At 34.5% G+C, this 111,826-nt stretch overlaps 2 protein-coding genes and 2 long non-coding RNA genes across 4 annotated transcripts; 1 reads left to right on the forward strand and 3 right to left on the reverse strand.

Annotated features, from left to right (window-relative positions):
- Positions 1-13,877: 13,877 nt before the first annotated feature.
- LOC143224292 (uncharacterized) lies at positions 13,878-45,197 on the forward strand. Its single transcript, XR_013013319.1, has 3 exons — positions 13,878-14,010; positions 43,166-43,443; positions 44,451-45,197. It is a non-coding gene; the product is annotated as an uncharacterized LOC143224292 (long non-coding RNA).
- A 4,722-nt stretch (positions 45,198-49,919) lies between these two features.
- Positions 49,920-52,479, reverse strand: LOC143223553 (uncharacterized). The gene is made up of 2 exons (XM_076451653.1): positions 52,337-52,479; positions 49,920-51,054 (listed from the first exon to the last, which is right to left on the reverse strand). The coding sequence occupies exons 1-2, from the start codon at positions 52,346-52,348 to the stop codon at positions 50,062-50,064; spliced, it is 1,005 nt and encodes a 334-aa protein (XP_076307768.1). The 5' UTR covers positions 52,349-52,479; the 3' UTR covers positions 49,920-50,061.
- A 6,866-nt stretch (positions 52,480-59,345) lies between these two features.
- On the reverse strand, positions 59,346-62,754 carry LOC143223554 (uncharacterized). Its single transcript, XR_013012956.1, has 3 exons — positions 62,604-62,754; positions 61,385-61,605; positions 59,346-59,523 (listed from the first exon to the last, which is right to left on the reverse strand). It is a non-coding gene; the product is annotated as an uncharacterized LOC143223554 (long non-coding RNA).
- A 9,173-nt stretch (positions 62,755-71,927) lies between these two features.
- On the reverse strand, positions 71,928-75,107 carry LOC143224018 (uncharacterized). Its single transcript, XM_076452481.1, has 3 exons — positions 74,891-75,107; positions 72,348-73,714; positions 71,928-72,025 (listed from the first exon to the last, which is right to left on the reverse strand). The coding sequence occupies exons 1-2, from the start codon at positions 75,105-75,107 to the stop codon at positions 72,348-72,350; spliced, it is 1,584 nt and encodes a 527-aa protein (XP_076308596.1). The 3' UTR covers positions 71,928-72,025.
- Between the last annotated feature and the right edge of the window lie 36,719 nt (positions 75,108-111,826).

Consider the following 111,826-nt stretch of genomic DNA (forward strand, 5'->3'; position numbering starts at 1 on the left):
CAATACATTGTTTTCAGTGCCTTTTTGAAGTAAAACTATTTTTGTTACTCCCTCAATGTATATTGAATTTTTTATGACATATTTAATTGTTTTCATTTCTAAAAACTAACCGCTCACTTTAAAATGGTTTTTGAATGTATTCACAATATAATAATAGTAGTGTAACTGGTATCAAATATTCTAAAAGGGCTACCGACTAAATAGCGTACTTCTATGAAAGTTACACATACATTCAGTGGTGACATGCTGTATGAAACAGAACGTGCATTTATTTTAATACAATGGATATAAGTTGAAATAATGAATTGGCATTATAATGCCATATGTTGTATTAAGAGAAAATAAAATAAAGGGTGTCCTAAAATGAATATACCAAATAGAAAGTTTAATAACTTTTTTATTATTTGAGATAACAGCAAGACTCAAAACAAAATGTCTTCCGAGAATTATAAGTTTTATTTGATTTAATTAATAAACTTCTACGTATCTTAAATTATTACCTATGATCAATTTAATTATGTATTCAAATTATGAGAACCCAGCTGATAAGACGGCGTCACGAATAATAAGTTTCAGTTCCTCAAGATTCCTTAGGTTGCTCTGGTTGACTTTATTTTTTTTTAAAAAGTTCCAAATATAAAAGGGGTGAAGTCTTCAGTAGTTGTAATTTTACGAAAAAACAAATCCTGATCTGAAATCTGTAATAAAATATATTCATAAATAATAATGATAAATAATATAAATAATAATAATTAACTTCAATCAACTTATGAGTTGTGAAAAGATATTTTGTTTGAGTTTTATCGTTATTTCAAATAGTAAAAAGTTATCCAACTCTCTTTTCGGTATATTCATTTTGAGACACCCTGTACTTCACATAATGTAAAACTATAAATCGAAACAAAAATATGAAAATTTAACTATGCAAACTATAAATTAACACCTCCTGAAACACCGAAATATTCCGACAGAGACAAGGTGTGAGGTAATAAACACCATCTTTTCCCCAATCAGGGAGATGACGTGTTTAAGCAAAGTTGCTAACATAACTAGAAGAGGTTGGTTTGGTTGGTTTTTGAATTTACTGCACGAGAGCCATCTGCAATAGCCGTCCCTAATTTCGCAGTGTAAGACTATAGAAAAGGCAGCTAGTCATCACCACCCACCGCCGGCTCTTGGGCTACTCTTTTACCAACGAATAATGGTTGGAACAGCCCCAATCAGTGAATACGTTGAAAAGCAAAGACTTGAGTAGTTTGGCTACATAGTGATAAGACGGCCTAAACAACCACCGTTTCAGAAGCGATGGATCGTGATTGTGGCTGATACTGAATACACACGGCTTTACATTGAGCCGTGTCTCTCTCATTGCTTCAGAATAGCAAATGTATCCCTCTGCAAGTTGCAAGGCTTATCGTCAGATGCAGCAGAAAAAGTAAAAATTAAAATGAAATGAAACCACAGTATGTTAAATAGAGTGCAAGCTGAAATCCTGTTCAGTACTAGTGTTATGCACCCTTAAGATTTTTCAGTGTTTATAATACGATGAAGCAATATGCAACGTTAGATTGTATATAAATTAAATATATATATGTAGATATGGAGTCATAAAAGGTATCTAACCCTAGGATCACTTGCACTGAAACTACTGTTATAAGTTACATGTATTTTTAACCGCGGCACATCGGCTTATAAACCAGCTCCAAGTTTGTTATGTTGCTGTTTATTTCTCAAGTACAAACGTTTAGCTTATAGCTCTGTTCATAGCCAGGTGATTAGTGCGCTTGACAGTAATCTAAGGGTCATGCGTTAGAATCCCACTCGCACCCAACATGTTCGCTCTTTCAGCAGTGAGGGCGTTATAATGTTAAGCTCAGTCCAAGTATTTGTCAGTAAAAGAGTTGACGGGGATGATTAGCTGCTTTCCTCTAGTCTTACACTACTAAATTAGAGACGGCTAGCGCAGATAGCCCTCCTGTAGCTTTGGCGAAGTTCAACAAACAAAGAAGTACAGCTCTGTCATCTATTGACCGATTTAAGATCTAATTACTATTTAGAACTCAAGAGGCCAAACCCTTTTGAATTATGTATTCGACCACGTGCAAGGTCTCACTGATTAATTTAATATAATCCTGCCTATAATAATTTTAATTTGAGGGTAGGCTGGTAGATATCCTGATGAGCAATAAAATCGAATCAGATATACGCGAGCCCCACACTTGGTATCGTTGGCGCACAAAAATATTGCTAATAAAAAGGGAAAACGTTTCATGGATTAATTTACTCTAAGCATGCTTGAAAGTATTTCAATAGTCGTAGATGTTGAGGATTTCCTCATGTTACATATTAATGTTGTAATTTATATGTTAGCTAGACTCCATGGTTTTTTACACTATGCTCTGCGGAGCCCTTGGACTTCATAGTTATCTAGGGCTCCGCAAGAAAATTTTAGAATGTTAATATTTTTTCCCAAAACTACAAAATTGAATCAGGATACGCTGTACAAAAAAGTAAAATATATCTTTAATATAACACGTTTATCGCGTATTGGGCCTTTTAATATTTTATTCTGCCTAACGCCAGACGATTTCGTTTAGCTTACGGGAAGTTCTCGTAGTGAAAGTGTTGACATATATGTTTGTTTATTTTGAATTTCGCACAAAGCTACTCTAGAGCTATCTGTGCTAGCCGTTCCTAATTTAGCAGTGTAAGACTAGAGGGAAGGCAGCTAGTCATCACCACCCACCGCCAACTCTTTGGCTACTCTTTTACCAATGAATAGTGAGATTGACCGTCACTTTATAACGCCCCTACGGCTGAAAGAGCGAGCATGTTTGGTGTGACGGGGATTCGAAACAACGACCCTCGGATTACGAGTTGAACGCCTTAACACATTTGACCATGCCAGGCTCGAAAGTATTAACGCAATCTCAATTAACTTCGACCGTAGCACCACTGGTTGCTTGTAGATATGGCACCATCTCAAGATTGCATGCATCATTGGAGATGCAACATAGCCTAGTAATTTCCGTATGAAACATCTGTCAATCCTGGTTAGTAGTGCCAACTGTCGTTTAAAAGCCAGATCTAGATTAGCAGCTAAACCTCGAACGAAATGGATGGAACAAAATGAAACATAACATCATAGCTGAAACTTGTCCAAATTTGAAACATTGTGATGCAATTAGATGCAGAATAAGTTGTATCAATTTCAAAATATATTTATGTGAAGTATAATTATATTTATGACAATTATAACTGGTAATTGTTAGGTTAGATTCGTCGTAGTTTAATTAGACCAACGTGATACCAATGAGCTGTATGACGTCATACGCCCGCATGACGTCATGTTTCATTTTGTTCGAGATTTAGACGCAGGTCAGATCTGCCTTAATATTTTATCTGGCTTTAAAATTTCTGTTAAAATAAAAAAAAAGTTGTAAAAATAATAGATTACTCTTTTCCTTTAAAAATATATTATTCTAGTGGCCTAACCTTATTCCACAAATCTTTATTTCTGCCTCTGTTATGGAAACACTGATCTAAAGTCAGCATGTCATTCATTATATGATGATAAAACTCAAGTGCTTGAACAAGTTTTCATTAAGAAACTATTTTGTATTCGTAAAAATACTTTTAAAGTGCAAAAGATATAAGAATACGTTTTTAGACAAATTAATAATTTGTTGTCACCCATATAATATATAAGTGGCTGAATATCAGTAATAAATCTGGTATGAGTAAAAATCTTCCTAGGCCTAATACTAATTCATCAGCGTTATCGTCGTGTGCAAGCACTTCAATGTAGAATGATGCAAGAAGTACCGAAAAGAGAAAGAAAAGAAACTTTGATGAAAGGTTTACTGAATATGGTTTTACATGGACAGGTAATGAAGGTAAACCTAGTGGGTTGTGTGTTGAATGTGAAACAGTGTTGAGTAACAGTAGTTTGCATCCAACAAAGTTAAAATGACATTTAGAAACCAAACACTCCCAATTAAGAAATCCAACTTCCGCGTATTTCAAAGGAAAGTGTTTGAATTCAATGCAAAGAAAGCTACATTTCGTTCGTTTGTCCATCAAGACAACAAAGGTGCTCTCAGTGCTTCATATCGTGTTAATTACCGAATTGCAAAGGCAGGTGAAGCTCATACAATTGCAGAAGATTTGATAAAACCATGCGCAAAAGATTTGGTAGAGTGCACGATTTATGAGAAATTTATTAAAAACATAAACTCTGTGTCTCTTTCTGACAACTCGGTTTCTCGAAGAATCAAAGATATGTCAGCAACTTGCTTAACGGAGTTAATAAGGCGAGTAAAAGCGAGTCCAACTTTTTCGTTTCAGATGGATAAATCAACAGATGTCACATGTTATGCGATGTTGCTTGTGTTTGTTTGCTATATTCTCGAAGCTAGTTTTGAAGAAGTCATGCTAGTTTGCAAACTTTGCCAACTCAAACAACAGGTAAAGGAGTATTTAAACTGATCGATTTATTTGGAAGAACATGATCCAATGGCAGCTTTGCTCAAGTATTTGCAATAATGAGGCTGCAGCTATAACTGGAAAACTTTCAGTCGCAGTGGCACGTATAAACAAGAAAAACTTGAATATCGAGAGTATCCATTGCTGTCTTCATCGTCAGGCACTTGTAATCAAAAGAATGCCAGAAAACTTTGTATTGGATGATCTCATAAAATAGTTAATTTTATAAAATCAAGACCACTCAATGCGTTGATCTTCAGTTTACTCTGTGAGTATATGGGAAGTTTGTTTAAAAGTTGCTACTTCATAATGAATTCGGATGGCTTTCTCGGGGAAAGTACTTCCTCAATTATACGAAGCAAACTGCGTGAGGAAATAGGTTTTATTTAACTGAATGCCATTTTGAACTTGCATACAAATCAAGGGACAAATGCTTAACACAGAAAGTAGCTTAGCTTTCAGACGTATTTCCCTATCTAAATGAACTGTATGCTATAATGCAGCGTACCAGGGTAATGTACTTCAAAGCTCAGAGTGAAACGGAAACGCTTCAACGTAAACTAAATCTTTGTGGTGAATGTATACTTATGTAAGAACTTGTTTTTGGTGAATGTATATTTATGGAAGATCTTATTTTTGGTGAATGTATACTTATGGAAGAACTTGTTTTTGGTGAATGTATACTAATGGAAGAACTTGTTTTTGGTGAATGTATACTAATGGAAGAACTTGTTTTTGGTGAATGTATACTAATGGAAGAACTTGCTTTTGGTGAATGTATACTTATGTAAGAGCTTGTTTTCGGTGAATGTATACTAATGGAAGAACTTGTTTTTGGTGAATGTATACTAATGGAAGAACTTGTTTTTGGTGAATGTATACTAATGGAAGAACTTGCTTTTGGTGAATGTATACTTATGTAAGAGCTTGTTTTCGGTGAATGTATACTTATGAAAGAACTTGTTTTTGGTGAATGTATACTAATGGAAAAGCTTGTTTGTGGTGAATGTATACTTATGGAAGAACTTGTTTTTGGTGAATGTATACTTATGGAAGAACTTGTTTTTGGTGAATGTATACTTATGGAAGAACTTGTTTTTGGTGTATGTATACTAATGGAAAAGCTTGTTTGTGGTGAATGTATACTTATGGAAGAACTTGTTTTTGGTGAATGTATACTTATGGAAGAACTTGTTTTTGGTGAATGTATACTTATGAAAGAACTTGTTTTTGGTGAATGTATACTAATGGAAAAGCTTGTTTGTGGTGAATGTATACTTATGGAAGAACTTGTTTTTGGTGAATGTATACTTATGGAAGAACTTGTTTTTGGTGAATGTATACTTATGGAAGAACTTGTTTTTGGTGTATGTATACTTATGGAAGAACTTGTTTTTGGTGAATGTATACTTATGGAAGAACTTGTTTTTGGTGAATGTATACTTATGGAAGAACTTGACTGCTTCGAAAATCTCTGTGTTTTTTTTTTACTTATAAACGAAATTTCCTTAAGTGAAGATGCAAAAGTTTCAGTCTTGTAGCACATATCTGATTTGTGTACAACTACTGTGAAGTACTTCCCTCCTCATTTAAAAAAAAATTACTGAGGATTCAAAATCCCTCTGTTGACTCTGCAAACATCAACGATTTGTCTTTGAAAGAGAAAGAACAGCTTATAGAGATTTCAACTGATTACATCCTAAAAACAAAATTTCAGCAGGAAGAAATTACACAATTTTTGAATCAAATGGCCATGGAATACCCTGAATTAAAACCCTGGTGCGTTTTCCAGCAACATACTTTTGTGAGGAAACATTTTTACTCTATACGGCTACAAAGACCAAGTTTAGAAATAGGCTAAATATTGAAGATTATTTGTGCCTACAGGTAACAACCATAACTTCAAATATTGAACTTCTTTTGGAAAAAAAAGCAGGCCCATTCGAGTCACTAATAAATAAATAAGTACTTTGTACTTTTACTGATATAAATTTTGTAAGCAGAATTTTTTGAACAAGTAAGTAGAAGTAAATTTTTTCTTTAAATATTTATATTTTTTATAAATTTATATTTTGAAAGCTTGAAGTAAACTTTATTTGGTGCAAGCGATCGATTGCTTCTGTTTATCGTGTATTTTTTTTATTAAGGCTTCAAAATGTTTTTTTCTTTCTGATGTGAAGCTCCGCAGGTCTAAAAAGTTTGGGAACTCTGGAGCTAGAGGGTGCATGACATCGTTAAAATCACGTTAGTCTTAAAATATTCAAGAATATTAATGAATGAGAAGGTTGTGAAGTTTCAAGAATAAGGATGAGATGATAAATACAGTGAGCCACTCAATCGACCAAGCAAACTTATTAGAATGAATCCATAAAGCATGATAGAGAAATTCAAACAGCAGTAAGTCCACGGATTTGCAACGCTAAAATCAGGGGTTCGATTCGCCTCGGTGGACTCAGTAGATAGCCTGATGTGGTTTTGCTATACGAAAAACACACACACAAACAGAATGTTTTTGTCAGTGCTTTCTTTTCAATTACTTGATGTTTTATAAGTTTATTTTTACGGTAGTAGATGTTTTCCCATTTGAGTCTCATTTGTGAAACTGCTCAGGTCTACAAGTTACAAGCCTATGTAGAAACGTTAGCGTGATTTGATACCCTTCACCTGAATTGAACTTTGAATTATTTTTCATTAGATGATATAAAACAATCTATCAAATAAGAAAATAAGGTTAGAATACTATTATCAGAAGTGAAGTTATAATAACGAAAATGGTTTATTTTGTTTTGAATTTCACGCGACACGAGGACTGTGCGCTAGGCATCCTTAATTTAGCAGCGATAGAATAAAGAGAAGGCATGTAGTCAACACCACCAACAAATAATAGAATTGACTATAACATTATAGCTTAAAGGGTAAGAATATGTGGTAACAAGGATTCGAGCCGGAACCCACAGATTGCGAGTCCAGCAGCCAATCACGAGGCCATGCTCGGCCTTATAGAAAATTAAACAGAACTTTGACTAAATTTCAATTTGAATTAATTAAATTGCATACACAAACTTGTATGCATCGCTGTGACCCTGCCTGTCACTTCAGCTGCCTGTTAGAGAAGTTTCTCATGTCTGAAGCTTCTCAAGACATATTTGCACAACAGCAGTGGTAACAACTGCACCAGCAACCTTGCTGTCATATCAGTAAACTCCAGGAGGGCAAAACAACTCGATACTGATACTGTTATAGACACATTTGGTGCCAATCACCAGAACAGGTGCATTGTTTTGAAGTAATATTGACTATAAACACAACATGATGAAAGATAGTTGGCCTGATAGTGACTTTACTTTTCCTCAGAGTGTATTAACTTCACATGGGATAATTCGTTTCTGCTATGTAAACTATGTTTTTATGTTATATTTCTTTTGATTTGTAGCTTTACTCTTAATGGTATATTAAATGTTCAATCTAAGCTAATCTTGATTTTCTTTATTATTATGTATTACCTTGGGTGGAATTTAGGTGAATTTCCTCTTTTACATATAAGCATATTTTCATGAACAGATTATTTCTAATTTGTTATAATGAATTATTAATCAGAGTATGAGTTTCCAATGAAAACTGCATTGAAAACGCAGTTCAAAATAGCACACCTTTCTGAAATGTACCTGGGTATTTACATTATTATAATTTACCATCTATACTTCATATTGATGGCATTTTGGGGAGCCCTTCCACAGTTTAGCTCAGCCCCCCAACGAAAATATCCTGGCGCCGCCACTGAGTGTATGACCGAAGAAAGAGTCCGAGTACTTAAAGAGGAACTAGAAAAGAGGGACATACAATGAGAAGAACCAGAAGGAAAGGTCAAGAAAGAGAAATAAAATAAAATAAAATAAAATCTAGAATAAATTTATAGAAAATCAATAGAAGGTCAGAAAGAAAGAGATAGAAAAGTAAAAAAAATCAACAAGGATATAAAAATTTGAAGAAAGAGGCAGTATTTATGAGAGGAGGTAAAAATATACTGTTTAAGGAAGAATTAAAATAAAAATAAATCTGATTGAATAATAGATTAATGGAAATATTGGAGATGTTCATAGAGATTACATTAATTAGATGGACGACGTACGGAAAGACTATGATGAAAAGTTTTAAAGACAAAAGGGCATTGATGACGATTTCGAAATCAATGTTCAAAACGCATGAATAAAGTAAAGAAAGACATCAGTGAGGTAGAAAAAGCTCCAAAGTGTTATGAAATAGCACTAATGAGATAGAAAAAACATCAATGACAGAGTGAAATACCTGAAAAAGGAATAGTTAAACGTAAAGAGTAAACCAGCCGTACTTCTTTTTGCATAAGCTTAGGAGTTTGTAATGGTTTGTGTTGCAAAATATGGAATCGTGAAACTTATTTGGTCTACACCTATTACCTCTACTGTTTTGTCACCTGTTGTTGAAGGAACTTCCTATACTGATCCAGTTACGACATTACCAAATACAATTTCAGAGTTCAGCTAGCCAATTCAACACCAGCCAGTCAAGAAACCAACACAATATTATGAAAAGTTGGAGTATATGTTGCATCATTTTAAATAACTTTATGTTTTTTACCTGTTACAACACTCATTGTAAACAACTTGCTATAGCAGTTGGTTGATATCATCAATTTCTATGTAAAGTTATATAAAAACCCGGGAATACGAATTGTTTGTCATTGCAATTTTGATATTACTGTTGCTTATATCTCTGTGTAGGACTAATATTTTTTAATACGCCTTTAACCAACAAAGCCGTGGACCCACAAACAATTTGGTACAGAAACTGTTTATTAAAAATTGTTTAACAATTGATGGGGTCTATATTGATCTCATTAGTACTATTATATTAAAATGGATATGCGTACTTGTGTGATATTTTTAGGTTAATCTAATTTCTTCGAAGATTATAACAATATACTGATGAAATCAGTACTATACAATACAAAGTTATATTGAATTTTACAGAAACTAATTTAATTTAATCAAGTTAATAAACAGATTGGACACAATGTATAATGCAAAGAGAATTTTTTTTTATTGAATTAATGGATAAACCTTGTGTGTACTTGCTTTCTGGACACTGGATAGCCACCTTTAATTGGACTCATGATTTGGTCAAGATATTTTCGAAATTACTAGGGGTCTTATGTTGTAGTGTTTGAAAATAAAGTTTCTTATTTATTTGTAAATTCCGAATATATCCATAGCAAATAGCGCCACCTGCGTCAATGGCAATTTTTATTTAGTATTTTAATTTCGAGGTATCATCTGGCCTACCAGTGAAAAACACTGTGATAGTCTTCTGGTCATCTATGGCGACGGCTAAACCCTTCTTAGTCTTGGCCAGCTTCGGTCAAAAAGAGTACACCTCTTTTATGAGCCATAACAGATGCAGTTCACTCTGCAACAGTCAATCGTTCTCTTTGTTGCAGAGAGCCCAAGCCTCAGTCCAGCCAGTAGTCATATTTTGGACAATTCTGCTTAAATGCTTGGATCTTCTCTAGCACTGGTTGTTAAAAAGCTGTTTGGTTTCATTTGGAACTTCACTCTTGGCTCTCCTCTGGTTGGGTTATGGAACCTCTTCACTGGCGGTACACCAACGTGGAATACTCATGTCTTTTTGCCATTGTCTCGATGATTGATACTCTTATTAATGATGTTAGTGTTACCTCCTTAACTGTATATACCTAAATGATGAAGATGGCACATATGGTTTCATTGGCTTGGTTGGCCATAACTTCAGCTGTTGACCCTTGAAAGGTTCCAACTTCCATAAAGGCTTTCTAGGGTTTATGAAATTAGTATAACCATAAAGATAAAACACATCTGATGAAATCAATGTGTCTTGATGTCACTTCCTATAAAGGGATATCTGAACATTTTTATATTAATGTTGTCAGAAGCAACTCCATCAATATCAGCACAAGTACGAGCAATAGCTTGGTGCACTCGTCTTTTTTAGGTAAAGACTAGATAATATTTCCTTAGAGTTTCGGGAATAACTAGTTTGTGCACAGTATAAAAATCTTAGCTTAATGGTTTAAAGTGAATGAGAAAACAATAGAGGTTTTATGTATCTCTGATACATTTCTTATGTTATGCTAGCGAGGCTTTACTCTGATACATAGCAAGAAATGTCCACTCTAAATATGAACTTTGCAGTTGCTCTTTTTGAAAGTCATCCTGGAAGTTGTCAATCGCAGCACACATCTACTATTATATACCTTGACATTGATTTGGTGACATTGATTATGATATTACACAAACAGACAAGGTCTCATTATTTTATCAGTATTATTATCTAATGTGCTATTATTTCTTCTGAATTTTTTATAGTTTGTATTTGGTTTGGACAGAAGTAACTAATCTCGCTGGAACTAAGCAGCTTCCATGTCGCCTCCTTTTTGGATAGGAAATAGTTAATTTCGTGTGTGATTTATATAACCGTGTTATACAGTACCAATGCAATAGTCTTAGTCTGTAGTAAATCCCAAACACTACTCTTACATGTATATGAAGGTGCTGTTATTTCCTCTACTACATATACTCATGCAGACCATTATTTCTGGATTCCATCTCGCTGAATTGGGTAACTCTCCCATGGAACATTAGTTCACCAGTTCAAATGTAAATATGATTGATCATTTCTACAATACGTCCATCCTAAGAAACAGTGCAAGATATGAAGTAATAGGTGACTACCTTTGTTCTATGAACAACGTTCGCTAGTCAGAGCCAGACATCTACCTCACCATTTATATTAAATATATCGCCAGTTGCAAGAATGAAGTCTCTATCCACTGCTTGAAATTGTTATCTCCCTTGGAGTATATGACATATTGTAAAATCTGTCAGTGTTCTGACATCTTTTGTGTCAATCAGGAATTTTATTTCTCGCTCTTGTACCCTTACAGGTATACATCAAGCTCCATACAACTTTGAGGGAGCTAGTCTGATCACTAAACTATTTGGTACAAACTGTTTACTATGGTTCTCCAAATCGTTGTTTAAGTCTGACCTGGGCTCCGTTAGTTTCATAGAACTTTAGTGCCTTTACTGCTTGCTGTTGCTTCTTCGAGACCCATTGAGTCACTAGTCAAAACCCACTTGCCAATGATCCATCATACCACAAGCAAGGCAAATAATTTGCTTCTCTCATCCTAAATTATGATGTCCAGATGGAAGCATCAGTGACATAAATCAAGAGCAGACTTAAATAGTTTTTCCCATTCGTTGAAACCAGTGTTTTTACACTTCAGTGCCAAGATAAGTGGATGGCTGGTTAATTCTTGGCGTAATGGAGCTTCCTGAGTAGGACTGTCCTTCCGAGGTGTAACTATATTAGCTATTGCTAAATGTTTCTTCCTCTTGAGAAATTGGATCAAAGTTACCACTCTATACCTGGCTGCCATGAAAACTTAGTGGTGCTTCATCATCTTGCTGGGAAGCTTCTTGATGAACTGATTTATAAATATATATTCACAATGTGCTGAAGCCACCACAAGGTAAATAAATGGCATTGTTGTTACCCTTTCTTGCCTTGAGTTTGATCAGATTTACTGCTCGATTTTCTATTGAGTCGAATCTGTGTCGTAACTCAGCCACTCCTGCATCACTGTCTTCTCATTTCAATTCATACAAATGCTAAATTGAATCCAAAGCCGGACTATCTAAACTCAGGAACAGGCATTGTCCTGTCTGTTTCTGAGTTTAGCCATTCCAAGCAATTATTTATTTGTCTGAAATGCTTTGAAAATAGTTAATATTTTTGTTCATCACACCTTTAAACACGATAGATGAAATTTTCTTGACTTTACTGACAGAAATATTTGGTGTTGACCCAAACCTCTCACTTGTGAACTATCAAGCAATGTGTGGCTGAGTTGCCACTGACGGCAAATTCTCCTTCTAAGTTATGAGTACTTATAAGTATAGAAAATGTCAATATTTAAATAAAAACATTTCTGTTATCTTGTTAATTAAGAGTTAAATTGAGAACAATTTTCACGTTATCAAAAACAGAAAACTCAGCAATAAAATCATATGATAATGGCACCAAAATTTCTCTTTCTACCTTGTCTGTGTTATTTTAAGGTTAACCTAATTTCCTCAAGAAGTATTTGATAGGCCTCTTTATATAATGTAATAACCAGCATGATAAATTATAAAGTGATGTTCCCTAGCTGCACAGCTGTATGTCTGCAGGCTCCCACCGATACAAACTGGGTTTCGATATCCATGGTGGACAGAGCACAAATAGCACATTGTTAGTCCGCAGACATAGCACTATGCCAGAAGAAATCGATGAATCTGCGTTTGTGCAACAACTATTTGATAGAAATTGCTCTTAAAATACAGGAAAGAATATAAAAATAATTATTCGTAAAACTATAAGATTATAAAGTTATGAAACCTTGAGGTACGTGAAGCAGAAATTGTAATGGCTGATCTCAGTTACACGTTATATCAAAAGAGTACTTGGAATTACACTTTGTTAGGTCTGTTACCGATGTACTAAAGTCGATAGATTCTTCGAAAGTATTTTGTTTCAAGAATAAATAAAATCAAAATTAAGAGTTAGAGATATGTTTATATCTTGCCTTTGAAGTTCACATACGTCATGCTGTGTTTTAGCCTACAGAATGCATTATTCTCCTTGTTACTCATGGCACACTCACTTTTTATTGACAGGCTTTACAGTATTAATTGCAGCATTGTCATTTTTGTGACGTATTTTTAGTATCTACTGACTGGCTGACAGATAATGTACTAATGGATAATATTGTGCAAGTGGTTAAAAAAGATAACTATAAGTTGCTTAAAGAGAAGTGATTAACGGGATTTAAAGTCGTAGAAAATTTGCAAAATATCTTAATTTCAATCAAGCGTGTCACCTATGAGATGCCCAAATAAACTTGTATACACGTAGATCACTTTGAAATAACTGACAGCAGTTTGGAAATAGAAGAGGGATGAAAGAAAAAGGCTTTTATTTTCCCCCAAAGTAAAATCCTCCTTAAATTACATAAGCAAGACTAAAATTGAGATTTCCAATGCAACATTTAAAATTAATGTTGTGATAGTAATGGTACGTATTGACACTAGATATTATTATAGATACAAACACATGCCAACAAACTGAAAACAATCCAAACCTACATTTACTAAAATGGAACCATGGGCAAATATTTTGTCGATGGAACGATTACTTGTAGGCTCTTAGGACATTTCATTGCTAAGTAACCAGTATAAAATAATATGAATTAATCAATAACCCTTGTAAGAGATTTGACAATACTCTCCCTCTCTCTCATTGGCTTGGAGTTTATCGAACAAAAAGAAGTTAATATGAAATCTCTGGTAGCTCTTATTGAAATAAATTAGCTTTCTGTAAACTATAACTCGAAAGTAATATGAATCATAAAGTGCAGTGATTGTATATAAAAGACACTAGAAGTGAAGCATTAAAAGAGGCATCATTGAAGTAAGTCACTACTTTTACTGAAAAGCATGGGAATGGCATTGAAACCATTATTAAAAATATAAATTTAAATATTCGATGAACAAATTGAATAAAAATACCGTGATAGAGAGAAGATGTGAAAAGTTAAGCTCTAATAGATTTCTGAAAACTGTTTAGTATAAACATTGTAGTTTGTTACAATTTGTGTTAAATAACACCAAAATAACTAGGCACAGTAAATTTGGCAAAGAGAATTAAGACGGTTAAAGTTTTAACTCGGCGTTTAGTGATGTAAATTTTACTACAACGTTAAAATAGGCTCAGTACGTGTAACGGTACATTAGGCTTGGGCATATTTCAGCTTACTAGTAAATTTATAAAAAAGGTTAAATACAATATTTTATTAAATAAACACAATCTAAAAACTAGTTTATTATCCTCTCGAGTTTTAAGAGTAACGTGTTTACTTGAACTTAGATACATTAGTTTAAATTCAGCGTACAGTTATAGATAGGTTACATTACTTACGATATATATCAGAGAAAATACATTATTAACATTACGTACAAATCACTTCTAGGAGTTCAGTTTTAATTAAATTCTACATATTTAAAGCTCAACATTAATGTTAAGACAAACTAGTGATAAAAAATAATACAATTATTTCTTAATGTTAGCCTTAACAGTAACAGTTTTGATAACTGGCTACTGGTGTTTGGTATTGAATATATACTTTCAGACTATAAGTATAAATACAATGTTTAAGATAAGCGTTGGAATTAAACGTTAATAGGTGTAATGAGTGGGTTTTGATTTCGCGAATGACATGTACTTTTAAGTAAGTTAGTAATGAAGATGTTAATTTTTTATGTTTAAGGTTATCAATTAAAGTAGAGGCAATAGACAAAGAGAAGTGTGGATCGTGAGAAATGGTGGCAGAATTTCAGGAGGAGCTTAAGCTTTTACATGCAAGAATACATCAACTAACAATGACTTTCAGAAAGAATGAATAATATTAGGGCTAAAAGTAGTGAATTTAATTGTAATAAGCCTATTTTATTAAACAACAAATTTCAGCCCTTTGTTCCTGCAGATGAGGAACTATTGGAGGAAAGAAAAACAAAAGGGTCAGAGAAGGATGTGGTTGATAAGGTGATTTCTTGATAAGGTATGTAAATGTGATAAAGAGGAAGAAAAGAATCAGATCATAATACCTAGTGCACATCTGGAGAACATAACTAAACAGAGCAGAATATATAATAAAGGTGGACAGAAGAGATACAGTTGTTATGGTGCATGTAGGGGGTAATGCTGTAAGGAAAGTCTAGTCAGAGGAGCTAATTAATAAGTTCCCATGGCTGATAAAAGCATTTAAAGAAAAAGCCGTAACTTTATTTTCTCAGGGACACTGTTCAGAATTAACTCTAGAGGTGAAGTTTTAAGTAAGTCACTAGGCTTAGATTAGTACAGGGTGGCCCATAAGTCCCTACCCATCCATATATCTTATGTATCCAGTGTATCTGTGTGGTATCACCAGTATTCTTGCAATCATGTACCCACGTACTTGTCACAATACGCTCTTTCAGTGTCAATGGGCTTACATCAGCCATATGTCTCTGAAAAAAAGAAAAATTTATAATACATGCATAATTGAATATAACATATGGATGGGTAGGGACTTATGGGCCACCCTGTATGTAAGGATGAACAGATTGGCTGTTGGACTTGTAGGATCAGTTCAGTAGAAGAAATGAGATTTTGTAATGGATGGTTTGCATTAAAAAAATAAGAGCTGATTTCTTTGCTATGGTTATTAATGCAGCTATAAGGGAAATGTTAAGCTAGGATCAGATAATGATGAAATCCAGGTTAAACCAAATGCAAAAATAATAAGAGGCAGGAAAGAGTATAGCACAGGAAGTTAGCATAGAAGTAGTTATAAGGTTATAAGGTTATAAGTAGTTATAAGGTTAGGTTTAATTGTTACTGTTATAATGCTAGAAGTATATAAAATATAAAATAGATGACTTTAGAGCATTGATAAAAATATAGGATTTTGATATATAATGGGAATAACTCACACACGGTTAAATGTAGATAATTTTGATGACAATGTCTTTAAAATACAGGGGTAGAGTATTAAAGAGGGTGTAGAAGAAGTGACTTTATCTGTAAAATATGAGTTACATTCTGTTGAAGTTTGGGATATCAAGGATGATAACAAGGAGATCGAACGTATTTGGGTTTCTATTAGTGTATATAAAGGGAAAAGGCACTTTGTTGGAATTTTTTAGAGACCACCAAATGATACTGATAAAATTAGTGAAAAACTTTACAATGAGACTAAGATTTTAGTTGTTAATGAAGTAATAAATATGGGTGATTTTAATTTAAGGCATATGGAGTTGGAAATACTATATTCAAGCCATGAGGGACAGAGGTTTCTGGAAAATGTTGAAGATGGCTTTCTTCACCAATTAATGAAGGAACCTACTATAAACAGTGCTGTTTTAGACTTACTGTTAACTTCCAATAGAGATATGGTTGAGAGGGTAGAAATTGGGAAACATTTGGGTGCAAGTGATCATTGTTCTGTTAGGTTCAATGTTTTGCTGCAAGTGGAAATAAGGAATGTTGAAATTGTTGTTACAAACTTCAAAAATGGAAATTTTGAAAGCATGTGACAAGAATTATCTGTTGTTAATTGGACATCTGACTTAGTTGGAGACACTAATCAGATGTTGAACATTTTTAAATATTCAAGGTAAATATATTATAGAAAGAAAAGGGTAGTTGAAAGTAAAACACCAGATGGCTGATAAAGGGTATGAGAGAGAAAATTAAAGAAAAGCATAATAAGTTTAAGAAATTTAAATTTACTGGTATGAAACGAGACTTAGAAAATTATAGGAGATAATACATTATCAATAAACAAAATATTAGGATAGGGATAGAACCCTTTAAAGATGATAAAGGAAGGCTCATATCTGATGATTATGAGGACATTGGGTTATTAAATTTTGCTTTTGATTTTGACTAATGAAGATTTAAACAGTATTCAACATGTTGAACAGTTGATAGATGGAAAGTAGATCAAACAAGATGACTGCATTTATTCTCAGCTGGTTAGGAACAACTGGGAAGTTTAAAGAATGATAAAGCTCCTAGGCCAAATAATATTTGTCTAAGAGTTTCAATGAAGCTTAAAGATTGGCTATGTGAGCCACTTACTAGTATTTTTTGTCAGTTCTTGAATAGTGGACAAGTACCAGAGACTTGGAAGTTAGCTAATGTAACTCCTCGTTTTAAAGAAATTATAAAAAAAATTGCCCCAGTAATTATAGACTCATTAGTCTTTCATCAGATATAGGAAAAGTATTTGGAATGTCTGATAAAAGATACTTTTCAAAGACAGTTGACAAAGTTTAAAATATTATTGGATAGTCAACATGGTTTCATTAAGGGAAAATCTTGCCTTACAAATCTTTTGACATTCATTGAAAAGGTTACTGCTTATGTAGATGAGGGTAAGGGTGTAGATTTTATGTACCTGGATTTTTAGAAATCATGTAAGAAGGTGCCACATAAAAGGTTTGTAAAAATATCTTTATAGGTGTGAGTTAGTAAATGAGATAAAAGAGTGGTTAAGTGGAAGAATGCAGAGGGTTGATACAAATGCAGTTCAGTCAAACTGGATTAATGTCACATGTGAGGAACTTCATGGCACAGTTTTAGGACCTTTACTCCTTTTTATTTATATTAATGACACGGATGAAGGAATGATCAATAAGTTACTTAAATTTGCAGATGATATTAAGGTTTTGGATATTTCCAGCTGTGAAGAGGATGCTGCTGTTTTACAAAAGGATTTAGATAATTTAGTGAGTTGGTCCAATAAATGGCAAATGAGTTTTAATTATAATAAATGCAAGGTAATATATAGGTTATTATAACTTAAATTATAGCATGAGAAAAACTATAAAGCAATGTAATGTTGGTAGTGGCAGGACAAATAGAATTTCAGGTTGTATCTACAGAAATATTGAATACAAGTTTAAAGAGGTTATAATTTCATTGTATTGGTCACTGGTTATGCTGCATTTAGAGTATTATGTTTAGTCTTGGGCTCTTTAACTCAGGAAAGACATTGAACTGATGGAAATGGTTTAGAGAAGGATTAATATAATGATGAAAAAAAGAAAGTTACGGGTTCTGATTGAGGTGTTTAAAATTGTAAAGGGTATTCATAATGGTGATACATTATCTTTTGCCATGCATAACAGTGAAAATAATAGGACTAGGGAACTCAAATATAAATTTTGACAAAGTAAGAGTGATCTTCAGCTAAAACTTTTTTTTTCTAACAGGCTGGTTTGCCTTTGAAATAAGTTTTTTTTTAATGTTTTAGAGGTTGTAAATTTAAGTGAATTTAAGAGAAAACTTGATAAGTGTATAAATAATAAGGCTTGACTTTATAATTTTTTTAACATTTAATAATTAATTTAATATTTTTAGTTTCGTTTAGCAGATGAAACAAATGAGATAGACCAATAGGTCCCATGTTGTCCCAGAATGTTATGTTATTTTAGTTTGATTGAACACTTCTTCTGCTTGGACTTCTCCAGTAGTTGTTGTAAAGGAATAATACTTATTATTTCTGGTATTTAAAAGTCTACAGGAAGTTAAATAAGTTTAAGAAAATAACCTCTTATAAGTCACATTCTGAATTCCTTATCAGAGCATCATGCATCTGCACTCTAAATATATGAAGTACATATTAGGAAATACTTGTAAAGCTTGAAAATAGGTCAAAATTTGTTTTTGTACTGATAATGAACATTATCAGCTTTGGGACACTGTTTGAAAAATATAAACCTGAAACCTTTAAAAGGCCTGCAGATAAAGTTCTAAATAAACAACTTGGTGTTACAAGTCATATATTTGTGACACCGTTAATTTATTGTCAACATTTAAACAATCTTGAACTAGTTTTTACAAAAACTAACCTAAATATAAAAATTAGTACAACTAAATTGGATTAAAACTACTTCTGAGGGAATGTATAAACTATGAAGAGATTATGATTTTTTTGCTCTAAATAATTTTAAGGAGTTCAGTTTCTTTTGGGTATCTTTGTTTGGTATAATCGACTCCTTTCTTGCTTTGTTACAGTTGCTTAACCCTTCTGACAGTTAAGAAAAGAGCATGTCAAGTGAAATTCCATTCCTGAGTGTCAAAATGTATTACAGAAGATAAAAAAGCTAGATTTACAGCTTGACACAGGTGAAACAGCATTTACTGATTACAGGTGTCTCAAGTGTTCAACTGGGAGCATTTCTGTACTAGTAGTGTAATTACATATACTAGTTTACCAAACACTGACTCCAGCAGAAATGAATTGCATAACTACAGAGTTACAAAGTTTAGCTGTTTTCTGGTTTTTAGAGATGGCATATGATATTAAGTTGTTATCAACAACCTAAACTGAAATAGTTGAAGACAGATTAAAGGTTAACTGGTTACTAATTCATTGGTCCTTGAAGGTAAGAACTTGCCCTTTTCTATTATTTATTGAAAAATAATACATAATCAGCTACTTGACATTTTACAGGCATTTTGTTAGTCACCCGCAAAACGACTCCAGATTTAGATCTCATCAAGTTTGTTGCTTATACTTTATGTCATTGCTAATGCTAGCAACAAAAAACAATTGGGTACTGAAGAAACTAGAATCAGTGACTACGGATATAGATACTTATTCAAAATTCAAGTTGTCTGAATCCATCTGTAGCTGTAGAGACTAAAAAAAGCAAAAAGATTGTGAAAACCAGTGAAATAATAGGAACAGATGTTATAGGAAGGGCACTTATTGTATATTTAGTACTAGGATTAGCTATTTATTGGCTATTCAGGTTATTTCAATAAGTGGATTTAATTGTACTCTCTTGGAGAAAGAAGCACCTTAGTGGTCATGAAAACACTAGCTAATGAATGTGTATATAGATAAACTATTTCAAAGTGACATAATAGACTCCATTTCTCTTGCATTTGATGGTTAAACCTTAGATATTCTTGGGAATTAATCATACTTTGTACCTTCACATCATCCTCAGAGTAACATGAAAAAAGAGTAAACAGAACCATAAATAGAATATCAGCTTACATTTTTTAAAATCATTTAACTTGGAATAATCATCTACCTCAACTTCTGTCGGTGAGTATACAGTTTACAAATCACATCTAGGATGGGAAATCTTTTCTGAACAGATGTGACTGAGTATCCTGAAAAACCTTGAATTGTGAAAGAGCAAACAATTGAATTGCAAGATGTTTTCAAAAGACCAATAACAAAGTTTAACCAGTTAGAGATGGCAATGGCAAGCCTATAACTGTTAGTGATGTTCAGTGATTTGAAAAATAGGCAGTATTATGTCTCTTAAAAGGTATTTCATGCCTTATGTAGTAAATAATATCGCTGTAAAATTTTCTCCAAGATCGAATTGACTTTTTGAAATATTTAGGTGTAATTAGAGTATGGCCAGGTGGTTATGGCTCTCGACTCGTAATCCGAAGGTAGCGGGTTCAAATCACCGTCGCACCAAACATGCTCGCCCTTTCAGTCATGGGTACGTTATATTGTGACGGTGAATCCCATTATTCTGTGGTAAAAGAGTAATCCAAGAATTGGCGGTGGGTGATGATGACTTGTTGCTTTCCTTCTAGTGTTACACTGCTAAATTATGGATGGCTAGCTCCGATAGCTCTCGGGTAGTATTGCGCGAAATTCAGTAACCTGGAATATACATACTGGCAGCTAACCATTGGGCATTGTTCAGTCGCCGCTCGGATGAAAGTGATACTGAGAGATTCCTCTTACAGAAATATATCGAGCAGAAATTCATTTTGTTTACTTTTCAGTGGTTCCAGTAAGGACGATATTTTTTATCGAAGTCTAAGAAACCCGTTTTTAGTGTATAGCCACGACTTATTCCCGTTTAGCCTCTCACCTCAGTAGCTTTGAGATAAGTCAAGTATACGTTTTTAAAAACATTTGGTTTCAATACCCGTGGTATGTAGAACACAGATAGACCATTGTATTGTTTTAATTGTCTATAGATTTTATCCTATATATATATGCATATTTAACGACGTTATGTATTACGTCTCGTGGTTTGGGGACAGTATTAAAGTAGGGAACTCACTAACAACCAATCAAAATCCAGAATATAAAAATCAACAGAGACTCATCCAGCAACGGTCAGCTGCAAACTCTCTTTATTAACCTGAAGCTGACCAAAGAAGGTTGAAGAGTTGCTCTGTACTTTATTTTAAATAAAGTTTTAATACCCGTACCAGCCGTCATTAGAATACGTTTTTATTTCAAGTGGGTTTCTCGTCATTATGAAACGTTATTTCGCAACATGTCAGTTCTTATATAATAAATATACTTTCAGTAAGATCTCACCCAAATATATACGTATATTAATAAAATAACGTATTTTTATCACACATTTCTACTTATTTTATGATATTGTTAAATTTAGGACATTTTGACTGTACAATGTAGTCAGTTATTATGTATCTGTAAAGTTTGACAATTCATGGTACACTTATCACTGGAGTGATTAATTGTATGATCTAAACGAAAGGTAGAGAATGAGATAGTTTTTTTTTTCTTCCTCAAGATTTAGGTCTTCAACACCTGGGAGGGGTTAGGTAAATGTGATCTATGTTAATAGGGTCATTTCTGTAAAGAGAATTTCGCGCGACGTTTTGCAGCTACTTAAATTCAACACAACATGATTGCCCTCTAGTGTTAATATTGTAAACGACTAGGTATTTTCACACAAGTGTGAGTAAACTATCATGAATTTAAGAGAAAAGAAACATTAATATTATTCTAAAATTTTCTTTCATTCAGTTAAACTCTTCTCAAAACATTACCACACTGAGTTCAACTATTGCTCGATAAGCAAGTAACGTATGTGTTTTTCCCTAATGTCAATTATTTTGATTAATTTTGCATAATTTGCAATCCGAAAAAACGATTTTACATGTATCGAGTGTTTGTTCTTTTATACTGTATGCAGTGGAAAATAAATCGCCGAATTAAAAATGGAAAAACAAACGACATTTCATCTTTTACGTGTCGATCTATTCTCATCAGCAACGCCTAATATACAATTTTTAGCAGTGTTTTACGCTTAAGATAAGCACAAATGTGTTTTAAATTACGGTGTGGCTGCTGAAAGACGAGATGCATTGACAAAAATATCTTTATTGCTTTATATTATGAGCTTTAATTCTACTCTTTCTTCGTGTTAACTGCTAGAAAACTAAGATTTGAATTTTGATTTCAAAGAAACGTGATTATTCATATTTTAAAGTTTAAGATGTTACGCTAATTGATTCTGGTAGGTAGGTTTCTCGACACTCAATCTGAGAGTCACTGGTTAAAAATTCGGCGCTGAACATGCCCACCTTTTTCATTCAGTCTTATTATTTGATAGTAAAGAGTAGCTTAACAGTTGGCGTTGGATGTTAGCTGCTAAACGTTTGCCTGCCTACCTTATAGTTGGCCATGGTATAAAACAAAATCTTTAAATACTATGTATAATCCTCTTTAATAAAGTTTCAACCAAAATGCTTGACTGTCGCTCATAGGGTTCGAATTTCCGTCGCACTAAACATGCTCTTTCAGCCGTGGGGACGTTATAATATGACGGGCAATCCCACTATCTGTTGGTAAAAGAGTAGTCCAAGAGTTGGCGGTGGGTGGTGATGACTAGCTGCCTTCCTTCTAGTCTTGCACTGCTAAACTAGGGACGGCTAGCGCAGATAGCCCTCATGTAGCTTTGCACGAAATTAAAAAACAAACAACTCAAAATCTTTCAGTAGCTATCGAAGGGCTGCTACACATACCATAATTTGACGAACGATAGTTCGTTTGTTTTTGAACGAGGGCTACCTTCGCTAGCCGTTCCTACTTTAACAGTGTAAGATTAGAGGGAAGGCAGCTAGTCATCACTACCCACCGCCAACTCTTGTGCTATTCTTTGACCAACGAATGAGATTGACCGTAACATTGTAATGCCACACAGCTGAAAGAACGAACATGTTTAGTGTGACGGGAATTCGAACCCACGACCCTCAGATTGCGAGTCGAGCGCTTTAACCACCTGACCATGCCTTGCCCGTCATTGAAAGGGTAAGTGAAACAAAACTAAGTAAACAAAGGGAGATCTTGCTTGTTTGCTATTAGACACAAAGTTACACAATGTGCTATCTTTGCTCTTCTAATTGCATGTATCGAAACTCGAATTTGAACGTCGTAAGCTGTGATATGTACTGTTGTGCCGCGGAGGTGGAGAACAAAAAACAACTTCCTGGGCACACCGCTCAAAAATAATAACTACTAACGTAAACACAGCTAAACATCCACCTGCTAGTGGGATTAAAACCGATTAGTAGCGGTAACAGTAACAATGCAGGTCTACGGATTTACAACGCTAAAATCAGGGATTCGATTCCACTCTGTGAGCTATAAGAAAAAAAAAACAGTAACAACTTCAGGAGAAAGAAAAACGACTTCATAGCTGAAGAAGTGTAATTTTGCAGCTATTTTTAATATTTGGATCATCCGGATACACCAGTTTCAAAAGACTGGTCCCTCCACGGGGCAACGGTAGGTTTACAGCTCGCTAGAACCCGGGATTCGATTCCTTAAAGAGAACAGAGCAGATAGCCCGATGTGGCTTTGTTTAAAGTCAAATAAGCATATTAAAAGTATGAGTATCTCTGCTGTAGATAAATGGAAAAAATTATTTACTTCTTTAATTGAAATTGTATAAATTAATAAAATGTTAGAAGTTCAGAATGAAAAGAGGTAAAAAACATTTGCCGTCTAGAAAAAATTGCAGGATAACGCAGCCATGAAGTAAAGATAATATACTATACTTATCCATTTCAAAGCACACTTTTCACCACATATCATGAGCTGTTGAGAAATTTGTGAGCAACACTTAATAATAGAAAATGTTAAGATTTTAATGAAATTTTTGTTTTAATTTTATTACTTTTTAGTAGTACCACACTTTATAGTTATTCATTAATAATTATTTTTATTTGTTCTGTGCTTCTTTATGTAACAGAAAACTATTATTATAAAAGTAGCCTTTGAAGCGCCATCTTCCGATAGTAAATGATGTATTATCATATGCTTTTTAAACTTGGAATATGGGAATTTTATCTCAGAGGAAGATAACGACTCTTATTTATTACAAACGGCTATTTAAACTTTTATAAAAGTAAAAATGTACATATGACAGTATAGTGACTTATTGCCTAAAGTGCTAATTGTAGTACTACAACACACAAGTCAGTACTTTTGTATTTGACTTATGGCAAATTCTTGACAATTTGGAGATATATAAAAATTACTATGGAAAGATATTCTTCGAAAATGTTGATCCAAAGAACAATATTGGTTCGAAGGACGAATCTTTTGGTGCTCTTCATTATATCGAAAAAAATCGAATATGAATGAGTAAAAATAAATGAGTTTCGAAACGGCACTAAGCTATTCTAAAGTAATAGTTTCGTCAGCACAGTTAAGACTATTGTCACGAAAGAGGATCTTCTGACGCTAAAAAGTAGTTGATATAGAGTTAGGCATATTCTAACAGGGTAACCGGAACAAATAGCACAGGGGAGAAAGACTTTGTTGGCCCGGAATAGCCAGGTGGATAAGGCACTCGACCCGTAATTCGAGGGTCGAGGGTTCAAATCCCCGTCACACCAAAAGTTGCTCGTCCTTTCAGCTGTGGGGACGTTATAATGTGACAAGCAATCCTACTATTCGTTGATAAAAAAACTGTCCCAAACGTTGGTGGTTGGTGATGATGTTTAGCTGCCTTCCCTCTAGTCTTACACTGCAAAATTAGGGACAGCTAGGGCAGATAGCCCTCGAGTAGCTTTGCGCGAAATTCAAAAAATAAAACAAACAGAAAAGACTTAGAAGGAAAAATTCACAAGCTTCTGGTAATACTTCGAAATCAACTGCTGTTGAAGAAAGATTACCGGTAAAACTGGAATCACAAACTTTTGATAGACTTTTGTATATTTAACTTATATAAATTTGGTCATTTAAACTAAGCACCAAATGAAAATACGTAGTCTACATTGTGACGTGAGACAAATATAATTTTATGACCATGAAGCTAAACACGATCGGTAATGGAAGGATTAGCTCTAACAGTACCACCTGGATCACTGTGTCATATAATACGATTAACTTCACTACAGTTCAATTGGTTATATCTGTTACATAAGATAAGCTAGATTTCATATAAACTATTTAACAAACAATGATTTACTTAACTCAGTACTCGACTTAAAAAAAACTTGAAGGTATTGGAAATGTTATTGAAATTAATCTTTGGTATCATGTGTCATTATCTAAGTAATTTGTTGGTCGTAGTTTTCGAGATCTGTTTGTTATTCATCGTGTCACTAATGCTGTATGATAGAATCCCGACAAGGTATGTACTACGAAAACAGCAATTTTTTTATCTTTTCTAATTTTATCGTGCCTAAATCAAACATATTATAATTTATCCCGTACAAGCCTCCAGTTTATTATGTTACGCATTACAATTTCCAATAGCCTAAAACTGAGTTAAATTGTAATTTAGATTTTGCAGTTAAATAAATTTCACTATATATCCAATTTATGATATTTGCCAACTAATACACACAGTTTTCTGTTTTAATACAAATATATTTTATTATACAAACAATAATTTAGTTTTCAATAACGGTTATTACAAATAATGATCTATATACGAAAGTTTTACAAACAATGTTGAGTCTTCTTTCTGGTCAGAAACTTCTTTGATATCTTATCTGGAGTTAACGATGAGAGAATTAATTTTGAGTTAATATAATAAGCAGGTTGTATAATGTGTTCGTAAAATCCAATGTGAATCCGCTTAAATTACAATGGTTTGTAATATTAGAAATCTATTAAACGTCCCTGGTAAAATTTCTGAAGTTCCCAATTAATAAGTGTTAATCACAGTTATATCCTCCGAGGTTTATAGAATACAACTATAGAAAACCAATAAATATACTATCTAATGACTCATTGCATTGGTCACATTTATAGGCGTAAGGAGAGTTTCTAGAAATTTCAGCCTGCACAACAATACCGACGATAAACTGTTGTTTATATATTGTTGATTCTTACTCTCGAGAATCGTTTGAACTTTAGTAAGTAGATGGGAATTTCACATTAAAGATTTAACAGTATGTTATATAGATTTATAAATATATATTTAACTTAAACGAACATCGATATTAAAACAGACATATAATAGTAAATTCGTCACAGATTAATATGTTAAAATTAGTTTAACTTAATTCATTTTAATCCTAAATGACATAATCAAACGACCTGAGCAGAAGTGTTCCGCTGGTACAGCTGTAAATCCACAGGGTTACAACGCTATAATGAGGAGGTTCGATTACCTTCAGTGGGCTCAGCAGATAGCCCGATGTGGCTTTACTATAAGAAATCACACACCTAAGCAGAAAATTCAAGGAACTGGTCGGTTTAACTTAGAGTTTTTAGATTTTCTCAAACAAAAAGTAGATTATATATTCTACTTTTTAACGGTTATTTTCATTAATACACAGTTACGACAGAAAGTGTTCGTACCCCTGCGGCGTGAGTAGTTTTTTTCCTCATAACTTAAAAAGTATCAGGATAGGATAATGAAAGTAAAGTATATTATAAATATTATTCTAACACACATCTAGATAAATTTTTATTTAAATTGAACGACAAATAAACTGTTTATAAACAAAGAACCAAACATAGAAGGGGCAAAAAGTGTTCCTGTGTCTACTTTAATGGTCAGTTGTGTAGCCTTTCAGGTGAATTACTTGGCGCAATCTCTTCTCACAGCCCTCCATGATCGTTTGACGGTACTCAACTGGTATTTTCATCCATTTTTCTTTACAGAAGACCTTCAACTCTTGCAAGTTTTTCGGATAACGCTGATGAACCCTGGTCTTCAACTCATGCCAAACGTTTTTAATTGAGTTGAGATGGCCACTCCAGAATGCTTATATGGTTCCTCTGCAACCAGGATTGCACATATTTCGATGTGTGCTTAGGGTCATTGTCGTGCTGGAAGATCCAACGACGCCCAAACCGCAAGTTCCGAGCATCATTCTTAATATAAGTGCCTAATATATCAACGTACTCTTCTTTTTTCATGATTCCGTTGACGCGGTGAAGGCAGCCTACACCAGAAGAGCTGAAGGAACCCCATAGCATGGTCGAGCCACCCCCGTGTTTAACTGTAGGGACGGTGTTCTTTGGAAGATTTTGTTCCCTCTTCTTACGGAAAATATAGTAAACATCATTGTGGCCGAAAAGCTCGATTTTAATCTCGTCTGACCAAAGAATACTCTTCCAATTGGTAAAGGGTTTATCTACATGCTTTCTTGCATACCTCAATCGTGCTTCTAAATGAACAGGCTTTAAATATGGAGTTCTACGAGGACGGCATGCTTTGAACCTAGAAGAGCGTAACATGTTTGTAACTGTAGAGGTACTTACTTCAACCCTAGTTTCTCTTACCAGTTTACGTATGTCATTACGTGTTAAACGAGGGTTTCTATTAACTCTGTTGATTCTGTGAGCTTAAACTTAGCAATTATGCTTTGAACAGTATATTTTGGCACATTAACTTGTGTGGCAATACCGGAAAGAGACACACGAGACTTGTATTTTACAATAATTTGGTTTTTTAAATCACTGGACAGTTGTTTCCTGTTCGCCATGATGGCCAAGCAGATAGTGACGAAGGCGGCTCTAAATTGTCGGAGGTACATTTATTGCTGGCTAAATTCCAATAATTATGAACCCAGTGTCTAGTTCTGGAATGGTATAATGTAGTTTATTCGCCAAACTAAACAAAATATTTACTGGTATATCAGTTTTTTCACACGTTCTGAACTGTACGAACACTTTCTGCTTCTCCTATTTTTGGTTATTTTCTTATAAACAGTTTATTTGTCGCTTAATTTACATAAAAATTTATGTAGATGTGTATTAGTATAATATTTATAATAAATTATACTTTCATTATCCTAATCGTGATACTTTTTACGTTATGAGCAAAAAACCACTCGGGACGCAGGGGTACGAACACTTTTGTCGTAACTGTGAAGTAAACATGGAAAACCTGTGGTAATAAAACATATTTGATCTTTGTTTGTAATTAGGCATAAGAGTATACGAAGGGCTATCTTTACTCTACCCACCACGAGTATCGAGACACAATTAAGAGAGTTGTAAGTCGATATGCATATCGCTCTGGTATTATTTGTAATTTCACAAAATAACATGATCAATAATAACACTCAAAAACGTTCACAAGACACGTTTGTTTCCAAAATTACTTTAAAATTTAAAGAGAAGTGTTTCCACAATTATTTTACTACACCTGAAAATTGAATGGTAGACATTTTTTTTCCTTTTTACGGGGTTTAACAAGATATCGTATCTCTGGGGAATATGAGCACCCCAAGGGCGGAAGGGGTGAGTGTAAGAAAGAGATATTAGAATTTATAGAAGCCGATAGGACTCAATCATTTCCGATTAGTTTGCTTTCTGAAAATGCCCAGTGTCTATGAATTAAAGAAAAGCCATTGTTATTAGTGAATACACTATACAGTTTTGCCTTTAAACACATCAAGCGAAATCTAAGTTTACCTCAATCAGCATATCAACACATTCAAAAGCAGAAATGCAATGTGGAGAGAAAACGTAATTATTTCATGCAAAACCAGTCACAGTATGCGTTGTCAAAATTCAGAAAACAGCAAACATACTCTACCCTCTTGTATAATAGCTCAGGTGTACGCCTTAAGGCTAATGATAAAAATTGGGTTTCAATGCCCGTGGTGCAGACGGTATAGATAGCCCCTTCTGTAACTTTGTGCTTACAAAGAAACAAACAATCTCAATACCTGTTGATTGTAAATGACTAACACAAAATTTACGGAGTTATCTATGAACTTCTTCTGTATCCACGAATCTAACCTTTGAACCCCATCTGTATACACTAATCTAACCCTTGAACCCCATCTGTGTCCACCAATTTAACCCTTGAACATGCTGCATCGCAATTTTGTGGTCAAAATTTAAACCTTAATAGTTTTTAAAGTCAAATTAAACAAGCATAACCGTATTACATGATTTGTACATTATTAAGTGGCTAAAAACAATATTTTATAATATGCTTTTAGTTACATTTAACCGTCATAAAATAAAGGGATGGTGGGTATTTTCTTCCAGAAAGGTTTGTATATTAACTACACGAAACATTATAAAACAGCGTCAACGATGAACCTATGAAATTATAGCTAAATAAAACACGAATACAATTAAGAATGAAACTGGCCAAATGATATTGACTATTATTTGTAACTACAGTAAGTGAGCTTTCACTATACTTTGTGAACATGGGTTCGATCCGTTATATGTGTCTATGTATATTGTCTCATGGCAAAACTACCTTGGGCTACCTGCTGTATCCACCTGGGGGAATCAAACCCCTGATTTTAGTGTTGTAAATCGGAAATCTTACAACTGCCCCACCATAGGACGATTTGTGGTAGAGCTCATGATTTCGGAGCTGGCAAATCAGATTCGAATCCGTGCGATACAAAAAAATACACTCCGCATTTTAAACTGTGGGTGCGTTACAAGAGTTACAGTCGATCCCTTAACATGAATGATGCGCTGTAGAATGCTGTTGACTAACTGTATCCTCTTTGGTCAGTAGTTCAAAATTAGGGAAGACACTTAATCACTGTTAAGAGCTTAATAAATTGTACATACTACCAATAACTCACGAATTTTCATTAGTAACCTTTGAGATCAACATCGTGCTAGACAGTTACTTTTTTAAATTATTCGCTAATTATTTTTCTGATTGAGGGACTGCTGAAAATCCTTGTTTACTGTTATATAATTGTGACTTTGGGATAATTTGTTCTACCTTAGACCAACTTTGTGGTAAATGCAACGGAAGCTCGTTTAGTCATTTTGATGTTTACATCTTTTAATGTTGATCTGTGATTAGTAAGTGGGATAATAATTAACAGAAGTGTTCAAAACACCCTTACCCTTATTTTAGGGACCTCACTACGGAAGATCATTACCCTTATTTTTGGAACCTCACTACGGAAGATCCTTACCCTTATTTTGGAGACCTCACTACGGAAGATATTTACCCTTATTTTGGGGACCTCACTACGAAAGATCCTTACCCTTATTTTGGGGCCCTTACTACGGAAGATCTTTACCCTTATTTTGGGGACCTCACTACGGAAGATCTTTACCCTTATTTTGGGAACCTCACTACGGAAGATCCTTACCCTTATTTTGGAGACCTCACTACGGAAGATATTTACCCTTATTTTGGGGCCCTTACTACGGAAGATCCTTACCCTTATTTTGGGGACCTCACTACGGAAGATCTTTACCCTTATTTTGGGAACCTCACTATGGGAGATCCTTACCCTTATTTTGGAGACCTCACTACGGAAGATATTTACCCTTATTTTGGGAACCTCACTACGGAAGATCGTTACCCTTATTTTGGGGATCTCACTACGGAAGATCTTTACCCTTATTTTGGGGATCTCACTACGGAAGATCTTTTTCTTTTCAGATGTGACCTACTCAGCTCAACCAACCGATGAACCCTACGATTTGGGATTTCGGACCCATTTTTTCAAAAACGCATTCTGCACTTTGAGGCCCTAGGTGCGTTTTACGAGTGACATTCAAATCTCACTAACTCATCAGATAAAACTACTTGGGAGTAGGTAGTGTCTTGTCTATTAGCTCGAGATTAGAGCATGGATAACCTTTGTGTTACGAAAAACATCGTAAATAAACCAGTATGTAAAAATATCAGTACTATTTGTGTTAAAAGTAAAATAATAAGTAAGGTATTTGGTGTTTTTCCAACATTATAGTAATACTCCGAGAAAACATATATTCCAACTTATGATAACGTAGAACAAAGTTTTCAGTGTTACGCTACGAACGAAATTAAAGGTTTTCATACGCGAGAAATCAGGAGAGCTTTTAATAATTTCTACGAATTATTTGTTAACACTCGCATAGACTGTTATTGGACAGTGTTCTACAAGACTTTTAATGTTCTCTAGGAATATTGTTTGACTAGATCTAAGTTATTTTCAGTGAGTATAGTTTTCTAATGCCTGAGTATTGTTCTCTAAGTTACGAGTTATATCCATTACAAATTGTTTTAGTATGTGTTTATCATTTTATTATTTCCAAAAGTATATCTTGCATAGTTATATCATAGATTTTCGGAATGAAAAGTTAGTATACAGATATCCGGCAAGAATGATTTTGCACATTTATTGTGTGATGTTTCTCTGTTTTGTCAATTTCGTACAAAATGTGTATATGCAAAAAAAAAATAAAAAAATAAATAAACTTTTATCACAGATTATTGAATATCAAAATTGAAGTCCTGAATATATACATTGTGTTCATATTATGTAATACAGGGCTTGTTTTACCAAAGAGAGTTCGAAATGAAATGCTGCCAGCCGTAACGGCTTTTTTGTGTATAAGATCGAACGTTGTTGGGAAACACCTAGCGCGTGATTTTGACAGAACTAACCTTAACTTTGGTTGCCAGAACTCGCCCGATTTTCTGTTTAGTTACCAAGTTGTTCCTGACAGAACTGTCTTTACCTTCAGGGTAGCAGATTGTTCCTGACAAAACTATAGCATATTTTTCCTGTCAGAACCTATTAGCCATAGCATATTCTTCTAGTCAGGCTTAATCCCGATATTGTGGTCACCTATTGTCGGTTTTTTTATAAAACCGCGATTCTTTAAAGTAGATGTCTGTCTGTGAAGTGTTGGCGATACATTTCTACAATAAGCGGACAACATACAATCCACTTGTTTTAAGGTAATATACTCGAAACAAGTCAAACGTGTGTACAAAAATATGTTACACTATTTGTTATCATACTTGTATCCAGAGCTTTAGATAATTGTCTATTTGTTACCAAAGTCTCCACAGACTGATTCAGTTACTTCAGAACACAACTGATAAGACAGTTTATTCACCTCTACTCTGTTATAGCAATACAATCAGTGATAAATTCACTTACTCTACCACATGAGATGGCCCGGCATGGTCAGGTGGTTAAGGCACTCGACTCGTAATCTGAGGGTCGCGGATTCGAGTCTCCAATTAATTATATCTGCCATAGATTATCTACTTTATCCACTATTTAATAGCTTGTCCCCAACAAACTTCACTTATAAATACCTTTGTTTGTTTGTTTAGAATTAAAGACAAAGCTACACCATGGACTATCTGTGCTCTGCCCGTCACGGGTATCGAAACCCGGTTTTTAGCGGTATGAGTCCGCAGACATGCCGCTGTGCCACTGGAGGCGTTTTATAAGTACGTGATAACTATCAAATTGGAATCGTTATAAAACATCTTAGTTTTTATTGACATTGTTATTGCTTCGGTATCATACCTTTTCTTAAACTCATGTATTCTTACAACAGAGTATTTGTGTAAACTCATATCGAAAATTCATTACAGAATTGTATTAAGCTTGTATATTAAAAAACAGATACGTACAACTCTTTAGCAATTTACGTGACTCTTTCCTGTTTAAATCAATGCATTACATGGATAAACAACACTCTATGACTTGTTCACCTCGTTCAGTTTTCTGTACGTGACAACCAATCTCACAACGGGTTCACATGATACCATGGCTACGTTCTAGCGTGTACACCGCAATAGAATTTGTATTTTAGGGCATAGAACTTAACTGGCAAGAAAATATTCTAGTTTCTTACTATTTAGTTTTTCTTGGAATTTTTTTGTAGTACAAACCTGTTCAATGCAAAAGTTGGTTAGAACGAGACTTAACTGGTTTCAACAACACCCTTACACCATGTCATCGTAAAAACGTCTCTTAGCTAAGTAACAATTTTTTTGTAACTTGGTTTTGAAACTTAAGTATCAAAAACGTATTTAAATAAATAAAAATTTTCAAGACTTCCTGATAAGTTAATAACTTAGTTCCCAGTGTGACTGAATTCAGCAAAAGCGATCACTTTTCCAATGAGATACACATTACACACGTCTACCATCATCGTCTCGTAAATCACTACGACACTAAATCTTGTGAACGAAAATTTTTTATCCTCTTAAGTTGAAAGAATATCGGTCTGTTTGTTTTAGAATTTCGCGTAAAGCTGCACAAGGGCTATTTAGCAGTGTAAAACTCGAGGGAAGATAGCTTCATCACCACCCACCGAAACCTCTTGGGCTACCCTTTTACCAACGAGTAGTGGGATTGACCGTAACATTATAACGCCCCCACGGCTAGAAGGACGAGCATGTTTGATGTGACGGGAATTCGAACCCGCGACCCTCGGATTACGAATCGAGCACGCTAACCACCTGGCCATGCCGGGTCCAGAATCTCGGTAAATGAACAGATAAATATTTTAAATAAACATCTGGTCTCTCTCACCACAAATATGGCGATCTTGGGGCTCGGCGTCTCGCTGGATGTCGAAAAATCGGGGCTCTGACCATCCTTATTCCATTAAACAGAACATGTTCCATACTTTTAGCTGTTTGTTTATTATAACAAGTGACAGCCAGTCTAGCTGGTTGATTGAGTTTAACTGTATAGCTTGAAAATGTTTTTGACTGGTAGCCAGCCATTCATCTAGTTAGCCCTTTTAAATATTACGGAAGGCTATTATATGTCTAAAACTTGGGGTTTCTAGTTAGAAGTTTAGCTCGTGTGTCGCATGAGTTGTCATTCTGATGAAAAACATCATATAAAACACATGACATTCTTCAATGTCATATATTTGTATTTAGCTCGTAATTAAAACCTGTTTCTGAGGTGGGTCACAGATGTGTGACCGACATGCGACTTTGAAGTAGGAGCCTATAGAAGATTTACGTTGCGGTTAGGATTGAAAGATTTAATTTCATTATATGTTTGCGGTGTGAGAGAATCGGAATAAGTATAGATTAATCTTACAAAAGACAAAACACATTAAAGTCAAACAAGTAAAAAACAACGTAAATATAACTAGTTTTAAAGCAAGCATGATACAATTTCACTGTTGTCTGACATGGTTGTGTACTACTTTCGTGTTGTTTCAGTTTTTTTGAATAGGAATTTGTTCGCACCTATACCTGATGCAAACTTGCACAAAATAGTTCCAAGAGCTTAGGAGAAACAAAGCAATGTGCAAAGTGTAAGTGGGGAAACATTCTGATGAAAAACATCATATAAAACACATGACAATCTTCAGTATGATAGTGGCAAGATAGTAACAACTAGGTAATGTTTTTATCCATGTGGTGTTAAGATAGTGGCAACTAGGTAATGTTTTGATCATGTAATGTTAAGACAGTAACAACTAGGTAACGTTTTTACCCATGTGAAGTAAACAGATAAGCGCTGAGGAATATCTGCGTACCAATAACTTGATCTTATGGTATCAATTATTTTTTTACAATGCAAAGTAATTACCCATAGATTATATGTTAGAAAAGCATAACATTTGAAAACATCATAGATGTAGGTTATTAGCGAAAGTCACAGACATTGTGTTTGTCCAATATAAGGAATATTGTCAGTACAATAAGTTTGGTTGCGACTACACAGCCTTTAAATGAACTTCAAATCGCTTCTACTTCTCGCCATCTGGTAAGTCATTTTGTCTCTACAGACTTCAGATTCCTGCTCTGTGAGGCTACACATTTTTTTTTTTTTTTTTTGTCTACACAGACTTCAACTTCCTGGCGTTTTAAATTAAAGGGCTTTTTGATTATACAGACTTCACCTGGCTGATCTGCGAGACTAAAGAGCTTTTCCATGATGACGAGATACCCACTTGAAGTAAAAATATATCTCGGGACAGCTAGTGTAGGTATTAACACTTTTACTAATAAAACAGAGAACAACGTTTCGACCTTCTTATGTCATCTTCAGGTTACCTCTAGGACAGTAATAAGTCTTGGGATTTACAAAACTAAAATCAGGGATTCGATTCCTTTATTTGGGCACAGCAGATAGCTCGATGTGGCTTTGCTATCAGAAAACACACACAGAAGTGTTAAAAAAGTTTTTTATCTTTACAGACTTCAAAAGCTTGGTCTATTGGGCTAGAGAGCATTTTGTCTTTACCAACTTCAACTGTCTGGTCTATGAAACTAGGAAGTTTTGTCTATACAAACTTCAATTGTCTGGTCTGTGAAACTAGGGAGTTTTGTCTATACAAACTTCAGTTGTCTGGTCTGTGAGACTAGGGAGTTTTGTCTTTACCAACTTCAACTGTCTGGTCTATGAAACTAGGAAGTTTTGTCTATACAAACTTCAATTGTCTGGTCTGTGAAACTAGGGAGTTTTGTCTATACAAACTTCAGTTGTCTGGTCTGTGAGACTAGGGAGTTTTGTCTATACAAACTTCAACTGTCCGGTCTGTGAGACTAGGGAGTTTTGTCTATACAAACTTCAGTTGCCTGGTCTGTGAGACAAAGGAGTTTTGTCAAAACAAACTTCAACTGTCTGGTCTGTGAAACTGGAGAGTTTTGTTTATACAAACTTCAGTTGTCTGGTCTGTGAAACTAGATAGTTTTGTCTATACAAACTTCAACTATCCGGTCTGTGAGACTAGGGAGTTTTGTCTATACAAACTTCAATTGTCTGGTCTGTGAAACTAGGGAGTTTTGTCTATACAAACTTCAACTATCCGGTCTGTGAGACTAGGGAGTTTTGTCTATACAAACTTCAACTGTCCGGTCTGTGAGACGAGGGAGTTTTGTCTATACAAACTTCAATTGTCTGGTCTGTGAGACTAGGGAGTTTTGTCAAACAAACTTCAACTGTCTGGTCTGTGAGACTAGGGAGTTTTGTCTATACAAACTTCAGTTGTCTGGTTTGTGAGACTAGAGAGTTTTGTCTATACAAACTTCAACTGTCCGGTCTGTGAGACTAGGGAGTTTTGTTTATACAATCTTCAACTGTCTGGTCTGTGAGACTAGGAAGTTTTGTCTATACAAACTTCAGTTGTCTGGTCTGTGAGACTAGGGAGTTTTGTCTATACAAACTTCAGTTGTCTGGTCTGTGAGACTAGGGAGTTTTGTCTATACAAACTTCAATTGTCTGGTCTGTGAAACTAGGGAGTTTTGTCTATACAAACTTCAACTATCCGGTCTGTGAGACTAGGGAGTTTTGTCTATACAAACTTCAACTGTCCGGTCTGTGAGACGAGGGAGTTTTGTCTATACAAACTTCAATTGTCTGGTCTGTGAGACTAGGGAGTTTTGTCAAACAAACTTCAACTGTCTGGTCTGTGAGACTAGGGAGTTTTGTCTATACAAACTTCAGTTGTCTGGTCTGTGAGACTAGAGAGTTTTGTCTATACAAACTTCAACTGTCCGGTCTGTGAGACTAGGGAGTTTTGTTTATACAATCTTCAACTGTCTGGTCTGTGAGACTAGGAAGTTTTGTCTATACAAACTTCAGTTGTCTGGTCTGTGAGACTAGAGAGTTTTGTCTATACAAACTTCAGTTGTCTGGTCTGTGAGACTAGAGAGTTTTGTCTATACAAACTTCAGTTGTCTGGTCTGTGAGACTAGAGAGTTTTGTCTATACAAACTTCAACTGTTCGGTATGTGAGACTAGGGAGTTTTGTCTATACAAACTTCAACTGTCTGGTCTGTGAGACTAGGGAGTTTTGTCTATACAAACTTCAGTTGTCTGGTCTGTGAGACTAGGGAGTTTTGTCAAACAAACTTCAACTGTCTGGTCTGTGGGACTAGGGAGTTTTGTCAAAACAAACTTCAACTGTCTGGTCTGTGAGACTAGGGAGTTTTGTCAAACAAACTTCAACTGTCTGGTCTGTGGGACTAGGGAGTTTTGTCAAAACAAACTTCAACTGTCTGGTCTGTGAAACTGGAGAGTTTTGTTTATACAAACTTCAGTTGTCTGGTCTGTGAAACTAGATAGTTTTGTCTATACAAACTTCAGTTGTCTGGTCTGTGAGACTAGAGAGTTTTGTCTATACAAACTTCAACTGTCCGGTCTGTGAGACTAGGGAGTTTTGTCTATACAAACTTCAGTTGTCTGGTCTGTGAGACTAGAGAGTTTTGTCTATACAAACTTCAGTTGTCTGGTCTGTGAGACTAGAGAGTTTTGTCTATACAAACTTCAGTTGCCTGGTCTGTGAGACTAGGGAGTTTTGTCTATACAAACTTCAGTTGTCTGGTCTGTGAGACTAGAGAGTTTTGTCTATACAAACTTCAGTTGTCTGGTCTGTGAGACTAGAGAGTTTTGTCTATACAAACTTCAGTTGTCTGGTCTGTGAGACAAGGGAGTTTTGTCTATACAAACTTCAGTTGTCTGGTCTATGAGACTAGATAGTTTTGTCTATAAGAATTCTTAGTTTATTTTTTGTATTTTCACCATTTAAAATAATGAATTGTTTGCTTGAATTCATAAAAAAAACACGCATATGATCATAAAATTCGAACAACATTAATAACAAAATGGAGCAGTTTATAAATAAACGTAAAACCTCGACAACACCAGTAAAGTACTACAGAATATTATTTCATCTTAAACGAAACATTGTTAGTGAAGAATAGGCCAGTGAAACAAATGAAAATCATTTATTAGAAAACAATGACAACTAATTTTATTATCAACACATATCTTGACAAGGAGACTGACATGCTTCAAGTAACTGAACCAGGAAAATCTGAGTACAGAGTAACATCTCAGAAATGCTAAATCAAAAGCAAATAATACAATGATAAAATATTAGTAGTGATAGTAATAGTAAAAATAACAATACAATGATAAAGTATAAATAGTGGTAGTAATAGTAAAAATAACAATACAATGATAAAGTATAAATAGTGGCAGTGATTGTAAAAATAATAATACAATGATAAAGTATAAATACTGGTAGTAATTGTAACAATAATAATACAATGATAAAGTATAAATAGTGATAGTGATTGTAACAATAATAATAGAATGATAAAGTATAAGTAGTGGTAGTAATTGTAACAATAATAATACAATGATAAAGTATAAATAGTAGTAGTGATTGTAAAAATAATAATACAATGATAAAGTATAAATAGTGGTAGTGATTGTAAAAATAATAATACAGTGATAAAGTATAAATAGTGGTAGTAATTGTAAAAATAATAATACAATGATAAAGTATAAATAGTGGTAGTAATTGTAAAAATAATAATACAATGATAAAGTATAAATAGTGGTAGTAATTGTAAAAATAATAATACAATGATAAAATATAAATAGTGGTAGTGATTGTAAAAATAATAATACAATGATAAAGTATAAATAGTGGTAGTGATTGTACAAATAATAATACAATGATAAAGTATAAATAGTGGTAGTGATTGTAAAAATAATAATACAATGATAAAGTATAAATAGTGATGGTAATTGTAAAAATAATAATACAATGATAAAGTATAAATAGTGGTAGTGATTGTACAAATGATAATACAATGATAAAGTATAAATAGTGGTAGTGATTGTAAAAATAATAATACAACGATAAAGCATAAATAGTGATGGTAACTGTAAAAATAATAATACAATGATAAAGCATAAATAGTGGTAGTAATTGTAAAAAATAATAATACAACGATAAAGCATAAATAGTGGTAGTGATTGTAAAAAAAATAATACAATGATAAAGCATAAATAGTGGTAGTGATTGTACAAATAATAACACAATGATAAAGTATAAATAGTGGCAGTAATTGTAAAAAATAATAATACAACGATAAAGCATAAATAGTGGTAGTAATTGTAAAAAAATAATAATACAATGATAAAGTATAAATAGTGGTAGTAATTGTAAAAATAATAATACAATGATAAAGTATAAATAGTGGTAGTGATTGTACAAATAATAATACAATGATAAAGTATAAATAGTGGTAGTGATTGTACAAATAATAATACAATGATAAAGTATAAATAGTGATGGTAATTGTAAAAATAATAATACAATGATAAAGTATTAATAGTGATAGTGTTTGTAAAAATAATAATAGAGTGATAAAGTATAAATAGTGGTAGTAATTGTAAAAATAATAATACAATGATAAAGTATAAATAGTGGTAGTAATTGTAACAATAATAATACAATGATAAAGTATAAATAGTGGTAGTGATTGTAACAATAGTAATATAATGATAAAGTATAAATAGTAGTAGTGAATGTAAAAATAATAATACAATATATAAAGTATTAATAGTGATAGTGTTTGTAAAAATAATAAGACAATGATAAAGTATAAATAGTGATAGTGATTGTAAAAATAATAATAGAGTGACAAGTATAAATAGTGGTAGTAATTGTAAAAATAATAATACAATGATAAAGTATAAATAGTGGTAGTAATTGTAACAATAATAATACAATGATAAAGTATAAATAGTGGTAGTGATTGTAACAATAATAATACAATGATAAAGTATTAATAGTGATAGTGTTTGTAAAAATAATAATACAGTGATAAAGTATAAATAGTGGTAGTGACAGTAAAAATAGTATTACCTGGAACTTAATTCATTTAAGATCACTTTCATCTGAAAGTTCTGTCAATATCACTTCTGACTGAAAAAATAATAATGTCTGTGTGACCCAAATCAAGATCAGTTTTAATATGACATTTTTGTCAGGTTAAGAACAATTTTTCGTGACAATTGTTTCTTTATTTCGACATTGTAAGCAAGAATCCATCAGTTCATTAAATAAAAGCTAAATATCTACACCATTGTAAGCAAGAATCCATCAGTTCATTAAATAAAAGCTAAATATCTACACCATTGTAAGCAAGAATCCATCAGTTCATTAAATAAAAGCTAAATCTCTACACCATTGTAAGCAAGAATCCATCAGTTCATTAAATAAAAGTGTCTACACCATTATAAGCAAGAATCCATCAGTTCAACTTTGTCCAAAGAAAAACTTCTCTTGGTTTTATTTTTAATTAATTAAAAGTAATGTGTTTATTTTTAACTATTAGCTAACTTCTTGGTTACTAACTTTCGGTTTGTAATGAGTTTAATCACATTTATATTGGATATCACGTGTTATATTTAGTTTAAGGAATTTCCGTTCCACTATTTTACTTGTCTAGATTGCTTATGGGTTTGTTTTTTATTAAGGTTTAAATAATGGAATATTTGGTTTTCTTGAAAACCGTACAAGGGGTCTTAATAAAGATAAATATGGGTATAGTTTCTTAGCTGAATATCCAAAACCTATTAACGATTTTTATCTAATATTGTTATCGCTATTATTAACGTTGGAATCATTACTCCCCTGTTATAGATGTCATCTGTTTATAATGATAAGTTTATCATTACTCCCCTGTTATAGATGTCATCTGTTTATAATGATAAGTTTATCATTACTCCTCTGTTATAGACGTCATCTGTTTATAATGATAAGTTTATCATTACTCCCCTGTTATAGACGTCATCTGTTTATAATGATAAGTTTATCATTACTCCCCTGTTATAGACGTCATCTGTTTATAATTATAAGTTTATCATTACTCTCCTGTTATAGACGTCATCTGTTTATAATGATAAGTTTATCATTACTCCCCTGTTATAGACGTCATCTGTTTATAATGATAAGTTTATCATTACTCCCTGTTATAGACGTCATCTGTTTATAATGATAAGTTTATCATTACTCCCTGTTATAGACGTCATCTGTTTATAATGATAAGTTTATCATTACTCTCCTGTTATAGATGTCATCTGTTTATAATGATAAGTTTATCATTACTCTCCTGTTATAGACGTCATCTGTTTATAATGATAAGTTTATCATTACTCTCCTGTTATAGACGTCATCTGTTTATAATGATAAGTTTATCATTACTCCCCTGTTATAGACGTCATCTGTTTTTATTGATAAGTTTATCATTACTCCCCTGTTATAGACGTCATCTGTTTATAATGATAAGTTTATCATTACTCCCCTGTTATAGACGTCATCTGTTTATAATGATAAGTTTATCATTACTCTCCTGTTATAGACGTCATCTGTTTATAATGATAAGTTTATCATTACTCTCCTGTTATAGACGTCATCTGTTTATAATGATAAGTTTATCATTACTCCCCTATTATAGACGTCATCTGTTTATAATGATAAGTTTATCATTACTCCCCTGTTATAGACGTCATCTGTTTATAATTATAAGTTTATCATTACTCTCCTGTTATAGACGTCATCTGTTTATAATGATAAGTTTATCATTACTCCCCTATTATAGACGTCATCTGTTTATAATGATAAGTTTATCATTACTCCCCTGTTATAGACGTCATCTGTTTATAATGATAAGTTTATCATTACTCTCCTGTTATAGATGTCATCTGTTTATAATGATAAGTTTATCATTACTCTCCTGTTATAGACGTCATCTGTTTATAATGATAAGTTTATCATTACTCCCCTGTTATAGACGTCATCTGTTTATAATGATAAGTTTATCATTACTCCCCTGTTATAGACGTCATCTGTTTATAATGATAAGTTTATCATTACTCCCCTGTTATAGACGTCATCTGTTTATAATTATAAGTTTATCATTACTCCCCTGTTATAGACGTCATCTGTTTATAATGATAAGTTTATCATTACTCTCCTGTTATAGAAGTCATCTGTTTATAATGATAAGTTTATCATTACTCTCCTGTTATAGACGTCATCTGTTTATAATGATAAGTTTATCATTACTCCCTGTTATAGACGTCATCTGTTTATAATGATAAGTTTATCATTACTCTCCTGTTATAGACGTCATCTGTTTATAATGATAAGTTTATCATTACTCTCCTGTTATAGACGTCATCTGTTTATAATGATAAGTTTATCATTACTCTCCTGTTATAGACGTCATCTGTTTATAATGATAAGTTTATCATTACTCCCCTGTTATAGACGTCATCTGTTTATAATGATAAGTTTATCATTACTCCCCTGTTATAGACGTCATCTGTTTATAATGATAAGTTTATCATTACTCCCCTGTTATAGACGTCATCTGTTTATAATGATAAGTTTATCATTACTCCCCTGTTATAGACGTCATCTGTTTATAATGATAAGTTTATCATTACTCCCCTGTTATAGACATCATCTGTTTATAATGATAAGTTTATCATTACTCCTCTGTTATAGACGTCATCTGTTTATAATGATAAGTTTATCATTACTCCCCTGTTATAGACGTCATCTGTTTATAATGATAAGTTTATCATTACTCTCCTGTTATAGACGTCATCTGTTTATAATGATAAGTTTATCATTACTCCCCTGTTATAGACGTCATCTGTTTATAATGATAAGTTTATCATTACTCCCCTGTTATAGACGTCATCTGTTTATAATGATAAGTATTTCATTACTCCCCTATTATAGACGTCATCTGTTTATAATGATAAGTTTATCATTACTCCCCTGTTATAGACGTCATCTGTTTATAATGATATGTTTATCATTACTCCCCTGTTATAGACGTCATCTGTTTATAATGATAAGTTTATCATTACTCCCCTGTTATAGACGTCATCTGTTTATAATGATAAGTTTATCATTACTCCTCTGTTATAGACGTCATCTGTTTATAATGATAAGTTTATCATTACTCCCCTGTTATAGACGTCATCTGTTTATAATGATAAGTTTATCATTACTCTCCTGTTATAGACGTCATCTGTTTATAATGATAAGTATTTCATTACTCCCCTATTATAGACGTCATCTGTTTATAATGATAAGTTTATCATTACTCTCCTGTTATAGACGTCATCTGTTTATAATGATAAGTATTTCATTACTCCCCTATTATAGACGTCATCTGTTTATAATGATAAGTTTATCATTATTACCTTAAGTCCTATATTCTAAATATGATAACTATAATTTATGTTTGGCTATGAACTCAGTATTTTATATTTTTATTTTCAGAGCTCGAATTCAGAAGGTTTTCCTAACGATGAAACTTATGTATGTCAATTTCATTTACTTCACGACCATCGAGCTTGTAAAACGTGTACAATAGCTTTAGGTCTACTTTCTGCCTGATACTTCACCTTAATCTGGCAAGTTCCTGTTCAAAGCGGTTTTAACGTATAAATACTGAAGAGAATCAATACAGTCCAAAACTTAAGCGTAAGAATAAATCAACGTAGTCTTCTCTGAACGCTTTTTACTTCCTATTAGTACTCATCAAGATGTTGGCTAAGGTACGTTTGGCGTTTACTTTGTTCATAAAATGTGTAATGTTTCACTAAACCTTTTTTGTTTTATCTTTTCACGATAGTGATATATTATTAAAATACTATGATTGAAATATCGTTAGCTACTGGCTGTTCAACCATCTTGTTTAATAACAAGACAGCAAACAACCATTAACTGTAAGTATAATGAAGTGATTTAAGTTTGGTAGAGCGTACTACATTATTCGGCATATCAGTGTCCTGTCAAAACATGTAGTATGTTTCCATAAAAATAAGTCACTTTATTTTGCTTATAGATCGTTGTTTACCAACTTATTATTATTTTGGTATAATAGTTTCCTCACTTAGTTATCATCCTGTGAAATTTAAAGCCAAATTTTTCTGTTGTTGCTTGGCCACAACAGACCTTGTTTCGTTAAACTTACACGTTACACAATACTTTCGCTTGATTACAATTGATTCGGTTAGTCTACGGATTTATAACGCCGAAATCAGAGGTTCGATTTCCCTCGGTGGACTCAGCAGATAGTCCGATGTGGCTTTGTTCTAAGAAAATACACACATACACACTGCTGATTAATCATAACAATGCCCTGTTAAATGTAAACCCGTTATTTACTCTGCTGTTTAATCATAACATTGTCCTGTTAAAGTGTTGAAACTACTGTTTGTATGTTACACATTTTCCACTTTTAGATCCACTGTATAATGTTCTAACATGCTCACAATATTCGTGTTTTATATCTCTCAAAATATCATTATTTCTTAACTTAGAGAATTAAAATTTGCTAAACTAGAAACATAATTCAAATATGGCAGAATAGACCATTTCCGTATTATACATAACTTGACAGAGCAAATTATAGGCCATTTCTATAAACTTGTGCAAGTTCATTCATATATTTGTCTTTCAAATAAACACTGCATCTCTCTACCCCGCTTTACAGAAGTGTTATTAATAAAAAGCTAACTTTTCCCCTGAGAACGCATAATAAACTCCTTATGTTATACAGGTCCTTATTCTGACGGTATGTCTAGGACTTGTTCTATCTCAAGATGACTATAACAATTATAATCCTGATGACCAAACCAGTAAAAACAGTGAAGGCCAGAGTGAATATGGAGCAGACTACCAAACAGATGATAGCATCACTGAAGATCCGATCACCACAAGTCAACAACCAACGCAATTTGGTGAAGAATACTACTATTAATAAACATCACATTAAGGTGTCTTAAGCCACACAAATAACAAATCAGTGTTTTCGATTGTAGTGTTCTCAACCAGATCTCTTTGTGTGTGTGTTTTTAATGTTTCTCTTTAGAGACGTTAAACTGTAGTTTAATCAACTGCGTGTATATTTGTAAGTTTATTAATATACCTGCAATTTCTTAATACTTTGTATAGTATTCTTAATGCTTTTTTTATGAATTTAGTTTGTCTACCAGAATAGATGTTCTTCAGGACATTGTTGGTATAAATAGTGCATCAACCACCAATTTTGAACTCTAGTAATGTGCGAAGGGCCTTGTCGGCAGTGGATATGGCAGATTTAGTGTGGTTGATATAATACTACTTATGTATTTTCTTTGCTTTCACTCATAAATTTTTATTATTTCACGTGAGCGAATACATCAGTGTTTGTGTGTTGAACTGTTTTACGAATACAGTGTATATTTTTCGAATAAAGTAAATAAATATTTATTCATTAGTTACATGTCACACGTTAATAAAAAGCCGCCTTTTTTCTCGACAGCAAAAAAGAAAAGCCAAACGTGAATATAAAATGTAAATACAGCTTCGTGAGCCGATTTGCCGCGACTAAAAACTCAATTATGAAGTATTGTTCAAATGGAGTATTATATTCTACAAAAAAAAAACAAAAAAAAACAGAAGCATTGTAAAGTTTACTACAAATTTAACAGTACATTTATAGGTAATGATAAATTTTGGAAGACCTACAAATATATAGTACTGACACTAAAAGTTTTTGTGATCTTTTATCTTCAGAAGCTTAACTGAAGCTAAATTTGCGTAAATCATTTTTGTGTGTGATATTCTTAGCTTCACTGATTTCCTCGAATATTATTAGATGTATTCGCAATCATAAAAGTTGGGTCGATAGGATGAATCACCAATTATACCTGAATGCAATTACATTTACGAGGTAGTAAGCTAATAAATAAAGATATTAAACAGGACAGTTTCATTCTATTAGACTTGTGAGTTAGTCAAAATACGTTTTGCCCTCAGGAAGTCTTTCTGTCAGTCATTTCAATTAATTTCATTTATTATAATGTTTTAAATCTAACGTTTCTGGTCCGGCATGGCCAGGTGGTTAGGGCGCTCAACTCGTAATCTGAGGGTCGCGAGTTCGAATCTCCGTCAAACCAAACATGCTCGTCCTTTCAGCCGTAGGGGCGTTATAATGTTACGGTCAATCCAACTATTCGTTGGTAATAGAGTAGCCCAAGAGTTGGCGGTGGGTGGTGATGACTAGCTGCCTTCCCTGTAATCTTACACTGTTAAATTAGCGACGGCTAGCGCAGATAGCTCTCGTGTAGTTTTGCGCAACATTTAAAAACAACAAACAAACAAACTAGTCGGGTGTAAACTGTACCTTGATATCTAAATTATTATCTCATCAACGTTCACTTCTAACTAGTGTACTGTAATTAATAGGAAGTAATATTAAGAAAAGTACATGTAAAGTCTATGTTTTCTGCACTGATTTATAGATAGATAATTATCTACTCGTAATTCCAACTAAAAATAAAATAACATGAACTCAGAAAAAAAATATAGTGTTAAGTCTTCATTAGCTTAGCGATAACATTGAGGGCTTATGATGCTATAAATAGATTTTCGATACTCTCGGGAGCCCATTGTGTAGTTTTGTGATTAATAACAAAGAAAGAAGGAAACTTTTAGTGAAATCCTTTACTGTGCTGTAAGCTACTGCAAGAGAAACATACAAACAAATCCATTCAGTTTCTATGGGAACATCTCTTTTAAACACTTCTACAAATTAGTGGCATTTCCTCTCACTAAAATTTACTGCTTCCAGAGCTTCAACCCCTTTAATACGAAGTTATCGATTTTTCAGCCAATTATTTTTATATTCAAGATAACATATTAAACCCATATTTCTCTCATCACTCAACAGCAAATAAATTCCACATGTGTCGTGTTTAGGTTTGTGAAAAAAAATATTCAAACCAAATAATTGCAAATAAAAAATTATGTTTTAAAAAATTGAAGTGTATGAATTTGGATCCACCAAAAATAAATTAAAAAATATAGAGATAAATATATTGTAATAAAACTTTCTTTGTACAATCTAATAACATCATAATAATATCATGCCTACTTTGTTTATTTTTTCATCCTGTAAACAATAAGCCAGGTGGACGAAATTTATCAAACCTAGTTATGCTTATCACTCAATGACTTTGCAATCTAACAACATACTGTGCATGCCTACTTTGTTTATTTTTCATCCTGTAAACAATAAGCCAGGTGGACTAAACTTATCAAACTTAATTATGCTTATCACACAATGACTTTACAATCAAACAACATCCTGTCCATGCCTACTTTGTTTATTTTTTCATCCTATAAACAATAAGCCAGGTGGGCTAAACTTATCAAACTTAGTTATGCTTATCACACAATGACTTTACAATCAAACAACATCCTGTCCATGCCTACTTTGTTTATTTTTTCATCCTATAAACAATAAGCCAGGTGGGCTAAACTTATCAAACTTAGTTATGCTTATCACACAATGACTTTACAATCAAACAACATCCTGTCCATGCCTACTTTGTTTATTTTTCATCCTTAAACAATAAGCCAGGTGGACTAAACTTATCAAACTTAGTTATGCTTATCACACAATGACTTTACAATCAAACAACATCCTGTCCATGCCTACTTTGTTTATTTTTTCATCCTATAAACAATACGCCAGGTGAGCTAAACTTATCAAACTTAGTTATACTTATCATACTAAATGTTTCTATGAATCTTTTTGTTGAAGACAATACATGTACTGTGCAGTCTGTTTACACTACACCAGAATTATTAGATATAATTTGTATGTATTTTTGTTTTCTTTACATGTCTCACCTTTTGCAATTTTGCAATTGCGTGTGAAGGTAACAGGATTTCATAAATTAATTATACAAATGGTTAAGATAAAAAATAAAAATTCCTGAACGGTTTCTGTGTATCGACGTCATTAACTTGTTACTGTCTATACAAAAGTAGAAGAATCACGGACATACTTTCGTACGTACCCAATAAGTATTGTTGTTTGTTTGTTTTGAATTGAGTACAAAGCTGCACAATGGGCTATGTGTTCTCTGCCCACCACGGGTATCGAAACCCGGTTTTTAGTGTGTAAGTCCGCAGACATTCCGCTATGCCACTGAGGGGGCAGTAAGTATTGTACTGTTTAACACAGAAAAACGAAGTAGCCATGAATACGCCCCTAGTGAGGTTTTGCAGAGAAAGTTTTATGACTCCATGCCCATTCCTACCTTGTTTTCACACTTTTAGGTGTACCCGTTCCTATACTTTCAAATTTTTAAAATAGTTGTTTACACTTGTTCATGCATTTTCGTCATAAAAGCTGGCATTATATTATGCATCATTCATTTACTTGTGTTAAAATTGTGTATGTATATTGTCAATGCGGGTGTTCATCATAATATCATGGTATATACAAATAATGCTGTGTGTGTGTATATATATATGTGTTTGTGGTGCATTGTCTTCACGTATGGTGTGTGTAAACAATGTAAGTGTGCATATATGCTATACATGTGACGGAACAGCTAGAAGCGTCCAACAATGTCAGTCAGCTAGTGTGATTGAGAACTTTGTTATTTATGAATATTTTGTATCTGATCCACTGACTTTGCGAAACGGTTTTATGTCTTGTAATTTTGTATGTGGTTTGTCTATCACCTAAGAGTGTCTCTCAAATACTTTTAAAAATTTATTTGGTTGTTAAAGGCGCATACGAGTAAATACTTTGTGTTGCATGTATTATGTATCCACCCCATTTCTACTGTGCGTAATACTGTACCTATGAAAACTGTTTAGATACCGTTTAATGTTCAACACACCAATCACTATTTTGACTGAATATCAAAGTAATTGGTCTGAAAAATATTTTCCCTTACGGACTGACAACCTCTAATAGTCCGGTTCAGAAACATGAGAAGATAAACATTAATTCCATTCGAAGAAAAACGTTTCAAATCCAGTTAACCCTCATTCTAAGAAGTCAGTTATTGTTGTCTTAATTTAAAGTTACATTAAATGGAATCAAACCCTGGATTTTAGTGCTGACCCACAGTGGGACTGACGAGTCAAGCCTCGCACAACAAAGTTTTTGCTTCTTGAGCACTGTTGGGTGTTCCTTATAGATTTTTGGCTGCTGATCACGAAAATCACATCAAAATTTGCCCATCACGTACCGTTTCATCTAAATCTTCAGTTTCACCAGGACATTGCTACAATGGAAAAACGATATCAAGACAACTGGAATCCGTCAATGCTTGCTGACTACTGTTGGACACTGCAACGTGATGCACCGAACATTGAATACAAACGAAAATCAGGAGCAAAACACTTTTAATTATGTTGAACTTAATAGGGTATTAGAAACATAAGCGCAATTAAATACGTTATTGCTGGTAAACAGTTAACTGTCTATTTCTCAGAGTTCCTACATGATGAAGCAAAACCAAAACTATATATGTGCATACCCACCAGGTACCTGTCACAATCAGCAAAAAATTTTCAGGAAGCAAAACTTTAAAAAAAAAATTGTTGTGCAGCGATATTTCCACTACAGATCATTCAATCCATTATTTCAAGCTTAAAAGGTTTATTACATATGTAATAAATATCTCAAGTGAAGTAGCATTTATATTATTGTATTTAACATCAAGATAAAGAACTAGTGTCATTTTATTGAAAAACAACAAGAATGTTAATTGAAAGACGAAACAACTTTTATTAGTCATTCATATTACTGTAATTTATAATCTATCTTCATTACGAAATCATGTATTCTGGATAACTTTCGACAGAAACAACAATAACATTCTTTTTGAAAACTCCATTACTTCTTCAATATTTTTCAATGTTTATCCAGTATTTTTACAACACATTTAATGGCTACTTGTCGCTTTACTCTTTTATTATATCGTACAAACCCTGGAAATGAAAACCTAAAACATAATATGGAAACATTCGTCCACCATAACTTTACATTAGCATTTTTCTATACATAAAAACTGAATCATTTTGCCATTTATAGTCACTTAACGGAAAATATTTTAACACTACATAAGTTTCAACATGCTTACATAAATGTTCATATAGTATTTTTTAGATGTAGTCAATGTAAAATTAGGATGTAAGACAAAAATTGTAAAGTTTTCAAATTGCGAAAAGTGAGGAACAAACAAAATACTGCGACTAATAAATAATCTATTGAAACATAATTACATGTTAAGGTTTGAAATATGTATTTCAACTTCTGTTACTATGAGAAAAAAAAGACATCATTCTAGTTTTACTTTAAGAGGTTAAAATCAAATGTTCTATTTCTTATGTCCGTAGGGTGCATAACCAACAGCATGGACAGGTTTGTAGGAAGCTTGAGAATAACCGAAGCTGGAGTGGTGAACAGGAGCGGGACCACCATAAGGACTACGGTAGATTGGTCCAGCATGGGAGGCATCAGTAGTGCGGGTGACTTGTTCATAACCATAATGAGGATCACGCCTAGCCTGGTGGATGTACGAATGTTCATTTCCGGCAACGTAGTTCAGGTGAACGTTGTAAACGTCGTCAGCAGCGTAACCATCCTGTTTTACCTCGGCAGACAAACCATGTGGGCCGTAAGATGCACGAGTTTTATGGGCAGCTTTGCTCAGAGCACCATAGCCATGTCCTTGCAGTCCCTGAACGTCAGTTACTTGAGATTTCGTGTAACCGCCTAGACCAGGGTGGTTGGCATGGGCAGCATGAGACGTATGGGCAGCGTGGGCTACTCCTCCAGGCACAGCAGCAGCGTGGGCAGCGTGGACATCATGGCTAGCGTGGTTTCCATAAGGAGAGACATAAGCGGATGCGTGGCCCTTTTGTAAAGCCCTGTGGCCAGGAGCAATTTTGGCATCATAGTTGTTCTCTTGATAGGAAGCAGATCCAGACAGGGGACTCAGGCGTCCAATGGCATCGTTGGAATGGGCAGCGGCCTTGCCGAGATAAGGGTTAATGTGGAAGGCATGCTCCGAGTGCTTGAGGTCCGCTCCTCCTGTATAGGGATTAACATGGTGTCCGTGAGCTGCATGCTCAATTGTGTGGCCTCCCAAAGCGTCCTTTGAGACAGATGTGTGCTGTTGTAATCCTCCGCTGGGCTTTACTACGTTATCGATCGTGTAAGTCAATCCGTTTCTGGAGCCATAGTTCAGAGGAATCGGTCTACTCGGACCTAGGCTCTGACGAGGAATAGGAACAAAAAGAGAAGGATTCGGTCCAGCAGAGAGAGGGTACCCAGCAGCTGCAATGTTGACGACAACGAAAAGGACAACCTAGTAAAAAAAGAAAGTTCAATATTGACTATGAATAAGTTATCTCAGAGTTACGTCAGTAGTGGTGGCTAAATACATCAAGCATGTTATATTGGCCAGACACACAAAAAAGATATTTTTTTCAGGTATACAGTTTATATAATTAATAGGAATATAGGATGATTCGTATATATTTTTATCTGATCAAAGAACACCAAGATGAGAAAATGGAGCAGCCAAAACAAAAGACTGAGTTTGTGACTTAAATGAAAGAAGCCCCCTAGGGTCACACTGAGGACTTATACTTAAGCTTTGTGCTCAAAAGGAGTGAAATCAAAATTGCGGCCAAAGTATTAGTTACACGTACATCACTAATAGGAATTTAATAGTAAATATTCATTCGTCAGTTAGCGAGGCCAGGAATTGTGGTTCATCCATCATTTTGCCTCAATTTGAAAAAAATATTTCACATCAAACAATTTTTGTACTGCTAGCCCTGATGAAGCCACAATGAAAGAACGTTATATTAAATGAAAGGTTTCTTTTTATAACAATCTGAAGAGCAAGGGTGATTACATTTATAAATATCTAAAATCCTTCCAGTATGTAGTAAGAATTCCGAAACCATAAGACGTATATTACACATAACTGTTTCCAATGTTTCGAGGCGCACTTAATCGTTTGTTTGTTTTTGAATTTCGCGCAAAGCTACACGAGGGTTACCTGCACTAGCCGTCCCTAATTTAGCAGTGCAAGACTAGAGGGAAGGCAACTAGTCATAACCACCCACCACCGCCTCTTGGGTTACTCTTTTACCAATGAATAGTGGGATTGACCGTCAACCTTATAACGCCTCCACAGCTGGAAGTCCAACCATGTTTGGTGCGACCGGGATGCGAACCCGCGACCCTCAGATTACGAGTCGCACGCCTTAACACGCTTGGCCATGCCGGGCCGTTGACGTTTCTAGAAATGAAATATTACAGATGGATATATTTGAGTATAAACGCAAACTTACACCAAGGCAAGGGAGTTTATTCATACACCTGGTTCATTAAACTGTACGTGTAACGTATGGAGATAGAAGTTTGTTTGGTTTTCTTTAATTTTTAATACTTTCTAAAAAGACGAAGAGTTTTGAAGTTGTAGTAGTACCAAACGACAAAAATCTATATTAAAAGTGATTAATCATCAGGTTCTTGGCTTTATGTTTGGGCTCCTTCGTCAGTTTAAGGGGCCTGAAGTTTTATGGACTGTTCGATTTCTTATGATTTTCGTTAAATACAATTTGACGAAAACTTACCAGGCAGTACATTATTCCCTACTTTTCAGTTGCTGTCTCGCCAATAGAGGAATTGAATCACAACTGTGAAAACGTAATAGTCGTCCTTCTTTTATAGGTTCATTTGTAACCGGTGGGTTATGACCTTCAAACGGTTATTATTATCGGTTTCTCTCAAGATCTTGACCTAATTTATCAACTTTTCCAGCTAAAAGTAACATAAAGAGATGGAACTGTACCAGTTTTCTATATGGGCGAGGCTGAGAACTTCGTGCCTTAAAGCTGTGTCATATTGCTGTGGTTAAAGTGCCGGTGGTGTTTGAAAGGTCATACGTAAGCGTATCTCTTGACTTGATCTGAAAGTTGGAACTGGCTACACACTCTTGTGATTTTCAGGATTTGTTCTACCGTTTATGGACACGGTTTACCAGATAAAAGTGAATTAACACTTACAGGAAACGTGATTTGAAGCTTTTAATGAACCTTCAATTTCCTGCATCGTTCATTAAATTCATGGAGTTACTTAACTCATATCAAAGGAAAAAAAGAAAGAAAATCCAAACGCTCGGTTTAGAACACATTTATACATTTTACTAACAGCTGCGGTCAGGCATGGCCAAGTGTGTTAAGACTCGTAATCCAAGGGTAGCGGGTTCGAATCCCCCATCGCACCAAATATGCTCGCTCTTTCAGCTGTGGGGGCGTTATACTATGATGGCCAATCCCACTATTCGTTGGTAAAAGAGTAGCCCAAGAGTTGGCGGTGGATGGTGATGACTAGCTGCCTTCCCTCTAGTCTTACACTGCTAAATTAGGGACGGCTAGCGCAGATAGCCCTCGAGTAGCTTTGTGCGAAATTCAAAACAAACAAACAGACCAACAGCTGCTTAGTATTCAGTTTTATTTTGATACCCTTTAAGTTCCTCTTTGTATGATTATGGTTATTCCTAAAGATCAACCGAGTAACTGAGAACAGACCAGGGGCGTAAATACACCTCTTCAGAAGGATTTCTTATACTTTTTTAAATATAATTTTTGTAATTAGATGAAATCTGAACATTAGAAACAGTTCCTGTTGTTTTTGTTGACGATAAAAACAAAGGAGGACAGAAAAAATATAAGCAGTTTTACATGCCTGTAACGGTTGTGTCTGTCATGTTGAATATTATTTACTTAATAGAAAATGTATCTATCACGTTAAACATGAGTATTTAATAACAAATGTCTGTCATGTTTAATGTGATTTACTTAACGTAAGCGTAAGCTCGTTCATTTGAAAGGCAAGTGACAAGCAAATAATGTGTAGTGTCACACATACTGCCCGCTAACAGTAGCTTCGTGTCATAAAGATTACTAAAGATAACATCAGTGTTGTGTCGTATAGATTTTACACTGACAATAACAATATATTGTTGTTGCATCGATTTCACTCTAATAGCAGCAATATTGTGCCTTCTAGGCTTCTTGTTGGGAACGATGATATTCTGGCATACAAACTTTACATCTACAACAATATCTTACCACTAGACTTCACACAATGACAACACCAATATTCAGTCTCACGGCAATAATGTTGTATCACATAGACGTCTCATTGAAAACAAGAATGTCCATCTTATCATATAGGCTTAACACATTAATGGTAACAATATATTGTCATGTAAATTTTGCTTTACAAACTCCATATTGATCGCAACAGTATATTTTCGTGCACATGGATTTTATAAACATTTTAGAAGTATTTAAACATATTTTGTTACGCTGCAAGGGTCAGAGAGCAGGAAACAGTAACGTTACATAATAGAGCAATACTGTCGGCCATATTTGTTGATGCTTTCTTCACTAATGCAAAGAGGAAATGGGTGCCAAAGACTTCGTCTGTTTTCTTAGCCCGCTTATACCGGTTGGAAGGATACCACTTTTCCTATTAACAGACCTTGAGGGTGTTACTTATACGTCAAGAATGTTAGAATTTTATTTACAAAAATATGATACTTGTGTCTATCCATGGAACTTTGTGTTATAGTAGAGGATTTATTAGTGAGAAGCAAAAACGCAGAAGAGTTTCAAGTCTTTCCAACCATAACTCGGCAAATAAAAAATCATGAAATTTAGAAATGATAACACATGCTATTAGTGAGAACCTGTCCTTTGTATCGGTTCCTCATTGTGTAGCTCTACGCCCATTAACCACCAAGTCATCACCAATTTCAGTGAAACCCTGGTGTATAAGAAAGTATTCGACACTTTTGCTAATGGAGATTTCTTGTAGGGCTTGGTTAAAAAAAAAATATCGTTGTTTTTAATTTTTAGGAGAGTTAAAATGCTCCATGTGGTGAAATTGCACAACAAGGATGTCACGTGCATTATATCCTGTAATAATTCATACGTATAGATTATATCGTTAGATAAATGTTCTATCATCGTTAAAACATTTCTGCAATCCGGTTACAAATGTTTTCTGTTTATTTATTCAAGGTTCGTGTCATAAAACACTCTTGAACACATTCGACACTTCTAGACGCGGAGAGTTTATAACTGTGACTGTTAAACCTGTTGTAACCCCATAATAACTGGTTGTCCTCTCTCTTGTCTAAACTAGAGCTTACAATGACTAAACGTGAGGTGCAACGTTTTGCAGACTTACCATTCACGTTGAGAATTCTCAGCACCAACCTGTTTCGTATTTTAGCTCAGAAACCAGGTAATTATTTCAAATGGTAATTATCTTGGTTTCAGAGCTTTTAAGTGAGTTACTTGTAGGTGTAATTTTCGTACTAACAACTCTAATTTCAATGTTGCTTGACAAAGGGTTATTCAGTTATTTACAACAAAGGTTCAGTACTTTTTATGAAATGTATCAAGCGGTCAGAGTTCAAAATTACTATTAGCACTGTCGAATGTCATCCAAACAAAAATAATTGATGTTCATAGACACTAGTTGTCAAATACAAAAACAAACTATTCAATAACTAAAAAATTGATAAAGAAACATGGTCACCAGTTTTAGTTTGTGAATTGTCTCCCACAGATATAAAAAAACTTTGAGGTTTGTCAATGGATCAGCGAATGTTAAAATCAAAATATTAACGAGAGATCGGTTAGCTGCTACATAATATATAATAATAACTGGAAATCAGAGCAAACTAACTACTTAAACAAACCTAAAGTTCAATGTGGTCATCAACTAATTAATTAAATATATCTTTTTTACGTATCTACCTACAAAGATGAAAATGCATTATTTCGTAATTAAGGCTACAGATGAATAATCCAGACTGACGATGACAATCTGTGTTTCTAGTGTTCTTCTGCAAGTGTATTAAATGAAGGATAGAATACTGCCAGTCTCATATAGATTCTAAAGAAAGAAATAATAAAATATCTAATGATTGAAATATCTTCTACATGGTCAATGAATAAGTCAAAATTATTAAAACAAATTAATTTAGAACGCCACATTCTTACTAACATATGTTTAAAAAAAATTAGGTTTATAACGTATCACGAGTTGAGACATAAATACCTTCTGTCTGTTTGTTTCTGTATGACACTAAAAATGGAGCACAAGTGAGATCCCGAAATTTCAGATGTAATGTTTTTGGGAGTGTTTTGATTAGGACATGTTTATTTATTTAACATCCCCTTATTTGACGATGATAAGTTTAACTGAGTCTAAATAGAATAAAACAGGGACAAAATGGCAAATGGGGTAATGTTTTGAATAGAGCATATTTTACTTGGTTCGTATTCCATTGTTCGGAGAAGGTAAGCCTAGCTGAGTCTATACTGTGCCCTAGATATTTTGAATACTTGTTGTAGATTTTACTATTCAATTGATTGTTAGCAGATTGTAGAAGATGAGTACAAATAGCTATTTTAACCATCACGGTATCAGAAGGACCTTAGGCCTTTTATTTATTGTCTTAATCAAACACTGTTATGAGCAAACATTAGAACAGTTATTGTCTTGTGTTTAAGTCTTTAATTGTTATAATTAAGGAAAGTTTACTTAAGGATTGTGACCTTTGGATATAATTTTTTTTTTGCTTCAAAGCTTAATTAACAAACCAACTATCACAGTATTTAGTCGTTTGTAAAAACTTGAAATGATATTAAAATTATCTGCTTATTGGCATCTTACCTTTTATTACTATTTTGGTTTAAAGTGCATAGGTAATACGATATTGATATAAACACTATTTGCTTTCTAAGAAAAGAAAATCAATCTATCTAGCCCCTGGCAATGAGGATTTAAAATAAAAAGATAGATAAAAACAGTTATGTTATAACTTGCTTTAATGTTCTTTTTGTTTCTTGTGATTTATTATTTGTTTTCATTCTCTTTATGTCATTCTACATACCTGAAATGTGTCAGCGATGTGTGTTCGTAAATATATTGCCAGTCCCTGTTTTAATTTCCTCAAGGTAGCATGGCTTGTTTGTTAACTCATGTACAATACAACGTCAACAGGAACAGACGACACAATATCCTTTAGAGGCCTTACGCATGCTAAGCCTATCAGTCTTGTCAACTTTAATCATCTTAACTGTCTAAAGTGGTACGTCGTGAATGTATTTTGTCACAGGTTGTAGTTTTTTCTCTTTCATCAGCAATAAGTTTTCAAAAAAAAATAATAATTTCTTTGTTGTAAATGTCACATTTCCAAGCTGATTCGACTTCTTTAAATTTATTTGGGTTTATTTATTTTTGTTGTTGTTGTTTTTTTTTTACCCGAGACACGTCATCTTTACTTTTCTAACATTTTAAGCCTGAAACAGGTTTTGTATAAAATGTTTTCTAGTATGAAACTCAAAAGAACTAATTAAACCCAATAATAACCACGGAGCTGTATTTCTCAATACTGTGGTTCATTTGTCAGCTTTAACAATGTACACGTGATTGTTCACACATCGTGAACACTTGAGTTATCAGAGTTTTAGCTCAGTAGGAATACCACACCCTCTTTGGTCATTCGAGACAGCCATAGAGATAAGTAGAGCACAAGCGGAAATAGAAAAGGTTGTTTTTTTTAATATTGAGGACAAGGACGAACAGGTAAGATGTTGGATTAAGTCTGACGTGTACAGACTTTACCTAACAACGTAGATCGTTGATATGGCGTGCTTCGCGCCAAAACGTGAGTTAACAACAACTTTCATCGAAGAATTGTAGAAAACAAAGAACTTGTGGTCTTTCTATCTTTCCTTTTTTGACAATAGATCACTAAATGGTGCCGCAGCTCTAGTTGTTAACCACTGAATGCTTTGCAATCGACATTGTATCGTTTTCCTCTATCCACTGGTTGTCCTTTAGTGTTTTAAAAGAAAACAACTTTATTCAAATTGTAACCAAAAGTCAAACTTATCCAAGTAATTCAATATGGTGCTATAGGACTAAAAAAGTATATTGTTCTAATTGTGGGTGGTCCGGCATGGCAGGGTGGTTAAGGCACTCAACTCGTAATTCTTGGGTTCAAATCCCCGTCGCATCAAACATGCTTGCCCTTTCAGTATTATTTGTTGGTAAAAAAGTAGCCCAAGCGTTGGCGATGGGTGGTGACTGACTAACTGCTTTCCCTCTAGTCTTACACTGCTAAATGAGGGACGGCTAGCGCAACTGGCTCTCTTGTATCTTAGCGTGTAATTCAAACCAATCAAACTGTGGGATTAGACATTGGGTGACTAATGCAGTGTGTAATGAGCTATACAGTCTTTATTTATTGGCAGTCCAATACTGAGAAAACGTTTGACCTATCGTAAACAATTAATCATTCGAATTGGTTAATAACGTTAAAATATACATTACAGAGGCAAAGAATGTTGGTTTGTTTGTTTGTCAAAGTCTGGAAAAAAAATTACAAATTAAAAAAGTACGGTTTCACTATCTCAGTTGTTTGTTCAGAATGAATGTTGTGAATAACTGGGTATCATTCCTCGTACAACCAATGAAAGTATAAACTAAAGAAGTCCTAACTTGGTATAAGAATATTTTACTTCAATTTATATGTTTCTATTAATTCAGATTTATTTTATTAAACAATTGCTTCACAGTATCAGATTTGGGAATGATTCGTAAAAAAGTGAAAACTAACGCAGTTTCGAAATCCATATTGGTCTGATTAATGAGTCTGTAAAATATAATCCATATTGGTCTGATTAATATGTTTATGAAAAATACATTTGCAACCAAGCGAAGATTTAGGTTTGCATTTCGAGCAAAGCTACACGAGGGCTATCTGAGCTAGTCGTCCCTAATTTAGCAGAGAAAAACTAGAGGGAAGGCGGCTAGTCAATAACACCATCCGCCAACTCTTGGACTGCACTTTTACCAACGAATAGTGAGATTGACCATCACATAATAACGCCTCTACAGTTGAAAGGGTAAGCATGTTTTGTGGGGATAGGAGATTCGGAAACGGGATCCACAGATTACGAGCCGAGCACCCTAAGCATCTGGTCACGCCAGACCTCGAGCGAAGATTTAACTGTTTTTGTTATGCGTGAAAAAGATTCGCTTGCGACAGCTCGAGCGTTTTGTATCACCACATTAACTGACTTGTACTTTTACCGGTACTGTTATGTCTTTTGGCTTTAGTAGACCGAACCCAGACGAAGAGTTCTGGTACAGAACTGGAGGCCTCTCACGTTGTGATTTGTGGCGGGTAAAACTGACACATAAAACAGTATTTTTAATCTTATTAATGCAATTAAATAAACAAACTGCTATTATGTTTTATATTATTTGACGTATGTTATTAATAATAGTTCTATACAAATAAATGATCCAGTTTGTCCTTTAAACTGATATATATGATAACAAAAACAATCATTTCTTTCATACCGAATTTTAAATTTACTGAAATAAAAAAGCGTAAGAATAACAACTATCGATCCAAGTCTTAGCTTACTGTATATTTTTAGAAGATAATTATGTTACTTCACAGGTACTCGTTATTCTGATGTAAATATTTATTATTCTAATACTATAAAAACTGTAGAATTTATTTTTTATAACGGCGTTTCTAAGTAGATTCACTGATTTCGTCATAATTTATTACTATTACACAAAATTATCATAAATACAACATATGAGTTATTTGTGATTGAACGTACATCAGGTTTGCCCAGATTGTGAATCTTATTAAAATAAAAGTGAAAGCTTGTGAGGTTTCTTTAAATTCTCCTTTTTCTGGTTGTCTCCAAACCTAAAATAAAAAGAGAAAATAATTTCCGAGTGCAATACTCACCTAAATTCTTACTTTGAGAGTTAGAAACTAGTTTTACAGCTACAATAATCGAGTATATAAATAAATATATTTTAAAAACAAGACAGTTGACACATTCCAGAGAACCTGTTAGTAGTACGTCACTAAGAATCAGTCACATTTCGACTAGGGTATTTTATACAAGTTTGTTTGTTATAGTAAAAAGTTATGTAACAGGCTATATACGCTCTATGGGAAATCAACAATGGAATCAGTGGTGTGCACCTGCTTGTTTATTGTCCATGAAGTAATTATTAGCCTTAGAAATAATGATTTAATCCTTAGTACAGAACCAGGTTACGCAAAACTTGTATTTTGATGCTTAATCCAGAACCAAGCCACGTGTAACTTTATATCTTGATCCTTAATGCAGAACAAAGTCGTGTGTAGCTTTATATCTTGAAGTTGATCATTAATGCAGAACCAAGCCACGTGTAACATTGTATCTTGATCCTTAATCCAGAACAAAGTCGTGTGTAACTTTGTATCTTGATGTTGATCATTAATGCAGAACCAAGCCATGTGTAACATTGTATCTTAATCCAGAACCAAGTCATGTGTAACTTTATATGTTGATACTTAATGCAGAATCAAACCATGTGTAACATTGTATCTTGATCCTTAATCCAGAATCAAGCCATGTGTAACATTGTATCTTGATCCTTAATCCAGAACCAAGCCATGTGTAACATTGTATCTTGATCCTTAATCCAGAACCAAGCCATGTGTAACTTTACATGTTGATCCTTAATGCAGAATCAAGCCACGTGTAACATTGTATCTTGATCCTTAATCCAGAATCAAGCCATGAGTAACATTGTATGTTGATCCTTAATCCAGAACTAAGTCATATGTAACATTGTATCTTGATCCTTAATCCAGAACCAAACCGCGTGTAACTTATGATTTTGATTTTATTATCGAACTAAACCACGAGTGTGGTATGACAGAAGTAGAAGATCTTTTGTCTACCTCTATAATTGTATCAGAGTTTACCATCATTCCATAACAAATGCCTTTCACGTCAACCATTTAAGTGGTTTGTGTTGAAGAGGTGGAGTGCGCACGTCATGTAATGCATCTTAAGACATTTTTAAATGACGTACAAAATATGGCTTACTGAAACGCTTGTGTCAAACATACGGACTTATAGAGTCGAGACCGGTGAAGCGTTTTAATTATGACGATTTGCTAGCTTGGTTTATAAACACCATTATCCTCAAACCTGGCGTGTTAACGTGTTTCAACTTAGATTACTGTAGTCCATTCTGATAATCAGAGAAAATGTCTTCCATAAAATTATAGTTGTTTGTTTTGAATTTTGCGCAAAGCTACTCGAAAACTACTTGTGCTAACAGTTCCTAATTTAGCAGTGTAAGACTAGATGGAAGGCAACTACTTAATAACACCCACCGTCAACCCTTGGGCTCTTCTTTTACCAACTAACAGTGGGAATGACTGAACATTATAACGCCCCAACTGCTAAAAGGGCGAGCATGTTCAGTGATGAAGCTTTGAACCTACACATTACTAGTCGAATGTCCTAACCACCAAGCCAAATATAATTAAAGTAACATTACAAACAAGCAATTCTCAATCTTTTGTTCGAGAACCATCGGTGAACTGTTTAACTCATGGCATGGAAGCGATCAAAAATTTTATAATCACTGCTATACGCTCTAACTTTTGTCAGAATAACATGTACCACAGTGGAATAAAAAGTTTATAATAATGGACACATTTATTATAAAGTATGGGATCTTAATATAATAAAGTAGTGCTATATTAAATATATATTTACGTTACAAAATGTTGACCGTCGAGGAAAGAGACATTGTTGTCCAAGTTCATCTCTTCTCTTCCTTCTCCAAGGATTTTAAGAGCACGTGAAAAACCTGATGGTGAATATAAGACGTCACTCGCTCGTAAACCAATAAGATCATTGTGTGCATTTCCAGAGGGCGGTGTTAACAGATTAGTACTGACGAGCGCAACAGTTGTAATAATGATTAGAATAAACATCTGAAAAATGCACGACGTTACAAAAATACGAGATGTTCAATTCTGAACATGTCACTCTTTTAAATTACACTCATACATAAAACAATAATTTAACTGTTTTTTTTAACTCAAGGTTGGAATGAGTTAAGATATATCAATTGTTTTGTTTTTTACTGTTCTACTTTAACATATTTAATAGTTTGTAAGTAATCATCCACTGTTTTATTTGACATTAAAAGAATAAATGAAATACGTATCCCAGGCGTAATTGTTGAATTCGTATATGTTCTATAGTCTGACTTTAGTTACATTAAGTATCTAAAACTATAACTTTAAGTATAGTGAAGTATAAGTAGTTACTACAAACACATTATGATGTAGTATAAATAGTTACTACATATACATTATGATGGAGTACAAATAGTTACTACATATACATTATGATAATGTATTACTACAAACATACTATGATGGAGTATAAATAGTTACTACAAACATACTATGATGGAGTATAAATAGTTACTACAAACATACTACTGATGGAGTATAAATAGTTACTACATATACATTATGATAATGTATTACTACAAACATACTATGATGGAGTATAAATAGTTACTACAAACATACTACTGATGGAGTATAAATAATTACTACAAACATACTTTGATGGAGTACAAATAGTTACTACATATACATTATGATAATGTATTACTACAAACATACTATGATGGAGTACAAATAGTTACTACATATACATTATGATAATGTATTACTACAAACATGCTACGATGGAGTATAAATGCATTGTGATGGAGTATAAGTAATTAGTGAGAACTAATGATGCAGTCGAAATAAACCTACACCTGATAAAGCAACTTTACCCAAGAGTTTTGGTTTTGTTTCTAACAAACAAGGCCTCTAATTGTAATTTCAAACCATCGCAACGCGCATACAAAAATATTCCAGCCATAAAATACATAAAATGAATTGTACAAAGAAGAGAAATATTTTCTTACTCTAATGGCTCTTCTTAACTAAAACACGTGGAAAACACGTCACTTTATGTAACTCAACTGTGTCGTTTCTTTCTGTTGGTCTCAAACCAACACCCCGTCACACAACTGCTCTGCTCTAGTTGTGCTAATTACCTGTCCAGGTGGTTTTCCTTGAAAGAACTTGAGGAAGGACGGACAGTAAGAACCACGTGATCTGTAACTGTTTATGCTACTGTTCTTTTTGTTGTTTAAATACAAGAACTGATTAACTTCCCGTATAAGACAGGATAGTTTTGAACGCTCCTTTAACCTCGAAGTCTAATGTTTTATTTCGTAAAACCTTTTTTTTTTTTTCTTGCTTAACGTAATTATTTTTGAAAGAGTTCTCGGGAACAGAACAATATCTTTTGTTTGACAATAAGTTTCTTACACTTTCAAAATGTCAAAGCACAAAGAGACCGATTATAATTTCCTACGAAACACAATTTATTTTTGTAACATGAACTATGATACAGACATAAAACAATCCCCGTCGCACCAAACATGCTCGCCCTTTCAGCCGTGGGGACATAATAATGTGACGGTCGGTCTCATTATTCGTTGGTAAAAGAGTAGCCCAAGAGTCTGCTGTGAGTGGTGGTGGACTAGCTGCTTTCCCTCTAGTCTTACATTGCTAAATTAGGGACCGCCAGCGCAGATAGCCCTCATGTAGCTCTGGGCGAAATACAAAACAAACCAAATCATTAATAATAAAAATTGATCATGTAATTTCGTAACGATATTTACAAGTTCTGGTAAATAATCAGTTTTTTTTCAATCATTTAACTTATCAACAAACTTTCATTGGACATCAGTATCACAACAAATGACAGTTTATAAATTATTAAACAGCATTCGAATATTTGATAGAGGAAATGGTCTTTTCCTGCCGCCACATTACTACTCTCTATCGTGGTAAGATTGCTAGCGAAAATACGGCATATGATAGTATATATACGTTGTATCATCTCTATATGTATTCAAATTATATTAATGGAATGTACTGTATATACACCAGATTAATATATTGCTTACCTAAAGGGCTGAATCGGTGCGTATACAGAATTGGAACTTGAGAGAGAGTGGCCATCTAGTGGAAGTTAATACAATTGTACAACATAGTTGTGTGCAAACGTAAACATTTTAAAACACAAACTATCATTATTTTCACGTACATCTTTATAAAATAAATATTAAAGTATATGTATAAATAAGTGCTATAATGCTTACATTTGTAAATATTGTTTGTTCTGTTGCCAGAGTCAAAAGCAAAATTAGATAATCGCAAGTACTCCTTGTCTAACTTTGCTCTTAACTATGACGAACTTGTTTTTTGTAGCATTTAAAGCACTCAAATTTACCATTGATTTACAGAAAGCTATAATTATCAAACTCGTTAAATCTTAAACTTGTACACTAAAGATTAGTATTAAGTAGAAAAACTAAAACTAAAAAAATATGATTATCATTATTAATTCTACGGCATCTAAATAACTGTGACGTAATAATACTTTTGTTCCAATCGGAAGTCGTGTTATTATATGGAGAAGAAAGGCCCTAAGATAGAAAAGATAATTTTGTTTTTCTATCAGACGTTTTTGCAAACACAGAAATATCTTAAAGTTTACCATCTAAATGTATAAAATAAGTGTGGTGGCTTTTTGAATGAAACAATTTTTTATACAGTATTATTATTTTTCGTTTTATCAGCTTTCTTCGTCTGTGATTCATTATTTATTGTCCCTCGGTGGGACAGCGATAAGTTCACGAACTTACAAAACTAAAATCCGGGGTTCGATCCACGCTGTGGAAACAGCAGATTGTTCAAAGTGGCTTTGCTCTGGGGACAGTAAAGAAACATTATTTATTTGGACACTAACTAATTTGCTGGAATGACAACATCTAGAGGAAGGCTCACACTCAGTGGCGTGTTTTTCTTCACGAAATATCCTAAGAAATTTATTGTAAGCTTAACCAGTGTGTTTATGAATAAAGTATTTAAGCCTTCTATAAAAAAAAAAAAAAATATTCACAGGTGATATAGGCTCATATTTATTGAATGTTCCCTAACTAGGACTAGATAATATAATACTTTCTAAACAACTTAAATCTTTAATGAGGAAGTTCTAACATCATAAGCTTACAATTATTTCAAACTTTCCTTTAATTTAAAACATTTCTTCAAAACGAAAGACTATTTATAAATACACAAGTGATGCAAAACCACCTATATAGGAAAAAATAACATCTTCAGAACATTATTTTAATCTTGTAGGCCGCTGGTGGCTCAATGATTAATCTGAAGGCTTAGAACGTTAGACATCGTGTTCAAATACCCGTGGTAAGCACAACACAGATAACCCACTGTGTAACTTTGCGCTTAACTAATACAAATAAATAAGTTGATGTTGTATTTTTAATGTACCTATTTTTTTTTTCTTATGCCTGGTGTGTCCCCAAATAAAGAATCGGAAAACTGCATAACTTTATTTATATATGTAATAATTAAAGAATCGAAACATTGCATTAATATATTTATAAACGTAAGGGTTAAAGGATCGAAACATAGCATTAATATATTTATATGCGTAATGTTCAAGGGATCGAAACGTTGCATGGCTATATATATGTTGTGCGTGTGTAAAGGTTAAAGGATCGATAAGCTGTGTGAATATATTTATATATGTAATGGTTAAAGGATCGAAACGTTGCATAAATATATTGATATAAGTAATGGTTAAAGGAACGAAACGTGGCATGATTATATTGATATAAGTAATGGTTAAAGGATCGAAACGTTGCATGATTATATTGATATAAGTAATGGTTAAAGGATCGAAACGTTGCATGATTATATTGATATAAGTATTGGTTAAAGGATCAAAACGTTGGTTATTTCGTTCTTGAACTGTCAATCAAAGTAAACTTCCCCAGTTTTAAATACAAGACAGTCTTCTTATCTATGTTTAATTTATTTTAAAGCAACTTTTGAGATAAAATGATCCTCTAATTAACAACTTACTTACAAATAAAATGTTTTTTTTTTCAAAATATTATATTCTGAACCTCATTTGTTGTCCATCGTTGATCCCTTTTTCTAAATATTCAATAATATTGTTAATTAATTAAATTCTATCTCGTTCTCTTGATTGTATATTTTGTGTATTGTGTATTTTCCGTCGTTATCTTCTTATGCCAAGTAAAGAAAAGAATCGAAAAATTGACTTTACGTATGTGTATATATATATATTTATGTGTAATAAAGTTATCGAAGGTTTTTAAAAATGAGGTGAAATTGTTTTGTAAGTACCATAGCATGTGTAAATAAAAATAATTAGTAATATGCGTTAACACAAGTAATTCACACCGTAACCTTTATTGTTGTTAAACACAAAGATGTATAATCCACTGGGAAGTTTTAGTGAACTGTAAAATCCGTCAGCAAACCTAAACATAAGTTCTGGTGTTTTATGGGATTTATATAAAATTACGTCGTTTGAATGTTGTTTGTGTAAGTAAAGCTGAATATGGTTCTCGTGTTTAAACATCTTTCTTTTAAATAAAATGGACCACACTTACTAAGACATAGAGGAAAGTCAAAATGTTGTTGGTACACAAATACTGATATGTCTTGTATCTCGTAAGACTGTTGTTGTTGTTGATTTGAATTAAGCACAAAGCTACACAATGGGCTATCTGTGCTCTGCCCACCACGGGTATCGAAACTCGGTTTGTAGCGTTGTAAGTCCACAGACATACCGCTGAGCCACTGGGGGGCCTCGTAAGACTGTACGGAGCGCGAGATGAGATATTGAAAGTATCACTAAAAACCAAATACTTTTTTAAGGACCACAGTAGGGCTAACTTTAACAGATTTAAACAACATTGGACAAAATCGACAAAACTAAATTCAACAGCTAAGTTTGGTTTTAAATATAAATACAATTTTTAAATATCGTTAAATAAGTGTATGTGTTTCTTATAAGCACGCCACATCGGGATATCTGCTGAGTCCACTAAGGGGAATCGAGTTCCCTGATTTTAACGTTGTAAATCTATACACTTACCGCTGTATCAACGGGGGACTCATTAAATGAACAAAAGGAAAGGTTACAAAGCTTCACTCGTCATTCTTCATCAGTCTACAGATTCAATGGATAAAAACGGTTGTAAACAAGAACCAACTACTATGAATTATTGTGTTTTTCCTTTGAACTTGTGTTACTCTATACTTTGTAATGAATAATTATCTAAATTCGAATAGTCATTTTCTTTTTACTTCTTGAGTGAATATACAAATTTTATTCGAGTGGTTAATTATCTTCATAGTAAAAATCATTTTTCGTCTTTTTTTTCTTTTTAATGAAAGTGCTTCAAAGTTAATTATTAATATTTTATTAAAGGTCTCTGTACATATCCGTGCTTTTATCAAAACACATTCTTTGTTCTAAATAGGATATGAAGAAAAACAACCATAAACTTCTGACATCAAATCAAAAATTCTAAATTTCAAGTTACTTCAAACTTTTATCACTTTCATAGACTTAAGATAACAATGGTGTTGCCTTGAGGGGTTCGAGGGAAGTGGACAAACCTCCTTTTTGAGACAACGAATAAACATTATTACCACAAGCCGCCATATCTAGTATCAGGTTAATAACACAAACAGTATCCTTAGCACAACCATAGTGTAATCGAATGCATTTTACAACCAGCGGTCCTGCTTTTCAGGACAATATTAATGAACATAAGGCAAGTATCACACCATTCTAGATCGTATACTATATAATTACCTTCTGAGAAGGCAAAATCCTTTATATTTTTATTTGAAAAGTCTTGTTCAAGTTGCTTTGCAAAGTCATTTAAAAAATTTAAAAATGTGTTAGATAGTCCTTATTACTTCACTTTGGGAAACTGTTACCTTACTAATATTTTGGCATTCGTGTGTGTGTGTGAAAGTTACTATTTACGTAGATGAGGGTAAAGATATGGACTCGATGTATTCGAATTTTCAGAAAGCATTTAAAAAGGTCCTAAATAAAAGTTGAAGACGTTCCATGAACGGACACAGCCTCAGCGCGTGCGTCGAAATAGTCCATTCAAGTTTTAACTTTGCGTGCCCATCTGATGAACTATGACAAAATCATGTTCTTACAATGTCGTTATCCAAGTTGCTGTCATCTTCTTTGGACTTTTAACATGTGCTAACCACTTTAGAAAAGTATGATCCGTAGGGTAAGATTTATGTCATACAGGTAGTGAGTAGCAATAATGTTTTATGAAGACAATCAAAGCCCGTAGCTCTTTTCTTTTATGTATAATATCTACATTTAGGAGTGTTAACATATGTAACTACACGTTCTACTCCATCCTGCAACTGTAACTACTTTGATGTACAACGGAAACTTATCCTTGGTGTGGATAAGCAGGTACTGTAACATTCACCAAACCAAGAATTAAGGATAAAAATGCCTCATCACAATCATCACTCCAATCAAATGTACTTCTACATTTTATGAGACTGGTGCTGTTATATTTAAGAAGCTGGCCACACATAGTTGGTAGAATAATAAGAAACTGAGTAAGCTGCAAATTTTTATTTTTTTAGAGCTGTCTAAATTAGGACTATTAAGACTCCATCGCTCACCACAGTGTGACCAAAGGACTTCACTTCCATTTACAGGAGTAAACAATTTCCTGGTTTCATTTTCAAGCCTATTTGTTGTATGTTCTGGGATACTACTTCAAATTTCTCATACATGGACTCGAAACTACAGCCAACATCAAAACATCATTTTTCTCTATGAAGTCTCTTGAGCACAAGCTTCACCAGCCAGTCAAAAGTAATATTACATCAAACAGATTGGACGACATGGTGCATAAATCTTATAGATTATTTATCGTACTAAATCCAGTTTTAGCCCTACTTTTGTCGTCCTACTTGACGTACCATCATCTTCATACGAGATCCAAAGCTTTGGGCCAGTGGTAACCTTCTAACACGTTCATACAGTCATCCTTTCACGGTAGAGAGAAAGCATTGTTGCAAGTTACCACGTTAACCCATCCAAGATTAACATAGAACTTCAGAATGTCTTCATCCTGACTGGAGACGACCAAGCACTTTCCGAAGATTGTATGTCTCTTTATTGCAGATCCATTGTATTTCTGTGTTAGTAACCTCACTAGTACTTTAAGAAAGCATCCTGACACCACTACTGGAGACGACCAAGCACTTTCCGAAGATTGTATGTCTCTTTATTGCAGATCCATTGTATTTCTGTGTTAGTAACCTTACTAGTACTTTAAGAAAACCAATGTGGTGGTTGCTTTATTGGATGTGCATTGCCTCTGTTAATGTGATGCTAAGTCACTATTGTTTGACCCATTCAGTCAACTGGCCCGTAAACACACTAGCCTATTCATACAACAAGTCACTAAGCTGGTTTTCTGCATTTGATCTAGATTTTATCACAGTCATCAACCAACGACCTCATATCGATTCTGTCATCTAATTGGATAGCTGTACATCTATGGTTATAAAGAAACACCGGAACTTAATTCTTTGTCAAACAGATCAAAAAGTTTATTTCATTCAAGGTTTCTATGACCATTTTGCATAGCACTGATGCATTAAACTTTGTCCTAGTTAAACTATGGAATATCACTTGTGCACATTAAAGTATTAGTATTCACTTCTCTACAGACACTCTTGCACTCCACTGTTCTTGAATTCTATCTTTGCAGAGTTTTTTTTTTTTCATTGAACATAAGTTCACTTACTGCACGGGTAAAAATGACGGATAAACTCCACAGCACGTTCATATCAAGGATACTAATTTCATATCCAAGATCAGAAATACGAGAAATACGTAACTACTTTCATCCTGTGAGTGACAGTTTTTAGACTGAGTCAGCTATTCACTTCTTCTCTACATCAGTTATGCCGTTATTTTCAAGAATAAAGACGTTATTCACTGGCCATAATGTTAGTCTCACTCAGAGGGTCTTAACAATTCTAGATCCACTTGGGTCCTCGCCACTTCTGTACCTGCCGAGAGTTCACCTTTTCCTCCTTGTACCCTTATCAGTAGACATCATATTCCACCCCGCCCTGAGAGAGCTGGACTGAACACTAAACTCTTTGTTTCAGGTTTTCAATTGTACTTTGTCAAGCACGAGCTAGGCTCTTTCAATTTTTCTAAACATTTGCCACAATGTTCACTACTTGTTGGTAATCGTTTTGAGCATGCTGATCTAATGGCTATTTTACTGTTTGGCAAATTGCTGATATTATGGATTGTATAATTTCTGATAAGCCATTATTTGGAGCTAGTAATTATTTTTACTGTGAGGCAGTTCCTTTGTCAACATCCCATTAGTCCACGAGCAGAATAGGCGCTTCACCCTTCCCACCCTGGAGAATAAGCCATGACTGAAGTATATATTTCATTGGTGAATATTTGTGATGGTATCTACCTTATATACAAGCATTGCCACAGCATGTACTCTATGAGCAAACCTGCATAACCCTGCCCACTCATTGGAGGCTACTCTGGTTGCATTACAGTTCAATTAGGTTAAGGCAGTTGGTTGTTAACGCTTCGGTTTGGTCTTGCCTGGCAGTGTAGAGGTTTCTTATTCATACACTTTGACAGTGTAATTACCGCTACAGCTGCTACTTCGGTTTTTGTTGTTTTTTTCCATTTCAAAAGCTGGTTGAAGTGACTGTTTCAAGTTGTGTTGAATAAAACTATTACCATGGGAATGATGATGCATTTCACTTTTAGATGTTGTCAAATAAGTTCCATAAGTCCTTCGATGAACTTATCGACCAGGATATTTTATCAATCTTTCCAGTGGTCATTACTATGTATGCCTTCCGATGTGGGTCATCTGCATTAATAGACATTCCTCTTCTAAGCCTTGAACTCGGTCTAAATGACTGTCTGTTTCTCCATTAAGGGCTGGAACATTTAAGCTCAGGATCATACTTTGCGTAGCCTGCTACTGATACATCCATGTCAGGCAATGACCTGCGTGAATATTTTTAGAAACCGGTCTAAGTTCTTTCTTACCATCCACTTGAACATGATGGACATGACCTTTGGTACTCCAGAAGGAGCTGTTACCACTGTTCTGAGATTGGATAAATGCTGCCACTAGGACCACTGAAACACAAACAGACTACTAGTTTTTGTTTCAGAGCAACAAGCGACTCAAGATGTAAGACAAGGGAGAAGAAAGCTAGTCATCACCACCCACCGCCAACTCTTAAGCTACTCTTTTGTCAACAAATAGTGGGATTGACCATCAACATTAAAACGCCCCCACAGCTGAAAGGGCAAGCAAGTTTGGTGCGACGAGGATTCGAATCCGCGACCCTTATAGTCGAGTGCCTTCACCACCTGGCCACATTCCTTCACGCTTTCCACAGTACTGACACGAGGGGCTGTAGAAGCACCCCATAACACTGGAAATAACTTGTGTTTTTATTTACTTTCCGATATTTTATATAACTAAAGGAGTCACATAGTAATTTGTAGGGTCTTTATCTCTAGTATTTTCTTTGACAGAAAAAAAACAGAATTTCTTAATAATTTTTGTTCTATTTTCAGTTAAACGTGTAATAAGTTTCTTAATATTTTAACAAATTGTTCAGTAAATTGTCCTGTTATGGTATAAAATGTGTAGCACAAGTAATACAATGGATATATGTTTAAGCATTTATAACGTTAATAAATCTAGACCTACTGAGCGATGATCACTGCTTCAGCCATAAATCACACGTAGTTTCCTTTTTGTCTAAAAATATTAAAGAGAAATAACGTATTGAAAATTAAACTAAAAAAATGCAATTTTAATTTTCAATGATACAAAATACAAGTAATAATGATAAAAAGACGAAATTTAGAGCTGACTTATTCTTTCACGTTTAAATTTTAAAAAGTAGAAAACTTAATTCAGCAAATGCTCTATATGTTCATTAGATGGCGCCACAATTGCAATACTATATTTACTTCACTTATTCTCGGCTTCTCCAGAAGAGCTACATAATTTGTTTTCGTCATTTTGGTCACATTTTGTTGGTGCTGCATAAGATGAAAATAGTTATAATTTGTTTTCGTCATTTTGGTCACATTTTGTTGGTGCTGCATAAGATGAACATAGTACAAGCAAATAAATTTCGTGTTACAAACCACAATTTATAATAAGACAGAGAGCCATACAAAATCAAAAGTACCAAACATTTTATTAATATCTTAAAAAGGTAAGATAATTGTAACTGAATTATTTTATGTACAATATATCACAAGACAGCAAAAGTACGTCTCGGTTGTTGAGTTCTTGACGAGAATGACCGTAACGGAGACGCAAATTCCAAAAAAAACTCTGTGGAATACCTAGGGAAAAAAATAAACATGAAAAATTAGCAAAGCCTTGCGAAAAAAAAAATGTTGCAGAATTCAGTAACATGATTTTAGTAACTAACTAACAATTTGAAAATGTATGTGTGTGGTTTTTATAAAAGCCACATCAGACTATTTGCTCTGTCCTCGAGAAGGGATAGAACTCTTAATTTTCGCAATATAAATCCGAAGACTGACCCCGCTGTCCTGCGGGAGACACAAGTTGAGATTTAAAAAAAAATAAACACACAGTTGGAAAGATAAATATTTCTTTATTTTAGAATACATGCGTACTAGAGTATATATTTATACATACCTATATGTTGCCGTATCCACTGCTATCATCAGTAAATCCACTACTGCGTCCACCATAGTCCCTGCTTTCATTATCGTATCTGCTCCTTCCATCTCTAAATATACTACTTCCATGACCACTTATATTGTCATCACTACTACTTGCACTTCCGTAATTACTACTGTCACCATTACTACCATAATTTCCACTGTCGTAATCTCCGACTAATCTGCTTTGACTGTCACTTCCACCACTTCCACTTTTGTAACCATCACCTACACTATTGTATTCGCTACTTTTACCGTCATGATCATTGTCTTTTCCACCATATCCACCACCACCACCGAAACTATGACCAACTAGAGGAGAACCACCACTGTATCTACCATATTCACTGCCTGGAAACTGATTAACTGGAGTAAATCCACCAGAACCACCACCGTATCTACTAAATCCACCACCGCCACCACTAGCAATCTGGGCACTACCAGGACTACCACTTAACCCCCCAGCGCCTCTGTTACTCTTTATACCACCGCCGCCTCTGCCTAAACCATAAAGAGTGGCACCAACACCACCATAGCTACCAACTCCACCGCTGTAACCAGGGCCGCCGCCACCAACAGGAACAAGGAGAGGTACACCACCATAGCCAGTGTTTCCGCCGCCGTAAGCACCGCCTCCAGTGCCGTAATTACCACCACCGGGCACACCAACGAAAACAACACCAGCAGGAGCACCACCTCTATTGTTATACCTACCGATCCCACTATTATAGACACCAGCTCCACTACTGTAGCCACCGCCACCAGGATGACCAACGAGAGTAGGGTTACCAGCTCCACTGATGTAGCCACCGCCACCGGTGGGACTAACAAGAGTAACACCACCAAGAGCACCAGCTCCACTATTGTAGCCGCCACCACCGGGAAAACCAACGAGAGTGACACCACCAGGAACCCCACCTCCATTAACATAGCCACCACCACCACCAACAATGCCACCACCACCGCTATAACCACCACCTTCATTCCCATAACCACTCCCAGGATCACCACCGTAACCTTGACCATCCTTTGCAACACCAAAGACAGTAACTCCACTGCCACTGCCACTGTGGTCTCCTTCAACCCCATAACCACCCTTTCTTGAACCTCCACCACCTCTGTTGATTGCTAATCTAATCGGGATGCCAAGCAACTGTACCCTTCCATTACTGTCGTAGCCCGTAGCTTGAGCTGTTAAATCTTCTACTTGTTCCTGTTTCCTTTCGGTGAGTTTGATTTCTTCGTCGGCATGTGTAGTGAATAGTAGAACACTGACAATCAAACCGATCAAACACTGTGGGATGTAAGTGACAAAAATATTTAAACAGGCTGAATCACAGCCTTACAAGGTTACAAAAAGAATCTAAAACATATACAAAATTTAGATTTTATTGCTTCAACTTTTAGCACTAAACTGATGTTGTTTTCTGTATAATTGAGATTGTACAGTTTAACAAAAATTCATTGTTAATGGAGGAGCGTCAAGAGCTCAAAATCAAAATCACCTGAACATTGGTTGCTGTCAAATTGTAGGAAGAGCATTAAATTCAATAAAGCAGAAATGTTACACGAAAACATTAACTGTTCTACTTTTTTATTCTGAATTATAAATATAACACAACTAGAGTTCAACTATTTGTAGGTATATGGTTGTGTGTATGTGTTTTATTGAAATTATAATTTTTCCAGGTAATTTTTTGAAATGTTATTTTAGGGTTGGTGTTTTACGAACTTATCACAGATTTTATTTTATCTCACTTTATACAGTTTTGGTATATCTATGCATACTTATTTATTGGGTGGTTCCACGCTCGCCAATGATGAAACTAAGTGCAGTAATGAAAAATAGGACATCACATACTTTGTGGAAAATAGCGTTATTTTCTCCTAGACAACTGACAACGGTAAAAATGAAAAATTTTAAATATAGAGATGTGTATGAATATTTTATGATGTAATGAAACATTTGAGGTATTAACGTTAGAGTTGAAATCAATTAGAACCTACCTGCTTCTGAACCATGTTTGTTTACGTGGGAAAAAGACCTTCTAAATCTTTGGTGATTAAAGACTTGTATTTATACTCGTATAAACTTAGTCCGCTGCTCTTTAAAGCGTTCATTTGCCTTGTTTTATTTTTTGTGCTTTGTTTTTGTACGCGAGGATGCATGAGTGCTACGCCTTCAGAGCTGGTGTTAATCAGACAATGCACCCGTTACCAGATCGATGACCCAGTTCTATACACCAACCAAAAGCGAATCTCGAAAATAAAATGTGTAAATCCTGGGCGATTTAGGCTTCTAAACAACTAGTCAAATGTTTGAACGACTTGCAAAAACATAAGTTAGCGCTACGCTACGTGTCATTGTACTCACATCAGGTGCTTCTCTCAGAAAACACAATCCTTTATGTTCGTTTTGCTGAATTTCGCGAAAGGCTGCACGAGGTCGAATCGCGCTAACAGTTCCTAATTTTAGAGCGATAGACCAATGAGAAGGCAGCTAATCGACAGCTTAACCACCAACCTTCAACCTTTGAGCTACTCCTGTCAGACTGAATGGCGGAACTTGACTGTTACTCTTATAGCGCACCACACAACCATAGTGTGGAGTGCAATGTTTTCTATGGTAACGGGACGCGAATCCTTTATCCTCAATTTTATAGTCCCGCACGTTAACCACTGATCCACGCTTGGCTAAATCCTTTCTGTTCGGAGCATCAACCTTAATTTTCATCTTTCATTTACTCTGATGAAAAATCCAGACTGAATCTGACGGAAATTCAGAATTTTATTGTGAGATTTTTGGATAATGATGAAGACTATATAATTCTGATAGATTTAATTTAAACATCAGTGTTAGACTCAACAGCTTTTTCAGCAGAGTGTTGTTTGATACAGAAAAATTATTAAAAACTGAAGATTTAGTAGTTCAACTTCATCAAAACCCAGTGTTCACAGTAATTATCCTTTTAATTAAAACAATTGAGTCTTAGTTTAAAATGCCCTCTATATTATTTACAAACTGTTAGATATTTTTAAACACTTAAAATATTTTTATTAAGTTCATTTGCTTTAATAAGTTGTTTCGTTTTTGTTTTGTTTTTTAAATGATCTCTAGCTTTATTCAGTCTGCTTTGGCTCTAAAATTTGGATTTATGATTCAACATTCTTCCTCTTTGAGCACTTGTCACGAGCACTTTACTAAATTCTTGTTTAGAATATAGTTTCATCAAGGACCGCAGATACAATAGTCTTACAATATCTGGAAAGAAGCGAGTCACCTAATCACATCTAGCCTAACATCTAAGTCGTGAACTTTAGACTGATTGAAGAATGTAAAATAGGCATCTACCGTGTTTCTCCGATAATAAGACCTACCCATAAAATAAGACCTAGTGTGATTTATGGGGATAGTTTTAATATAAGCCCTACCCTTAAAATAAGCCCTAGTTAAGAGTGGCAGGAAGAGAAAGAAATAAAAATAATAATTATTAATTAGTTTAATAGTTAGTTAATTAGTTTGTTTAGGTATTAATCAGTTAGTTTAATAGTTTAATAATATTTTATTTTAAATGGTTAGTTTAATAGTTTTACTTTGTAACTTCATTTTTTTAATATATCAAAATAAGACATCCCCAAAAATAAGCCCTAGTGTCATGTTTTGGAGTGAAAATTAATATAAGCCCTGTCTTATTTTCGGAGAAACACGGTAATAGCGCCTGAAAGTAGATCTTGACTTAACAGGTTTTCCTCGTTACAAAATCGAGCAAACAGAACCGAAATACTTTGTTTTTTTTTAACTGGTTCAGTCATGATCTGAATAGTTGCTGTTAGTGTCATCCAGACTTTACATTGTCTCACCGTACTGTTGTTTTTAATGAACAGGCGAATAAATTATACCTTTCAGTATCAGTTTTATTTACGTTTCCGTTGTTTATATAAATTAATGTCTAACCAATTAATTATACATACAATTAAGGAATTTATGCCTTACGAGCATACGTTATACCAGACTTAGGTGTATACTAAGTGGTGTTTTGTGATCTAAAGTGATATGTGAAACAAGTTTCATTCAGGCGTTTCAAAAAGATTTAGAATACAATATTTCGATCAATAAGCTAAGAATAAAAACGTAGTTAATACCTGGATGATTTAAATAGAACTTCCATTATAGCATCTGTATTTTAACTGTAAATTTGGAAACTGTAAAAACAAATACAATCAGCATTTCGAATTTTCATAAAATGTAATTCAACTGGCACCCGGTCGTTGAAACGGGTCTTTTTCAATCTACAGCTGTAGAAACATCTTCTCGACTGGTAATAACACATGGAATAAAAAATAAAATAGTACGTATAAAAACGTTTCTCTTCCATTCAGAAAAAAATATTGTATGTTAATAACTTTGACTAGAAATGCCCTGTCTGAAAAGATAGGAATAGTCAAATTAATACTGTCAGTTGTATAGATAATATCCAACAACTTAACACTCGGGTATTTCCTGAAAAAACAATAAATCAGAACTGACTTATCTACTATAAATTTAGTCCTCGTGTCTGATATTTCTACAGTTAAAATGACCGACGAAGTCTCGGATCTGATAGAAAAAACGTGAAGCACATCTGTTAAACGTTGATTCACTAAGTTCGCGGCCCGACATGGCCAAGCGTGTTAAGGCGTGCGACACGCAATCTGCGGGTCGCGGGTTCGCATCCCCGTCGCGCCAAACATGCTCGCCCTTTCAGCCGTGGAGGCGTTATAATGTGACGGTCAATCCCACTATTCGTTGGTAAAAGAGTAGCCCAAGAGTTGGCGGTGGGTGGTGATGACTAGCTGCCTTCCCTCTAGTCTTACACTGCTAAATTAGGGACGGCTAGCACAGATAGCCCTCGAGTAGCTTTGTGCGAAATTCGCTCTCCCAGCCGTGAGGGCGTTATAATGTGACAAACTATTCGTTGGTAAAAGAGTAGCAAACATGACTATCTGCCTTCCCTATGGTCTTGCGCCGCTAAATTAGGGACGGCTAGCACAGATAGCCCTCGAGTAGCTTTGTGCGAAATTCCAAAACAAACAAACAAACAATACACAGAATTACAGAGAATTACCAGGAAACGTCTAACAAACACGTTGAAGTAGGTCGTTCTTTCTTCTTCATCGAGATTCAGTCTACGTTTTGGGCTAAAGAGGGTTGCACAGATTCAGCGTTGGCCTATTCCTCCATTTTAGCAATTCTTATTGAATCCCTTGCAATAACCCTTGCTATATTGTTCTATTGCTCACAGTGTGTTAAATTTTGTTCGTTGTCCACAGAAATTACGTCGTTACTAATCGACATCGGGTTTTAGATTTTTTTAGAACTAGATGCATGAGGCTAGTTTTGACCGCTTCCTCCCACTAGCACTTGATGATGGATTACTGTTTAATACTGATTTAACTACTACAAGAAGGTCAGTTAAAGTTTGATTTGCTTTGTTTTGAATTTTGCGAAAAGCTACTCGAGGGCTATCTATGCCAGCTGTCCCTAATTTCGCAGTGGTTGTCTAAAGGGAAAGTAGCCAATCAATACCAGCCTCCGCCAACTTTTAGATTACTCTTTTACTAATGAATATTGGATTGACCGTAATCTTATAACGCCTCCACGGCTGAAAGGGAGAGCATGTCCGGTAACAGTGATTCGATTCCGTGACACACACATTGTAAGTCGAACGCTATAACCACCAGGTGACGCAGGATACAGGTCATTACAGAGAATCATTAAAAATATTAAACAAGTTATAACACATTTAACAAGATCGTTTACAAAGGTTTATAAGAAAGTATTAAAAGGGACTTAATACCCTGAACCAGATAGTTACAAAATTCATCAAAAAATATTAAAACAAGATATTAATAGGAAAAAGAAAGCGTATCTCGTTCATATTAGTACACATCAGACTTTCAAAATAAGGGAGTGTATTTTTGTATGTACATAATTAACACAGCTCGGCCAGAAATAATCACAGATGTTAATTATGTCTTGATTTGTATGTCGATACATCACTCTTAAAACTGATAAAAAATTTATTCAGTTTGTTTCCTTGGCTCTATACAGAGTTTCAATAAGAACATGAAAACTCAGAAACAATGTCGACTCCCTTCCTCCAAGTGGCTCAGCGGTAAGTCAGGAAAATTATAACGATAAAAACTGGGTTTCGTTATTCGTGGTAGGCACAGCACGTATAGCCCATTTGTGTAGCTTTGCGCTTAACAACAAACAAATCTCGCTTCTCCATCGCAAACGTTATATATCACGGTAATTTATGTGAAAGGCCTCGTCAGCATCAGTATGAAACATGCAAAATGTGCCATTAAAATGTTATCACACCCTTCTTACTAGAAACACGTAAAGAAAAGTTTAATATAAATTATTATCAGTCTTACTGTGATGGATTATCCCACATTTACTGATCTGAAGCTTACATTTCTCCAACATACATGTAAAAATAACTCGTGAATTACTCTATGTCTTCTACTCCATTTTACTCCATTTTACTCCAGGCACATATAACCATCATTCTTCTTCTGATGTTTTCAGACATTCAAATCTTTGTCATCACTCATTTTGGACTTAGTGGATGGCTCTGAACTAAACACTAGATTTAATTAGTTGTACAGCATTAAAAGCTACATTTTATGAGTAGTACTACATAAAAAACTGCTATTTATGTGTGGTACTACAATAAACACTAGATTTAATAAGTAATATTGCATTAAAAGCTACAATTTATGAGTAGTATTGCATTAAAAAACTACTATTTATAAGTAGTACTACATAAAAAAATTACTATTTATGTGTGGTACTACAATAAACACTAGATTTAATAAGTAATATTGCATTAAAAGCTATAATTTATGAGTAGTATTGCATTAAAAGCTACAATTTATAAGTAATAATACATAAAAAACTGCTATTTATGTGTGGTACTACAATAAACACTTGATTTAATAAGTAATATTGCATTAAAAGCTATAATTTATGAGTAGTATTGCATTAAAAGCTACAATTTATAAGTAATATTACATAAAAAACTGCTATTTATGTGTGGTACTACAATAAACACTTGATTTAATAAGTAATATTGCATTAAAAGCTACAATTTATGAGTAGTATTGCATTAAAAGCTACAATTTATAAGTAGTACTACATAAAAAATTACTATTTATGTGTGGTACTACAACAAACACTAGATTTAATAAGTAGTATTGCATTAAAAGCTACAATTTATAAGTAGTATTGCATTACTATTTATGCTACACAACAAACACTAGATTATAATAAGTAGTATTGCATTAAAAGCTACAATTTATGAGTAGTATTGCATTAAAAGCTACAATTTATAAGTAATACTACATGAAAAATTACTATTTATGTGTGGTACTACAACAAACACTAGATTTAATAAGTAATATTGCATTAAAAGCTACAATTTATGAGTAGTATTGCATTAAAAGCTACAATTTATGAGTAGTACTACATAAAAAAATTACTATTTATGTGTGGTACTACAACAAACACTTTTATAAGTAATATTACATTAAAACTGCTATTTATGAGTAGTATTGCATTAAACACTTGATTTAATAAGTAATATTGCATTAAAACTACAACTACAATTTATAAGTAGTATTGCATTAAAAGCTACAATTTATAAGTAGTACTACATAAAAAATTACTATTTATGTGTGGTACTACAACAAACACTAGATTTAATAAGTAATATTGCATTAAAAGCTACAATTTATGAGTGGTTCTACATCAAACAGTAGACTTAATGAGTAATACTGCATTAGAAATTATAACTTATGGGAGTCCACTGCACTAAGCGCAACACTTAATGAGTGTTGTACATTAAAGGTAAGATATATAAGTTTGTTTTTAACATTAGAATATACAAGTGTGACATTTTGAAAAATATCTACATTTTTCCTCCTTTCATAGCTAAAGAGATATAACTTTATTACACCAAAAGTTTTAAAATGTTTGAGACCCTCGTACATTTAAAGTTCATACAGACTTTCACATACAGGAAATCCGTCAAGTGTAATAATAACCTTATTGTTTGTTCTAGTTATCCACAGTCAAGGCAAGCATCCAGCTCTGGTTATTTTAAACGATTCTCCTGGACAGTATTCTTAGAGAACTAGTTTTGATCTTGTATAAACTTTCAGTAATGGCATCTCTGTGTTTAATTAAGTTATGTCCCCCTTACTTTCAACTATAGAATAACTAGTAAAATGGATAATGACTGTTCTCCTAGAGAGGTGAGTTTATTGCTTTGCTTATATGTTGTTATGCTCTGTCAGTCTTCATCCAGAATTCCTCTCAGTAAGAGCTGTTGACAGTAAGACAGAAGTGTTGTCCATCTCTTCATGCTCTCATATTTTACTTGTACCTGACATTAATAAAGATTATTTTTGCTTCATTTCACTTTGTTTCATTTTCTCTTATTTAATTAACGGAGTCAAGCCACATTTTCAACTTTAGAGTATATCCTAGTCGAACCTCTTATTATGTAAGGTTACAACCCAAAAAAAGTATAATATTAACCTAAAAATACAACAGAGTAATGTAGTAACGTGAAACTTTACTGTAAGATTTGTCTTCTTATTTTTACTGGTATTCCTTTCTGTACTATTATGTACCATAAATTATCTACATTGTTAAGACTTGAAAACGTATTTTTCAGATGAATGTATTATTACAGTGTATTATTTGATGCTAAATGTAGACCACGACCCAAGACAGTGGTAAGATCTAAGGGAGGTTTTCTTCTGAATAAACGCCTCAATGCTGATGCTGTAGGTTGCCACGTCTACATTATTGATCCAATTGCAAACTCAGAAAGGAAAAAAATGGTATCCTGTAACCATCAGAATCGCTAAACATTCTCTATCTCTGAAAATTATCCTTGATTCACACAAGGCATGGAAAGATGAAGGTCAGCATAGTATTTTATGGGTTGCTTCTCCTCAGAGTGAGTTGAAAAATCTCCACTGGACAACAATGCTGTCACTGATCAGGACAGCCCACCTATGAGCATTATTACCTAAGACCAGCTAAATGATACTGGACGTGCCACTGGTGAATGAGATCCACCAGTTGGGGGTGGGTTCTCATCAAAAAAGACAGTAGGCACTAAGTAATGTAGGTGTTGAACATTGGGGTAGGTGAGAGCTCTTTCTGAAATGTGAGGCAGGCCATTATGGACCATTGTGGGCCATAAAGAGTTGAGTACAACTCAAAGAACTAGTTTTCTATTGCAATTTATCATTTTACTACCCAAGAGAGTAAATCAAACTTCATTTGATTCTATCGGCCCTTAGACATCAACCCTACCCTGTAACCCTGGTTCTATGGACGTCTAAACCTGGTGTTGATCAAGTTGGCACAAAAAATACCCTGTTTCTATAGTTGCATGATCTTCTGAGCAAGGTGAAGCAGATTTCTCCTCTGATATATGATATGCAGCAACAGAGACAATCAATGTAATGCCTAATGGTAAATCTGGATGTTTCACTGCTTGACTCAATCAAGCATTTGAATGAAGCAATAGATCGTGATAAAAGTTGCCTGACTGTCTGAGAAGAGGTAGACAAGAAAACACCAGCAGCATGACATATCAGTGATCAGACAAAATATCATTGATGATCTCCTAACCTTAGATAAGTTACCAACAGTTAGGGTAACAAGTTAATCAATATATTAACTGCTGTTATGGAGCCTGTGAACTTTATTTTCCAAGTTATTGAGCAATATTTCATTGTGAGGTGTCTGGGAATTCAGGTAGTAGTTACTTGTAGTATCACATAGTTAGAACAGCTGATGCAAGCAAATATAATACATAGACTAACGTCAGTTTGTATAACTAAGAATTAAAACTAAGATTTTAAACTAAGCTGGAAGGGCATTGATGTCCTTATTTTCCAAGCTGTCAAAAATATTTGTATGATATCTTGCAATAATTTCTCAAACTATCCATTTGAGTAGATTGTATTAAAAAGATTTTCAATATGTAAATCAGCAAGATAAATATCATACGTATATGATTTAAATTTTCAGTGAAATGGCATGTATCAGAACTATATATTTTAACACTGCTCGTCATTCCGTAGGTAGAGTAATGCCAACGAAATCAGCACATTTTGGAAAGATATGTAACAGCCCTTTCTGCAGAAAAATATTAGTACACTTAAATCGTAAAAATACGTTCACATTAATGATTTGTAATTTACGAGATGAGAATATCCCATATATCTAACGGCATTTAAAAGCAATGAAATATGGAACAATTTGGGGTACTAGAACCATTAAGAAAAGACCTCCAACTACTCATACGCAACCAATATAAATAAAGTGTGTCATCTTATAAGTTAAGAATCGATAAGCACAAAGATTAATGATAAAAATCATCCATGTGTCCCTGATAACATTACACAACCCATTTAAGAAAGATCTCCACATGGGAAAAACAAATCAAGTATACGTAGATTACTTCCATGACATATGAGTTCATCTGCGAACAAATATGAAAAAAAAAAAATGAAATGGGTATTCATACTATTCCATATTGATTTTCTCTGCAACTGGACTATCAAAAAGGATTCTGGAAAACTGTCCTCATCATATATTGCATTATAAATTTTTAAAAAATCATATACGGCGAAGTGGCATGCTTTGATTATTACAGTCTTACAACAAAGCTTTTTCTAACGAAAACTGCATTTAACTTATGTTGTCTTGAGCGCGTATGCTATAATGGACAACATAAATTACTTGACTCAAAAATGTTTAACTGAATTTTACGTGTTCTTGTATTTTATGATGCTTTTAGAGCCAGATCTGTTGCCTTAGAAATGCTGGTATAGAATTCAGAGGTCCAGCTGTAGATATATAACTTGCAGAACAATTGAAATTATCATAGATCCTTGTGAGTAAAACTTAAAGCAGCTGTTCAATGCCAGAAGCTTATTTAGAGTCACGTGATGTTGATAACTATACATGATATTATATGTATACGGTTTTACGTGTGTCATATGTATACCGTTTGTTTGTTTTTATTTGTTTGTTGTTTTTTAATTTTACGCAAAGCTACACGAGAGATATCTGTGCTAGCCATCCCTAATTTAGCAGTGTAACACTAGAGGGAAGGTGGGTAGTCATAATCACCAACTTCCAACTCTTGGGCTACTCTTTTACCAACAAATACTGGGATTGACCAAAACATTATCATGCCCTCACGACTGAAAGGACGAGGATGTTCGGTGTGACGGGAATTTAAACACGCAACCCTCAAGATTACGAGTAGAGCGCACTAACCACATGGCCATTCTGAGCCCCATACGTATACAAACAGTTCATACAGTTTTTCATGAATCTGTAATATATACGTAAATCACTTGCACAAACAATACAACAACAATAAAACGATGAACCAGTAAAAATAAACAACTAGACCTGGTTGTTCAAAGTGAAACATTTGAAGCGAAGCTGTAATTACAGGAACGTGAAATACCACTGAAAGGCGTGATGTACCTCCTGATGAAATAATATTTTAGTTTTTGACAATGAAATATTTGGCATGTAGTGAAGTTTCTCACTGATAAAATAAAAGTAACAGTTACGCTCACACTACATTCAAAGTAAAACTTGGCTTCATCCTGTGTTTTTAGTGTTGTTGATTAGATCAAGCTGAAGGTAGGTTATGTGTCGTACCAAGAACTAAAATTAAAGCACTCATTGTTTAATTTCGATTTTATATAATACATTAAGTGATACAAATTGAAGTATTTCATAAGCGTACACTTTGTCACTGAATATTTCTGTTTTGATGTTTTAATAAAGATACGCGTTTGTGATTGCGAGTGTATAATCCAAGCCATAAAGTAATATTCGTGTCGCAATGCTTTGGTGTTGCTTTCAGTTCACATGAGTACAGACGAGAATGAAGTGAAACTGTCCACTTGTGCTAATGGAATCTCATGGTAAGATAAATGACAGTACGTATACGGTAATAACACAAATTCGGTTATATGTACATGGACCATTGCATACAGTTTTAGCCTTTTCTTCCCCAAATGAACCCAGCTTCTGTTATTTAAAACAAACAGTGATGGAAGGACACATAAGCATATGTTTTAGCTGTAATTATTTAGTAATGATATGTGAAGCAAAATTGCGTATTTCTCCAGAGCGTATCTCAGACAAAGTTTACTCAACTTAGACATTCACAGGTGTAGGGAGAGACACTTTTACAGGAAACTTACATATATATATATGTAGGTTTTATTACTCTAACTTTGCTTCTTTATGAAAGAGTATTATATACCTTTTTTGTTGTCTACATGTAATGTAATGTCCAGTGTTTTATCAGACACGAGAAATAAGTAATGACCAAACCACGACTGATCAACCTATTTACCTTTATTTATTTTTTGTATATTTTATTAGATTTACGATTTAAGGTTATGGACAGCCAAGTGCGGACTAAAAGTAAGAGAAAATAGGATGTGGTAGTTGGAAAAGTACCATAGATCTTGGCGGAACGTGGTAGTTGGAAAAGTACCGTAGTTTCTTTCCGTCTTTGGAAATGTTAACTCCTTAGTTTACTGAAACTGTTTAAAATATATTTCAGATATATTTCTTGTATCTCGTTTGTTTAGAATTAAGCACAAAGCTACACAATGAGCTATCTGTACTCTGCTCACCACGGGTATCGAAACCCGGTTTTAGCGATGTGAGTCCACTGACATACCGCTGTGTCACTGGGGGGGGCAGCTTGTTGTATCTACTAAGGCTACCAATCATCATCCCTAATTATATGCTACCAATCAGAGAGGAGGAAGCCAGGTCAAAGGTTTGAATGCCACTCTATAACATGTTCGTAGCTAAAAGTGCTGAGAATTATAACCCAGCTCCCCAGTGCAGAAGCACAGAGCTTTATCATAAGGCCAACTTGTGCTCATTTCCAACTATACACATTTCTGAACACTTCAGACATTCACACATACGAAAGACATCTTGTGTACTACTGATCTTACTTCATACGCTAGTTACAGTTGATCTAGAGTTGCGTACGTCTTGGCTAATCTTCATGTTTCTCACTGATTATCTTGTTAGAGACCTAAATTTTATCTCCCTAATTTATCTAACTACATTGCCACGTTGAGGTTAAAAAATGTCTTGAAGCTATGTCCTGCTAACAACTTTCACATATTAGTATTTTCACTCTGAGAGGAATGTTATTTTGTTTTATGTATGAGGCATTATACTCTTTCAGCTTTCAATGAAGATTCTTTGTGGTCAAATATCCGAAGAGTAAAAGAGAAACATTGTCTACCTTCTTGATGACGAGAAACCAACTCGAAATAAAAATGTACCTCAGAACGGCCCGTGTGGGTATTAACACTTTTACTGATAAGGAGAAAACAACGTTTCGACCTTCCTAGGTCATATTCAGGTTAAGAAAGGCCGTTCTGAGATACATTTTTATTGTCTACTTTGTTACGTGTACACTTATCCTTGAGTTGTCTTGTAAGAAAATAAAGATTACTTTCACTTTGTCATTCATTCTATTTAGTTTCGTATCTTCGAATAGGACAAGTTAAATTTTCAATTTTAAGTCCGTCATAAAGCAGTCCTGGCTGTTGTTATTTTTGTTATTTGTAGTTATTACCTGAAAGATAAATCAGTGAATTTAAAATACTACATTAGACTAAGTGTTAGAATTTATGATTAATTATAGTGGATAATATGAAAATAATGAAAATTAAGTACTTGTGGTACTGAAAATGATAGTTTGCTGTGGTAGTGCACCACTAATTAGAAAATTAACAGTTTGCTGTGGTACTACACATATTTTAACCAAGGTACCACTAATTAGAAAACATAGTTTGCTGTGATAGTGCAAAGATGTTAACCAAGGTACCACTAATTAGAAAATTAACAGTTTCCTGTGGTAGTGCAAAGATTTTAACCAAGGTACCACTAATTAGAAAATTAATAATTTATTGTGGTACTGCTCAGATTTAACCAAGGTGCCACTAATTAGAAGTCATAGTTTGCTGTGGTAGTGCAAAGATGTTAACCAAGGTACCACTTTGTTAATTAGAAAATTAACAGTTTCCTGTGGTACTACACAGATTTTAACCAAGGTACCACTAATTAGAAAAAATGATAGTTTGCTGTGTTAGTGCAAAGATGTTATTTAATTAGAAAATAAATTAGAAAAATGATAGTTTGCTGTGGTAGTGCAAAGATGCTAACCAAGGTACCACTAATTAGAAAATTAACAGTTTGCTGTGGTACTACACATATTTTAACCAAGGTACCACTAATTAGAAAACATAGTTTGCTGTGATAGTGCAAAGATGTTAACCAAGGTACTACTAATTAGAAATTGTTATCGTTGTAAATTAGAGAATTAATAGTTCGCTATGGTACTGCACAGAAAATTAACAGTTTGCTCTGGTAGTACACAGATTTTAACCAAGGTACCACTAATTAGAAGATGCTAATACACTGAAGCTATAAAACCGAAAATTAATAGTTTGCTGTGGTAGTACAAAGATGCTAATAAGTTATTTTAACCAAGGTACCACTAATTAGAAAACATAGTTTGCTGTAAAATGTATATAATTTTGTATTATCTTATAGATAAATAAAATTCGCCAAACCGGTTAATTATCCAGCTTTAATGGATAGTTAATTACAGGATAGATATATAGATGCTCTTGTTAAATACAGTATTTAGAAGTATAGGTTTTAAATTCTGTTTTCTATAGATGTATCCCATTAACCACTGTTAACTAATTTGAATAACTCTGGCCTAGAACAGAAAACTGGTTCAGAAATTTAAAGCAATATATATACATAATTTGTCGTCTTGTTTTCTAAAATACCTGATAACGACATAATCCTGTCGAATCGTTGTACATTTAGAATAAAGTTTTCTTCATTACACATTCAAACCGTTTCCAAACTCTCCAAAATCTAAATGCTATGCTCTCTTCTGGAAAGTCATAACATATTTAGAGACACTACTATTCACTAGGTTCTACTTCACGAATATTAACTTAATAGTGTTATCTCTACGAACTATCAACAGACTTCAACTATATAAATTATTCATGAATAATTTTTTGATAGTCCATAACTTTGTTGGATACAGGGTTTTTGATAACATATAAGACGCAAAAACCACAAATAGAAGTACCGTAAATGTTATAATTATTCCAATTCGTTCCGCAAAGATTCAAAGTATTTTATCCTTAGAAGCCCCTCAGTGGCATAGCGGTATGTTACAGACTTAGACAGTTAGAAACTAGCTTTCGATACCCGTGATAGTCAGAGCACAGATAGTCTTGTGTAGCTTTGTGCTTAATAACAAACCACAACAACATAGTTAGAAAATAAGTTAGTTTACCTATTTTCTCCGTGTATTTTGATAAATAGCTCAATATAATAGATTACTGGGGATAATTAAAGTTATGAAAACAAGTCGATGATTTGAAGGTTAATCATACTTAGCACAGTGATAATGTCAGATATCATTGAATTATTTTATGTCAGATATCTCTTGTTTATTTTTACCTTAAATACGTATTAGACGACCACGTAATAAATTAGTTATTTGGAAGTTGTATATTTGCTTTAGAAGCAAAAATTACCACCGAGCGAGATTCGAACCTGCTATCTTATATACTTACCTGAAAGGTGACTGTATACTACTACAGCTACAGAGTAATGAATGTTGTGAAGCCTCGATCGTCATTGGCTAGTTTTGAAAAGCAAAAAAAAAAAATAAAAAAAAATAAAAAGGGCAATATTCTAAAGTTAGAATTTTCCTGAATTGGATAAAATTGAAATCACTTGGGATTCGGATCCGTGACTCTACTTATCCGACAGATGCTGTGGTCAACCACGTGTCGAGTGCTCTATCATTTTTCACTTCAGTGACTTTTCAGAACGGAAACAGATAAAACTCTCGGGTTTTGCCAACCAGTCTGTAACGCTCACAATCAATTTATTTACTTTTTATTTAAGCTATTGAAGGAATCAGTTTCGAGGGTTTAACTATAGATTCTTATACAGTGTCAAACACCTTTCACAGCCTACCACTCGCTTGTTGTTGTTGGTGAGACGTTGTCACGCCATCTGAGATAACACTGTATTAAGAGCTGAGCTCGAACAGGATTCGACTTTAACAAAGGGAATTTAGCAGAATCAGAACTTTTTCCTTCCTTTTTGAGTGCAAAACCACCTAACTGTTTATCTGCACTGTGCCTAATGCGAGTATCGAACCCTGTTTTTTTTAGTATTATAAGTCTCGGGGATCCGGGTTTTAAAGGATATTGACTTGTATTAAATGTCCTGTCCATTAAGTCCCTTGCAAACAAACAAAAGATGAAAAATTTGAAATTTGTGGAGCTTAAAAAATTGCATTTCAGGGGGTTAGACCATCTAATTGGATATTGAAGATGGGGTTGAAACCCCTGCTATTCTTAGTTTTAACATCTTCTTGCTGTCAAATATTCTTCCTCGCTGATAGAGCGGTAAGTATACGGACTTACTAAGCTAAAATCTAGGGTTCGATTCCCCTCGGTGGACTCAGCAGATAACCCGATGTGGCTTTGCTACAAAAAACACACACGATATCAAATATTACTTAATAATATGTCCTAAAATATAAAACTTTTAAATAAATAAAATATGCAGCTTTTGAACTAATCATTTTTTTATTCAGTTTTAAGTACGAGCTTCCAAAACAAAGCAAAAATCATGATTTCAACCTGAAATTGAATTTATTTTGTTTGTTTTTCGTGTTAGGTTCTAATATTTCAGTTTATTGTTTTGTTGGTGTTTATTTTAACAAAGTAATTTCACTTTTGTTTACTCGATCATGGGTTTCGCTGTTTTCTATTTTCATATAAATCTAGTCTCCAAATCTGTTAAACAAGCCAACTATTCGGATGACCTGAATAGCCACCAAGTGAAATACGTTAATAGGCAGTTGAATCTTTAAAATATTTTAATTACAGGAAGTCTTAATCGGCTGAAAATGGCATATCATACTTACACATACATTTCATAATTTATTTTTATCTATTTCTTGACTTCTCTCTTGACCTATACTGAATATTTCGTATTATTTAAGTTGACTATCATATATTTATTGTGCTCTGACTGAAACTTCAGTATTATCATATTGAGCAACGAATGAACTCTGAAAAGGCTTATCTGTGAAAGCACAATTTAATAAACACTGATCTATCTAACAGGCTAGGGCCCGGCATAACCAGGTGGTTAAGGCACTCAACTCGTAATCCGAAGGTCGCGAGTTCAAATTCCCCTCACACCAAACATGCTTACCCTTTCAGCCGTAGGGGCGTTGTAATGTAATAGTCAATCCCACTATTCGTTGATTTTTTATTAAAGTCGCTAAAGGTTTGGTGGTGGGTGGTGATGACTAGTTGCTTTCCATTTAGTCTTACACTGCTAAATTAGGGACAGCTAGCCCAGATAGCTCTCGTGTGGGTTTGCGCGAAATTCAAAATAAACTAACTACCTATACTGCCATAACACATCAGTGCTGCCACTTCTGCAACTAGCGGATAATTTGTAGCCATAAATAATGAATTAGATGAAATAAATTACATTACTGAATTCCTGAGTTTCTAAATAGTAATTAACCAAAACCCCAGTTATGAATACAAACAATTAACTTTTAAAGTATAGCAGATAAATAAAGTGCCACTGAAAATAAGATAGGTGATCTATTTTAAGGACTGTCTAAAAAATTGTATACTTGATATTACAGGTATTTTAAAACACACTGAACTTGTACATGATCAGATATTATTTGTCTTGAAAGATTGTGTTATTAGCATTTTTACACACTCCAAACGTGTACATGATCAGATATTATTTGTTGCGAAATATATATTGTTGGTATTTTAAAACACACTTAATATAAACATAACCAGCTATTATTTGTTGTGATTCATTATATAGGTGTTATCTGAAAACACACTGAACGTGTACATGATTAGACATTTTATTCAACTCTGATTACACTCTGGACACTTTGAAATATACTGAACGTGTACGAGATAAAAGATCAGTTGCAGTGAAAGATTATATTGAGTAATTGGAGAAAAGAATAATTTACTAAATGTAGTTAAGTTTCAATTATTACGTTAATTCAGTATGTTATTTGGAAGAAAACTGTTATTAAGTTATAAGTTACACACGCACATAATTCATATACGAAATCGTATGTTTACGGTACTGAAAACCTTATAAAAGCTTTAAAAATTACACTTAGGAGAGCATGAACAGCTCAAACACCTTGAAGGTTTCTTAATTAGATGTGTCAATTCTTTGGTTAATACTCTAAGATTTATATATTTCAAGATGGCGGTTTGCATTTAAGTTATGTCACTTCTCAAAAAGTAAATTATGCATTTAGTTAAGGAAAGCTATTACAACAAGTGATTTTAAAGGTAATTTAAGCCTAACAGGGTTTGGTTTGAATTTCGCGCAAAGCTACACGAAAACTATGTGCGCTAGCCGTCCCTATTTTTGCAGTGTAAGACTAGAGGAAAGGGAACTAGTCATTACCACCCACCGCCAACTCTTGAGCTACTCTTTTACCAATGAATAGTGGGATTGACCGTAACTTTATAATGACCCACAGACGAGAGGGCGAAAATGTTTGGTGCGACGGGGATTTGAACTCGTGATGCTGGGATTACGAGTCGAGTGCCTTAACCACCTGGCCATGCCGGGGCCTTTTAGTCAGGGAAAACTGTTCCAACAGGTGATTTTAAACCTTACAATAAATAAGAAGATCACCTGGAGAGTGGTTAGATCATCAGATATGTAGGTTATGTTTTCCCCATGTTAACAGATCGGTTGGTTGGTCTCTTGTTAAGCACAAAAACTACACAATAGGCTATCTCATTGCAAATAACGAAACCCAGTTTTTAGCATTATAAGCCGTCTGGCTTTCAGCTGAGGCATGAAGGGGATGAGGGGTGTAATAGATCAGTACCACACCTTTAGTTCCTGTAGATTTCTCCCTCACTTTTAAAATTTTCACAAACTACCGAGAGAGTTGGTTTGTTGTGAATTTCGCACAAAGCTACATGAGGGTTATCTGCGCTAGTAACGTAAACAAACGGAGTAAAGGGTCACTAGTATTTCTAGTATGTTTATTTTGGTTAAATTTTCGCGCAAAACTACACGAAGGATATTTGAGAAGCCGTCCCTAATTTAGCAGTGTAAGACCAGAGGGAAGGTAAATGGTCATCACCACCCACAGCCAACTCTTGGGTTACTCTTTTACCAACGAATAATGAAATTGAGAGACACATTATAACGCCCTCACGGCCGAAAGAGTAAGTATCTTTGGTGCGACGGGTATTCGAATCCGCGACCTTCGGATTACGAGTCGAGTACTTTAACCACCTGGCCATGCCGGCCCGTAAGAGTTGATCGAACACCAAAAGCTGTTTATATAAAAAGTTATGATAAGTCTAGCACTAAAACTAAATAAAGAGATATGCAGCCATTGATAGTTTTAAACATTTATAATTTAATTATCAAGAAATTCATGAAGGTAAGCTTTTTTAAAAAAAAAACAAGTTTGTTTACGAAAGCTGACGTTTCAGCTTCCTCCAGTTTTAACTCGTTCTCATAACCGAAGATAATCACCAAAACGAACCTTGTTTGCAATGCTAACTCGCATACAAAAACAAAAGGGAATCCTCAGTAGCCGCGAAAGTATTTTGGGTAAATTAGAGAAAATTAATCCACGAGACATTTTTTCTTCTCTTTGTGCACCAGCAATACAAAGTGTGGGGATGCGCGTATAACCGACTTGGTTTTATTACTCATTTGGATTTCTACCAGCTTACCCTCAAACTGAGATTCTTTTAGGTAGGATTTGAGTAAATTAATCTATAAGGTCTTCGGCGTGGTGGAATACATCAGTCGAAATGGTTTGACCTCCTGAGTCCAAAGCTGAAATTAGATCTCAAATCGGTCAAGATATGATGGACCTCTGAACTACAAGTTTTTATTTGGAGAAACTCAGAGCCATTCAATAAGCTGCAATACCGCGGCTAAAAATCAAACGAACAACAAAAAACAATCATTCAACAAATTTAAAATGTGACGCGCTCGACTCGTAATCCGAGAGAGTCCCAGGTTCGAATCCCTATCACACCAAACATGCTCGCCCTTTTAGTCGTGGGGGCGTTACAATAGCACGATCAATCTCACCATTCGTTGATAAAAAGAGTAGCCTAAGAGATTACGGTGGGTGGTGATGATTACCTGCCTTCTCTCTAGTCTTACACTGCAAAATTAGGGACGGCTAGTGCAGATAGCCCTCATGTAGCTTTGCGCGAAATTCAAAAAACAAACAAAACATTAAATGTGAAGCTCCATCTATCATTCAGTTTACCAATTACATCTAAGTTATACCAAGTTCGGGGAATTCTACCTGTCATCGGTGATCTTGTCCAAGGAATAATTGAAAGAATAAAACTAAATTTAATATAGTGTACATTACATCTATAGTCTTCCAAACAGCTCATCTGACTGAATAATTCATAACGTTAAATTCAAAGTATCGACGCTGCACATTCTTGAAATTTCTATATAAATATCTTAATGTGCGAGTCAACTCGATTTTAAAATACCATTAGTAACATATCTTGTTTCACAGATGAAATTTTCATTTCCTGTTACTTACGTCAGCAGGTAATATTTGAATATGTATAGATTTTTGCAGTTATTTAAAATGATCCTTGCTTTTTGAACGGGGAATATGTCAAAATTATATAATATCTCATCTAATTTTTTTTACCCCAGCTATTCAACTAATATAATATGCATAGCTGATGTGATTACATTTAGAATTACCCAACCCTTTGTAATGTAAGGTTCATTTATTTATTTAAGCTGTAATATCTCGAGTTTGATTCTGCAGATTTTTCTAACAATACAATACAAGCCTGTGACGTATCTGAACCATTCATTACATTAACCGCAAAATCACTGGACTAAGATATGGATCATGGATGTATTGTGATGACACTCCATGCTTTCTTAATTATATTTTAGTCCGAAACGAGGTTGCAAGATATTTGAAGACAGTTTAGAAAATATTTATCTGGGCGATTCGCACGTTGGAGCCACATGTGCTCTTATAAGAAACAGTCAAATCCTACAATTCGGTCAAATAAGAGTAGCCAAAGAGCTAACGGAAGATAGATGACTAGCTGTTTCCCATAAGTCTATTAGGTCAAAATTATGGACGGCGAAAGTCTGAACCAAATAAATCTATTTATTTCACTGGAAAGAAATAATAATTATCATGTTGTTTTTTATACCAGAATATTCAGATAACGTAGCATTATAACGCCTCCTAAAAGTGTTAGAGAAAAGCTCAGAAAATGGCCAGGAGCTCTAGTGTTTGAAGAGCAGCCAAAAAAAATCCTATAAAAAAAAAAAAACGCTCGGGTTTTCATGTTTACTTCTCCTTGTTCAGACTTTAAGAGTGTGTTTCACTTGTTTGTTGTTCAGTATAAAGATACAGAAATGTGATATCTATGTTGTGCCAATCGAGAATATGAAAACTACGTTTTTAGATTCATAAGCTCCAAGGATACCGATGAGCCGCCATTGTACAATGTATTTGATCATTGGCGTTCTTTCATAGTAGAACATTTACAACCGGTCCAATTTTTACTCGTAATAATTTAACATTTTATGTTTTGTACTATTCTTAGTTGTAGGTTTTCTTGAGTAACGTTTAAAACTATTATTTAACACATTATTCGTTTTCGCTCTTATACTAAACGAGTTGCACCAACTATTTTTCTCTATAGTGAAGAAATAACAATGGATTGGTCAGAGTCTGGTCCCCTTGCATTCGACCTTTATTGGATTTATTTATGGTATGTCTGCGGCTACTTCGCCTCTTTCTTACAATAAGGAATAACTGGTTCTTCTGTATTTACTTTTTCTCGTGCTTTGTTGATCCGATAGCTCAAAATCATACGAGTCTCCGATTCATAATAAAGAACTAGCACCCACGCACTTTTTTTTATCCGTGCACCTTCTTAATTACGTTAATAGTTTGAAGTGGAAGTCTTCTGAGAATACATATTTTATTGTAAGGTATACAAATTTGATTTTAGCGAGGCAAAGAAAAACGAAAACACTGTTACCATATCCTTGTAACAGATAAACGAAGTTGTTTCTTTGAATAAATTGTGATAATAGAAATGTATTTCCATTACTAAATAAATAATTATATGTATTTTAATCACTCAGTCGTGTCAGTAACGTGCATACGGGCGGCCAAAGGTCCCAGGGACCCGTGAGACCCAACTCATTAAAGGTCCACTTGCGAGATATATACAATGAATACTTATTGAATCCTAGGGCTCGTCTTATTACACTGTATTACCTTCCTGCTACATAAATGCATCTCTTGAAAGGGCTGCATACTCTTGGACAACAGCAAGATTAACTAAGGCTCTCCTCCCAATGTGCTTCATCGTAAAATTTACAAAACAATCAGAAACGTGGTTTTATTTGTATTAAAATATAGAGTACACTTTTACCTACGTAGCTTTAAATAAGAGGTGGGATGTGGCTGGGTTGGAAAAATATTACTGCCCCAGGCCTTTCAGAAGCCTCGAACATCACTGAATAGCACTGTACATTTCGTACATAGTTCCTACAAAGTTATCAACCGGGCTCTGAACGATCAAAAGAATTATGGGATTGAATAGAGGTTTGTTTTTTCCCGTAATGTAACACAAATTCCACCATGGTAAATATCCACAGGTCACTCTGCCACTGATCCATATATATTTGTTGAAAAAGACTTTCACGCACTATTCTAAAACCTGTTCACAATCATGTTTATTTTTATAGTGTGCTCGCGTGTATATCAGTAAATATAATTATTGTCAGACATTGTAGAAAGACGAGGACGTAACCTATTTATTACAACTGATTGCATAATATTATCATTTTTAGCACTTCTTTAAATAAGTGTTGTATGTAATTTTAGTGGACATCAACTCGTGGTTAGAGGGTATATTCTGAGACGCATTGTCCAACAAGCGTAAGGTTGGTAAAAAATCTACAAAAACTAAGTTGTCTGCCTTCTTTTTTACCTACATGCATGTATGCCACCGATTACGTGATAATTTTTTAACTGGCCCAGTATTACAGAGAAGTTTTACTCTTTCTACTTCTTGCCATGCTTAATGAAAGCTACATAGGTAAACGCTTGTGTTGTTCGTTTGTTTCACGTTTCATCGAGAAGTCACTTAACCTTTTTTTTTTTTATATCTGGTTAGGCCTTCGCTTCTTTCTCCGTGTCTATTTACTGACCTCTGATTTGACACTTTCCAGACTAGGCCTTTGCCTTTCTCTGTTTACTTAGCTTCTAACAAACTTGTCATTCTGTCGACATACCTTTGTCTCTCTTTATAATTATTTTTTAAATAAATCATAACTTATCTGTATTTATTTATTTACCTAATTATTTCACTCCTCTTTCTGGTTATTAACCTGTATCACCTTAATGTACACGTTTATGTACTTATCAATATTTTTCTCTCGCAGGTTTTAGCTAACAGGAATATGAATCTATATTTATCAAGTTGTATTGTTTGTTTGCAAAGGCCAACATTTTCCTTCAAGCGATGTCTCTAACAATTTAATTGTTTGGCTATCTTGAAAAATCACACTTGATTTTTATGTGCTTAGAAACGTATACTCAAATCTCACGCCTATTGACAATTTGATAGTCGAAGAACCTGTTCACGTCGAGGTATGGTTGGCCAGGTAAAACCAAATATTGTGATAACAAAAACAACATATTACTGTCCATATAGAACATAATTCTATGAAAGCTATGCGGCTTATTAAAGTATATTGTTGTTCTACTTAAAAGGCATTAACTTTAATAAACAATATTTTAAATTATATTCAATAACAAAGCTTTATTTCTATTCCAATTATTAATTCAGTGTTTTTAGTAATAAAGGCAAGTTATAGCACTTTTAAGATGCACTGCAATCTTATCTCGCATTAACTAAAAAAACCGTTTTTTTCTTTTAAAAAAACACGATGAACCAAGCTTCACAGAAACATTTCATGGAGTATTTTTTATTCAGTACTTATCATATAAAGACAGAAGAACAAAGATGTCATTCACCCCTAAGCCTATTTCCTAAATTTAAAAATGCACGTTATTAAATCTTGTCTTCATGTGCTAAGTAGTTATCGTACTTTTGTTTTTACTTATTAAATCAAGTTTTTTGTTGAACTAAGAGAATATACGAAACGGGAATAATTCTTGGAGAAACTATTTTTGTCTAAAAGTTAGGCATGGCACATTTGTTGAGACTTAAGTCGTTTTAACGCCCCCATCTAGTAACCTAAATTAATTTCGGTATGCGAATATTCTTGACATTGCGTTGGACCCTATACGTTTACAGATTACATTCTCCTACTTAACCTTTGGAGAAAAGAAAGCTGTAATTTCACTAACAAATAGTTGGTACACATACAATCTTTACAAGAGGTTTTACTATATTTCTTCAGTTTACTGAACCAAGCTGCGCTGACGAATCAAGGACTATACTAGGCCTATAAGCCACAGATACACTCTCACTGTTATCCATTTAGATACCAACTGTTTACTACTATACACAAAATGTGGTTTTGATCATAATGTGTGCCAAACTAGTCACAGAGAAGGAATTTTGTTTAAGTATTATTAGATCAAACGTTAAGATGAAAAAAAAAAAAAGCAGATTTTAAGTAATGTTAAGACTTTAATGAGGTTTATCTATTTTACTTTAGTAACCCGCTCGATCATCTCAAAAATTCTCATCAGCAACTGATCATTAAACGAACATATCCTTACCCGGTTGTTTACTAAACTAGTAAATCACCAGACAATGTGACAGAAAAACGATTAGCAAATTAGGTTACAATAACGTTTTCGTCTTTATGCCACTGAAAATTGTACTGCAAATGATACTCGTATAAAGCAAACATGGCAACGCGCTTGTACAAAAAAAAAAAAAAAAACCTTTAATAGATGTCGCTCTACCTTTTGACGCCTTATTAACTGCTAAAATTGTTTTTTCACGGATAGCACTGCTACAAATACCGCTGTTCTCTAAAGCAAACAAAAGTATGTTAAATAACCAATAATCACAACCTGTTTCAAGTAATGCATATAATAATTAGCAGTTAGTGCACAAACTTGCCTACCAAGTGGCTAATATATAACTATATAAATATAATGGTACTATTTCTTGTATGTTCATGTAAGTACTTCGTCGGGTGTGGATGGATCTTCACCAAAATTGGTATGGAGATTCATCGGGTCCATACATGTGCTCAGTTTTGCGGTATTTATGGTCGTTCTTGCATTTTTTTTTTACCACTACTTCGCCCCCTGGTATGGAGGTTAATTGCGGCTTCACATTTTGTTTTGAAGTTTGAATTGTTGGGCGTTTTTTTTATTACAATTACATACAAGGAAAACCACTTCTTTGTGTCCTCATATAACCTTTCATTAATCACGGACGATTCGCTACGAATACCTCTGTTCTCTAAAGCAAACAAAAGTATCTTAAATCATTAATAATCACAACCTGTTTCAAGCAAGGCATGTAATAACTAGTTAGCGCACTAACTATGTATCTACTTCGTAAGGTGTGGATGGATCTTCACCAAAACTGGTATAGAGATTTATTAGGTCCATACAAATGTTCAGTTTTGCGGTTTTTATAGGCGTTTATGCTTCTTTTTGTTTTCCCTCACTACTTCGCCCCCTGTTGATGGATCTTCACCAAATTTGGTAAGAAAGTTAATTGGGCCTATAAGGATATATATACAAATTTGGAGCTTCACATTTTGTTGTTTGCAGTTTTTTATGGGTTTTCTTAACATAAACCAATTCACATTCAATCAAAAACATTTCTAACAATTAAGAAAACAGCCCAGGGTAAACTTGAAGAAAAAAACCACTACAGAAGCCTCAGAACCTGTTAGTCTACACGCCACCATTAGCAACAAATATCACCTCTTTATTTATACGTCACCATCAGCAACAAATTATTACGGAAGCTGAATATAGAACCAATTTCCTAATCTTATCGTATCAACAACCGGATTATATTACAATTCCCTTACTACAACTTGATGTTGGTATATTCTAAATAATTAAAGAGGAAGCTAATGCGTATCGGATGCCAGTGAACAATGCAAAAGCCGTGATTCAGTCATTAACGAAAATAGCACACTAAAATGTACTCCAAGAGTTATTTATTATTCCAATAACCTTCCTTAAGGAACTACCCTACATAATAAATGTACATGGGTGTGTGTGTTTTTGTTGCAAAGCCACATCGGGTTATCTGCTGTGTCCACTGAAGGGAATCGTATGAGTAACTATGAGTTAAAAAACTGTGACCAATGCATAGACTAGTTAGAACAAATTCCTCCTTCCGATCCTTACGGTAGCAAGACGGCCTAAGTCCAATATAGTTTTATTTGGAAAAGCTTGTTTTCGCGTTGCTCACTCCAAGTCGACTGCCAGCTGGCAAGGAGCCAAGCCTTAAATACAGGACCATAGTACATGTATGAAATAAGCACAGCGGTGACAGTGCTAGAGCAAATAGATTTAGCTGCGGTGTCTGCGAGCTCGTTCCCGCGAATACCAACGTGGCCCGGTATCCAGAAAAACTGGATAGGAGTAGATGTTAAAGAGAAATGGGCCAGTCGGTTTTGAATAGCTGCGAGAACAGGGTGTGAACCACCGTGAAGCGATTCCAGGGCCAGTAGAGAACTAAGCGAGTTAGTGTAAATAGTGCAGTTGGAGTACTGCTTATCTTCTATGTGATCCAGGGCAAGAGAAATAGTGTACATTTCAGCAGTAAGCACAGAAGCTGTAAAGGGTATTCTGCGCGCAACCACCAAACCACAACAAACCATGACAAAGCCCACACAGTTATCTGATTTCGAACCATCTGTATAAATAGGAATGGAAGGATGGTTCGAAAGATGTTCAGCAAATAACAGATAGTATTTCTAATCGGGGGTGTCTGCTTTTATCAGATGACTTAAAGATAGGACACATTTGGGTACTGTAAGAAGCCATGGTGAGATGGGCTGACCAGTGGATACAGCAATGTTATTCAAGGGCAGACCCAATTCATCCAACTGCACCTGGATACAAAGGCCAAAAGGAGCAATGGCAGATCGTCTGTTCTGAAAAAGTATGACCCACCGAGGAAGGAAAACACAACCCCAGGTGGGATACTTTGATAAGGAACAAAGTTTTGAAGCATATAGTAAAGATAACTGCAAACAACAGAGATGCAAAGAAGGTTCATGAGACTATGTATAAGCTCTGAACTGGGGAAGTGCAGACCCAAAGTCCTTGATGATGAATGGGGTCAAGCATCCTTAACACTCCTACGAAAAAAATATTTACATCCACTAAAGTGATTTGGGGGCCTATCAGGCCCCATATATTTTTCCAATAGAAACACAGTAATTTAGCAACATTCATTACAAACAACTTTAGAATGGCTCTGACAAATATTTTTGTTACAATTTGAGCAAACAATTTTCGACTGTCTATCTTTTGATCTGCCGCACAAATGGCATCGTCCTCTTTTTGCCTTCTTTGCAGGCGGTTCATATGAGGTTGTTTTGTCATTATCTTTGCAGTAAATTTCTTTGATTTCAAGCACCAATTGCCGTATAAATTTTCTTCTGGCTCTTGATTTATGTTGACGAAGAAATTCTGGATGTTTTGTCGAGTATAGAAGGAAAGCATTGTACTCAGCAAGATCTAGAATGTTATAGAATATGCAGACTGGCCAGTGCTTTGATCGCCTCTTTGTTGTATAATATCTCACCAGTTGATCGAGTGTGTCGACACCTGCCTTCGTTACATTGTAAAGATTGATGATTTCGGGCCTTCCATTCTCTTCTACTACCTCAACAGACAGATGCTGAGAACTCAGTAGTATCACATATTTTCCTGGTTTGTCTGAGTGCCTGAGAAGAGTGATGTCATCATGGTAGAAAAACTTTGGTGATAACTCTAGATTTTGCATTTATTTCAGGAGGCAGGAAGGTTCTTGATTTCCGTATGGTTCCAACAAGTCCTGTTCTTTTTGTTCGTAGGTACTTGGCAAGTGTCATTGTTGTGAAGAAATTATCTGTCGTCATTGTCCTTCCTTTTCCAAGAAATGGCTGACTCAGTTCTCTGACTATTCTCGCTCCTTGATTTGTTTCTGTCGTATTTCCAACATTTCCAGTATAAATTTGAGCGTTGAGGTGGTAACTTGTCTTTGCATCTGTTAGGCACCAAATCTTTATTCCGTATTTGCCTGGCTTTGTCGGAATGTATGTTCTGAAGCCAACTCTTCCTTTGAAGTTACATAGTTGTTCATCCACTGTCAGGTATTCACTTGGGTTGTAACTGTTTTTGCAATTTTCAATGAAAAAATTCCAGACTCCAGAGATGGCGGCATCTTTTATTTCTCTATTTCTTTGAGAGTGGATGTCATATCTGATTTTTGAGCAAATGTTTTTTGAATTTGTCTTGTGTAATCAGTTTTTGCAAAAATGGCAAACTGAATTCGGTTGAAAACATTTCGTCTATCGATGCATTTTTGGATTTGCTTATTCCAAGGAAAAGATTAGCTGCGATCCATTTCCAGAGGTCTTCTTCAAAAATTGGTTCTTTCATGACGGTGTTTGTTGAGTGAATGATCTGTTCCATCATATTATCAGAAATGAAAATTTTGAATGTTTCAAATGGTGTAGAGACTCTTGGAGCAGCTTGCCTTGTAATGCCTGGGTTCCCATTAAATATATTGAGAGCTGCGGTTCTCCTGTTGATCCTTGAAGGTGTTGTTGAATAACTAAAATTCTTATCTTTGGACAAAAGTTCGTTCACTGGCATCGTAGTAAGATCTTCTTGATTACTTTCTTCACTTTCAGAAGGGTACAGCGCGATTTGTTCATCATTTTCGGCTTCAGAAGGATCATGATCACAACTTTCAGAGTAGTCTTCGACATTATCATGTTAACTTTCATCGTCGGATGGTTTTGTCAGTAAATGTACAGCTTCATCAAGAGATATCATTTTTGACACGGTTTGAAGATTTCAGCTCCTATATATATATAGGATTTGTGGATTCTTCTAGAATATTCTAGATTATTCTCAATACTTCTGTAAAGTTCCTAGAATGTTCTAGAACAGGCAATAATCAGGACCGTCTAAAATTATTGTTGGAGTAGAGTTATTATCCTAAATATCCATCTTTTGAAAAGAAGTTGTAAAATTAATATATTTTTACTATAATTTGCTTTTTTCGGTTGCCCAGGCCTGTTCTAGAATTATTCAGGAAATAAATAGTCATTTTTATGTTTTTTGATCTGGGGCCTAATAGAGCCCCAAAATACCCTCAGTGGATGTTTAAAAAAATTTTTTTAAATATTTCGCAAATGTCTGAAAAGTCAAAATATTATTGCTCCTTAAAATATAAAGGGATATGGTCAGTTAATGGCAATTTCATTTAAATACAAAATTACTAGCCTAATATTAATAACCTTTCAAGTTGCTCTTGGGCCTATTAGGCCCCAATTTTCGTAGGAGTGTTAAGGCCAATGTTCTGGCAGAGCCATAGACCAGTTTGATCTAATAAGAGCACGATATATCTTTAGCATAGAAAATCAATCTGCTCCCAAAGTGGTGGAAGAGAGGACATGAAGGATGTTCAGTGCTCTTGTACATATGACCTGTAGTTAGTGTGGTATAAAGAGCAGCTTACGGTCAAAGATAAGCCCCAAGAACTTTGTCTCAGGGACCACAGGCAGCACAACTTCATCAATACAGAGTTCAGAATCAAGGTGAATACCCCATTGGTGGGAAAAGTGCATGCAAGCAGTTTTATAGAGAGAGAAGTTAAAGCTGTGTGTTGTGGTGCACTTCTGTAAACGATTGAGGGCAGTCTGTAGCTGCTGCTCAATATACCTCATGTTCATGAGATGTGAAAGTTGCCGGCATGGAGCCCATTGCCAACAGTGAGAGGAAGTTGTTCTGTGATGGCATTAATTTTTATGCTGAAAAGTGCGACACTCAAAACACGACCCTGATGAACTCCAAGTTTCTGTAGAAAGGAATGGGAAAGTGTCGAACCCACACGAACTTGGAATCTCCTTCCATTAAAAATTGTTTAATAAAATGGGCAAATGGTCACGTAACCCATATACATGGAGGTTTCGCAAATTGCCATACATCAATGTTGTATCATAAGCCTCCTCAATGTTAAAGAATATTGATACAAGATGTCATTTGAAAAAGGCTTCTCTGATTGACGTTTCAAGTCAAATCAGGTGGTCCATGGTGGAACGCTGTCTTCGGAACCCACACTGGGTGGGCGAGAGGAGCTTGTTTGATTCAAGGAACCAAACAAGACGAGCATTAACCATCCTCCCTAAGGTCTTATAGAGACAGCTCATCAAAGCAATTGGACGGTAGTTTGAAAGAATCTTGGGATGTGGTTCGAGAGTGTGGGATATCTACAGAAAGTATCCCAGGCCTGTTTTTTAGCCTTCCATGCCATGTGACAGGCAGGATTCCACCATGAAAGAGGAAAACGCGTCGAGGTTTTAGGAATACACTGAGCAGCTGCTTGTATAATACAGTCAGTTACTGCTGCCACACAGTCATCTATTGATGGTTTACAGACAATTGCAGGACAAAGTTCTGCGAGAGCAGTGAAAGAGGACCAGTTTGCATAATCCAGCTTCCACTGGGGCACACAGGTCGGGTGGCATCGACCATGTCCAGTCTCTCTCAAAATTACAGGAAAATGATCACTGCCTCGTGGATTATTATCAACCCTACACGAAAAATGAAAATAATGAAGGGGAGCAAACTGAGAGATCAATAGCAGTAAAGGACTGACTAGGTGCATGAAAGTAAGCAGAAGCAGTATTGAAAAGAGAAAGGTTGTGATCAGAAAGCATACGCTCTACAGAGTGGCCCCTCCCCTATCAATATCAGCACTTCCCTAGAGGGGATAATGCCCATTAAAGTCCCCCAGGATTAAAAAGGGAGACGGCAACTGTTCAATGAGAGCATCAAGGTCTGATTGATCATATGTCTCTCCAGGCGATAGGTAAAGAGAACAAACAGTGATGGTATGACCCAAGGAAACACAGATGGTTATAGGTTATACAGGTGTGTCAAGTGGCAGAGACAGGGTGGGCACATGCTGACCAACCAATAGTGCCACCCCCTCCATGCACTCGTCTATCACACAGCCTGTAATTTTTGTACAAAGAAAACCGCCGAAAGGTGATTGTATGATTGTATCGGCAGGTTTCAGAAATGTTTCCTGTAAGGAAAGACACACAGGATGATAGGAAGCAATCAGTGTTTTGATGTCATCCTGGTTAGAACGTAATCATTGTATCAAGGTGGCCATTTCTATGTATAGGCGAATTGGGTGGAGAACCCTTCTGTTTACAACCACGTCTTTTTTCTTTACTGTCTTTATTCAAGGGAGGTCTATTGACCTTCATGGATCCTGTCCTAAGTCGATTGGGCAGGTCTTTGCTGTTGGAAGAGGATTCCAGTGAATGAGGACGTGAACGAATGATTGTTTTACATCTTGAGGTGGGAGAAGATATATCCAAGGAAATGCCTGTACCAGGAACCAAAGGAAGTGGATCTTGGGATTTGTTGGAATGTATGTAAGGGACAGAGATGGGTGTTGAAGTTGATTCATCAACTTTCTTAACTATGAAGGTCAAAAGACTTTTCATTTGTTTTGAGAATGATTCTTTTGGAGGCACAGAGATCTGTCTGCACTCCCACTGTAGTTGTGGAACAAAGTGCAGCAGCATCATACGTCCGAAATAAGGTGGTGGACAGCAACATTCGAGCCTCAGGGGAAGTAATGTTGTGAATCGTTTTCAAATGCTGCACCTCTTTTTTCTTCCAACCATTTAGGGCAAGAATGAAAGTAGGATAGGTGAAAGCTGTTGCAATTGACGGAATGAGGGACCATTTCACACTAATAGGCATCATAGTCCTTGCCAAGGCAGCGAGCACACGTCAAGGAACCACATGACATCTTTGAGTGACGAACCACTGACACTGAAAACATCTGAGAGGGTTTGGAATGGATAGCCATACCTTGCAATTAAGATAACCTGCCTTGATGGTGGCAGGTGGACGTGGTGATGTAAATGTCAGAATGAGGATACTGGTCGGCATCGTAATTCCATCTTTATGAGTGGAAATACGCCTTGCTGCGGCAACTCCTTGAGCGAAGAAACCAGCGAGAATCTCTGACCCACGAATGTTTTTCAATAATAACTCCTTGTGATGAATTCAAAGTAGCATGAGGTATAACCTCAAAATGTACTTTTTTGCCTTTGAATGCAAGAAGAATTCACTGTGTTGAGATGTGGATGTTTCCACCAATATGTCACCAAAGCAAAGCTTCTTTACTGACTTTGGAGAGTTAGCAAGACCCTACTGTCCCTTCTGAATAAAAAAAGGAGGCATTTACCCTAAAGATTTGTCTGAAAGAAAATGTAGTATAAAACAATGAGGTACAACAGGTGTTACAGATGTTGAAGATTGCTGCTCAGAATCTTCAAGACATGGTCGTCTACCTGTGGACTGTTTTAACTATTTTATTTAAATTTGTACTTGAAGGATCCATAATAAAAAAAAGGAAATTTCTGTGCCCACTGACCCCATCCACCAGGGCGCCCAACGAAATGACGCACTACAATGTCAAACAAGGACACTGCAGCAACGCTAGGGTTTCGTGAGCACTATACCCAAATGCCAGCATCAGATACAGTGTCCACACCTGCTGAGAACATCCAACACTGGTACTTGCTTGACCCTAGCCTGAGTGGACCAGCCGAATGACACAAGGGGGCCACCCCAAGGCCACCTGTCTACAGGAATTCAAGGTCAAAGTGGTGTGTTAGGGTTGGACTCCTAAACCACCAGGATTCTCTCCTCATCTTCACGGGTTGCCACGCACGGCAAACACATGGATGGATGTTTCGATCCCAAAGGAGGTAAACTGAAAGAACAGAACCTTCCCCCCTGGAAGGCCCCTCACCACGTACAGGAATCCACACCAAGGGGTCAACCAAAAAGTTTTGTAGTAGTGGTGTGAAAAATAAATGTTTGAGAAATTTATTTTCATATCGTTTCAGGCACTGCAATTGAAATAAATATTAAAATAGAAATTATCAGCACTTGCTTTTGTGTGGCGTTATAAGTAACAAAAACTAAGCAAACAAGGCATCCGAGGTTTCAATAACAATTTTGTAAAAGGGCTATGTACAGTCATTTTTAGTTTTCACTCCATGATTATCCACAAACGATTTGAGATCAACGTAAGAATGTGTCCATAATTATTTACTTACAAATGTACATAGTAACTTGACAACCTATAACTATGTAGTTTTTAGCATAAAATTGTTAATACTTTGACTAAGGTTATTGAAATACTAGCACACTTCTAGAAACGACCTATAAGAAAGTTTTGTCATATCAAACACAACAAATCTCTGGAAAGTTACTCAACCGTACACAGTCTAAAAAATGGGAAACAGAAGGATCTGTGATGTTCTAATAAATGGATCTTTACAACTGCCGAGTTTGGTGCTGCTCGTCTTGTTTTGAACACACTTTTTTTATCATCATTTCAAGGTAAAACTACTTGGTAAATGGAGCTTGACATACGCTATACGAAATGCTTCCAAGAACAGAAGCCCTTCCCTTTCCTAGAAGATAATTCCAGAAATAAGGCCTAATGTAAAAACAGACTAAAACGTGTGTAGAGGTAAATAATTTACATTTAAACTGTATTTATTTTTATTTTTATACTAATTTTACATTAAACTGTCAGTTCTGAACGGCATGATTAGCTCTTTTCATTTCTTAATAATGTTAGTCCTTTCCAGAATTGGAACCCATCTCCTATCCATGTATTTATTTTAACATATACTTACAATACCGGTCATTAGTATTATTACAATTAACGTGTTTAGAGAATCTAAATTTCACAATAAGCTTGTCCAACAGTCGAATAAATCCAAGATCACATTTTTTCCTGTATAACTAAAAACAAACACTGTGCTGACAAAGCAATAACTCCCATATCTTACAAACGTGCTGACAAAGCAATAACGCCTATGCATTACCAACGTGTTGATAAAACAATAACACCCATGCAATACGAACGTGTTGATAAAACAATAACACTCATGCATTACGAACAGCGTGCTGATAAAACAATAACACCCACGCATTACGAACAATTCGCTGACAAAACAATAACTTGTATAAAATATCACAGAGTAACAAGTGTAGGTCAAGTTTAAGCAAACGCGAAGTTATCCTGAAAAACACACAAAGAAACTAACAACTAAGGATATTCTAAACTGACATCTAAACGTACGACGATTTAAACAGCTGTAACGAGAGACATTGGAACAGGTCAGTGTTCATGTTTTGTTATTCCATCCTCTCACGGGTTTGTGTCTCAACATTTTAAAAATTAAAGGTAGCGCAAATATTGTTTTTGGAGATGCACAACGAAGTTGTATCGCGTGTAACCAATCACACAGTTTACAGAATACCGAGAAAAACAAATTCAAAATATTCACGCACAAATACTCAAACAGTAAACCCGTCCAAGATTGCTCGTTTCAACAAGTTGATAATTTATTTTAAAATGATTTATTAACTGCATTTGATCGCTATATCATACATGGTGATAATAGTTCTATGTATCTCTCTCCATTAAACTTCTGTTACGAGAAAAAGTCTACCTATACCAGACCTTAATAATATCGCTTAGACTTAGGTACCACAAGGGTATTTTACGTAAAATTCGTGTATCTGGCAAGTATTTCGAGTTAATCAAATGACATTTTACTATGGAGCTGTTTGTACAACATACAACAAATGAACCGAAATATTAACATGAACCGTTTGTGACTACAAGCGTTAAAATGAGAAATATCATGAAATGCTATAAGATGTATATTCACGGACATGAACCTGAATAGGGAAAAAGAATCACTATTTAAACTCGTGTATCTACATTAAGGCTTTAAGTCCTAATTTTATGAATGTCTCTATGACATTTAACAGCTTAATACACACAGTAACAAACGTAAGAAGGCGTCTGAACTGAATCTGACTCATTCTGGCCATACAGACCACCATAGACCCTTCGCCTTGTACGTTTCATCTAAAATATAGCAACAACTTCAAAACCGCGGTCATTTACATTTAATTGGTTGTAGTCAAGCACAAAGCTACGCATTAAGCTAACTTTACTATGCATATCGTGGGTATCGAAACCGGTTTCTAGCGTTGAAAGTCCGCAGATATGTCGCTGTGTCACAAGAGGACCATTTATGTAATAAAACAACAAACAGCTGAATCATTGTCTTGCGCATTACAATTATAAAATTCTTGAAAAACTTATTAAAAGTGTTAACTCTAAACCACTAATTCCACATTTCTTTAAAATCAAGTCATTTTTTTTTTTTCTGCACTTAGCCCAACAGAAAGGCTACGTTGACACAAACTGTATTTACCACGCGTTTTAAACTTTGACAAATAGTTTATAAGATCACCGTTCAAGAGTAACTCGTCACAAGAAAGGTTTATGGTTGTTTTATTATCACTCTATAGGAAATTCAAAAATATTTTTAAGCGTTATGGTTATGGGGGAGACGCTGTTCTAGCCCGAGGCATATAGAGCTTTAAATACTTTACCAGAATTCCAGCTCCGTTTTATTACTATTTGTATAAAAATATTATATCTGACCTATTTTTTCACAAATATTTTAAATAAGAAAACTACTACAAATAAATGGATTCATCATCTCCACGTGTTGAAGACAAATTTACCGTACACCGTATCATTTACATCAGGTTGTTGCTATGAATCGTTTGTTTCACTGTAATCTGCAGATAGCCAATAAACGAGAAAAACATTCGGTTAGAATGAACGTTTCACTCCCCCCTCCCTCAAGAAAGAAACAATGAATTTAGTGAAAACAGTTCAGTTGCTTATAATTTTTTATATATAGATTATTTAACTATTGAATACTAGATGTTCCAAATCCAATCCCAAAAAAATCACATTGAAAAAATCTGATATTACATGTGTATACGCTGTACGATAGCACTCCTGCAGACATCATAAATTCTATTACAGGAACAGTTAATTTTTACTGAATGACGTCACGTCTTCCAGCTACATTAGTATTCGGTTTGATTTACAAAATTTGCGATAATGGACTTTCATTGCCCGTTACATCTTATAAACATGCAGCGTTATGTTATTACAAAGATGAGCTAAATTAAACGTAGAAGGTTTATTCGACCTTATGAAACGAGGAAATGTGTGCTACATGGGAATTCATTACAACCCAAATTCAGGGATCGTCTTATGACCCTAAGAAGCTCTTGTACACACACACACACACACACAAAATAACGATTAGGTTTGTATATATATATATAAAAGTATTTTAAAGCAAGTTTTTCCTTAACTACAGTATATCTAGACTAATACAAAATAATTATAATCACAGACACCAACATCACACAAATCCACTTATCTTAGGCCTATATTCGACAGGCATAAGTTAAAACTAACTTGTGTGCGTTTTCTGCTTTAGTTTAGTTAGGGTTAAACTTCACCGTACTTAAATACTGCTAAGAAATAAAATTACATTGTTATTTAACAACCTAACGTAAGACCATTGCAGGAACGTTGATAAGATTTTAATATGATGTTGAGCAAAATGTTTACTGCAGTATATTTACATCCGTTTTAAGGAACAGGTGCACTTCCAGGGCATTTTACACTGTCTTTATTAGGCTTAATGCACAGTTCGACATAGATCATGTCTTTATTAGCCTTAATGCACGGTTCGACATAGATCATCAGTAAATTCAGGTTATGCAATCCTGTAACTTCATCAATTCGTAAGTACACGAAAAGTTGTCGACCAGCTTCCGGTCGTCTTCAAGTGAACTATACTGCTTTCAAACAAGTGGTACAAGTTATCTTCGTTAGGACTATGAGGGTTTCCCAGACTATAAGTCAAGAAGTTAAACAGAAGCCCCTGTAAATCTTATATGTTTTGACGATGGTTTTATTACTTTAACAAAGACGACTGCAACTAGCAACCACGACCATGTTCGCATTAATTAGGATTCTCATGGAAGATAGTCATTAAAGTTAAATAATCAAACTCATTGTTTCACAAACGTCAATTCACGAACGGAAGAGATAACCTCAACTAAACGACATGATTCGTTCCACTGATTTTATTGTTAATACTTGAACATATCAGAAAAAAATTATAAATAAACATAGGTGTAGGGTTCCGAAATGTGTTGTTTGGTAAACATATGGTTTGCCTTCATTGGGACTATACGACACTCGATGCTATTTTCACTAACCTTCATCAACATTGGTTTTACCTGCTTACTTGATTTCCAATATACGACATTTTGACTTGCAACAACCTTAACCAAAAACAGATTGTATTGGATATGTATTTTCAACCATATCGCACATGTTCAAATTAGACACCTAATGTCGTCCTTACAAATACAAATGAGGCGTGTACAATGGCATATCTCGGGCCAAACGTGTACTCTTACGAATGGCAGAAAGAAATACAATAAATGAAACACAGTAACCCATTCTGTCCTTCTATGGGTATCATTTATTGTGATTTTACAAAATCAGGTATTTAAATGGTAACTGATAGCACGAAATAAATAATGAAATTTGTGAAACTTAATTTATACACACAATGATGTAAACTATTCTAGCTTTCGGCAAGTGCTTCACCTGATTATGTTATTATAAATTCACTGAATTTGTAGCGCCATCTATTAAATATATTAAGATGTAATGAAACTATAGTAATTCTTAATAGACGGGTTACTTACAATACTTTATCTAATGAACTTACATTTCTGAAGAGATTAACATTAATGTTTTTTTGCAAAATACGGGAAAATTGTCTAAAATTACATATCTATAGGATTTATATGCACAACCATCCATAATGTATATCTAAGATGGAGGATAACCAGTCAGCACTACCTGTTACCTTCGTAATGAGACTGACTAGCACATTCATAATACTTCTCACAATCAAATGAGTTCAAAAGCACGTCGAAAATCGAACCTCAGAACATATGACCTGTAGCTTGACAACACTAACCACAACCAACCCAACATTAGATAACTTATTAAATCATATTCAATACAAGTTTCCAAACCGTACAAAAGTAACAAAATATGTACAATCTGCTAACCTTGTTGTGTTAGTTTTCTGCCGCGGCACAATGGCTTCGAGTTTTTCAAGTATAAACCTTTAGTTCAAAGATCCCATCATCTCTTGATCGATTTCAGATCTAACTAGTTTTGGACTCGGGAGTTCAAACTCTTCTGACTAATGTATTCGACCACGCCGAAAGCCTTAGATTAACTTACTCTAATCCTGCTTAAAAGAATTCATTTGAGGGTAGGCTGGACGAGATCCAGATGAGTAATAAAATTGAGACGGGTAAACGTGCGCCCCACCCTAAGTATTACTAATGCAAAGGCATAGCTATTAAAAAGTGGGAAAAAGGTCTCGCAGATGAATTTACTCTAATCCTGCCTAAACGAATTTCAAACGCCACGGCTACTGAGAAGTTCCTTTTGTTTCCACCACCAAAAACAATGTTAAGCAAACATATAACACAGATGAGGAACGAAACATTTTTAAATCAATCTAACTACAGCGTTTAAGGAAGTTTGTTATTATTGTCTTTATATTATTTGGCACGAAATGTTATACAGATTAGTCATTAACATTCACAATCTATTTCACGTTTCTCATGTCGATTTGTGGTTTTAAAATACCTCACTCGAACACATACACACAAAGCTCTTCGCTAATTCAACGTGCAAAAAGACGAATGTCAGCGAGTAACTTATACAACACTTCAAATGTAATGTTTGTTAACATTTTAGTTTGTTCGATGGATCTATATTTTGGGGAAACAATTTTTATTGCTATGTACAATTTGAATAGCTGCTGTTACTTGTTGGAATTTTCTTCAAGCAAAAGAACAATTCATATGAAAGACTAAACTTCCATTCACTCAAATTCAATAATTCTTTATTATAATAAATGGAATGAATTTTTATTTTAAAAAATATTAATAATGGCTAGGGGGCGATTATAACACGCTATTTTATAGATGGAAA

The sequence above is a fragment of the Tachypleus tridentatus genome, chromosome 8 (genome assembly GCF_004210375.1).
Source record: "Tachypleus tridentatus isolate NWPU-2018 chromosome 8, ASM421037v1, whole genome shotgun sequence".
Taxonomy (NCBI): domain Eukaryota; kingdom Metazoa; phylum Arthropoda; class Merostomata; order Xiphosura; family Limulidae; genus Tachypleus; species Tachypleus tridentatus.

Bases quoted from the DNA above. Each gene is read 5' to 3' on its own strand.
- LOC143224018 (XM_076452481.1), bottom strand. From the start codon at position 75,107: ATGAAAATTAAGGTTGATGCTCCGAACAGAAAGGATTTAGCCAAGCGT. The intron at 73,715-74,890 runs GTTAAGCTGTCG...TAACCTTGTAAG, and splicing joins TCAAAGGTTGAAGGTTGGTG to GCTGTGATTCAGCCTGTTTA.